This window comes from Podarcis cretensis (assembly GCF_951804945.1).
Source record: "Podarcis cretensis genome assembly, chromosome: 6".
NCBI lineage: Eukaryota > Metazoa > Chordata > Lepidosauria > Squamata > Lacertidae > Podarcis > Podarcis cretensis.
The window spans coordinates 34,816,823-34,961,001 of NC_137175.1; the positions used below are offsets into that span (position 1 = coordinate 34,816,823).

A 144,179-nucleotide genomic window follows, 5' to 3' on the forward strand; every position below is an offset into this window, starting at 1 on the left:
TTTCCACTTTTGTCCTTTATTATGGAAATCTTTGTACGAAATGTTCCTTTCATATCTCCAATTTTCTTGAACAGATCTCTGGTTCTTCCCATTCTATTGCTTTCCTCTATTTCTTTGCATTGCTTGTTTAAGAAGGTCTTCTTGTCTCTTCTTGCTATTCTTTGGAAATCTGCATTCAATTTCCTGTATGTTTCCTGATCTCCCTTGCATTTTGCTTGCCTTCTCTCCCCCGCTATTTGTAAGGCCTCATTGGACAGCCACTTTGCTTTCTTGCATTTCCTTTTCATTGGGATGGTTTTCGTTGCTGCCTCCTGTATAATGTTACAAGCCTCCATCCATAGTTCTTCAGGCACTCTGTCCACCAAATCTAAATCCTTAAACCTGTTCCTCACTTCCACTGTGTATTCATAAGGGATTTGACTTAGATTGTATCTTACCGGCCCAGTGGTTTTTCCTACTTTCTTCAGTTTAAGCTGGAATTTTGCTATAAGAAGCTGATGATCTGAGCCACAGTCAGCTCCAGGTCTTGTTTTTGCTGACTGTATAGAGCTTCTCCATCTTTGGCTGCAGAGAATATAATCAATCTGATTTCGATGCTGCCCATCTGGTGATGTCCATGTGTAGAGTCGTCTCTTGTGTTGTTGGAAAAGCGTGTTTGTGATGACCAGCTTGTTCTCTTGACAGAACTCTATTAGCCTTTGCCCTGCTTTGTTTTGATCTCCAAGGCCAAACTTGCCAGTTGTTCCTTTTATCTCTTGACTCCCTACTTTAGCATTCCAATCCCCTATAATGAGAAGAACATCCTTCTTTGGTGTCACTTCTATAAGGTGTTGTAAGTCTTCATAGAATTGGTCAATTTCAGTTTCTTCAGCACCAGTAGTTGGTGCATAAACTTGGATTACTGTGATGTTAAAAGGTCTGCCTTGGATTCGTATCGAGATCATTCTATCATTTTTGAGATTGCATCCCAGTACAGCTTTTGCCACTCTTTTGTTGACTATGAGGGCCACTCCATTTCTTTTACGGGTTTCTTGCCCACAGTAGTAGATATGATGGTCATCCGAACTGAATTCACCCATTCCCGTCCATTTTAGTTCACTGATGCCCAGGATGTCAATATTTATTCTTGCCATCTCATTTTTGACCACCTCCAACTTACCCATGTTCATGGTTCTTACATTCCAGGTTCCTATGCAATATTTTTCTTTACAGCATTGGACTTTCCTTTCGCTTCCAGGCATATCCGCAACTGAGCGTCCTTTCGGCTTTGGCCCAGCCGCTTCATCAGCTCTGGATCTACTTGTACTTGCCCTCCGCTCTTCCCCAGTAGCATGTTGGACGCCTTCCAACCTGAGGGGCTCATCTTCCAGCGTCATAACTTTTATATGCCTGTTGCCTTTGTCCATGGAGTTTTCTTGGCAGGGATACTGGAGGGGCTTGCCGGTTCCTCCTCCAGGTGGATCACGTTTGGTCAAAACTCTCCACTATGACCTGTTCATCTTGGGTGCCCTGCTCGGCATAGTTCATAGCTTTTCTGAGTTCTTCAAGCCCCTTCGCCACGGCAAGGCAGTGATCCATGAAGGGGATGAGTTCCCTTAGGAGTCTATTTTGCCCATGCTATCCAACATCTATATGAAACTGTTGGGGGCTGTAATTTGAGGACATGGAGCATGTCATTACTATGCTGATGACAAACAGCTCTATCTCTCCATTGCATCTGAATGAGGGAATGCTATGAACGTGTTGGACCAGTGCCTGGAAGCAGTGATGGTGGCCAATAAATTTAAACTGAATCCTCATAAAAAGAAGGTGCTATGGGTGGCCAGTTCTCAGACAACCTTCTCTGGGAGGGGTTCCACTATCCCTGAATGAAAAGGTTGGCATCTGGGAGTATTCCTAGATTCGAATCAGAAATTGCAGTCAGAAATGGCCTCTGTGGCTTATGTTCAGCTTAGACTGCTTCACCAGCTACTACCATTTCTGGGTCAGAATTGCCTGGCTTCAGTAGTCTAGTGACCTCCCATATGGACGGCTGCAGTGTGCTCTGTGTGAGGCTTCTCTTGAAAATGGTCCAGAAACTGCAGCTAGGGCAGAATGTGGTTGCCAGTTTGGTGAATGGGGTAGCCCAATGTCCCTAAGCAAGAGATGGTGGGCATATGGTACTGTGCCATGAAACAAGTGTTATGTAGGGAGAGAATGTCCATTTAAGGAAGGCACATTAGAAGACAATAATTTTGACCTAAAGGACCAATTTACAGGAAATATCTCCTATGCATGCCCCCTTTTGCAGTTAATGGGATTTTGCACGAGTTTCAGTTCATTTTGATGAAATTTTGAATTCTCTGGAGAATTTATCCTGTGGATGATCCATCAGATTCTTTCTGAGGAACAGAGGGAACTACACAGAATTACTTCTTCAGCTACCCAGATATGCTGAATCTGGGAATAATCTGGGGGGAAATGGATGAATAGATGAACAGACCGATAGATCTGCTATACAGAATAAAGGTAATGTAACATGAACAGAAAAGAAATAACAATAATCTATATTCACTTAATACAATTAATACTTAAAATATAAATGAGTAAAGGCACAACAACAACAATAACAACACAACAACAGCAACACAGAAAACAACATGGTTCATAGTATCAGGATATTATTCCAAAAGTTGATCAACAAAAAACATTTCCCTGTAAACTTACCTGACACTTTCAATAACTCCTTGTATAATATTGTCAGTAAGCTATCACCCTTATTTTTAAAGTAATTAGAAATCTGAGTGATTTGTGAATTTTTCCAGTGATATAATAGATATTTATTTGACAAACAAATGTTTAAATCTCACTCTGTAGCAGGCCAAACAATACCTTACCAATACATTCTTGTTCTTCTTCTAGTGTTTGGTCAGCTTTATGCTAATCATAAAGAAAAGCCAATTTCACTAGTACATGATAATACCAGGTGATGTTTGGGAACTCAAAACCCTCCTCTTAAATGCTTATAAAAAAATATTCTAGCTGAGAGGCTTATTTAACTAATGACATTCATAATAATCTCTTGTCATTGACTCTGGAAGTGTTTGATCCACATCTAGGGGTGTCTGAAAGTTATGGTATTGACATTCTAAAGCCACATTTCCCCTTTGATAATAGCTATGAACTGCAATATTATGAATTGTATTGAGCTAAGCTTTATTCAGAGGAGACCCATTGAAATGAATGGACCTAAGTTAATCATATCAATGTGTCTACTCTAAGTAAAAGTTAGTAGACTACAACCCTATGTTATTGTTTTCTCGTTTGGTTATAACCCAGTTTCTCTGCTTGCTGCGAAGCAAGTACCTGCATGTCTGCTTGTGCCTTGCATAATCTTGCAACAATGTGAGAGGCAGTCCTTGCCATGAAAGATACCCTCCGCTGGAATTCTTGCAGTGAGACTACTTGATACATTCCCCAGGGAATCTAAGGACTTGCTCAGTCACTTCCTTTATTCCACTGGAACCAAGGCGTTCAGGTCTGTTATTTGATTGTTTTATGTTACATTTATGGGGAATCTCCTCACTTCCTTGCCCACAGCATTCTGTTCTCAAATTAAAGGCAGCTTGTCCTCTGCTCGCTGCAATTGAGCAATACAGTCCTCCTGGGAAATCTCTGTGGCTTTCAGGTATTATTAGACAAGTCATGTGAAAGCAGCTCCTCGGGAATTGCCACATCTGCGCTGGCATGTTATATTCTGCCCCGTCCATGTTCTGAGCTCAGCTGCCTGTAAATTAGGCTTTGCTAATGGCTTTGTTCTCTTTGCCGTGCAGGCAGTCAATGACAGCGAAAGCCACTCAATGCCACACTAAGCAACACGAGAGGAAAACTTTCGTCAGACTTAGGAGTGGCTGTGACATCCACCCAATTTGTCATGAGCTTGGTAGGAGCAGAGAGAGCAAGGAAATAGGATTTTGGTAGAAGGCCAATATGGGCCCCATCTGCAACCATACATTTAAAGCAGTATCACACCACTTTTAACAGTCTATAGTTTGTGAAGGGTACTAAGAGTTGTTAGGAGACCCCTATCCCCCTCACAGAGCTTCAGTTGTCAGAGTGGTTAACAACCAATCCCTCTTCCCAGGGAACTCTGAGAATTGTGGCTCTGTAAGGGGAATAGGAGGCTTCCTAACAACTCTCAACCCCATTAGTAAACTATGGTTTCCAGGATTTGTTTGGTGAAAATCATGGCTATTTAAAGTGGTATGATACTGCTTTAAATGCACAGTCCGGATGAGGCCATGCTGCTTTGGTTCAAGTTGGTTCCACACCAGCTCACACTTTTGTGGCACGCTGACTTCATACCACTGTGCAAGACAGATGATACCTTGGAGCTGACAACATTTGGGCCCTATCTTTATTGTCCAAAACATGCACAACTTTGAGGACTCAGTTGTAGGATGTATTTAATTCCTAAAAAATCTGTAAATTCAAAAATGTATACCCCTTTCTCCTAGCTTGTGGAAGACAACAAACCAATATTAATTATTACGCAGAGCAATATCAGTGTTCTGGTGGTTGTGATGGTTGTTTACATGACCTACCCAAGTAGGGGACAGCACAATCATTTTGCCTAAATTGCATACGCAATGCTTATTCCAAACTGGAACTGTGAAATGACTTGCAGTTGGGCAAGTTAGGCTTCCCCCCCAAAAATGTGTCACTTTAAAGTAGGAAACCAAGAGCCACACATATGGGGCTAAAGAAAGGACTAGGAGCTGGACTGGCTTTTGCTCTTTATTTAGGTAGCAATCCTTGTACTGACAGTTACTGTTACTGGCAGTGATGTTTCTTTTTAAGCTGGTGCTGCAAGATATTACACCATGTCTGGAATGTATCACCTTATTTGCAATTCAGAACCCTTCCTCGGGAACTAATGACCAAGAGCACCAAGAGAAGAATGACTTTGGGGGAGCTTTGAGACAACCTGCGATTAAGCACGGCACACATTTCTCTATAACAAGGCCTAAGTCAAAGCCAGAGGTTTGGAAGAGTGTTTTCTGATGTCAGCAAATATTTTAAGCAGATGCCAGGAAGACATTTTACCAGCCTAGGCTCCTTGGTTTAGAGCGGCATCTGCAGATGTTCCCAGTAGGAAGCAACAAAACGAGGCAACTCCCATTGCAGCAAGGAATGCATGAGATGCCCCACCCCATGCTTTTATATAATCACCACTCGTATCTTGCAGGAAGACTATCAGACTTTAACATTATGCTAACTTGATAATATATCACACCATATATTGTTATGGCATATAATATCACTGAGTGTTGAAAATATTTGAACGATAAACAAGCAGGCAGGGTGGACTCTTCATGTATAGCTTTGGTCCTTAGTATTCTAAAGCAGCATCTTGAGTCTCACATTGGTGGAAACAGGGGAGCTGGATCCTCCAATCAGGCATGGCCACCTGGGGCTGGGCACACTTCTAGAGGAAGAGTTTTGACCCCAGCCCCATGGCAGGTCAGTACGTGAGCAGAAGGCTACCGGCTCCTTTCAACAATCCAAGATGTTGTAAGCAAAAGGTCAGAACTGGGAGAGGTTTCCACCAATGTGAGACTCAAGATGCTGCTTGATAGATAGAAGGGAGATAGAAGGGAGAGTGTTCTGTCTGGGAGCATGAAGAATATTTGAATGTGGCAGGTAGGAAATGGAGAAGTTACATAGTATTTATTTTATTTTATTTTTTGAAGATTATGAAGAAGAAGGTGCCTTATTCCCAGGCTTTCCTCCACACTAGTCTCCCAAGTCAAGGTAGTGACAGGCTGAAAGGTGTGGGGAGGGGCAGAGAAACAAGGCTGGGTTTGCAATAATGAGAGCCAACGCCCAGCTTCTGAGCTGGAATGTTGGCATGAATGCCAAGAGCAATATTTTCCCCTCTCCCATAGGAATAACATATTGGTCTCGCTTTCAGGATGTGCTCCTTTTCAAAAGGAACTGGGGAAATTCCCAGAATGTGTTCCTCTGCTTTCTGTAACTAGCTTCAGAGACCCAACCGTTTAGGGTGGAAGCTGAGCGCGAGAATTGTTCCGAGAACTGCTGCAACGATTGTTTTCCTCTCCACCCAAACCAAAGTGTTTGTAGGGAAGAGTTCTGCTGCTTCTCTCCTTGCTTCTCTCCTCTGCTGGCTTCCTCTTGCCTGGCTGAGCATGTCCTGATTCAGGGTGAAACAGAACTCACGTGGCTGCCTTGTGACACAACCTCTTGCCGATTTTATAGGATTGGCATTAGAACTTTAATTAGCTGTTTGCAAAGTGCTTGGGAATGGCCAGATGAAAAGGCAGTGTTCTGTATCCATCAAGCAGAGCGTTTTGGCTGATGGGATCAAAGATGGGAAGGAAAGTGGTGTCAGAAGGGAGTTGCTCCTGAAGCAGGCTTTTGTCTTGCAGTGTTGCATGGATGGAAGAAACTAGAGGACTCATAGATGCATCTTGGGTGGAGAATTAATTAGGAAGAATGAGGAAATTAAGCAGTCCAAGGTGGCTGTGCTGGATAACCAGCTAGCAACTGCCTAGTTCTATCTCTAGATTTCTTGAAAATCCTCTCTTTTCTCAAATAAAAGCACTAACCCCAAGTCCAGCCTTTCACAACCTGGTGCCTTTTAGGTGTTTTGTACTATGGTTCCCACCCACATGGGGCAGCATGGCTTATGATCAAGGGTGATGGGTGTTGTAGTAGTCCACGCCATCTGGAGGGCACCAGGTTGGGGATAACTGCTGTAGTCCAAACACTGGGTTTAGCACATCTTTTCCTCATGGTCCTCACTTGCCCATCAACATCACAGAGATGAGAAATTAGTGCACTGGTTTCATGTTATACAAACGAGAGAGTAAAAATAGAACAGAAAGCAAGCTGACTGCATGACTCGCTTGCGGGAGATCTAGTAGTATATCCTGAATTAAGACTTTTGGAAATATTAACTTGAATATGCAGGCAACCCCAGACCAGAGCAGCTGCTACCTTTCATGGCTTTTAAGAAGCTGAAATGGTCATATGGTTGTGTGGAGGCTCTCCAGTATAAAGGGAAATGACCTGACATAGATCTGGAGCAGGTATGTTCTCTCTTTAAACCATAACTTTAAAGGTAAAGGTAAAGGTACCCCTGCCCGTACGGGCCAGTCTTGACAGACTCTGGGGTTGTGCGCCCATCTCACTTAAGAGGCCAGGGGCCAGCGCTGTCCGGAGACACTTCCGGGTCACGTGGCCAGCATGACATCGCTGCTCTGGCCAGAGCCAGAGCCAGAGCCAGAGCCGCACACGGAAACGCCATTTACCTTCCCGCTGGTAAGCGGTCCCTATTTATCTACTTGCACCCGGAGGTGCTTTCGAACTGCTAGGTTGGCAGGCGCTGGGACCGAGCAGCGGGAGCGCACCCCGCCGCAGGGATTCGAACCGCCGACCTTTCGATCGGCAAGCCCTAGGCGCTGAGGCTTTTACCCACAGCGCCACCTGCGTCCCACAAAAACCATAACTTTACAGATTTGCAAATGGGAATATTAAGATCATTTACTGAAAATTTTGTACAACATAGCAAATGTTACATTTGATCCCGCTTATATAGACTGAAGCTGGTGTAAAGGACCATTTTGCATATTCCATGGTGGCAAACCTGTCTTTGCCTCCTAAAGGCTCAGTTATTGGGAATCTGTGGTGAAACCCAACTGCATGCATAAGGGGGAATGCATAAAATACATGCATTTCTTAGTCAGAGTTCTGACTTCACTCCAGCAAGGCTATTTTTGCAAGACTATTTGCCTTTCTAACTAAATGTTAAAAGTTGCAGTTTAATTGGCTGGATATTTTCAGTGTATTTTGCAAATTGAGCCTATGCAGTCAGAAGTAAGCACCACTGAGTTTAACGGAGCTTACTCTCTCGGGAAATTTTGCACAGGGTTATAGTTTTACTGACCCTTTTAAATTGGGTATTATACTATATACTCCCCCTCCACTCTCTGTGTGGAATCCACAAAGGTGTCTGCATTTTGGACTCCTTTTTTGGCTATGGGAGCAGCTCCTGCACTTTAGAATTTACCACTACTGCACTGGCCAGTTTGGGTGAGTGATAAAAAGGGAGCTTTTCCATTCCTCTTTGAAAGATGAGAAGGACCACATTCTGTCAGAGCAGGGTAAGTAATAAGCACAAACACATTTGGTTGATTTTTATTGCTGTGGCTCATTGCTGGTCAAGTTAAAATGGGTAAATTGTCATTTAATTAAATGAATTGACATGCAAACAACAGGCAACAAGTTAGCCAGTGTATAATCAATGGCTAAGGCATTTAAATTTTTCATCTCTGAGAAAGACAGTAGTCCTAGTACATAGCCTTCACACTTTTAGCAAAAAAATGACTGCTCCCTGTGGAACTGTGTGGATACTGCTGCCAGCAATGTGACCAATTTGCACATACTTCTGCTACACCAAACCCACAGAGACAGACATGATATAATGCAAATTTGCTTGTTAAGGGGTATTAATTTCTGATAGCATGCTCATCAATACTATCACAACAAAAAGAACACCTGCAGCTGCTCCAGAAGCGTAATTGTGGTATTTTTATTAAACAAAATGGGTGGAAATGACTTCTACACGTGTGTGCCTGTGTTATGTTGCAGAAACACTAAACATTGAAAACCACAGGCTGTAATGTAGTAGATGTGCAGATGTAGCCTGAGTTCATCCCTTCCTGTTTTTGCTAACACCCGCACCAGCGTCCTTGCATTTTTGTCATTCACATCCACTGGTTAATAATTTAAAGACAAGAAAGTCTCCACGAGAAAAGACATTTGCTTATGATCTGAACCATATACTTTTTCTTCCCCATACCAAGTTTATTGAAGTCAGTTTCACACCAAGTTTATTGAAGTCAGTTTTGACATTTCATGTTGATTCCAGTCTTACAAAAACTTTATTATGACCATCTAATGTTGGTTACAGTGTACATCTGATTTTTTTAAAAAATAATAATTGGTGCCTTAGCTGAAGTTTTTCATCTGTTTATGCATCCAGGAACAGGCTTTCCCCTCCCACTTAAAAAAAAAAAAACTGAACAGGAGAAGCAAACCACTGTCATGCCTTACTCATTTTTTCAGTGAGAGAAAACAACTAACATCAGAAACGCCAGTTTCTGGCTGCTGCATGTAGCCAGTATTACTGCACTGAATGAGTCCCCCTAGTGGGGAAATTTGGATTCTTTTCCTTCCTGGTTACAGCTCTGCTAGGGATGCCGAAGGTTGGATGTTTTAACTTTTCAGATACATGACTGCCTTTTGGTCAGTTTGAATTTACTGCATGTATTTTGCATACTTTTGTTGTACTGATGTGACACCTTGAGACCCTTGGAATCAAAATAATAACACAGCCTGGGTTACGTTTTGAAGCAGGAATATTTATAATCAGTCCTACCTTTTCTAAAAACACTTGGAAGTCTGCATGTTTTAGTTCTGTTAGTGAAACTGAAGTGCTCAGATACAACAACGATGAGCTGATAAACTAATGTACTAATACCCTGAATGGGCATAATGGGCAGAGAAGCAGCACTGAGACACTCAGGCTTTGGTGCAATACCATATTGACCCACCTATGGTCCACACTGCTCCCCCCCAAAAAAAACCCCTGGCTTGTATGAAATATGTGTGCAGCCTATATTTGCGTCAATGTGGTAACTATTATCAAGAAGGACCATAGCTTAGTGGTTTATAGGGTCCCAAGTTCACTCCTTGAGATCTCCAGTTAAAGGGGTTTAGGTAGTTGTGTTGGGAAAGATCCCTCCCTCCATGAGGACTGCTGACAGTCCAAGTACTCAGTACAGGGCTAGAAAAGATGATACAGCAGTTTGATTCAGCTTCAAAGGTTTCTGATGATGCTGGTCGTTTATTTAGGTCATGTTTATTCAGGTTCAGTATTAAGTTTTCACTTGCCTTTGGCCCATAAAGTGCAGTTCCTTGGTAGGGAAAATGCTGAAACAAATGAAAACCTTGCACACAGACTCTTGCACACAAGACGGCAATGGTCTAAGGCCACAATAGCCCCCCTGCCTTCTCCCTGCCCCACCCAGGCGATCCAATATTAGCAATACAATTAGCATTAAGGATCCAGTGTGATACCTGTGTATATTCATCACCTCATATCTGCTTTTCGAACATCAATCATTCAGTGTGCTTTCACTAGACTTTGATGGATTCTGACATCTCATAGAAAATCCACTAAAACAATGGAAATTCTGTCTTGGAGACTGGTAGAAATTCAGCAACAGATATGTCCTTGGTTAATTCTGAGTGCAGACAAAGATTTGGATATTATTCCCTAGAGATGTCTTGTGACATGTCAGTTAAATCTCTCACTACAATATTTTTGCTAAAGAGTCCATCTGCTGCTGAACTTGCATTTGACTTATATTTATATTTGCATTTGACATTTTCTGGACTTTCCTTATATTGCCTTACTAAACATCTTTTGCTGTTCTTGATTAGGAAACTGTTAACTGAATACTTTAAAAAAATAAATAATAGCAAGCTATTTTTCATAGCGTAAGTGAAAAACACAGAGGGCAGATATCTTTGGCAGAGGGCCTCATTTCATTGAGACATTTTGAAAAGTATGAGGCTGAAACTCAGGGTTGAGCAAACACAAAAGTATAGTCTTGCTTTGATTCTTGTTGATGAGGCAATTGCTGTAGGCCCAGGAAAAAAACTTATCTTAAAACAAACTTTTCTGTTTCAAGGTTAAACTAATCTTGTTCAAGCATCCATCTTCAATCCTTTGAATACTGAATAGGTGGCATTGTCCCACTTCAATTCTTTGTTAAGTTTTCTAAAATTGGAGTTGGTTAAAACCCAAATGATGTTTGAAATTAGTAAGACATCTCATACATAAAATTTGGTGTTCTTGACAGAAGGATCCCAACTAGTTATAAACTCTTCTACTCCCAATACATTCATAAAGCTCATGTTCTAATACAGCCACTGTGGGCATAGCCAAGCTATTTGAAATTCATTTGCCATGGAGCTGGTTCCAAGTATTTTCTCTCACAATATCTTTATCCTACAAATAAACCATCTCAGCTACAGCCCAATGGATATGAATATAAAATCTATTATTATTTCAGGACTATCTTTCCTTGTCATGACTTTCAGAGGGGTAGCCATGTTAGCCAGATGCAGCAGAAACAAAACAGAAAGTCCTGTGGTACCTTAAAGACCAATAAATTCATTGTGAAGATGATGACTGTGGTGGCTCACAACAACTTTACTTCCATTAAAGTTATCATATTTCCATTTACTTCCATTAAAGTCTCAGATAAGTATACTGGGATTCTGCTCTTTGAAGGACCATTGGACAGAATTGCATACATGTTTTCAAAGGGCTTTCCTGTTATGGAAAACTGTAAGGAAAAGAACAGTTGCTGATTTGACCTCACTTGCCTCACCAGATAGAATCTTCAGGCTGCTTAACAGAACAGTAAATATGTATTTTTCAGTAATGGTGTCTGTCTTACAGGAAAACGTTGTCACGCCACAGACGGTGCAAAGCTGGTTCCATGCAGGCCATTCTAAAAAGCAGGTTCTTCCACAGGAAAAAAGAGGAGAGAGAAAGAGACATATCACTTGACATTTCTAGATTTTATATGATTAAAAGTGGAAAGTGCACAGAAAGGAATTGCATAGATTAGTTAAAGTCCACTGATTTGTTCTTTAAAAAATAGGATGTAGCCTATAAATTGCCTTAACATAAGACATGTACCCTGATCATCCTAGGAATTAGGACACATACACAAGCAAATACGTTTGGTATGTATGGGGTTGGGGAGGGGCACAAGTATATGAAGACTATTCCATGCATTATTGACTTGCAGGTGCAGGAACTTTATCTTGTATTTTGTAGCTGTAAGCAACCAAAAGAACAGTCTGATTATTGGGGGAAGTCAAAAGGAACCATGAAGGCACAGAATGAAGAAAGAAAACACTGCATTGAATCCAATGAAGTCACTTCCCTTTCCTGAATGCAACCTCACCTTAAATGCTTTGGAGAGTTGGAGTAGCCCCTGAGCAGATTTAGGAGGTAATGGGGGCATATGGGGGAGGAGAGGGAGGGGAAGTGCTGTTGCCTAGGTGGAGGTTGTTCTGCTCACACAATGGCTTCATTGGAATGGTGCCCATTGTGACCTTCATGTCTTGGTTTGAAAAATCTTCCAATTTCCTACTTATGTTCTAGTCTCAGCTGTCATCCACTCCCCATCTTCTGCTATTATTGGGTGAAATCTAATTTCTGCAGGACTGTGGCACAATTCTCAGAAAGACTCATGATGAGAGAAGGTCACAGGCTCTCATCAAAGGACCTTTTGTCTCATGGGAAGTTTCACTGTGAGGCAATCAACCAAGCAGAGACAGAACAGCAATTGAACAAAACTAATTGCTGAAGCTGGATAGTTTCCTGTTGTTGGGTCAGGATTTGCCAGGGTGCTTTTAAACACCCTGTCCACACCTTAAAAAGTATTGCCACCATAGAATTAATAGCTGAAATCAGGGAAGGGCTCTAGTTTGGACCAATAATATACAGTACCAATATATAGGGTGGCAAAATGCCCTAAGGCCAGACATTAAATGCTTATTTGCTTCATGGAGGTATACCGAGTGACTGGGATATGGGCTAAGCATGCCACACCCCACCCACTCTTTAGTCTTTACCTTTTATGGTGACTTCAGCTTTGCTGACTGCTTGGCCTAGTTCATTGATGGCCACCACCTTGTACTGGCCTCCATCTGATGCTGTGACTCCTAGGATCACAAGAGAGCAGACCCCAAAGTCATTTTTGCTGAAGAAGGTAGGATCCTGAGAGATATTCTTGCCATCTTTATACCACATTACTTGAGGGACTGGATATCCAGTCACAGCACAACTCATGTGACAGTCAAATCCTAGAGTTACCACATGAGGTTTCAATGGGACAAGGAATCTTGGAGGCTGACTTTGGTTGATCCCCTTGTATTTTGGGCTTCTGACTGCAAATTTACCTGTAAGATGCACAAAATGTTGAGTTAAGGGAATGACCATCACACAGTATACTTAACATTCATGTCTCATATGCAACTGGCAATATTGGCTAAAAACAGTGAGGATGCAGTAGTTTCTTTGGCAAAGTTCTGAGGTTCTACCAATAAAAATTCAACAAGTTTGTTGACACTTTCTGCATGGTACGCAGAACACCATGACCAGAAACTCTCCCAAATGACCTCAGACATATGGAGATGCCATTATTTGACCATGCCTACAGTTTACGTCTGAACCTTTCCATTTGGCTTTAGTGTATAGCAACTTAGAAAGCTGCCTAATACTGGGACAGGTCATTGTTCCATCTAGTTCCATATTGTCTCCATTGCCTTGCAGTAGCTCTCTAGAGCAGGAATAGCCAACTTGGTGCCCTCCAGATATTGTGGTCTACAACTGCCATTATTCCTGGCCAGTGGACATGCTGGATGGGGCTGATGGGACTGAGAGTCTGAAACATCTGGAGTGAAAAATGCTGGTTCTGGAGTTTCAGACAAGAGTCATTGCCAGCCCTAATATGTCAGAGATTGAAACTGAGAGTTTCTGCCTTCAAAGCAGGGCTTATTTTTTTCATTGGGAACTCACTGGAAACAATTTCTGGCACTTCTCAGGTGAGTGCCATTGCCATTATACGAGAACAAGGTGAGTTCTGGCACCTCTTTGTCTAGAAAAAGCTTCAAATGCTTCAAAGCATCATTTTATTTATTTATATGATACAGTGAATACACAGAGAGTGAACCAACAAGTAGTGGTTTACTTTCAAAGCCTGTTTACCCTTTTCCCTGTGGATGATCCAGGGTTGCACTGTTTCAGAGGGCTCACTGATTCCCATGCAATTCTTTGCCTGAACTCTGAAGTAGTATTCCCGGCCTGGGACAAAATTTGAGACAGTGCACTTGTTGGTGTAAATCAGGTCAGACACCAGTTGCCAAGATCCTTTGTAGGAGTCACGTCTCATGACCATATAATTCAGGGTGCCTTCTCTCTTCTCTGTTGGTGAGGGCTCCCAAATCAGAGTCACCGTGTCAGGGACCTTCTCAATTAGCTGTATAGGACCAGGAGATTCTGGGACATCTGCAAAGTGAAAATAAATAAAATCAGAAGGCAGAGCCAGAATTTTAAGATGGTGTGGTATAATAAGGTACAATAGTATTGAAAAGAGGAAATCATGCCCATAGAATTTAGTCACTCATGCTGATGGCCATCCCTGATACAGTTAAGTGAAGAAAAATGTGTATTGTGAACCTCATTTGATATCCTCTGCAATTATACTGCTGAAATGGATAAAGTGGACTGACGTGGGTAACCAAGAACTCGTTTTTGTATTGATGGACTGTAAAGTCCATTCAGTTCTGGTGCTCAAAATAAATTCCTGAGCTTAAAGTTCTTTCCTTGAAGTATTGCATGTCTTTTACACCAGGCTCTAGTTTGGATTCTAGTAAAAAAACCCAAAAAACTAAAGGAGATTCCGCAAGCCTGAAATCTGTCCAAATCTATCCTAGTTTTTTCCAGGCCAGTTTGCCTATGTAGTCCTGCTGACAAACTACGGTACCTTCAGATGACCTAAACTATTGGCTACAGCCAGCTACTGCCATCTTTTTGCTGCTGCTGTTGTTGTTGATAGTTAATGGTCAGCTTCGTTAAAAGTGAGGCATATAATTACCTCAAGGTTTTCACAATACTATTGTTAGTCTTAATATGCTGCCCACCCTGAGCTGCAGAGGTAAGGAGGGCTCAGCATTTCATTTAAAAGGAATAAAAGCCAGGCAACACTAGCTTGGAGCTTGCTTGTGGAAGGAAGCCAGCTTTCACCCTCTTTGTCTCCAAGACAGAAATGCCCGTTGACAGTTGGTACAGCCATTTTTGTAAACTGTAAATGGAGGGGCTGACAGACTGTGATGCTTGCAGCTGGTGTCTTATTCCATTGCTGACAGTTGCCCGTAAAGGACTCCTATGACATGTGATCCATGGTCCTTTTTTGGCATTGCTAAATATGCTGACTTGTGACCTTTCAATGCCCCCATGGGCTGTACCTCCCCTCATGGACAATAGACACCTGTCTAGCTGAAGGATTATAGAGAGTATGGTATTGATAAAATTTTCCAAAAAGGGGAATTCGAATGCAGATTGCGCAGTTGGAAATGCCTTGCATGGCCTTTACCTAGAACTTGAACTAGGAAGCTGAAAGTCTCTTTATTTCCACGCTCAGTTTGGAGGGTGATGCTATAATGGCCACTGTCAGAAAAGTCAGCTCCTGGGATGATGAGTTGGCTCAGGCCTTCTCTAGTAGCTATTGTGGCTTTTGCGGGCAGAGTAAGACCATCCTTTAGCCAAACCACTTCAAGAGGTGGGGAAGCCTGGTGAACAGAAAAGAGATAGTAAAACTTTTGTAACTGGGCTGTGGAAGAATTCAGTTTTTGCAAATTCTGGTATAAACTATCCAGACACAAACCTCCTGGACTAATGTGCAGGTCAGAACATAGTTATTTTTCAGATTTTGTGCTAAACTGAATTTTGCAATGCACTTTTTGGCTCAGAAATGTATCAAAATCCATTTGAAATGGATATTTTGAGATAAAATACATCTAGAAACATGCATTGTGTGAGAAAATGCATTCAAATATACAAATTTAAATATGTATTTAAGATGTGAATTTTCATGTCGATTAAAAAAAAACAAATCAATGGGAGAATGGGAGGAAACAGATTTATGAACAAACACATGCAAACATGACATAGATGAGAAACAGCCTGAGCCATTATCCCTATTTTTCAGCTTCTGTTTTGACTTGAAATGTTCATTTTGGGCTTCTCAGAAGTACGTAAAGGGAAGAAGCGCTGGGGGGGGGGGATGAAAGGTGCCGGAACTGCGCTCCAGCTGAAAAAAGTAAAAGCACTGAGTAACAAAATACTGTATACATGGGACAGCGATGGACAACTTCTGTATTTTCAGAGACTACTTTATCTGCCATACCAAGGGCTGCACAAACTCATCATTTCATAATGAAGCTACTGTCCATCTAGTAGTAAGAATCTCAAAGCAGTGGACAACACATAGACATAGAATATATTATACAGTGTTATATTACATATTTCTGGCACACAAAATAAAAAAGAAAGATGCAATAAACTGTATCTCTTGTTTCTTACAACTTGAATACTACCCCCCTTGAATGAATGTGTAAGCTATATATTTATGAAAAGATGACTGTAAAGTCACACACACACACACACACACACACACACACACACAATGGTCCATGTTTGTTTAGCAAAATCTAGAATGCATCGTGCTCTTAGGTTTTTGACAAAAAAAAAAGTCATGGGAATGGATTTTGTGAATGCTGCACTTCTCAGAAAGGCTATACTTACTTCAAAGGGAATGCGTACACGAATGGCATCCCCTGCTTTTACAATCATGAAGCTTTTGGTGGTGTCCTTTACCAAGAGTTTGGGAGGAACTAAAATGGGGAAAAAATACGTAAGTTAAAGACTTCACCTTGGATTATGCAATATGTTTGGCACTTTGCAAAAATATTGAATGCCTAGTAACACCATCCACTGCAAGTACTTTTGAGAAGCCCTACTCGACCTGAGAATTTTGTTTCTATGACAGCAGGATCAGCTTCTACAAGTGATTTAACAACTGATTCTTGAGTTACTTTAAAGGTATGATTTATTTGCACCTGCCAAATATTGGAGGGTTGTGTCTTTTCGCCACAATTTGATTCAGCCACCAGCAATGGACTCCTTAGGCATGAAGCTCGATCCAAGCTTTCTCAGGTAGTCTCCTTCAGTTTCTCTTTTCATGAAATGCAGGAAGAGCTGCAGTTCAGGAGCAGAGCTTCTGCTTTGCATACAGAAGGTCCCAGGTTCAGTCCCCAGCACCTCCAGATAGCGATGGGAGAGAAACCCATCCAAGACTGCCAATCAGTGGAGACAATACTGAGCTAGATAGATCCATGGTCTGAGACAGTATAAAGTAGCTTCCTATGTCCCTATGAACCGTCACTCCCCAGTCCTCACCACACCAGGTTGGATGCAATAACATCTTTTGGTGCTCAGCTTTCTTTTTTTCTTTGGGCTTCATGTTCATTCTGATAATCTCAGCAGTTCCTCAGCATGTCTCCACCCCTATTACAGCTTTTGGTTTCTGTTTATAGTACAGTGGTACCTCGGTTTTCGAACATAATCCATTCCGGAAGACCATTCGACTTCCAAAACGTTTGAAAACTGAAGCATGCATTTCTGGAAGCATTTCCGTCTGGAAAACTCAATACGGAAGCCGTGTGGCACGTTTGGCTTCCGATGATGGTTCAAAAACCAAAGCAGTTACTTCTGGGTTTTTGGCATTCAAAAACCGAAATGTTCGACTTCTGAGACATTCGAAAACCGAGGTACCACTGTATACCCTCTCAAGTTGCTGCTAGGGTCATTTCCTCAAATTCACACCCCCTGTTTCCCTGGCCATCCCTCTAGCATTTCACCATGCAGCTCTTCCTCAATCTGCCATCTATTCCCTATGGTTCATTCTCCACTGCTTTTCCCTGTTCCTAGTCTTCTACTCCATGGGGAAGTCCTACAGATTTTAGTCTCTGTTTACCATCAATTACCAAAGCGAAAGCTGGACATTATGACTCACCTGTGGGAGGTACAGCTTGGACACAAGTGTCCAGTTCGACGGGCTCGCCAAAACCACCATCATTGACTGCTCTCACTCGTAGGAAGTACATCTCCCTGGCTTTTAGCCCTCTAACTGTGTATGTAGTCATTGGGATTGGGATGGAATTACACTGGGTCCACTTCAGAGTGTCAGTGTGCCGCATCTCTATAATGTAGCCTTTGGCATGACTTTCTTCCTCTGCTTCTGGCTTCGTCCATGACAAAGAGATGCTGCAGTAGTCAGTACTGATCACTTTAAGATCTCTCACTGCACCTGGTGGTTCTGGAAAGGGGAGGATAGACTGGCATTTCAAAATTCCAATCAGTTTATTTTGTCCTTGTTGTTCAATTCTGCCTCCCTTGGTTTATCTTTGCTCCCTTACTTTTTGTAACATGTTAGTGCAGAAGCATAATGTCATGACAAACCCCAGCCCTCTTTCTGGTAACTCTGGCAATCATTCCCTACCCTGTACCCAGTTCACTGGAAATTCTATACCATGCATTCTGTAACAGACAGTAGAATTTGTGTATCAAATATATATTTATATACCGGCATCAAGAGTGGCTTGTTCTCCCTGCAGCGGTACTGCTGCTTATCTTGAGAGTACAGAGAATGGGCAGGGTGGTGGCAAAATTGGGGCAGGGGCACCAGCAGAAATGCTAGGTCTTGGCTGCATTGTTGCTGTCCTGGCCCCATCATAGGGAGCTACAGTGACATCACTGCCAGGCAACTACCTCACCCTGCTGGCCATGTCTGATTGGAACCCATACAGTTTTTATAACAATTAGAAATGTCATTATTTGGCCTGCTGTGTCCACTCTCCATGCATTTACTCATGGCCATTTCCTAGCAATTGTGGAGCTAGTGATTACTGCTGTCATTTGGGCTTTTCTCAAGCAAAGGGGCACATTTTCCATTACCGAGAGGGGTAATTGAGTACCACTGCCTGAAACCCATATCCCAATTTAAATGTGAATGATGGCACTCGGCAAACAATTTGTTGAGTGGATGAACACATTGAAGCATTTTGTACAACTCCTCTCTCTCTCTCCCCACCTTCCCCACCTCTGGTTTTCCTGTGCCATGCCCAGTAGGATAGACTGAATCACTTACTCATGGGATCCCGAGCAAAAGCAGCTTCCGACGGCGCACTAACGTCACCCGCCCCTGCAGCATTAATGGCAGCCACACGGAATTCATACAGCAGACCCTCCTTCAGGTCAGTCACTGTGTACTTCCTATCTGCGGAATTTAATAACATAATGAGAAATAATTATCCTGCTTAGAAAGAGACTTCTGTTTAAAGGGCTGTCTGCTCTAAGTCCCACTTAAGATAAAGAAGAGAGGTCATAGAATTGGAGGGAACTATGAGGGTCATCTAGTCCAACCGCCTAGGATGCAGGGATCTTTTCCCCTATGTGGGGCTCGAACCCACAATCCTGAAATAAAGTCGCATTATGTACTGACTGAGCTGTCCTGCACTTAGGAGACAATGAAGCTGCCAACAACAGTCATCTATGGGTTTTTTTTTAACTGTGTGTTGAGAGGGTGGGATTGTTTTTATTTGTTACTATGGTATGCATTCTTGTGTTTTTATATTGCAAACGGCCCTATGATCCTTGGATGGAGACATAGAAATTAAAAATAATAATAACGATCCCAAATCCATTCAGGAAATCATATAGTGAGCATGGTGACGCCACAATATGGAGTCAGTCAACCTTGGCTTTGTGTTTGCATTACTGAGAGCAAGGATAATAAAGAGACCTTAACCTACAGTACATTCTTCTAACTAATTTACCTAATTATTTCCCCTACTATAGAAAAAGGAAATAGGTACAGAGATTGATGAGAACATTTGTGGTTAAGTTCAGAAGGGAATTCTAATCAACAAAACTATCCGGTGAGCAAGGTTACTTAATTTAGTAACGTATTTTAGGCAGGAGGTTAAAAGCCTTCACAAGGCAATGAACAAAACATTTAAAATGCAAAACAGTTCATAAAATTAGAATAAAATCAAGCAGCTATTTGAGACACCATAAATTGTCAGCAGAAAAGGGCTTATTATAACCCTGCAAATATATTTTAAAATAGTTTCTACAGCATCATCCTAAAAGCATGAAGACCAGTGCCTTATTTTCCATAACACATATACTCATTTTTACTTATTCATCGCTTTCATAAGTCACCATTATGCTTTACCAGACCTAAATTGGCAACCTAAGAATACATCTCAGTGTTCCAGTTCCTATTGTAATGCCCTTTAGCGACTTTGCTCTATGACTGCTTACCTGTAATTGGCACATCAGTGACAGGTGTCCAGCTGTTGCTGCCCTTCTTGCACTTCTCAACACTGTAGCCCAAGATGCGGGAGTTGCCGGTCTTATGTGGTGCGGCCCATGAGAGTGTGACAGCACCCTTGCTGGTACTGACAATTTTGGGAGGAGCAGGAGGACCAGGAAATGCTGGGGGGACATGCAGTTGCTCATTATTTAAACATTTATACTGCCTGTTAAGACAAGAATAATTTCTAACCATAATTTCTAATTCAGCTAACAAGTACCACTAGCAGATGTCCATGCAATTTAGTTACACATCATTGGGGATCTGATGGGATGTTGAATGTTGGCATGGCAAGCTGACAAACAAACATGCAGAAGGGTCCCTGTTACCTTTGGTAGCAGCCATCACTTCATCAGATTCCAGTGCCTCACTGGTACCTTCGGCATTCACTGCTCTCACTTTGAAGTAATAACTTTTGTCATGTTCCACTTTGTTGGTGGTGAAGACAGTGCTGCTTCCATCGGTCTTCCCCAAGGTCACCCAGGTCTTTCTGCCAACCTGCTGCCTCTCGATAATATAATTCTGGATTGGTTTGCCACCATCGTCTTTGGGGGGCTTCCACTGGATAGTTATACTATTTGTGGAGCAGTCCACAACTTCGATGGGTCCCATTGGTGGTTGAGGCTTATCTGCATGGAGGAGCAAAACAGAGCTTATGGAAAAAGGTCTTTTGTGTGTGCTTGGTATTGGCATGGTTGCCATATCTTTTGAGTTAAGTGGACAAGATCAATGCAAGGATTCACGTTTTGTGGATAGAAGTTTTAGGTTGAGACAGATGCAATATCAAAAGAGAGCTCACAATGACTTCTAGTTTGCGTGATGGCTATATCTTACTTCCGGGATGATAGGTAGCATGCCTCTGAATACCAGTTCCTGGGAAACAAAACTAGGAGAGGGTTATTGCCCTCATGTCCTGCTTCTGAGCTTCCCAGAGGTACCTGACGCTAGCTGGCCACTGTGGGAAGTGGGATAACAAATCTGATCCAGCAAGGCTCTTCTTATGCAGTGCTAGAAAAATGATCTGTCAGCACTTTTTTAAATACTATTTATCAGTAGCATACTAATGTTAATATATCGTTCTTGTCCCTGTCCACACATTACTGCTGCTACTGCTTCTGGTTTCACACGGGAAATGGAGTGCTCTGCAGCCAAGGTGCTTGAACGGGAGGATGCTGGGCTGCTTCCATCTCAACGAACCTGCAGTAGGCACTGTGATTTCCAACAGGAGGAGGCAGCAGTAATAATCAAGCAAGAGAGCAAGCAGGGAGGGGCAAAAATGTTTTATTTTCTGATATGCTAGAGACAAGCTTTATTATCAAAAGGCACTTTCTGTGCTATGAGCAACCTCTCTCTCTCTCTCTCTCTCTCTCTCTGTGTGTGTGTGTGTGTGTGTCTGTCTTCAACCTTAATCAAAATTGGTGCATGCCCTGCGCTGCAACTACCTGCTTATAGACACAATGTACCAATAAATAGGGATGCGGGTGGTGCTGTGGTCTAAACTACAGAGCCTAGGGCTTGCCGATCAGAAGGTCAGCGGTTCAAATCCCCATGACGGGGTGAGCTCCCATTGCTCGGTCCCAGCTCCTGACAACTTAGCAGTTCGAAAGCACATCAAAGTGCAAGTAGATAAATAGGTACCGTTCTGGCGGGAAGGTAAATGGTGTTTCCGTGCACTGCTCTGGTTCGCCAGAAGTGGCCACATGACCCGGAAACTGTATGCCAGCTCCCTTGGCCAGTAAAGCAAGATGTGTGCCACAACCCCAGAGTCGTCTGCGACTGGACCTAATGGTCAGGGGGCCCTTTACCTTTACCAAAAAATATGCTCTCTATGCTTCAGCTTCCAAATGTGTGACACCACATGCAGGCCTTAAAGGCCCCCATAAAGTTGTCTTATGCCTTATCGCTAAAATACTTGGGGTCTCTCACCTAGAACTACCAGCTTGAGAGTAGCTTCAGTGCTTCCACTCTCATTCTTCAGTTTCACTTTATAATCACCACAGTCCTTCCGATTAGCACTGGATATGGAGAGCCGGGTGAAGTTGTCTGAATAGTCAGTGCTGATCCTGGCATCATCCAGAAGTTCCCCTTCATCCTTTAGCCAAGTTGATCTGACTGGCTTCCGGCCTTCAAATGGGATCTTCACTATGGCATTCTTTCCTGCCTTTACTACTATAGGTTCCTTCTTCAGTTTTTCCAGAAGAGCAGAGTCAACATTTGGAGGGTCTGCACATAGAAATAAGAGGTATATGAATTAGCCCCAATATATGGATGCTCTGCGCTTATTATTCTTTTAAATAACCCACGAGCCCACAGGAAATAGTGATGCCTAATATTTTGCCAATGAAGAAGAAGAAGAGTTTGGATTTGATATCCCACTTTATCACTACCCGAAGGAGTCTCAAAGTGGTTAACATTCTCCTTTCCCTTCCTCCCCCACAACAAACACTCTGTGAGGTGAGTGGGGCTGAGAGACTTCAGAGAAGTGTGACTAGCCCAAGGTCACCCAGCAGCTGCATGTGGAGGAGCGGGTACGTGAACCTGGTTCGCCAGATTACAAGTCTACCACTCTTAACCACTACCTCAGAATTCACAGAATTCTTACTCTTTCAAAGTGCACCTCACTGAAAACTTACTGACAACGAAAGTCATTTGTCACAAATCCAAGTATTTGATGTTGTTTTACTGCTGATAGTGTGCTTAGTACAAGTGATGCCGTCTTCACACAGAGGACATACAAACAAACTGTAATAGATCCCAGGGATGGGGAACAGGGTCAGAAGCTAAGTGACAGGTAGCAGGAAGCACTGCAACTGTAATGTAGGGAGTAAAGAAACAGAGGAATAGCAAGCAACGAGCCTAGTCTGATTATTTTTTTTAAGTGTTAAAAATGTGAAATCTCAGAAGGTATCTAAGTGAGTCAAGATTACAGAGCTGCTGCAAGCGCTGTACAACAATGTGGAAGAAGGTACAGAGGTCAAAGAGGGAAAGAGAAATAAAAAAGGAAGGGAAAGTAAACATTTGGACAGCAGGTGGCATGGGAAGAGGTGGCATAGAAATGATGGAAAAGTCATGGGAGAAAAAGGGCAAGAACTAGAAGTGATAGAGAGCCACTGTAGGGAAGTAAGGAGGAAGGGTAATTCGCAATCAAAGCAACTGGGGAGGATTAGATTAGCAGAGCCATTCTGAAATGACCAAGGTTCTCTCTCTCTGCTTTTGAGACAATGAGATCTGGTTTATGCGTATTGTTAATTCAGTGACTTCATCATGCTTTCCAGCACTATGTGTCCCACAAAATCATATAATACTAAGAGCATAATTCAACCAGTAGCAATTTTAGCACCATTTTCTCTACTAGGCTGGACTAGACTTGCCTTCAACAAAAATAGATGCCTCTGTTCGGACTCCTCCAGCTTCGAATTTGTATTTTCCAGCATGGCTATCTTGTACTTCATTTATTAATAGTTTGTGGACTGGGCCCTCCTTCTCAATGGAGACTCCATCCTGGCCTGTTATCTTGCGGGGAGGTAGACAGAAGGTAAAGAAATATTCTCTCTCAGAAATTACATGGAACATTACAGCAAATAGATAGAGAGAGTCATAAAGTCAGCTATTTTCTCTAAACTGGTTTTAGACATGTCCCATCTTTGGTAGATAACAACAAGAGACAAAGTTAGGCATTGTGTTCCTCCTGCTTGTTGTCTACATTATGGAAGCTTTATTTCAAGATAAAAAATTAAAGTGAAAAAGATGAGTATAAGACTAAAAAGACATTCTTGAGAAGTTTACTGCTTTCAAGTTACCTTGAACCCATCTTTAAACCAAGTTCCCTCAAGCTGGTCATTGTTGAGGCTGCAAGTTAACACAGCTGGTTTTCCTTTTGGTGCATGGAGGTCAAATAAACCTTGGTTGAAACGGGGATGTGATTCTGTGCAAACAAAAGAGATAGAAGGGACTATTTTTAGAAAACATCTTTAAAAACATGAGAGATGTTATAAACACAAATAAATGAAACAGGGAAACAATAAATTACAGTAAGCCCACAACTTACATGAAGGTTCGGAAAAAACATGTAAAACCAGGAATTCTCAGATGACCCTCCACTCACTCTCAGACCACCTTTGCTTGCTCTCTGTGCCCTATCTCATTATCTGGTTCTCTGACTCCAACTCTCTAAAGACACTCGAACACTCTCCCAGGGTGAGTACAAAGGCTGATGGGATTGCCAACTGTTGTTTCCTGCTCTCCTGCTTTTTTCTGACATATTTTTAAAAGCGTATTTGAATTATCCCCACATTTTCCCAATTTACATATATATTTTTGATCACCTGCATAAGGTTGTGGTCACATAAAAAAAGAAGTGAGCATAAGTTGTGGGCTTACTGTGTGCATAAATATATAAATACCTCTCACATCCTCTTCAAGAAGACTTCCTCCTCTCCCTTTCCTGTCCCTGGTTCTTGAAATATCAGATGAAGTAAGTTGACTGGCATCTAAGTCAGACAGCTGTCTTCTTCTGTCACCAGCATGGGTTCCAGTGTCATAAAGGCCAGAAGACTGTCCATAGCCTAGGAACTCTTCACCAGGAATGCCTGACATGTTCTCATACAGTGATCCATCAACACCTCTAACTCCGGGACCAACACCAAATCCACCTAGCCTACCATCCCTACCATCCAACCATCCTTCACCACTAAGAACACCAGCACCAGTTCCACTAACCCTGCCATCCTTACCTATCCCTCCTTCACCATAACCCTCACCTGATACACCATACTTGGTGCCAGCTCCTCCAGTTCGATCCATCATGCTACCCATGCCTCCTAATCCAGTGCCAGCACCACCAGCCTTAGTTCCATGTAAAGTACCTGCCTGACCATAAAGGTCACCGGTGCTCCCTACACCTCTTAACCCAACACCACCAACCCCAGGAAGCACACCATCCTTACCATGATGACCTCTCATACCTTCTGCACCAGAAACACCAGTACTGTCAAGCAGACTGTCTGTGCCACCAGCACCACCAAGTCCACCAATGCCTGGTCTACTTGGCATTCCATCCTTACCATAGAGCCCACCAATGCCACCAGCAACACCAGGTCCTCCAGCACCAGCTCCACCTAACATACCATCCTTTCCATAAAGTCCCCCTACTCCACCAGCACCACCTACTCCACCAGCACCGCCAGGTCCGCCAGCACCAGCTCCAGCTAACATACCATCCTTACCATAAAGTCCACCTACTCCCCCAGCACTGCCAGCTCCACCAGCACCAGCTCCACCTAGCATCCCATCCTTGCCGCAGAGTCCACCTACTCCACCAGCACCGCCAGCTCCACCTAACATACCATCCTGACCATAAAGTCCACCTACTCCCCCAGCACCACCAGGTCCACCTACTCCACCAACACCACCAGGTCCGCCAGCTCCAGCTCCACCTAGCATCCCATCCTTGCCATAGAGTCCACCTGCTCCACCAGCACCGCCAGCTCCACCAGCACCACCAGGTCCACCAGCACCAGCTCCACCTAAAACACCATCCTTACCATAAAGTCCACCTACTCCCCCAGCACTGCCAGCTCCACCAGCACCAGCTCCACCTAGCATCCCATCCTTGCCATAGAGTCCACCTGCTCCACCAGCACCGCCAGCTCCGCCAGCACCACCAGGTCCACCAGCACCAGCTCCACCTAAAACACCATCCTTACCATAAAGTCCACCTACTCCCCCAGCACTGCCAGCTCCACCAGCACCAGCTCCACCTAACACACCATCCTGACCATAAAGTCCCCCTACTCCTCCAGCACTGCCAGTTCCCCCAGCACCTGCTCCACCTAGCATCCCATCCTTGCCGTAGAGTCCACCTACTCCACCAGCACCACCTGCTCCACCTAACATACCATCCTGACCATAAAGTCCACCTACTCCCCCAGCACCGCCAGGTCCACCTACTCCACCAAAACCACCAGGTCCGCCAGCTCCAGCTCCACCTAGCATCCCATCCTTGCCATAGAGTCCACCTGCTCCACCAGCACCGCCAGCTCCACCACCACCACCAGGTCCACCAGCACCAGCTCCACCTAACACACCATCCTGACCATAAAGTCCCCCTACTCCTCCAGCACTGCCAGTTCCCCCAGCACCTGCTCCACCTAGCATCCCATCCTTGCCATAGAGTCCACCTGCTCCACCAGCACCGCCAGCTCCACCAGCACCACCAGGTCCGCCAGCACCAGCTCCACCTAAAACACCATCCTTACCATAAAGTCCACCTACTCCACCAGCACCACCAGGTCCACCAGCACCAGCTCCACCTAAAACACCATTGTTACCATAAAGTCCACCTACTCCACCAGTACCAACAGGTCCGCCAGCACCAGTACCAGCACCAGCTCCACCTAACACACCATCCTGACCATAAAGTCCCCCTACTCCCCCAGCACTGCCAGTTCCCCCAGCACCAGCTCCACCTAGCATCCCATCCTTCCCATAGAGTCCACCTGCTCCACCAGCACCGCCAGCTCCATCAGCACCGCCAGGTCCGCCAGCACCAGTTCCAGCTAACATGCCATCCTTGCCATAAACTCCACCTACTCCACCAGCACCACCTACTCCACCAGCACCAGCTCCATCTAAAACACCATCCTTACCATAAAGTCCACCTACTCCACCAGTACCACCAGGTCTGCCAGCACCAGCACCAGCTCCACCTAACACACCATCCTGACCATAAAGTCCCCCTACTCCACCAGCACCAGCTCCACCTAACACACCATCCTGACCATAAAGTCCACCTACTCCACCAGCACTACCAGGTCCACCAGCACCAGCTCCACCTAGCATTCCATCCTTCCCATAAAGTCCACCTACTCCACCAGCACCACCAGGTCTGCCAGCACCAGCTCCACCTAGCATTCCATCCTTCCCATAAAGTCCACCTACTCCACCAGCACCACCAGGTCCACCAGCACCAGCACCAGCTCCAGCTAACATACCATCCTTGCCATAAAGTCCACCTACTCCACCAGCACCATCAGGTCCACCTACTCCACCAACACCACCAGGTCCGCCAGCTCCAGCTCCACCTAGCATCCCATCCTTGCCGTAGAGTCCACCTAATCCACCAGCACCACCAAGTTGACTAGCTCCAATTGGCAGACCGTCTTTGCCACAAAGTCCACCTATTCCACCAGCACCATCAAGTCTACCAGCTCCACCTAGAAAACCATCTTTGCCGTAAAGTCCACCTAATCCACCAGCACCCTCAATGCCAGCTCCACCTAACATACCATCCTTACCATAAATTCCCCCTACTCCACCAGCACCACCAGGTCCACCAGCACCAGCTCCACCTAGCATTCCATCCTTGCCATAAAGTCCCCCAAATCCACCAGCACCACCAGCTCCACCAGCACCACCAGCACCAGCTCCACCTAACATACCATCCTTACCATAAAGTCCACCTACTCCACCAGCACTGCCAGGTCCACCAGCACCACCTAACATACCATCCTGGCCATAAAGTCCCCCAAATCCACCAGGACCACCAGCTCCACCAGCCCCAGCTCCACCTAGCATCCCATCCTTGCCATGAAGTCCACCAGTACCACCAGGTCCGCCAATACCAGCTCCACCTAGCATCCCATCCTTGCCATAAAGTCCCCCTACTCCACCAGTACCACCTACTCCACCAGCACCACCAGCTCCACCAGCACCAGCACCTCCTAACATACCATCCTTACCATAAAGTCCACCTACACCAGCACCACCAGCTCCCCCATCTACAGCTCCACCTAGCATCCCATCCTTGCCATGGAGTCCACCTACTCCACCAGCACCACCTGCTCCACCTAGCATCCCATCCTTGCCGTAGAGTCCACCTGCTCCACCAGCACCACCAGCTCCACCTAACATACCATCCTTCCCATAAAATCCACCTACTCCACCAGCACCACCAGCTCCCCCATCTACAGCTCCACCTAGAATCCCATCCTTGCCATAGAGTCCACCTACTCCACCAGCACCACCTGCTCCACCTAGAATCCCATCCTTGCCGTACAGTCCACCTACTCCACCAGCACCAGCTCCCCCTAGCATCCCATCCTTGCCATAAAGTCCCCCTACTCCACCAGCACCACCAGCTCCACCAAGCATGCTATCCTTCCCATAAAGTCCACCTTCCCTGCCAGCACTGCCCAGTCCACCAGCACCAGCTCCACCTAGCATCCCATCCTTGCCGTAGAGTCCACCTACTCCACCAGCACCACCAAACCCACCTCCTGGCCCACCTGCTCCATTAAGTGTGGAACCACCTGCACCTCCAGATCCAGTTCCTGTACCACCTAGCATAGCATCTTTACCATGCAGTGAACCCATGCCACCCAAACCACCCATTCCTCCACTAACACCATTTCCAGTATGTCCCATATGTTCACTACTACCACCAGGAAATCCGGAGAACTCATGCCCTTCTCCCATGTCTGTCCCCACCCCAGAAAACTGTCCCATCTTCCCATCTCTGTTGGCTCCTCCTCTTCCCAAAAACCCATCTTTTCCTAAGGAACCATAAGATTCTCCTTCGCCAGCTTGGCCATTCTTATACTGGCCATCCTGCTCATCACAGCCTTGTCCTTGACGAAGTTTCTTTGCACGGTCTTCATCTAGCTGTTTCTTCCGCCATCCAGTTATATCATCACTATCTCCTTCAGTCTGCTTTCTCTTTCCTTTAGCTGCATTGTAAACATATTGCTAGTCAGCTTAAACTAGTTCATAGCCATGTACAAGAAATAAATGGGAAAACAAGGAGGAAACTAATGTAGTACAAAATAATTCTGTTTTAATCAGAACCATATTAAGGAAATAGATGTAATGCCACCCACAACCAAAATGGCATTATAGGCCACAAATCAAAGTAATGCCCACTAGATTGACTCATATCTTTAACAATGGTATGGACAGGTGAATAAAGGTTAGGGACTATCAATGAATATTGGCTACGGCAACTAAAATGGGTCCTTTCTGCTAGTGTTGGAGACAGTGCGCTGGTATAGATGAACTGTTGGCGTTTTTACAATTTAACAAAGTTTTCTATAGAACTCCTTTAAAACAATGACATTTCTAATACATGTTAAACATGCTAGACAGGAAAGCACAAGCACAGTTAAAGGATTGCTATTTAAAGTTACTGGTATAAGAAATAATGACAATAGGCCCTAAGGTTTCTTCCAATATCTATCCCATTTAAATCAGCCTGCACTCCATAGTTGGGTGCTTAACAATCAGTCCTTGGATGTAGAACCCTGAAGTGCTGCTATGAGGGAATGGGGCACCCCACTTCACAATAGATTATAGTGTGAGAAATCAAGATTAGATCACCACTCACATTCAACCTCAAGCCAGGCACTTGAAGAGCGGTCTCCAATATCAATGGTGTAAGTCCCCTTGTCAGAGGCCTGGGTGTTTTTGATGATTAGGCGATGAGTGAGGCCATCTTCTGAGACCGAAATTTCATACTTGTCATTGGACTCTAGAATACGGTCTCTGTGCAGCCACGTAGCGTTGGAGCAGGGTTCGTAGAGAGTGCACTGAAAGACAGCATTTCCTTGCTCGTGGCATCTCACCTCACCAAGAGGATAGCGAAAACTTACTGGGATGGCTGCAATACCAAATTGATGTTAAACAGACATGCAACAGATTCTGACCGCAGGGCAGCTTTGGAAGAGCAGTGAGATGGATGGAACGTGGGGGAACCCAGTTCCATTCATCAGCGAGTGAGGGCTTAGTATCTGCCTTCCAAAATTACCCAAACAAATGCTAAAACCTGAACAGAACTTCCAGCCCTGATTTGGCAACAAAGCACCCTGATAGCCTGATAAGGACTGCATGTGAAAACCTCCGAGAAATTTATCTGCCCTTATTTATGCAGCAATTTTTAACCCTCAGAGTATACATTAAAGCTTGTGAGATGCTCTAATGTCAGCTGGGGCTCCATATCTAGACTGTAGCTAGGTGCTATCATGTTTTTGTTTTTTGGTAAAATGAGGTCTTAAAACCTCATGCTTGATAAAATATGCACAATTATGCAATTAGAAACCAGCCCCTTCTGCCTTCTAATAAAGTTCTCAGCCGACACAGCATCTTTCTATTTAATGCTGAGCTCAGTCACAAAAGTGAGAGCTGCTTCACATCTTATGAGACATTTGATCCAACATGGGTATAAATCCCTGGCATGTGTGTTTATGTACAATGTGCATCAAAAAGACACAACTGATACATGAGGTTACAGTTATAGCCTTAAAAAGAATAACACGTGAAGAAGCCCTGAGGCCTTAGTTTGAACATTTGTTTTCATTGTTAATTTTCGTTGTTAATTTTTGACACTAGTCAGGTGGCAATCCTATGCATCCTGCAACCCTGAGGGTGAACACAGGACTTGCTTCTGAGAGACCATGCATAGGGTTGAGCTGTAACTTTGAGATTTAATTACAGCTGAGACTAGGGGTGTGCAAGAATCCCCCCGGTAGTTATTTCGCTTTTGTTATTAAACCCTCACTCATTTAGTGATTCATTAATTGATAATCACATTCATTTTCATTATTATTTAATTCATTGTCATTATTCTCATTTGTTCTTGGCTTCCCCCTGCCTTCTATGGGACATCCAGTGGCACTTCTTCTCCTTGTTACTCTGTGTTTTCCAGTTGGTATGAAAATATCAAGCATTTCATTCCCTTTCTAAGGAATCAGACCTTAGAATCAGACCTGCTAAATTTCAGACAGATAGGAAAAAGGGCCCCTGTTTCATGCTCAGACTATGTATCAACTAATCTCTCTCTGTCAAACTACAATGGTACCTTGGTTCTTGAACTTAATCCATTCTGGGAGTCCGTTCAACTCACAAAACTGGTTGAAAACTAAGGCGCGGCTTCCAATTGCCTGCAGGAGCTTCTTGCACTTAATCAGAAGCCACATCAGACATTCAGCTTCTGAAAAACATTTGCAAACCAGAACACTTACTTCTGGGTTTGCGGTGTTTGGGAGCTGATTGGTTCGACAACTAAGCCATTCAGGAACCAAGGTACCACTGTACAAATCATTAACTCATCCACACTCTTGCTTCTCCCATGCCCGGAAAGCATGGGTCTGGGTGGTTTTCTGCTTCTCCTGCACTTTCTAAGCATGGGTCTGAGCGGTTTTGCCCTTGTCCATTCTTTAGCGATAAATTGGAGAAACCATGATTGGCATTTGCTCCAATTTAGCAGTAAAGACACTGTGTTTTTCCAGGGGAAAGCAAGTCTGGATGAGCCCTTTGGAAATGTGGAAGTTAGGAAAACTACCGCAGGTCAACCAATAATCTTCATCTGAGCTATACCTGCTGTTAGTAGGAGATGAATGGTTCCAAACAAGTCATAAATGAGCAATGAACGAATATATGACATTTGGAATTCATCTAGAACTCTGGCATTTGTTTCTTCACTAGTAATATCAAATGAAATGAGTGGCCCCCATTCATTTCATTTTTTCCCATAGGTTATGAAACAAATGCACACCCCCTCTAGGTTCTCTGCACAACCCCATGGTCACGAAGCCTTACATTCTGCTTCCAGCTCAGTTGAGAAAACATCTACATCTTCTACTTTGATCTGGTACACGCCAGCATCTTCTGGCTGCAGATCGTTGATGATAAAATTGTACTTTTTGCCAACCTGTCGCAGGCAGTGCTTTGTGTTTTCACTGTCAAATCCAAAATTGATCATCTGGCCATCCTGAAGGGAGGAAGGAAAGAGAATAAATTCACAGGAAGGTCGGAATCATCTTGCAAACAATATAAACCAAAGTCCAAGCAAAATGATCCTTGTAAATTTCCATTTGCAACAAATTGACAGGTGACAAAGATTTGAAGCCACTATAATTGGGAATCATTGGTGGCAAAAAAACAAGCTAACCAGGGATTTAAAATGAACACGGATATGTAAATATTCGTAAATATTGAGTTTTGAGAATTTGGGCTGTCAGCATCAGGAATAGGTATTCATAAGAACATAAGAAGAGCCTGTTGGATCAGGCCCATGGCCCATCTAGTGCAGCATCTTGTCCTCAAAGTGGCCAACCAGTTGCCTGTATGAAAGCAGCAAGCAGGACCCACCCAAGCACTGTTAGTTTCTGTTTTGCCACTGAGCAGCTGCTTGGAGTCACAGGACTCTGTTTACATTCCAGAGACCTTCCAGTCTCACGGGAAACGAGACGGGATGTGACGTTAGTGGTTTCCTGTTTCCTTTGTTCCTTTGTTCCCTTGTTCCTTTGTCCAGTTGCTCTCTGCTTCCATAGAGAGAGGATGTCTTTTCTGTCTGCATAGCTTAGAAATAAACACTTTATAATGTGGCCCAAACCTCTCGTCTCTTTCCTGTGCTGGAAACTCTGCTGAAGAATGTGCCTTGGAGCCTCATCAAAGGCTCAGGTCATTAAACACGTCGGGAGGTGATGCCGAAGACTCGGGGGAAGAAAATGAGCTTTATCAGCTTTGCTGAGTGGAGATTCCAACAAGCACAACAGCACTTTCTTCTGCTGTTTCCAGCAACTGCTATTATTGCCTCTGACCATGGAGGCAGAGCAAACCCATTGATAGATCCTCCATAAATTTATCTAATCCTCTTCTCTTTTTTTGTTAAATCGTTTTTATTAATTTTCCAATAAAAAACATCCAGTTAACATATCAAGTAAATAAAAAAATAAAAACTAAAATAAAAAAGACCAAATTATCATCCAAATTATAATTATTACTTTTTCAGGGCTTCCCATAGTCTGGACCTTGAAGCGTATCTCCAATTCTCAATCCTGCCTCTCCTCGTTGTTTCCATATTTTCCACATCTCAATTTTAATGCTATAATAAGCAGGACCCTTGTGGGACGCAAGTGGCGCTGTGGGTTAAAGCCTCAGCACCTAGGGCTTGCTGATCGAAAGGTCGGCGGTTCGAATCCCTGCGGCGGGGTGCGCTCCCGTCGTTCGGTCCCAGCGCCTGCCAACCTAGCAGTTCGAAAGCACCTCCGGGTGCAAGTAGATAAATAGGGACCGCTTACCAGCGGGAAGGTAAACGGCGTTTCCGTGTGCGGCTCTGGCTCGCCAGAGCAGCGATGTCACGCTGGCCATGTGACCCGGAAGTGTCTCCGGACAGCGCTGGCCCCTGGCCTCTTAAGTGAGATGGGCACACAACCCCAGAGTCTGTCAAGACTGGCCCGTACGGGCAGGGGTACCTTTACCTTTTTAATAAGCAGGACCCACCCAAGCACAACAGCACTTTCTTCTGCTGTTTCCAGCAACTGCTATTATTGCCTCTGACCATGGAGGTAGAGCAAACGCATTGATAGATCCTCCATCAATTTATCTAATCCTCTTTTAAAACCACCCTAGTTGGGGGCCGCCACCACCTCCTGTGGGTGAGAGTCTCATTGTTTAACTATTTGTACCCCATCCTTCTAACTGGGTTGCCCCAGCCACTCTGGGTGGCTATGTGCTACATGAAAAAGTACTCTCTTTTATCTGTCCTAAATCTTCCAACATTCAAGTTCACTGGATGTCCAATGAGGACTTTTCGTTATCCAGTTTCAACATACCTTTGCTCTAAACTAAAAGGCCCAAACTCTACCTCTCACCATGGGAGAGTTGTTCCATCTGCTGTTCCTTTTGACTGCCCCTTTCTGAACCTTTTCCGACTCTACAGTATCCTTTTGGAAGATTATTGTGTCATTGTTACTCCTCCTAAAGAGGAAGATGTAGATGCCATGCTTTCACTTTAACACATTCCCTTCTGAAATTTGTTTATACTGTAGGACTATATATATACTGTATAGTATACCATGGAGTCAAGCAGTGCTGCTATACATTTCTCAGTTTCTCTCCGAACTACTTAGCTCCAGTTCAGCCCAGATGTCTGATATGGTACAACTCTGTGACTTGACTTAACCTTCCTTACCTTGTATAGGTAAATTCTACTTTCCGGATTTTTCAGTTCCATCTCTAGGTCAAATGAAGCATTTCCTTGCACCTCATTGACTCTGACATGCCTCAGGTTTCTGAGGTTGAGTAGATACTGTAAAGAGCAAAGGGGAGATGAAAGCACAGGGATATAATAGGGGGTTTCAAGGACTATTAACACTGCTTAAATGGGGTACCGCCTGTTCTGAGGACAACCAAATCAATTATTTCAACAGCAGCAAGCAAGATTACCGTTTCGATGCTTTTTAGATAAATCTGAGTGCTCTCCTTTCTAAGGAGAATGTGCTATGGAAAACAAGCCCAAGTCTTGTGGCAAGTTCACTATAATATTCAGAGCCTTGGGAATAAAGTTTTATATTTCATCTGTGACTGGGTTATTTAATCCATATGGGACCTTCAGAAAAACTTACTCAATTCTGAATTTGTGACACAGATAACATCATAATTCAGCGGTAAAGCATCTACTTTGCAGGCAGAATTTCCCAACAACAGTCCTCAGGCATTTCTAGATAGGACTGTGAGAGATCCCTGCCCTCAATCTGCTGGCAGCCAATGTAGAAAATACTGAGCCTGGTGAACCAATGGCCTGACTCAGTATAAGACAGTTTCTTCTTCTTTCTATGAAATGCAACAAGATGAGGATTTGCCTCCCTAGATTCTGGTGTTAAAGAGATAGCCTTACCTGTGCCTGCTTGTCCTCTCTCTCCTTCTTCATCTCCTGAAGCTTCCTCAGCATCCCACGGAAGTCAACAATGCCATACTTCAGGCAGATCCTTTCATAATCTTTCTTATCTGCATTCAGCAATAACTGCCAGATCTGTTCCATATCAATTTCCTTCTTTGGAGCACTTGAAGGTGTTCTGAGAGAGTTAAGTACCAGGAAGAGAAACCCTGATTATATGTGAATAGCAGGAGACATTTTCTCAATATGTATATGTGGTGGGGTGTTTTTGGGGGTGGGGGGTTGCTTTTTATTCCAAACCCTCTTCAGAATCTGAGGCAAATCAACTAGGAACATACTAGTAGGACTCCATTTGTTTTCTTTGGAACATATTACCTGGGGAGATGTTGGGTCTCCCACCATTTGGAATCATGAAACAGTAATTTATCAAGAAGATGTTTTAAGCCTATCTGTACACACAGTATTTATTATTCACTTATTACGTTTATAGTTCCCTTTTCTTCCATGGAGCTCACCATGGTATACACAGTTTACCCCTTTTATCCTCACACAACCCTGTGAGGTAGGTTAAGATGAGAGACTGCCACTGGCCCAAGGTCACCCCATGAACTCCATGGCTGAGTGGAGATTCAAACTCTGGTCTCCTAGGTCCTAGTCCAGCACACTAACCAATGCTCCGCACTGGGTCTCCTCCTAATATTTACAATCTTAAACAAATGGTAAAACCAGAATACCACATTGATGTCCCACCCTCCCACCCCCAAATTTACTTAAGCAAAAAGGTTATAACTTCAGGAGAAAGAGATACAAAAAAACTGCAAAGCAAGACCCAATTGTATAAGGAATCATAAACAACTGACATCTATTGGGGACTGATCCCTATTACTGTCAGAAGCAAGATATCTGCTTATTATATACTGATGTTCATGAACATTTTCTGGAGAATATCTGTTTATATACTGCCCTCTGCAAGTGGAACTTGGGACTTTGTCAGCCATATCATATTTTTTGGAAGAGAGGGATCCCCTTCCCCCTACTTTATAAAACAACCTGTTCTTGGAAACACTCACCGTTTCTTTAAAGTTTTTCTGAAGTCCTGCAGCTCCTTCTTCAGGTCTGTAAGATTTTTTTTAAAAGAATTGGCATGCAATGAAAATGGGGCTTCCTTAACCCAGAGCTTAATAAGAGCGTTGATGTGGTCGATGTATTATCAAGTGGCAAAGTCTTGGCTTGGGAGCCTCCAGACCGATGCAGCTTACCTGTCTGTGGTGCAGAAGAAGTCTGCTTCACTTTCTTCTTGAAGCCGACTGATCAGTTACGGCAAGAGAAGAAAGGTGAGGAGGGAGAGAAATCAAGAGGGAAGGAGAATTCCTTAATTAGCCATGTAGTTGCAGGAATGCCTCCTCTAAGCATTGACAGTTGTTACAATTTAGATGTTAAGCACACTCAAGCCTCACAGAATTCTTAGGGCTTAAGTGTACAGTTCATACTTATACCGACTTCAGTGACACAAGCATGGTTCTCTTTGTATTTGTCGAACTGGGAAATGCATCATCTATGTTTCTCATTTAAACATTCTATTAAAACATGACATTCAAATGCCTAATGGCAATTACAGTAATAGAGAAAGCCCTTTGTTGGCCTGTAGATTTTAATGGGTATCTTTTATGAATAAGAATACCTATAGTTGCATTATACATATCATACTGGATATTTTTCTTCTTTCTGAATGGCAGCAGTTCTCCAGGGTCTCAGGTCACTCACATCATTTGCTTCCTGATCCTTTAAACTAGAGATGCCAGAGGCTGAACTGGGAAACTTCTCCATGCAAAGTTAAGTGCTCTACCACTAAGTTATTGTCCCTCCCATACTTATTATTTGCATTAATAACGCCATCCTATGCATACCACTGAGCCTAGGGCTTGCCGATCAGAAGGTCGGCAGTTCGAATCCCTGTGACGGGTGAGCTCCTGTTGCTTGGTCCCTGCTCCTTCATCCTAGCAGTCTGAAAGTATGTCAAGTGCAAGTAGATAAGTAGGTACCTCTCCGGTGGGAAGGTAAATGGTGTTTCCGTGTGCTGCTCTGGTTTGCCAGAAGCGGCTTAGTCATGCTGGCCACATGACCCAGAAGCTGTATGCCAGCTCCCTCGGCCAGTAAAGTGAGATGAGTGCCGCAACCCCAGAGTCGTCTGCGACTGGACCTAATGGTTAGGGGTCCCTTTACCTTTTTATGCATACATACTCAGAAGTAAGTCTCATTGTACTCAGCGGTGCTTTCACCCCTGGTAAGCATGTTTAGGATTGCAACTTAAGTAATAGTTGGTCCTCAGTGCCAAAGCATTATTGTTTAGGCTGACAGCAACATGCTACCTTGACTAACCTACCCTGTATGATCTTGAGACCAGCAGTGCAGGTGGCTTCCCCATACTCATTCACAGCGGTGCAACGGTACAAGTCAGCATCATCCGCAGTGATTTTGTTTACCTTTAAAGAGAAAAGAGAAATGGAAATCAGTGCAGAAAATTGATTATTGTTGTATTCGCTCAGGTCCCGCTTGCCAGTTTCCCACAGGTGTCTGGTTGGCCACTGTGAGAACAGGATGCTGGATAAGGTGGGCTCTTGGTCTGATCTTCTAAGATGCTCCATTTTTTAGGGAGAAGATTCACCAGTCCTTGACATTTTACTGCGTTAAAGATTAAACAGTACATTCACAGGAAGCTGTGTATATACCATACATTAAAGCACACAACTCCCCCCCCCAAAGCATCCTGGGAACTTCAGTTTACCCATCGCAGAGCTAAAATTCCCAGCATGCTTAACAAACTGCAGTTCCCAGAATTCTTTGAGGGAAGCACATTTAAATCATAGAATCATAGAGTTGGAATGGGGCCAAAGGGTCATCTAGTCCAAGCCCCTGCAACGCAGGAATCTCAACTAAAGCATCCATGAGAGATGGCCATCCAACCTCTGCTTAGAAACCTCCAAAGAAGGAGATCCCACCACCTCTCATGGGAGTCCATTCCACTGTCAAAAAGCTCTTACTGTCAGAAAGTTCTTCCTGATGTTTCTTGCAACTCAAAGCCATTGGTTTGAGTCCTACCCTCCAGAACAGGAAAAAACAAGCTTGCTCCCTCTTTCATGTGACAGCCCTTGAGTTATTTGAAGATGGCTTTCATATCTCCTCTCAGTCTCCTCTTATCCAGCCTAAACATACCCAACTTCCTCAGCTGTTCCTCATAAGACTTGGTTTCCAGACTCTTGTGGTTCTTGGTCGCCCTTCTCTGCACACGTTCCAGCTTGTCAACATCCTTCTTAAATTGTGGTGCCCAGAATTGGACACAGTATTCCAGGTGTGGTCTCACCAAGGCAGAATAGAGTGGGACTATTACTTCCCTTGACCTGGACACTATACTTCTATTGATGCAGTCTAAATGTATAGTGTGTATACATAGATAGCAGTTAATCCTCACCTGCAGGATAAACTCATTTGTGGCTGGACTGAATGATATCTGGTATTTCTGAGGATCATCCACTGCCTCATTATTGCGTTTCCAGAACACTTCTGGTTTTGGTTCACCCTTGACCACAGCTCTGAAAATGGCATTTTTACCTTGGAGGAAAACAGAAGGGAAATGTTTCAGTAGGAAGCAGAAATCCACAATAAAAACAGATGGTGTAAAGGAATTCCCCTTTGAAATATTTGCCATGTGTTTTCTAGTTCCCTCCTAATAAGAAATAAAGTGTTCCAGCAGATGCCTTAGAAACACCAAAAATAGTTGGTTATTAAGCTGAGGCTCCAATACTTTGGCCACCTCATGAGAAGAGAAGACTCCCTGGGAAAGACCCTGATGTTGGGAAAGATTGAGGGCACAAGGAGAAGGGGACGACAGAGGACGAGATGGTTGGATAGTGTTCTCAAAGCTACCAGCATGAGTTTGACCAAACTCTGGGAGGCAGTGGAGGACAGGAGTGCCTGGCGTGCTCTGGTCCATGGGGTCACAAAGAGTCGGACACAACTAAATGACTAAACAACAAATGTTTAGTTTGCTTGCATTGTACTTTCATTTGCATTTGTTCACATAAAAATCCCAGGAATTTAAAGGAAGAGACTCTCTCCACACAGCCCCCCCCCCCGATATACAACAGAGCTAGTTCTTCTCTCTTCCTCCGAAAGAGGAGGAATTTGCTCAGCTATTCAAGATTTGTAATCATCAGTTCTTAGGCGATACCTCACCTTCCTGTAATGTTAAGGTAATTGGCTTCCGCTCAAAGTCAGGTGTGCTGCACCCTTTCGGAATGTCCTCCACAAACTGTGTGATAGTCACTCCAGGGACGGCCGATCTCTTCAGAGTTTTAACTGCAAAGTAATAAATATTGACCGGAGGTGGAGCAAGAGGACATTTATTAACTGAAACTTCTCTAATAGCTCATATCCCATTATGCTAATTACCACAAGGCAGCAAGCTCAAAAGATAATTAGACTGTAAATGTCCCCCCACCAAAAAATGCGGTGTTTTGTTCTGACTTCTTTTTGAGAAAACATTTACTGAGCACCTGAGAGAAATAAATCTAGCCAACTTTAGGTCTTTCCAGATGCCTGTTTATTATGAGACTGCTGCTCCTCTTCCATGCAAGATGTTGCTGTTGATTGTTGTTGCACTGTTTGCACAATATTGTTGGCTTCAACATGCCAACCCATCCTCCCCTCACCCTTTAATCCAGATTTATTCTTTTGAGGAGAAATCCATTAAGAAAAGAAAAAAAATGCTGCCTGTGACCCATTTGCAAATTAAGTCCCATTCTGGAAACACACTTTGTATCTTCCATTCCAAGGCCAAAAAGAGATCCTTTGGAAGTAATTTTGGGTATCGTAAATTACAAACATTACTCCCATTCTAGGACATAGCTGTCAACTTCTCCCTTTTCTTGTGAGGAATCCTATTCGGAATAAGGGAATTTCCCTTTAAAAAAGGGAAACGTTGACAGCTATGTTCTAGAATGTCTGTGTAGTTGAGGCTCTGGTCTGCCATGTTGCTTGTCTCTCTCACCTCCCCTCCGGCCTGCCATTCCTCTTCTGGCAGCAACTGGAGCTCAGCAGGAAAACCTGATGAATTCCTCCTGCAGATAAATGGCAATCACCTGTTAGTATACATGGCTGGGGGACACAATAGCAATAACAATAACAGCAATAATTTTATTATTTATATGATGTTGTTCTTGAAGTGTGTGCACCCAGGAAGGCTGCAGAATGCAGACCATTTGTATAATAAAAGGGTACTTGTGATAACATGGGTCTAGGGCCTCAAAACCTCTGCACCCCACGCATGAGAATTTCACACGTACACAAATTCTCCTCTGTGTTAGTTTTTAGATCCAATTTTGTTTCTCCTTAGATGGAGAATGATTGCTGGGGCTATAGGAGCCACAGGAGAAATCAGTACTGTGCTATTTGAGACTAGAAGGCTGGTCTCAGAGAAACTCATATAGCTCCCAAATGGACAAATGAGGATCATTTTACTCCTTTGGATGAAGTACAATAAAATAAACCAGGAACAAAGAAATAGGCTCTTTGAATGTTTGGCTTTGGCTGTCTTGGCCTGCCTGCTGTTGGCTGCCTGCTGTTCCAGGCAGAATTATAACTGAATAAATGCCTATCGCTGCTTGGAAATAAAAGCACTAGGTGGTGCTAGAGAGATCGTTCAGAATCAGAAAATGACGGAAAGTTGTTTGTTGTGCCAACACCATCTCAAAATGAGGGTGCATGGCAGATGTTTGCGTACCCTTCCGATGATGTTCACATAGTCTGCCTTACAAATTAAGGATTACAGAAATAGATTTACAAATTTCTAGCTGAGAAAAAAGAGAGGCAGATGCTGACATTTCAGAGGAAACCATAAAAATATTTATATTTCACCAATCTGCTGACATTCCAAAGTCATCATGCCACTTTTTCAAAAAGTTTTTAGAAAGTAATGTGCTCAATCAGAAATCGAGGGACTTCTAAGCAATAACTTGCATACCCCATGAAAGAGAGCATCTTGCTGACTTTCTATGGAAAAGTGTACCCCAAATGCCACTTATGGTGGGACCATTCAGGTAGTAGTAGTAGTAGTAGTAGTAATTTATTATTTATACCCCTCCCATCTGGCTGGGTCTCCCCAGCCACTCTGGGCGGCTTCCAAGAAAATATTAAAATACAATAGTCCGTAAAACATTAAAAGTTTCCCTAAACAGGGCTGCCTTCAGATGCCTTCTAAAAGTCTGGTAATTGTTTTTCTCTTTGACATCTGGTGGGAGGGCATTCTACAGGGTGGGTGCCACTACTGAGAAGGCCCTCTGCCTGGTTCCCTGTAACTTGGCTTCTCGCAGCGAGGGAACCACCAGAAGGCCCTTGGCACTGGACCTCAGTGTCTGGGTGAAACAATGGGGGTGGAGACGCTCCTTCAGGTATACTGGGCTGAAGCCATTTAGGGCTTTAAAGGTCAGCACCAACACTTTGAATTGTGCCCAGAAACATACTGGGAGCCAATGTAGGTTTTTCGAGACTGGTGTTATGTGGTTTTGGCGGCTGCTCCCAGTCACCAGTCTAGCTGCCACATTCTGGATTAGTTGTAGTTTCTGGGTCACCTTCAAAGAGCGCATTGCAGTAGTCCAAGCAAGAGATAACTAGAGCATGCCCCACTCTGGCGAGACAGTCCGTGGGCAGATAGAGTCTCAGCCTGCGTACCAGATGGAGCCCTAGACACAGAATTGACCTGCACCTCCATGGACAGCTGTGAGTCCAAAATGACTCCTAAGCTGCGCACCTGGTCCTTCAGGGGCACAGTTACCCCATTCAGTCACCAGTAGGACTGCTTCTTAATTGCTAAAATCACTAGCAGCAAGCAGCAAGTATAGCCTCTATCTTAACAGTGTATCTGACTGAATTCCTCTTCATCCCAGGTGGCCCAGCCCTTATTGGACATTGAAGCCATAGGGTGTACACTCAGACTCTCTAAGCCAAAATCCACTATACCTCCACAGGGTTCTTTACATTGGATGGGCATCTTGCTAGTTTGAAATAACTGCTTTGGTCACACCATATACCTCTCTGTGAATGGGTTTCAGAGAACAGATTTTGCAAAAAACAACAACAACCTTGACTCTCTAATGTCATTTCAATTGTAAATGTGGGACTCAGCTACATTGTCAAAAAAAAAAGCTGTTTCTATGCATTGTTTATGCATTATAACACTGTGATACCAGATGGCACTGTGGAGTTCCGTTTTTTGCCAACCAGATTTCTCATACAAAGTTTACAACACATTTAACTGAAATGTTTCTTTGATATGTCTAGATCGAGCCCAGATTTAATTCCCACTGAATTCAATGATAATGGAGTTAAGGGGGAAGAAATCAAATGCAAGTAACTTGTTAGAAAGACACATTGCTGGAAATGCTTTATGTACCCCAACTGACCGGCAACATAAAATCAGCAATTTGTGGCAACGGGGAAAAGCCAGAATAAAATCAGCAATAATGACGGGACCAAAAGAATTTGGGGGATTTGCAGTTCCAGATTTAAGAAGATACTTTGAAGCTGCATGCTGGAGCTGGTTGAAAGAGTGGATGCTATTAAAAAATACCGAAATCTTGGAACTAAAGGGATAAAATTTATGGTTGGCATGGCTATTTAATCTATGGGAAAGCACAAATGCATAAAGGATTCACAAAACATTTAGTGAGAAAGGCCCTGTTTGAGGTATGGGAGAGAATGAAAGAGAGAATTATAGAAAGAACCCCATGGTGGATCTCTCCAATAGAGGCAACTTATAAAGATCTGGTAGAAGGAATGAATGAAAATACCAAATTAAAAGAATATGAAGAACTTAAAAAAGGAATAAATTGGCTGGAATATTTTCAATTTAATGCTACATATGAGAAAGATATAAAGACCAGAGGATTTGGGAATAAAATATCAAAATTAGAAAAACAGGTTTTACAGAATAACCAAAAAATACTCGCCAAAATATATAGATTATTAGACAACATTCATCTAGATCAAGAAAACAAAGGAAAGAATATGCAAAAGTGGGAACGAGATTTAGGCTATACAATTGAATATAAAGATGGGGGGGGATTGGACAAAAAATATAAATTTCATGGCCTGCTACTCATTAAGAGAGACCTATATGAAGATGCATCACAGGTGGTACTGGGCACCAGACGGATTGGCAAAAATGAATAAATCAAGTAGCAATAAGTGCTGGAGATGTAATAGAATGATTGGTACCCTATATCATATGTGGTAGACATGCCCAGAGATTTAAAAATTCTGGGACATTCTTCTTCTTCTTCTTCTTCTTCTTCTTCTTCTTCTTCTTCTCCTTCTTCTTCTTCTTCTTCTTCTTCTTCTTCTTCTTTCCCCCTTTTATATTCCTCTCTCTTCCCTTTTTCTCTCTTATCTTTATTCTTTCTTCTTTTTTTCTTTCTTTTCTGGCTTTTATTGTGGAAAATAGGTATATAAGTTTGTCTGCAGTGTTATGTATTCTTTTATTTTATTTTCTTATTTCTTTGTAACAAATAAATAAAAAAAATGATTTTTTAAAAATAATAATAATCAGCAACTTGAAATGAAGCCCAGTTTTGTTTTTAGTCAGAAGAACCAATGCCCCATTTGTGCTACAAACACTCATGGCTTCCCCAAATAATCTTGGAAAGTAAAGCTTATTATAAGGGTATTTTGAGAGTTGTTAGGAGACCACATTCCCCCTGCAGAGCTAGGGTTCCCCGAGTTCACTGGGAAGAGGGATTGACTGCGAAACCACTCTGGAAATTATTGCTCTGTAAGGGGAATAGAGCTCTCCTAACAACTCTGAGGATGCTTAACAAATTAGAGTTCCCAGGATTCTTTGGGGAAGCTATGATACTGCTTTAAATGTATGGTGTGAATGGGCCCTAAGTCAGGGATGGGGAACCTATGTCTCCTGCAGACGTGCTGATCTGCAACGCCCAACATCCCTGACCATAGGAGCCCAATGAAGAAGAAGAAGAAGAAGAAGAGTTTGGATTTGATATCCCGCCTTTCACACCCTTTAAGGAGTCTCAAAGCGGCTAACATTCTCCTTTCCCTTCCTTCCCGACAACAAACACTCTGTGAGGTGAGTGGGGCTGAGAGACTTCAAAGAAGTGTGACTGGCCCAAGGTCACCCAGCAGCTGCATGTGGAGGAGCAGAAATGCGAACCCGGATCCCCAGATTACGAGAGTACCGCTCTTAACCACTACACCACACTGGAGTGCCACTATCTCCCCATTCCTGAAGTACTTTCTATGATTTCCATTTTGTCTAACACCCAGGAATATGTTCACAGGGTTACACATGCATTTTAGACCCATATGACTATGCCTATTGAATAATATGATAAACAAAGATAGCTGCCTGTATACTTCTATAGTCCCATCTAAACTGGTCAGTGCCAACACCTGCCAAGATAACACGAACCAATTGGCCAAACAGAGCAGATGATATTGCTGCTATGTCCTATTCCTTGTCCTTATCTGTCCTTATCTGTCCTTATCTCTCTATTAGCTGGTAGAATGACTTACTGAAAGATAGAATCCTGGACTTGTCACAAGGTATTGTCCAGAGAGTTAAATGGACCCTCCAATCTCAGAGGTTGTAGGAGCTAACAGTAGAGGAGTGGGGTGCCTTTCACAACCTTCATGGTCTTGGTAACAACATGGAAAATTCACCAAATACATAAACGCTCAAGGTTGTTGCAAAAAAAAAAAAAGTGAATAAAATTACAAAGCTAAATCATTTGGTGTGTGTGTGCCAACAGGAAATAACAACCAGTAATTTTTTAAGGAAATGGGAATTACTCATTAGAGAGTGGAAATAATTTGTGAATTACTGTAGTAACAAATAGTAGGTAAAAACTACTACTACCCCCTGCATTATGAAACTCACCATCATTTTGCTTTTCAGGGGTGTCTGTAGTTGTGAATAGTTGTTTATTATTATTATTATTATTATTATTATTATTATTATTATTATTAAATTTTATCTAGAATCTACTGCTTTTAAGTGAGCCATTTGGGTTAAATTCTATTTGTGGAAGGACTTTTCATACAGTGGACACCTCTGCTAATGGATGAGGAGCAGAGATTATTTTTGTATAGGTGAAATTAAGATTCCACCCCCCTCCCCAATATGCATCACTTTGCACTTGTTTACACTTGTTTACACTAAATTGCATTTGGCATTTTACCACCCATTCACTCAGTTTGGATAGGTCCTTTTAGAGCTCTTCGCAATCTCTTTTCGTTAGTATAATCAGCAAAATTGGTCACCTCACTGCTCACTCTTAACGCTAGAGCATTACTTTTCAAGTTTAACTTTTCAAGTTAAAAAAGCACAGTTCCCAGTACCAATCTTTGGGGTGTTCTGCTTTCTACATCCCTCCATTTGGAGAACCGTCAATTTCTTCCTATTCTTTGTTTCCTGCTACTCAAACAAATCCTGGCTCACAAGAAGACTTTGTTGTACCCTCACCTGCCCAAGCCCACCACTTAGGAGCAAGAAGATACTTTAATTCAAATCACAAATCCCCTTTTGCTTGTTAAAGGTTCTCTTTTTCTCTCACACCCAGTTCCCATTTGCCATATAGGAAATACAGCTCTGGGATTCCAATACCTCCTAAACACTGATATTTTGCTGTCACCATGTGAAGACGAATATCTACAGCTTTCTCACAGCCTGGATAGCTTGGCCAAATATGAGGCGTGGTTTGAAAGAGCAAATCTTTATTACTATAGTAAAAGCTGACTATAACTAGCTCATGTATTATTTGTTCTTAATAACAGTGTTTGGATACTTTGTATTTTATAACATGTGTTATAAAATAGTCACATACAAAATGTTGCATTAATGCAAAGTTACTAATATATAAATCAATATCAATTCATTTTCCTTCTGACAAACCCTCCCTCTCAGCCTCTGGGTTCTAACTCTCATCCACAAAAGTCTCACAACGAGAAGAGAAACAGCAGTCATCACCCTAGTCTCTCACTCTAGACTTGTTCTTTATCCTTCGCCCAGAGAGGATTTACTATTCAGCAACCCTTAAAACAGGGGTCTGCAAACTTTTTCAGCAGGGGGCCAGTCCACTGTCCTTCAGACCTTGTGGGGGGGCCACAAATGCCCCACAAATAACCCAGAGATGCATTTTAAATAAAAGCACGCATTTTATGAATGTAAAAACACCAGGCAGGCCCCACAGATAACCCAGAGATGCATTTTAAATAAAAGGACACATTCTACTCATGTAAAAACATGCTGACTCCCGGTCTGTCCACGAGCCAGATTTAGAAGGCGATTGGGCCGCATCTGGCCCCTGGGCCTTAGTTTGTCTACCCATGCCTTAAAACTTGTCATTTCCATGATCTGCTTGCATGAATGTGAGCTCTGCATGCAGATTTGAGCTGATCCTCACGCAGATTCATAGCCATAATAGTATTAGAAAATATTGTGCCTCACAACTGTCACTAAGAACTATGAAGTGATGAGCATTAGTAACCCAGGCTCACATGCAACACAGATCTGAGTTTTCATTGTTATCAGAAGAATCCTGGGTCTAGCTTTTCTGCTTCCTTTGGTTTAATGATTATCTGTGGTGACCTGAATCCACAAATCGATGCTGAATGGTCTAGTGAAGGACCAAATAACTACATTCGGTTCGGTTTGCTTTTGTCTTAAGTGTGAGCCGACCTAACTCGCACTTCCCAAATATGCAGACCAAATATGCAAACCAAAATGAGGCTATCCTTTGAAATTTGCACTTCTCCAAATTTTGTGATACAGTTCTTCAGCCAAATAATGGGGGGGGGGTGTATATTAGGGGAAAGTGTGAATAAAAATAGTAGAAATCAGTTTTTAAATAGCATGCAAAAATGCTTTCTATTATGGGAATTTGCTTTGCAAAAATGCTGTACAGTATCAGGCAAAATTGTATGCAAAAATAGGTATATTAGGAGAAATGTGCAGCAGCAAGACTCGGTCTAAAATCACATAAAAACAAAGAGAGCAGGGTAATCAAAATAGGTAATCTTTGGTTCCTGACTCAAGGAAAAGCCTAATAGACACAAGACCTGATATCAGGAAAGCTAATTACTGTCTATCATCACATCATAGCATCTCAGCCTCATACTTTTCATTCTTACATTTGCTTGATTTGTATACATATTTGAGAATGCAGAGATGGAATAATTGTCTGGGACTATTAGCTCACCATACCTTCCAATTTCCACTACCAAATAGCTTTAATATGTTAAACAACAAAATATGTGTTTGGGGTGTGCATGCGTGGTGATAAAATCCAGATATAATGTTCTTTTTCTATGCATCAGCCAGTCAGCCTTCCTCTATGTCCAAAAACAATGAGGATTCTTATGGTGCCTTAAATACTAACAAATTTATTATGGCATAAACATTTGTAGAAGACCAGAGTCCGGTTACATCCCCTTGTTTATAAAAAGAGGTAGGGGGTACGGAGAACAGGAATTAACAAGAAGCCTATTGGAATAGTTGTCAAAGGGGAAATCTCTCAGTTTTCTGATCTTTCAGGACCAGACTGTTTAAAAGTCAGTCCACCTGAATTAATGGAGCTCAGCTGGTCCATGTGAAAAGCTAGACTAGACATCCTTACTAATGCTCTATCATAAATTCTTGAGTATTGTGTTCCAGATGCTAATCCTATGGCCATTATGTATATACTGTATTCAACAAATACATATAAATTGAATAAATCAGATAACCCTTTTGGGGGGGGGCAACAATGAAATATACTCTTCTGGCAATTTCCTTGGCCGCAGGAACATAAGCAGCCTAATGCCAATGTTGTTTGGATCTTTCAGAATATTATACTGCCTCTCAGTGACATACAAATATCCCATTGAAGCCATGACTGGTTTACACAAGCAGCAGAACTTGTGTACTCCTAAGCAAGAGCCAAGTTATGTCTGATGCAGGAAATCTGACCACACTTCTCCCAGTGATTTCATTTTTACTTTAAGCAGCTATGGAGGAGAGGGCAGAGGGCTCCGATTTTTATCACAGTAGTGGTGCTAGAGGAGGATGGGTTAATTCTGTCACGGTTTCCCTGATTTAAGTCACACATGTGACACTAAACACTGTTAAACAGTCGTGAAACCCTTGACAGAAGTTCCTGGAAAACAATTATTATTATCCCCAGCAAGCAGCATTGCTGCACTTAGTTCATGATGCCATAACATGTCACACATGATGTGACAAGTCCCTTATCATGTCTTTTTGAATTTCCCATTCTCATAGTGTCACTGCAGGGTTTTTTATTATTATTCTTGCTTACTTTTCCTGTATTTTTGCATCTGCAGAAGCCACACAGACTCAACAACTGACAACGATGGGGTACATCACTCCTATAATTATCCGATTGTTGTTTTTTTAAAAAAGGCATTTATGTGCCATTTGATCCTTAGCGTTTCTGAGTGGTGTACGTAAAATTGAGCCATACAGAAAATACAATAATAAAAAGTTGCAATAAAACCAATTTTTCAAAAAAAACAAAACAAAGCCCTTCCCACTCTAACAATATTATCATTGGGCAGCAAGGCTTAGCCCTTCCCATTTTCACGAAGTTGGGAGGGGGATATTGTTGCCCATGGCATTGGTAGCATCACTGTCATGAAAGTTGCAACCAGTCGGGAACGCTTAAATTTTTCTTTTCTTTTTACAGTGATTCACATTAGGCACCAGAAAACAGGTCCATCCCATTTCAGCCCTGAGACACAAAATGGAACCAGCATCTCCTCCAAATGGTCTGATAAATTAAAACCATCTGTGAGGAAGCCAAACTCTCTGAGAGACTGACCTTCTTCCATTTCACTGCTTGTCTGTCTTGCTCCTCCCAACCAAGTGCCATTAACTCGTGCACCACTGAAACCCGAAAAGCAATGGAATATCTGGATGGTGTTGTACACATTTAGCAGCGGTCATGGATTTCAGCGCGTTTCTTTCATGTGACCAAACGTACTCTGCCAGAGTCAGTGTAAAAGGATCGGGGGAAACAACTGCCGCAAAGAGCGGTCCTATCGTCCTCCATCATCTCAGGATTAAATTTAACTCCGCTCTTGGTGAGGAGGTAAGCTTCTCCGTATCCTCCATTTTCTCTGACAGACTTTGAGAGTAATAAACACAGGCCTTCATTGTGTGCTCAAAACATCTGTGGCAAGAAATGGGTAGGAATCTTCCCAGGTTGTTCAAGTACCGCTGGCCTGAAGCAACACCTTCACTCAGGCTACTGTTATTTCTTATACACCTACTAAATTGCTGCGGTTTGTAGAAGAGTTTCTCCTACATGTTCCAAAGGCCTCAGAAGCCCTCTCCACTGTAACACAGAGCAGAGCTTTTAGTGTGGCTTCCCCTGTTCTGTGGAATAGCATTCCTGCCAAGATGCAACAGGCAACAACTATCTGCAACTTATGGAAACATCTGGAGTAATTTTTGTTCCAATAGGCTTTCCTAGCTGGATAAATATGTATTTACATTAAAGTGTCTACTGCATTAGGGTTTTAGTCTTTTTTAAAAAAGGTACTTGCTGTTTTTGTATTTTTAATGTTTTTTTTAATTATCTTACATGTAAATTGTCTTGAGATGGTTGTTTAGAAACTGATTTATATTATATTATATTATATTATATTATATTATATTATATTATATTATATTAATGATGCGTCTCAAAGGGCCTTTGTCCCCTCTTAGTCTGAAGAATATTCAGGGGTCAAAGTCTAAACTTTTTTCAGTCAACTGACTGATAGGCATGTGCTTTGGCAAAAGTGTCAGATATGACCAAACTCCATGCCCAATAGAGCTCTAGTGGGAAATGACAGCTTGGAACATTTTAGCATAAACTATTCAGAATGGGAAAAGGATTGTTAAAAACATTCACGAGGCCATCAATGGGACTTAAAAGGGTTTTGAAACCATAACCAGCTTTACAAAGTCTTCCGGCGAATTCTATACATTACATTTTTACTGCAGCAATACACACATCATTTGAATGAGCACAGGATTTATATTAGACATTTTTAGGGGCAGATGGGCATTTTCCTGAGAGTATATTGCCACTTAAAATTGATTCCCAAAGACTACCTTCTTTGGGGGGGGGGAGTGGCAGCTCACTATGACTTGCAATCATTAGTGCTGTGAACAGATGCAGTTATGTCTGGGGGCCAGCAAGACCCTCAGAGTTCTATATATATTGACTTGGTGGATGAACTCAAAATTCTGCATGTATGTGCCATTGGCTTGGATGTAATTATCTTTGTTGCAACAGTTTCTGCACTGTGAGTTTTTCTGAGAATCAACCCTAAGGGATCGAGAAATAGAAATGCTTCAATTTTAGTGAAGGTCTTTGGCTGTATGGTTTGATGACTATTACTCAAGTTACTTTTAAAACACAGAAGTGTTGCCTCATGCATTGTTCCTTAAGATTCATGGTTTACTGTGCATGGCACTGTGTGGATTTCAGATAGACCAAGGGTGCAGAACTTGTGGACCTCCAAAAGTTGCTGGATTCCAGCTCCTATCAATTCCTGTGAGGATGATCAGTGGTCAGAGTTGCAACAAAACAATAACTGAAGGCCTATAGATTAATCATTATTCCCCACCTCTGAGACAGAAAACACCTAAAATAGATCTGTAGGTTGCATATCTTCCTATGAAACAGATTTATATGATAGCCTACCAGCATCATACCAGTTCATGTACTTTAAGAGATGTCACTGAAAAATGCACATTTGTCTTTTACAAGTAGCATGAGTAGTGATTATCCAAGAAGGATTGTTACATCCTGCCCTTTGAGTCACACTATGGCCATCGTATGATTACAGACATCCTGTAACACATTCTGATGCACACTTACTTGAAAGTGAGCCCCATTTTCTTCAGCATGCCCTATTCCCAAGCATGCATGCATAGGGCTATAAAGGTAAAGGGACCCCTGACCATTAGGTCCAGTCATGGCCGACTCTGGGGTTGCGGTGCTCATCTCGCTTTATTGACCGAGGGATCCGGCGTACAGCTTCCGGGTCATGTGGCCAGCATGACTAAGCCACTTCTGGCGAACCAGAGCAGCGCACGGAAATGCCGCTTACCTTCCCGCCGGAACAGTACCTATTTATCTACTTGCACTTTGACGTGCTTTATAGCATAGGGCTATAGCCATGGTCAATTAATTATACTAGTTTTTAATTAAGCGATTACATCTGATTCCTTACACCTACATAGGAATACATATAACGGATCAAAAGTTTTTAGTTTATTAATATAAGCAATGAATTAACACAATGCTACAGCACTTGTTCATACATTTAGTTCTGGAGTCAGTGAGAAGGACCATAGCTCAGTGATAGAGCTTCTGCTTTTCATGAAGAAGGTCCCACTCAGTGTAAACAGCACTGAGCCAAATAGACCAATGGTCTGACTCAGTGTTAGGCAGCTTCCTATGTTCCCATGCTCCCTTTAATTTTTATACGGGGAGCTGTTTATATGAGGACAGCTAGCTTTTCTTCTGACATGGCATGTGTTCAGTTTTCTTATGGGAATCATTCTGTATGGTGCGGCCCTGTTGCACAGGTTTTACCACTGCCGAAATGTACATGTTAATCGACTCCTGGCAGCAACAGAAAGCCCTGACCTAATTTGTGGCCACATTTTGACTGAAGTGAGAATACTTGGTAGGCTTCCCCACCCCAACCACTTCCAGTTTGGTGGTAAAGGAAGCTACCAATTAACGTATAACTCTCTAAAACATAAGCTTTTGAGATGAAATGTCCCCATAGGTCTGACCCCAAACCCATTGACCAAAATGAGCTGTGAATAACAAACTGGCATTCATACTGTACATTGTTTGCACAAAGAGAACAAGTTCACAGGTGGACGTCTGTCAAATGTAATAGCTTTAAATTAGGCCTTCATATTTAGAGGGTCCACGTTGGGTCTTCTAAATAACAGTTTGAAAGCATTTGACACTGACTGTTTGCAGGCTTTCAGAAGCGCTTCTAAAAAAACAGGTGGCCAACTTGCAGCTTCTATGTCAGACATGGGCTGCATATCTGAAGAGTTCTCAAACTGTAGCATGCCTCTTGCACGGCGAGACCTTTCCTCCAGCAAGCAATGGCTGTCATTCTGATGTCTTTGCACACTTAAGTGGTATATGAGTGTGCCTGTGTGCCGGTCAGTGGGAGGTAAGGATTAAAATCTAACCTCACAAATGTAGAATGCGTCAACATGCAGCCTCCAAGCTATAAATTAGACCCTTCCTTCCCCCTGACGTACAGAATCTTTGCTATTCCCTCACTTAAAACTGATTTAAATGACTGTCCAGTGCTGTTTGTCAACTTGACGTCTGATTTAGATGAGGCATTGCTTGCTTTTAAATCTGACACTCACACTTCTTCCCTGACCGTCCTGCTCTTACAGCTTCCAGTCTCCCGGCACTCCTGTTCCGGAGAAAACAACAGAGGTAGAAGTGCTGTTTGGCCCTGCTACCTAGGCAGGAAGTCAGAAGGCCTGCTAGACGCATCATCCTATCTTCCTTTGCTAGAATGTGTCAAAATGCTTTTCTGTGCCTGAATATTAACAGGCGCAGAAACTATGCTCTGCGCTACCGCTCCATATAGCCTTATATGGCTGGCGCGTCTCATCAGATGGTTTCTCGCTCCGGCTAAAATTAACAGTGGGTGTTCCAAAAGTTTCGTGTGTGGTGCCGTCTGGCACATAAGGGGTTAATCAAATAATCACATTGTTTTAAAAAAGGTAAATATAGCAGAAAATGTTCAGGTTTGAAGATTAATATTTTTCATATTCCCTGGAATCTGAGGATAGTGGTGGTCTTATCAATACTATTGAGAAAGTTGTAAGCGTACTCCGTTTTTATGTGCTTCAGTTCAGTGGAATTTAAAGGCACATAATTGCATGCAAGATTATTGCCATGTTCGCAGTATGGTTCATTTATTTTATTTTTTTGGAGGAGAGAAATCTCCAATTTACAGCTTCTTGTCCTTAACTTGTTAGCCTTCTACACTTGAAATAATGGGTAGAAGTCAACTAAACGTTACTCAGAGTATGCCCATTGGAATTAATAGACCTAAGTTACTCATGTTCATTAATTTCAATGGGTCTACTCTGAGTAGGCCGAGTGTTGAATTCCTCCCATATTCTAGAATTCCATATAAATAGAGAATAGCTCCTATAATTTATCTTGCATTTTGGGTCAGTGTTGGGTATGCTACGATGTCTGACCAAATGTTATTTTCAATTTAATTCAAGTAGCTGCATCAACCAGTTTTATAGCCTTAGCCATGAAGAGCCAATATTTGATAAGGACAATTGCATATTAGAAGAATACAGCCGATTAGAATCCACGTCTTGGTTTGTACTTTCTCAGAGAAACCCCTCTTTAATCAGCAGTCCTGAGGGGGGAAGGAGGGAACCCTAGGTGAACCCATAGAGCTTCCCTAAATGCTTCTAATACATTAAAAATTATACCAAGAAACCAGCCAGAAGGGAGCTCCTTCATCCCTCCCTGCACACCTCTGTTACCCCATAACACTTCATAACCATGTGGTGGTTTCGGTAGCTTTAAAGAGACTATTTTGGAACTCATGCATTTCCCCTTTCTAGTCCTTCGAGAAGTATCACACTGGCTGCTTACCCAGCTGTCAAATGAAGAGTATCGGCTAAAGGATGCCTCTGTCATGCAAGTACAATCTAACACGAGATGCTCCTGAGCTTCAGGAATTTGTGACTCACCTGTCCGTGAGGATACTCCCTGTCTTCTCTGCCCTTGTCACGGCTTCCTCTTTGCTGCTTCCCACAAGGGTCTACGTTGTAGTCAATACTCCTGCAACTGAACAGCTAACTTAGAATTAGGTCATCGAGAGCCCTCTGCTCCTCTCCCTCAGTCCGTCTCGCTTTCCCCCTCTCGCTCTCTTAATCTCTCTCTTGCCCTCTCCCTTTCATAAGGTGAAAGCTTGTCAGAGAGCTGTTAGCCTGTAATAAATCCAAATGATTTTTTTTATTGGAAACTTATGGCATCTGCCTTGTAGCCACTATACTATTCCAGTACATGCCAGAGACGGCGCTGCACAAATTTGAGATTAACTCTAATTCTTTGGCATTTCATAAATCAATTCTGAAGTGTTAATTTTCTGCGGATCTGATTTCCTCTTCAAACTGAAACCTTCAAAGCTCCCCCCTTCTGGTAAAACCTTTAAATATTTCCATGAGGGGCACAACAATGTTTGTATACAGCGGCGAAACTTCTACATTTTCAGAAGTGGTGAGCACTCACAATTTTATCTGAACCAATAGCTAAGCACTTTCTGATTTTTTTTTCTTTTTTAAAACCTTAATTGTGGTTATTATATCTTATATCTTAGAAGATTAGTTAGAACAATTAATGTTCTTATTACATACATTAGAGGGGGCACTTTTAAAAGCCTATGGTTGAAATCCAGTGTTAGTCATTCTTAGAGTAGACCCACTGAAATCAAGAGAAAAGCAGCTTCTTGTGATTTGTATAATTCTATGCTTTGCCTCGATCCTTCTATGCCAGGGTGGTATAGTGGTTAGAATGTCAGAAGAGGACCTGGGAGACCAGGGTTCATATCCCCATTGAGACATGACGTTCACTGGGTGACCTTGGGCCAGTCACTGCCTCTCAGCCTAACCCACCTCACAGGGTTGTTGTGAGGGTTGAATGAGGATGGGGAGAGCCATACTTGCCATCTTAAGTTCCTGGAAGGATAAGGTGGAATATAAATACAAAAAACAATAACATAGAACTCTCTTATGGCTTTCCTGGTCACTTGAATAAAGCGACTGGATTTGCATATGCAAAACGCAACACTTGTCCCTCCACTGAAATGAATGGAGCAGCCTGTATTTGCAGTAGATCTCTCTGTATGTGTATTTCAACACTGAAGTGCCAAAGTTTATTTTTAGTCTTTCAGATATCATCTGCCCTGGATCTTTAGGATAAGGATGTGATATAAACTGAAAATAAAATGTGTTTGCTCCAACATCTCTATAAATGTTATAGTGAGTGTACACAAAACAACAACAAAAAACCCCCTGCTGATTGCCAACATTAACACACGAATGTTGACAATCCCAAAAAAGTTTTGTGAACACCTTAAAACAGATTATCTGTCTCCCTGCTTTCCAAAACATAAACAAGTAAATGCAGGTAATCACATGCAGGTGACTGTTGGCATTATTCACCACATCTCTGAGTTTTCAGACGTTCATAAAACTTTGCTGAGATTGTTATATGTGAAACGCTGTTACAAAATTTCAAACATCCCTTGTAACAAATCACTAGGGAAAGGACAATACACAGTGAAGCAGGCATACATGTACTCCTTACTGGTTCATAACAGCCAGGTTGTGGGACTTCCGGTTGGCGCCAGCGCTAATGGCGGCTCGTTCTCCGATCTCCGGAGAAGGAGCTGCTCCACGAGTTCGGGTCTGACCGCTACAGCGAAGCGGGGACCCCTAAAATCACAGGCGCGGAAGCCTGTGAACAAGGAGACTCGTTGGGCATCGTTTGCGCCCCCCTTTACTGCAAAAGAGCCTTTTTAAAGGCTCCGGAGGAGCATCGGGGGTGCGCAGAGCTGAGAGTCGCTACCCAGCCCGTGGAGAGAAGCCGCATCGCCATTGACGGAGAGCGCCGATTCCTTCCTGAAATTTGGACTGAAAAGAGATTCCCGTGAGTAGGATTGGCAACTTTATCGGGACTTTAAATTAAATCCTTAAAAATTCGGCCGAAAGTGGGGACGGTAAAGAAAGGAAGTCTGCCTCCCCCGGATTGCATGATTGCTAAAGCAACAGATCCAGCAAGCTGTAATTGATAAATTTAAGGACAATTTTTGAAAGGACCAACCCTAGCATTGAGCTTAATTCCCCCCCCCCCTAGTAAGCAGGAACAGGGGGGGGGGGAGAAGAAGAAAGGAAACCTGCGGGAAAAGTTTTAAAGGGACAATTTACTGCAGCCTCTGACTCTGGGAACGGACTGTCTGGGTGAAGCACTTTGACAGGGAACTGTCAGATGTGTTGCAAAGTGGGGTGGCTCCATTATTTTCAAATAATGGAGGCCTACAAACAAGACAGGAAAATTGGTTTCCAGGTGGAGAAATCGAAATTAGAAACAGAATTGTTAGAACCCAATACTAAGAATTTATCAAGAATGTATAACTTGCTGTTGAAGTGGAATACAATAGATGAGACAGTGAAGCCAGCTATGGTTAAATGGGCACAGGACATAGGTCATGACATTATGTTTGCTGACTGGGAGCAGTTATGGACCACAGGTATTAAATTCACGGCATGTAATGCCCTACGAGAAAACATTATGAAAATGATTTACAGGTGGTACATGACCCCAGTCAAGCTTGCGAAGATTTATCATTTGCCCAATAACAAATGTTGGAAATGTAAAGAGACTGAAGGTACCTTCTTCCACCTTTGGTGGACCTGCCCGAAGATTAAGGCCTTCTGGGAAATGATTTATAATGAGATTAAGAAAGTGCTTAAGTGCACATTTCACAAGAAACCAGAGGCATTTCTCTTGGGTATGGTCGGCCAGCTGGTGCCGAAGAAGGATAAGAATTTCTTTTTGTACGCTACTACGGCAGCAAGGATTCTCTTAGCAAAGTACTGGAAGACACAAGAGCTACCCACGCTGGAGGAATGGCAGGCGAAAGTGATCGACTTTATGGGACTGGCAGAAATGACCGGCAGAATACGCGACCAAGAGAAAGAGACTGTGGAAGAAGATTGGAAGAAGTTTAAGATATATCTTAAGAGTTACTATAAAATTGAGGAGTGCTAAAATGCTGAGGGAGAGGAAGACGTAGAATTGCAGCGGTAAATTGTGTTTAATTTAGGGTGAAATTGAAAAGGAGAATGAATTTATATTTAATTGGCTAAGAAGGGTTGCTGAATAATTGTTTAAAATAAAGGATGCAAAAAGGGGAAGGTATGGGGAAGTCCGGGAAAAGAGGTTTATGGAAATAAGGTAAAGAAAATATGATTTTTTGTGTTTGTTTTTATGTTGTTTTTGTGTTTGTTAAAAATTTGGAAATTAATAAAAATCTTTATTAAAAAAAAAAAAACATAACAGCCAGGTTGTTATAGAATACACATACAACTTTTATGAACATTTAGCTAACTAGCTTAGAATTTCTGTTATCAAAACATCTGCCTCAAAGGTATAGCAATTACTCCCATTACCCCATATAAACACTACTTATTGCTTTTCTTTCTTTAAGCATTAGCAACGGTGTAAATGAAGGCAAATCAAATTGCCTACTCCACTACCCCAACTCCAGGCTATTTTAGGGTTGCCATATTTCAAAAAGTGAAAATCTGGACACAAAAGTTGTTGAGCTCTTTTTAAGTAAATTCACCAAAAAAGCAACACTTCCAACTTGGGTTTTCCCAGATATTTTTTATTGATATTTGGAAATTCCACTCAGATGCCATTTCTGATGGACAAATCCCAGATATGTCCAGGGAATCCCAGACGTTGGCAGCCCTTGGCTAGTTCCATAGCCTTTCTTCGGGGCCACAATCAGCACCTGGCAACCCGACAGCAGCTGGGGCCCAAGTGCCTTGGCAGGAGCCATCAATGCTGAGGCATACTCTGCCCACTACTCCCACATTAGCACTGCCAAACAAAACTTCACCAATCTCCCCCCTCTCCTCTAGGCGCTTACCTAGTGGTGGGTTTCCTGTGAGACTAAAACACCCCCTGAGCTGCACTTGGCTGTTTCCCAAATAGCAATGCCACAAATTACGCAGTGTATCTGCTGCTTGGCTCTCACCACTGGGCAAGGAGTGGGGAAGACCCACTCATCCTTGGTTTGGATCCTGTCTTTCTTCTCTTTGAAGTGCGTCACTAGCAGTAATGGTTGAAGAGGACACCAAAACCCTTAATTGTGTGAAGTTGAAAGTCTGCTATTTAGATGGGTAATTTGGTCCTTTGGCTTAGAACACCAAATTTCTCCATGTGGCACAATTGACATCAGTGTGCCCATAGCCTCTACCATGTTAGAAGCATACCAAGCAACTGGAAACTGATGGCATCTTATCATGTTTCTATTTCATAAATCTACAAACCTCTCCAAAAATCAGAATGTTCAAAGCACACAAGTGTGAATGATCTAACTATTGACTAAAAATGGTACAGTGGTTAATTTTGGGCTCCATTGGAGGGGCTACACCAGTGTGGTGTAGTGGTTAAGAGCAGTAGACTCATAATCTGGTGAACCGGGTTTGCTTCCCCGCTCCTCCACATGCAGCTGCTGGGTGACCTTGGGCCAGTCACACTTCTCTGAAGTCTCTCAGCCTCACTCACCTCACAGAGTGTTTGTTGTGGGGGAGGAAGGGAAAGGAGATTGTTAGCCGCTTTGAGACTCCTTTAGGTAGTGATAAAGCGGGATATCAAATCCAAACTCTTCTTCTTCTTCTATACTGCTTCTGCACAGCAGTTTAACACCACATCTTCAATCTAACCAATACAAGCCTTATTGCCCAACTAACTTGAAATTGCCCCTCTCTGGGTTGTGCATCTTAATGGGCTGATGACTCCACAGTAACTGTCCTATAGTGCACGTGGTGCTTGACATCACACGTGTTTTGAAGAACTAATTGTACACGGCTGTTTCTGTTTGTTCTGGATTTGGGGAAACAGTGGCACTACCGGTTCCAAAAGGAAACATGACAACATCTGGAAGTAGTAACATGCTTCATAAAAGCAATTTGAAACCATATCCTTTACTTTTCCTGTACCGTTTTGCCTTATTGGTATGGTAAAAAGCAAATTTGTCTCAATCCAGAGCTGGCATCTCTCAGAATGGCAACAGAGCATTTCTTTGCACAGAAATTAATTTTGCCAGAAATGTATCCAAAGAGAATGTTATTGACCGGAAAGTAGGATTTCACCATCGAATACCATTTCCTACAAGAAAGAACTTGTGTGATCTTTAAATGCAAAACCTGCTAGCACTTAAGTTTAATTTTGTCACCTTCTGTGATCAGCTATAAATAGTAGAGCCAGAGCTGTCTGAGATAACTCTTGCTTGCACCAGCATCCTCTTGGCTGCTGACCCGGCCAAGACACTCGCAATTCTCACACAACCAAATCCAGATCTTGTGCAAGCTCTCTTTGGGTGTGTCTAGGCCAACAGCATTTCACACAATCTGGTGTGTGAAATTGTATGACGGGGGCAATGCAGGTCTCACCACATGGTCAGGTCTGCCTTCATTTAGCACCCCCCATTTAGAGATACAAACCTATTCTATAGAGTTGTTTTCTACTGTCCCTCCCCTTAGCCTTGCCTTGTTCTTCTTTCTTTCTTAGAATCTTTTTCTATGTTTATATTTCAAAAGTGAATTCAGTATTTATTCAGGCATGGGGGAAATTATGTGCTAGCCTGCAATATCTAGGAAAAGGAACCACACAGAGATTTGATTCTGGGTTAGGGTGGGTCAACACTGAAATGAAATGTCAACAGGGTGCTGCAATAAGAGTACACGGAAAAGCGACTTGGCAGGTCAGTCACTCAATCCCTCCTTCCTCATCCACTTTTCAGAGATTCTGTTCTGAGGCCTGTAGTTCCTTCAGCTGATCTGCCCTGACTGTCTCAGCTTCTCTGCATTCTACTGCCAGTGGGACTGTGGCAGAAGCAGCACTATGTAGAAATGGCATTTTGCCTGAGGTACAGAGCAGTATAAATCCCTGCTAAACTGTAGCACTTCCTCAAAGTGTGTGTGTGTGTGTGTGTGTGTGTGTGTGTGTGTGTGTGGATATAGATACAGATACAGATACAGATACAGATACAGATACAGATATAGATATAAATGATTTACATACTGCCCTTCATTAAATATCTCAGGGCTGTTCAAAAGCCCACACTTTCTGGTTGCAAACCAAGTCCCACCTTTCAGACTGAAAGGTAAAGGTAAAGCTAAAGGTACCCCTGCCCGTACGGGCCAGTCTTGACAGACTCTGGGGTTGTGCGCCCATCTCACTTTAAGAGGCCAGGGGCCAGCGCTGTCCGGAGACACTTCCGGGTCACGTGGCCAGCGTGACATCGCTGCTCTGGCCAGAGCCAGAGCCAGAGCCGCACACGGAAACGCCGTTTACCTTCCCGCTGGTAAGTGGTCCCTATTTATCTACTTGCACCCGGAGGTGCTTTCGAACTGCTAGGTTGGCAGGCGCTGGGACCGAGCAACAGGAGCGCACCCCGCCGCAGGGATTCGAACCGCCCACCTTTCGATCGGCAAGCCCTAGGCGCTGAGGCTTTAACCCACAGTGCCACCTGCGTCCCTTCAGACTGAAAATATGCCTAATTTCACTTCCAACTTATTATTCTATTTGTCTGTTAAAATATTGATGTCCCACATTTTTGAACCAAAAGGTTTGCAGTATTTTTTATTTTATTTTTAAAGCAGAACCCTATATGCATATACTGTATTAGCAGCCTTGACCACATTGCTCAGGAATTCTAAGAAACAAATGGATCAGTGCAATTTTGAAACCAGTGGTTAATCAATGCAGTCCTGAAAGTTACAATCCCCCATCTTGATTCAAAAGACTGTCCAGGTTTATCCAAACGTACATGAAAATCTGCTGCTTGATCTCAGGCACCATTGTAAATTGGGGGGGGTTAAAAATCAGTATAATTTTGATGCAGTCTGCTGTCTTGAATCATTTTTATTCAAACATAGATGAAAAACTGCTTCTTGATCTCAGGAACTGGGGAGAATGAGGCAGGTGAGGACTCTGAGCCCAGGGTGGAACCTAGTGGGCTGTTATTTCATCAACCCATACCAGTCCAACCCCTAGTCGCAACACTGCCTCCTGTGTACCCGGAATCTTGTTCCATTCAGCTCCCACAGGTAAGCCTCCTCCTCTAAAGGAAACATCAGCTACCAAGGCCAATTCCAAGCTGGTCCTCTCTCCTCCTCTGCCATCTAGGACATGGGAGCCACCACTGCTGGCATGAACAGACAACACAGACACACAAGAAGGAGTTCCTGTTTGCTTCCTCAGACCAAATATGCACCCTGCTGGCTGCGCTAAAGCTATACCTGCTCCATTCCATTATAATAATAATAATTTATAATAATAATTTATTGTTTATACCCCGCCCATCTGGCTGAGTTTCCCCAACCACTCTGGGCGGCTTCAAACCAAATATTAAAAACAATACAGCATCAGACATTAAAAACTTCCCTAATAATAATAATTTATATAACAGGGTTCCAGGGGCGTATCAACTGTTAGATCAATGTCTCAGCTTGTGTAGCGATGCCTTGCCCCTGTTGTGCCTTTGACTCTTGCTTTGCTTATGTACTGTGCTGATTAGAGCATTAATGTTTTTGGTAGAAACCGTAATCTGAGTTCAGGCTCTTCACGCAGTGTAAAACAGGGCAACAACTGAGCTAAGGTCCTTCCAGTACTAAATGGAGAGGCAGTATGGTGTAGTGGAAACAATAGTGTTGGACACGGACCAGAGAAACCTGTGCTTGAATCCTTGCATGGCCAGGAACCTCACTGGGTAATCCTGGCCAAGACAAATACATTCTTCCTTTCCTTCTCAGCCTAAACTACTTCACACGATTCTCATGAGGTGAAAACAGGATAATTGCCGTGAATGCTATCTTGCATCCTTGAAGGAAGGGTGGAATATAAATGTGACTACTAATTATTATTGTTGTGGCTAAACACCATCATTATCTTAATCTGATTTCAATGTTAATATGCTTTTTATTCCTATTTTGGCTATCTGGAACTGTTATTATGCTGCCAATTTTTATCTTTATTATAGTACATTATATATATAAATTGGCTTATTATTTTGATGAACTCCGGGGCATCAATCTGGAATCGAGAGTAGAAAGGAGAGTTTATTTGGATATGGGATAACAAATCAACAAGGGATCTCCATCTCTAAGGCTGCATTCACAGGCCAGTTCATTCTGTTTTCCTGACGTTCCCCTGTTACTTTCCACATTATACCTGAGCTTTCACATGATGTAAAAGCCACTTCCAGAAAACCAGGAAAATCTAGAGCAAGTTCAGCACTTGTTTCTGTGATATTTGCTATTTTAAAAAATTCACTTGCTGTCCTGGAAATCCAGAAAATCGTGGGAGTTTTGTGTAGGGCTGTGCATTGGATCCTTTCGGAAAGTCGCTTGTGGAGCATCACACCCCCCAGGATTGCCCCTCCCCTCAACAGCTGTTGAGGGGAGGCAGCAACCCCAATTTCTAACATCCCTTTCACACTGTAGTACCGTCTGCTGTGAATAAGAGTGAGTGCAACCCGGCAGTATATAGGTACTGAAGTGTGAAAGGAATGTCAGAAATGGCTAAAACTAACACAGTGAATACAATTTCTGAGTGTAACCTAAGTCCACCGAGGCTTGTGCAGTCACATAGTTGTAAACTATTTTGAACACTGAGGTCACTGAGGCGAAAAACAATATTTCACCATAGTAGAAGATGGTGCCATCATTCAATGCTAATACATTATCAGTGGACCACAGATTTAATTTAAGGTATCTGGCATTGACGATGACAAGTACAACAAATAGATCCTGAAGTCCAATGGTAGCACCTCAGTTAAATTCTTCTTCCACCTCATTTAAGGCTCATGCAGAGACGTTTTCATGATTCTGCGAAGGAAAATGTTGTGCCTTCGCCTTCCTTCAGCTCCCCAGTCAAACAAGCCCTTTCAGCTGCTTCGCTGTCCAGTTTGCAGATCAGAACTGGAATGGTTCCGTGACTCTGGGAAACGATGTTTACAGCAGTTTGCAGCTTCAAGGACACACCTCCAGTAGTATCATGTGGCAGCACAGAACTGAGCACAGGTGGCTCCATATTTCCATCAGGGCTGACGACAATGGAATCCAAAAGCCTAGCGCCTGTTCCAAAATAAACACATGGTTCAGAATTGCTACCAGAAGGATATATGTCTCAAAACACAACATGAAAAAGTCAACCCCAAAGCATAAAGACACTGCAACATGGAAACAGTTAGTTTAATCCATGTGTCATTTCCCTGTGCCAAAGGAGGAAGCCTGGATGACATAATGGCATAATGACATAATGGTTAGGAAGATTACACAGAAATCTGGAGGTCCAAATTTCCCCAGCTTTCTTTAATGACTCTGCACATCACTTAAGGTACCATACAAGTCACACATCTGTCTAAAGACATGTGTAGATATGGTGCCTATTATATATGTTTCCTGGATTCTGTTTCAATATTCCCACTGCCCTTTCAAAACACCACAGAAAATACCCTCGTTCTCACAACCCTTCTATATGCCTATGCTCGGAAAGAGCATGTCAAATCTGCTGAAAGATATATGTAGAACATAAATACGTCAAGACAAGACTGCATGAATAATTATGGTTATGCTTATTACAAATTGCATAGTTCAATCACTAGTTCCTCATGCTGGTCTGGATACTGGCTAGATTTGCCAATACTTCATGCCAATACTTCACACCTGTGCAAAATAAATTGTCCTATTTTGTACATGTGTATTCTGTACCTGGGGTATCAGGTGGACAGCTGTAAATTCCACTGACATCTGTGAGAAACACAACTCGCCTAGGAGAGAATTTCTTAGCGAGAACCTGCAAGAGGAAAAATTGAACAGAACCATGTAAATCTGCTTTATGTTGAGTCAGGTCTATCTAGCTCAGCTGGATCCTGCTCTCACTGGCAGAATCTCTCTGTAACTCAAAAAGTGGCCTTTCTCAGTCCTCAGATGACAGAGAGGAATCCAGGGACCTTCTGTATTCAAAGCATGTGATCTACCATGGAACTATGGTTCTGTTCTAATTGTGCAACTTAAAATCTGAGGGCCACCTCTTATATTAACCTTGTATCTGAAAATGCAGAAAATGTATTATGAGAATTTGTTTACTTAAGAGGAAGAGAGAGAATAATAACATCAAAACCTCCCTGCAGCTTAGGCAATAATTTTTTTAAAACTATTTGCTGATGTTCATACAAAATATTTATGCACAGTTACAAAAGTGACATGGAAGATTATACACAACTTGTAGAATATAAATGATCAGAAAACAAGAAAGAGACATATAGCACATTAAAGACTAACCAATGTATTGTGGCATAGGTTTTGGAGGACAGAAAGTTTGCTGCATTTAGTGCAGTGGACCATAGTCCACAGATGCTTATGCCATAATAAATTTATATGTAATTTGCATACTATGCACATTTTTATTCCCCCAAGGCAATGCATTTGTATGTTATTTTCACAAATATGGGCTTTTTGGCATATGTTATCTTAGCAATGCATTTTTGTACACATTCCTTGGCTGGAGAACTGCATTGCAAAATTCAGAGAAGTACAAATTTCAGAGGATGGCTGTGTTTCGGTTTGCATATGGTATTGGAAAGTGATAGGTTCACCATTAGAAGCACATTGAATCAAATGTCTTCCCCATCCCGGAGAAAAATTTAGAAAAGGTATAGAAGCTATCTATAATGAACAAAAGGCAAAACTTGTAATAAATAATACTACATCAGAATCCTTTAATATATTTAAAGGAACTAGACAAGGCTGCCCCTTGTCTCCTTTATTATTTATAATAGTACTGGAAATACTTAATAAGAGATTGAGGGAAGCAACAGAGGTCAAAGGAATTAAGGTAGGATTAAAGGAACACAAAATCAAAGCTTTTGCGGATGATATTGTGTTAACATTAGAAGACCCAAATCACAGTGTAAAAGAAGCTTTACAAAAATTTGAAGAGTTTGGAGCTGTGTCAGGACTCAAGGTTAATAAGAACAAAACTAAAATGCTGGTCAAAAACCTAACTAAGGAAGAAACGATAGACCTAGAACAAAGGGCTGGAATTATGACAGCTAAGAAGGTGAAATACCTCAGAGTGGATTACGGTAAAGAACATTAATTTATATAAGGATAATTATGAGGCCACCTGGAGGAATATCAAGAAAGACTTGGAAATCTGGGGGAGAATGAAACTATCCTTTTTGGGGAGGATAGCGGTAGTTAAAATGAATGTCCTGCCCAGGATGCTGTTTTTATTTCAAACTATTCCTGTAATCAAAGGTCTAAGGCAATGTAAAGAATGGCAGAGAGACCTGGCGAGATACATCTGGCAGGGAAAAAGACCACGAATAAAAATGAAAATATTGGTAGATAGGAAGGAAAGAGGGGGCTTCTCCCTACCGGATCTGAGTTTATACTATGAAGCGGCATGTTTATTGTGGTTAAAAGACTGGATAAGATTGGAAAATAAAGACATATTGGATCTGGAGGGCTTCGATAATAGGTTCGGGTGGCACTCGTACCTGTGGCACGAAAAGGTAAAGGCACACAGGGGCTTCCTGAACCATATTTTTAGGGGACCAATATTTCAGGTATGGGAGAGAAATAAAAATCTTTTGGAAAGGAAGACCCCCTGGTGGATCTCACCGATAGAGGTGTTAACTATTAAGAAAACTAATATGGAAGAGAAGAATGCCACGTATGAAGAACTTATAACTAAAACAGAACAAGGTATTAAACTTAGACCATATGAAGAGATAAAAAATCTATTCACTGGTTGGTTGCAATATCACCAGGTGAACGATCTGCTAAAAGAAGATAAAAAGAAACTAGGATTTGAAGATAAAAAATCTAAGTTTAATGTGGAGGTTGTTGAAGGTAAGAATAAAGTACTGTCTAGGATATATGATATGTTACTGGAATGGTACACAAAAGACGAGGAGGTAAAGGAGGTAATGACTAAGTGGGCGATAGACATTGGCTATAACATTAATTTTGAAAGGTGGTTAGAATTATGGAATAATAGCATAAAGTTTACTGCGTGTATGGCATTGAGGGAAAACATATGGAAAATGATATATAGGTGGTACCATATGCCAGTTAAACTGGCCAAGATGTACAGGTTAAAGAATAAAAGATGTTGGAAATGCGGTGAAGCAGAAGGCGATTTCTACCATATGTGGTAGTCATGTAATAAAGTGAAAAGCTTTTGGGAAGCAATTTATAACAAGCTCAAAAAAATCTTTAAATATACTTTTCACAAAAAAACTGAAGCCTTTCTGCTAGGAATGTTGGATAAAGAAATCCAAAAAGAAGATAAGATACTTTTCCTTTATGCCACTACAGCCGCAAGAACTATGTTGGCACAAAACTGGAAAACGGAAATTATACCCAGTATAAATGAATGGCAGGTTAAAATGATAAATTATGCCGAACTTGCTAGACTAACAGGTCTAGCTAATAAGAGACCAAGATGAACAGAAATTTCATGGAAATTGGAATAAATATTGGAAGTATATTGGAAATAATTTGTAGAGGGCACTAGCGGGGCTGGAACAACTCTAACAGTGAGCGGCTAATATTTAAGATTAAAAATAAATTACGTGACGGTAGAATTTATTTGACAGTTACCAAAAGGGTGGAGGGGAGTCCAAGGCTAGGTAGAGCCTAAAATATTGTGATATTTTGATTCTTTTTTTTATATATAATTTGGGGAGGGGATATAAGAACCTATGTAAATGAACTCTATGTGTATATATTTATGTACACTGATATATTTATGGATATGTTTATTTATGTATTCAATACCTACATTGATATATTTATTTGTATAATTTGAATAAAAACGCATTGGGGGAAAAAACAAAAACAAATGTCTTCCCCATAGCTAGCTGCCAGCTGAACTACCTGACAAAGATGGGAATGACCTACTAAGGATAAACACAGTGCTATTTACATATTGGTATGCATGAAATTGAACTCATCTCTCACCTCAATGATTTTATCTCCAGATAAGATGCAGCAGTGCTGCTCCGAGTCCAGAGCACAATCACCATGTAAAACTGGGACATAGCCTGAGTCTAAAACATCCTTCACTATATCGAAACCAGCCTGGATGACATTCTTGCACGATGTTTTCCAGGTTCCAAAAGGCTGTGGGAGAAAGACAACAAAGGCAAACAATGCTGCTTGTCTCTGTCATTCAAGACAGTCATTTCCCCAAAAGCTGTTTCCTATGATCCAGCACTTCAGGTGCCAATCAATATATAATACAATGATTAAATTAACTGCATCTAACAATAAGACTTTCATCAAACTGTTACAAATGTAATGGGAAAGTCATCTTGCAATGCCAATACTGCTGACTACTTATGAATCAAGGAATATGAAAACTTGCTAATTAAGGCTACATGTTAATGCACTTTGGGGTGGTACACAATGACTTGTGTAACAGACATTGGCTTATGCCACAGAAATTCTGGTTTCTCTTTTCTCCCCCTGCACCCAAGTCCATAGGTTCTTCAACTTTCCAGAGAATTTGGAAAGGAGGGTAGGGGGGCAGCTGGCTGCAGGAATTAACTGACAACAGCTTATGGTACGTTATATCTTACCCTTTGCTTTTGGGGCTGCTTTGATTCCTGTGTGTTTCCATAACAGGGCATGAAAAGGGATTTTTTAAATAAATTCCCTTACTTTCTAACACTGAATGGTGCTGTAATGATCTCTGGCAGGCAAGCAGTCTGATAAGCAGTAACAACTCTGTCCGTTTTATGCAAGTTTATTTACAAGAAAAAACACATCCAGAGCACAGCCTCCCGTGTGCTCTCATTAACAGTAGTTGCTCAGTCTGACTCATTGTCCCTCCCACAACAGGAAGAATGCCAAAATCCTGCCTTTCCTCTCCTTTCCTTACTTTGTTCTCTGAGCTTCTCCAGCCTCCTAGTACGGGGACTGGCCCGCCTCCTCCCCACTCCCAGAAGACACAGCCTCAGACTCTGGCTTATCTGCTAGTTGCCTGGCAATGCTCGGGCCAACTTCCAACTCTTCCTCTCCTTGGGAGCTAACAGCTTCGGGAGATGGGCTGTCCTCTCTAAACTTTGACAAACAGCTCTCCTCTGCAGAGTCGGGGGCCCCTTGCTCGCTTAGCTCAATTTCTGAGGCTGACCAGAACTGTGCTCTGGAGGGCCATGTTCCTGACTGGTAGCACTTAATTATTAAATTGTAAATTGTCTTAACACATGGATATCTTAAAAGACAAGTATATAGAGATATCAGTAAGATACAAATATATGTTTTGATTTTTGTTACTTTTTTCTTGACTGTATGGCTTGGGGAAGCTGGGCTATAGCCAATGAACTTGTTCTGTCAGCACAAGGGTTTCCACTTGCACAACACAACTTTCCTCTCTCTCCTCTCCCCTTGTGCACCCCCACCAAATCTGCTCCAGAGGTTTGGGGAACCCTCTAGAAGAGAGTTAGGGAGTACCAGGGAAGGGGGTGAGGCAGGAAGTTCCATTGCACAAGTGGAAATACTTACACTGACAGAACGAGTTAGTTGGATAGCACCCAATATGTTCTTCGCCCTGTTGTTCAAGAACAAATTGGTAGACTTCTGTTGTGTGTGTGCGCGTGTGGCACATGAAAGTCAGAAAGGAATCGCTTCCGCTTGTTTTTCAGAATAGTAGCTGTATTTGTCTATTGTACTAAATATATCTGCATACTTACTCAAGAGAAACCTCACCAAACCCAGAAGTGTAGGCATGCACAGGATTGGGAATTCTAATAGGAGGTAGCTATCGTTAAAACTGAAGCAGGGCAGTATTTATTCCAGATTAATTAATTAATTTCAAACCCTTTTATCTCTGTCTCCAAAAGGGGATGCACCTCTCAACAGGTTAGACTGAGAGAATTCATCTCTGGACCATTTTATTATTATTTTTTGCCCACTCTTGCCCTAGAAAAACAGAATAACCTAAAAAAGGAGAAACAACAGGTGCCCTTACCGAAATGCCCACAGCTGGAATTCCATGGCTTACCAGTTCTTCCGTCACCAGATGGTTTAACTGTGAGAAGCAAAAGAGTGACTTTGAAACCCCAAAAGCTTTCGTATCTCAGTTTCCTGTACTCAGTTTACAAAATGAGTTCTGTAACAGTATTCTTGGATAACAAAGGCTGGGCCGGCTAAGGAGGTGGTGGCAGCGGTGGGAAGCAGGAAAGCAAAAAGTATGTTTCTTAGGTCTTGCTTCAGATCCTTCACACAGAACACCATATCATCTTACCTGGTATGCATTGCTGTTCTTAAACTGTTCTCACACCTGGACATGCAGGAGATTGTTCTAATAGCCAATAGCAGGGATATCCAATAACTGCGGATATCCTGGTTTTAATTTAGCATTTTCTTTGAGCACAAAGGACTCTTTTTTTTTTTTGCACCAATGACATCACATACTTTTTCTAAGTGTGTCAAAAGGCAAAAACACTACAGTAATTAGGCACACATTCACAATGCATTGGGGAGAGGGGGTTGCCTCTAGATATCTGAGCTAGAGGGGCACACCACAGCATTGCTCTGATTCTGTGCCAGGTCTATGGGACCCCCTGCCCCTGTCCAGAGGTGGCACCAACAACCACAGTTAGTGCCAGAAGAACCCACACTCTCATTTCCAACACAATTAGAATTGCCTTTTGTTACATTACATATCAAAGAAACCACAGAATGCCTACCGGCAAGTTTCAAGGAAGCAGAGAGCTTGTTCTCTAGCTTTTGTCTGAAAGTAAATAGACTTCAAGATGGCTTAGCGATCTCTGATATCCTGCACACATGCTAAGCCAATTTGGGGCTTGGATGGATGAGGTTTCAGCCCTGCTCTTTAATGCCAGCTTGAATGTAATGTAACCATTTATGGCACGGGAGGAGCCATGCCAGGTACAGGCATTAGATTCCCCTGGAATGTTTGTCTGAGGCTGGACAGTGAGCAATTGCTCCAGGCTGCAGACACCTTGGACTCCAGTCAAAGTAGCATCACTGCTATGATATGATGCAATGGTTCCGAATGGAGTTATCATTCAGCACCACCCTTGACATCTTTTCCTGCTTGTTGGAGCTGGAAATGTGTTTGTTTTTGCAGTCCATAAAAGCACAATGCTGAAACTCTGCACAGAACCAGGATTTCTGGAATCTGATAAATTTCAGTGTTCCTTCTCTATTATTTAAGGGTAAGGGACAAAGTACTTTGCAAGCAGGGAAGGGGAATTCTGTCCATTTTAGTTTCTTTCCATTTCTCAGTTTTCCGGTCTTAAGTTCAGTTCCGCACATTTTCACTTCAATTTGTGATTATTATTTTTTTAAGTCTTCATGAAAATTCACTAGCATTGTGGTATAAATTTCTCACAATAGAAGAAATTTATACCACAATGCTAATGAATTTTCATGAAGTTGTGTTTGTTTTGTTTTGTTGGTTTAGTGTGTTGGTGTTGTATTGTATTGTTTTTCTTTTTTGTAGTGTTTAAATTGTTGGAAAAAGTAATAAATATTATTTTTTTAAAAAAAATTCTCACAATATACACATTTTTGTATGCAGTTTTGCCCCAAACACATATTTTTGCAGAGCAGTTTCCGCTAATATAATGCATTTTTGTATGCCATTTTCACTAATGCATGCATTTTAATGCACATTTTACCCTAACAGATGCAATTTTGTAAGCATTTTTTCACTGCAGAATCATACTGCAAAATCTGGAGAAGTGCAAATTTTGAAGGATGGCTGTGTTTTTATTTGCATATTGATTTGGAAAGTGTGAATTGGTTAGGTTCACCGTGAAATGTAAACTGAAACCCCATCATCATTTTTATGTATTATTAAAGTGATCTTTGTTAGTCCTGGACAGTGAGTTGTACAACACTACTATTTGTTTATTGAACGCTAATCTCCTTTAACTGCACAAACCTAAAGTGCCAAGATGTGCGTGAATCCCACCTGCAAAATAAAGGAGGCACCCTCAGAGAAGTGGCTTGGTATCGCTATTACTCTCCATGCATTTGAAAGGCAGAAACATACTGGAAAGGATGGACTTGCACCAGAAAGGTGTAATAGGGTAGGAATTACTTCTGAATAAGAGGCTGGCTTGAATTTGCAATCCACAGGTCATAGAGCCGAGCTCAAATTAGCCCAAGAAGGGAACAACAGATCAACTTTGCAGTAAAGTCATAGACTCCCCATTAGCACAGAGCTTCAGATTCTGATTTCTCTCTCTTAGTTTAAGTACACTTTGATCCAGAGAGCACTGGGCTATTAACGGAACAGTGGGAGAACAGGTAGATTTCACCCTCTGTTGTTGCTTGTAAGAGATTAGCAGAAAAGTTTGGGAGAAGAGAGCAAGAGCTGTTTATCTCTATAAACCACCATGAATGAGAAGATCTGTTCTGCGTTAAAGAAGCTAGCTATCAGCCGTGTGCACGATACTCTGGTTTCTCTTCAGATCGCACTCAGCTATGTGCACCGAATGTTGAAACATACTCCTAGCAGCACATTTGACAGTAACTGATTTCATTTGCTTTGTGAAATCTTATCTCGTTTTACAACTTGACTACCACACGATCTCTCGTCTCGTCCATTTGCCTCAGGGCCCCAGCAGGAGCTGCAGCATAGCACAGGGGTGGACAGGCGATCTGAGAACATTTACAAGGCTGCTGAATGAAGCTGTTGGATACCGGTTGCAGATTACCTTGGTGACAGAAAGCCTGGTCAGACACAGCCCACATCTCAAATTGTCATCATCAGCTGATCTTGCTGATGTCCCCGAGGCAATGCCGTGTTCCTTTGCTTGGAAATGGCCAAAGGAGCTGGAATGAAAAAGGAAAAGTTGGAGAACGATGTCTCTTTTCATCTATGAGGCCCATGAGGGAAGAAACTGAATTAATGAAAGGCATGCTCACACTCGTTGTTTATGACAAGTCTCTGCTGATCTGAGGCAACTGCAATCCCTTTCTCATCCGCTTTTGTCAGAAACTATGAAATGTAGCTGAAGTGTGTGACTCATCTATGTGTAGGATTAAATTTCTTGAAAGGTAGGTAAAGGTAAAGGACCCCTGGATAGTTAATTCCAGTCAAATGTGACTATGGGGTTGTGGCGCTCATCTTGCTTTCAGGCTGAGGGAGCCGGTGTTTGTCTGCAGACAGCTTTCTGAGTCATGTGGCCAGCATGACTAAACTGCTTCTGGCTCAATGGAACACAGGGATGGAAACCAGAGCACACGGAAACACCGTTTACCTTCCAGTCGAAGCGGTACCTATTTATCTACTTGCACTGGCATGCTTTCAAACTGCTAGGTTGGCAGAAGCTGGGACAGAGCAACGGGAGCTCACCCTGTGACGGGGATTCGAACCGCCAACCTTATGATCAGCAAGCCCAAGGGGCTCATTGGTTTAGACCACAGTGCCACCCGCATCCCACTTAAATGTATTGAACACCACAGCAAACCCTCAAAAGATATCTAAAATGGTGATATGAAAGCTTAATCATGTATACCAGGCAGCATTTGAGTCACAGGCAAAACCAATATTTTGTAATCTCATGTCTAATGGCTGTATGAATTGGCTCTTAATCTTTTGCACTTGGCATAGTTTACTATTATTTGTCCCAACAGGCATTGTCATAACTATGTAAGCAGTCATCACAGCACATTACAAATTCCAGAGAGAGAGAAAGGTGGCCATGACTAGGGATGGAATAGAAATACGATTTACGGTAGTTCACATTTAAAGGGCACAGGAGCTCTTGCTGCTGCAATGCTACCCTGCTCAACAGCTATTGGGCAGGAAGCTGAATGTACTGCAGCGGGCTCCCCACTTACACATGTTTTACTTATGTGCGTGGGGGCCTGGAACACAAGTGGGGAGTCCCCTGAATAGCTAAACAGGTACTCTGAACTTACCACTGGAAGACAACCAGTGGTCTAAGAATCCTGAGCTGACATATCATTTCAGACTGCTGGTGAATTCAACCTTTTAAATATAAAAGCCTCCCCACAACAAATAAACTAGCAGAGCAAGAAGTAAAATGGGCTAGCATCTCCCTGTTGTGCTAGTATTTTATTTGTAAGGATTTTAAAACAACAGCAACATGGGAAAACATTATAAAAATTGCGACTCCTCTTGCAACCTAGAATAGTTCAGTCCAGTCTGCCACCTTTTAATTACTGGACCACTTTCATTCTTCTCCATATGTAGATCAGGTATGAGCTGAAGTACTTAGAAAACCACGTTTAGGCAACACAGTATTACATTTTATTTCATATTTATTCTCTGCTCCCCCCCCCCAAGTAATAAATAAACAAATGATTTCTTAACTGCTCCGGTTGTCAAAAATAAAAATGCAGTATTCCTTACACAACATGTTCTGTATGGCTTTTTATAGCTGGGAGGGAGAAAGAAAGAATACAACGTAACAGGAAATGATTGTCTACTGGGATTCTTCCAGGAAGTATTTTATTCTAATCTAGCCCAAACCTGACTGCAGAATCCGCTCCCATGTGTGAATGTAAAGAAACACTTTCCCTACTACTGTGGTCTAAGAAATCTTAGACTGATAGGAAGAGAAGCTGCTTCACCTTTTGGAGCTTGCCAGGAGACAGCGATTAAGAGGAAAGGCTATCTGGTATGTACATGTAGCTTGGCCTTTTGCCAGTGGAAGCAGTTGACTCAGGCCCGTCCAATTTAATAATAATAAAATAAAGAAAACCAATCTTAAACACAACCTGGATGAACTAACTGGCAACGTACTCTGTTGGTCTGAACAACATCCTGACCGCAAGATTAATCCCTAGGGACACAGAAAAAGACAGAAAATTAAGTAGTGTGCAGGGATCTGACAGCAATATAGATATGAAGCAGAGTAGAAATTAGGACGGAACAGGTACTAGAAAAGTAATTATTTGTTTAGCAGGCTACAAAGTACAGGTGGCTTCAGTAAATGTGTGGAGGCTGTGGTGGATGCTTAAGATGTTGAAGTTGATTAATAGGCCAGGAGGTATAAATCAACCCATGAGAAAGACAAAAGAGGAGAATAATGTTGGTCTCTTTTTTGTTGTCCATTTTTGACTGGTGCAAATCCATGCCTTTGAAGCGAAGATAATGGGCAGCAAACAGTTTTCCGCCTTGGGCATTAATGAAGCCCAGCAGGCTCCTGTCAATCTCTTTTATTGGCAGATCAGGTGTCCCCAGATGGTCCAAAGGACCGTCTGTGACATGTTTATCTTCATGACAGTGAATGGATAATCTCCCATTCCTTAGGCCAAGTCATGTGCTTTTTAGATTCATTCAGCATAGTTTTTCCCAGGCATATCTCATTTTACACTCTGCATCCATGAACTTCCATCTTTCCATCTAGCAACTGTTTTCTACTTTGAGGGGAACATATCCAATTTGCAGCCCAGTCACCTATTCCTGATGGGACCAGGAAAGGAAAAGGTGCAAGAATTGCAGAAGGAGGCACTGCTGATGACACATTTATGTTCAAGCGAGGCCTATCCTGTATCCAGAGAGTCCATGAAAATCTTGGACATCGCCCTTCAGTCCCTGAGGGGTCTCAAAAAAAGGTTCAGCTCACTCTTCATGAAATGAATCCCCTGCCACATTAAAAAGGTGCTTCATTTGGATGATGTCATTAGCCACAGGAAGAGATAAAAGAGGCAGCAATTCTCATTCCCCCACTCCCAATTTTAAACTCAGTCCTCCACATTTCCATATCAGTGTGTAAAAAAAAAAGTGCTCATGAGAACTCAGCAGCATTTTAGTGTGAATTTCTTCTAACAGACACATTTTGGTATGTAGTTTCGCTTAATGCACACAATTTTGCAAAGCAGTTTTCCTAAATATAAAGCATTTTGTATGTTGCTCTCATTAATATATGCACTTATATGCACAGTTTGGTGCATTTTTGTACACTTCACTTGGCTAGAGAACTGCATTGCAAAATTCGGAGAAGTTCAAATTTCAAAAACATGGGTGTATTTCAATTAGCACATTGTTTCAGAAAGTGGGAATTAGATAAGTTCACCTTTAAGTGCAATCAAATTTTGTCTCCATCCCTACTTAGCTCCTCACCCTCAACAGGATTTTGTGCTTATGCTTCATGGTTTTGAAACTGAGGTAACACTAGGTAAAGGTAAAGGGACCCCTGACCATTAGGTCCAGTCGTGGCCAACTCTGGGGTTGCGGCGCTCATGTCGCTTTATTGGCCAAGGGAGCCGGCGTACAGCTTCTGGGTCATGTGGCCAGCATGACTAAGCTGCTTCTGGGGAACCAGAGCAGTGCACAGAATTGCCATTTACCTTTCTGCCAGAGCAGTACCTATTTATCTACTTGCACTTTTGCCGTGCTTTCAAACTGCTAGGTTGGCAGGAGCAGGGACCGAGCAACGGGAGCTTACCCCCTCACAGGGATTCGAACCGCCGACCTTCTAACCAGCAAGCCCTAGGCTCTGTGGTTTAACCTACAGCTTCACCCGCATCCCTCCACAGCACCACCCGCGTCCTAGGGAAGCCTAAATCTTGGGCATACCTAAAATAGCCATAGGATCCCCAGGGCTTTTTTTCCTCAGCTGTTTATGGTTTTCTTTTAAAACCATAAGATGTTCTTAAGGTAGAACATAGCAAGAAGAGACTGCAATTGTAATAGATCAGGCTTTCCTACACAGCTTTCAGGTCACTGAGGGTATAGGGCGGTATACAAATTTAATAAATAATGATAATAATAGTAAGTAGGCTGTCCTAGCCCTTTCTCTTCTGTCACACAACTTCTACATACAGCTAGTGAGGCAGACTCCAGCTCTGCAGAGCTGCCATCAAGGCCATAGTTTTTTAATGCAAGATTAGACAATTGTAGATTCCAAACCACACTATGGCAGAAAGGGGACAAAATAAGGTCCTGCCTGTTTTTGCTTTGTGTGTGTGTGGTTTTTTTTTAAAAAAAACCCTCTGTAAAACAGATTTTCAAATTTGGTTTAGACTTGATGATAACATGGAGCCACATCAACTTAAGAGACAGAAGTCCCATAGTGTAAAGGCTGCAAAGGGGAAAGTGAGCTCAGAATAGGGGAGGCGCTGAAGCAATTCGTCAGCAGAATGCTCAATTCCTAACCCCTGCTGGTATAGATAATCCACACAGCACTTGGCATTCCTGAGGGAGCAATCCCACAGAAGCTGCCCTTTCACACTGCCAGCAGTAGTATTTGTTTACCGTCAACATCCATACCCTTTCCATGGTGCCAGCTCTAGTAAAAATTCTTTCACTTCAGGCTTTGGGTATATGAACAATTTTTATTGGGAAACATATCGTGACCTGTGAGATCAGGCCCATGACCCACTGTACATAAACAGAAGTGGAGAAGCCAAGGGTGCGTGTGTTTGACATTGCCAACATCGGAGGTGCTAGTTTCTGTGCAGTGGCACTTTTGAAGGGTGAATTGGGTGAACAGTGTAAATTACCCCAATGAATGTTTCTCACCTCTTTACATAGTTATTTATAAAAGAGTCTTCAGGCCCTGTAGCTTCTGGTTAATAACTGCTTGGTACATAGTCTTGGGAGGCTTCCTTTCCTAGAAAGGAAACGTCAGGAATAATAATATATCTGGAATTTGTCATTCAGACTCAGACATGTTCTCTCATTCTTCAGAGAGAAGGTAACAAAATGGGTTACAGGATGTCACTGACAGACCTCCAAACAACACTGAGGAAAAATGATAAGGGTACATCTCCAAACTGAACTCCTGCTTCTATTATTTCTATAGCAGTACATTGTTAAGCATCACTGAGCTATTTCTCAAAATGTCTTGTTGTCTGATATATGGGATAAAAATGAAGAATTTTACCAGCACCCTTTGTATTTTCCTCTCCCCTTCACAGTATTACCATGGAAATCTGCAACCTAAATTACATGAGTGATTAGAGACAGCGTATTTTTCCCCCAGGCAGTTGAACCGATGCAATAGCATCATTATTGGGTACACTAGTCCTCTTCAGGCATTCACTATCTGGGTTGAGTAAATACATGAAGCACATGCTATCTCCACCCCCACTGCCATTCCAGTTACTTTCCATGAGTGTGAAAGCAACTATCTGAAGCACGTCTCAGAGCCCTGATTTTCCAGAGTTCAAAACGTACAAGGAGCCTCCACAGGTACAGGACTCCCCTCATTGCAATCTGCCAGACTCCAGCTTGTGTAGGGCAACCAGAATAGTGACAAGGCATGGAGCTAGTAGCATGCTTGTCCCCACAGTCCTCTGTTTTACAATCATGCATCAGAACAGCATAAAAGGTCTGAATTCTGGTGCTCAGGTGATGTGAGTGCATATACTGAAAATATTATAACATAGATAAATATCTAGATGAACCATATCTGGAGTCAAACCACTTATGTAAAACACAATTTACATAATCTCTAACCATTGGCCATGTTGGCAACATCTGGAGGGCCTCAAGTTTATTGCATTTATTAATTAAATGTACATCCCCTCCCTTCTTCTCAAAGAAGCCCAGGATATAAAATAACAAGTGATAAAATGATAAAAGTGTATTAAAAACCATTCCAGTGCAGATACAGACTGAGAAAGATCTCATCTTAAAAGGCTTATTGAAACAGGAAGGACTTCAGTAGCCACCGTAAAGACAACAGAGACAACACATCTGCTCCCTGCTGCACAGGATCATTGATCCTTAAGCACTAATATTGAAGTTGCGTTCCTATGTTTGCCTGAACATGCAAATGCAGTACTTGTGGTTGGGAGCAGGAGTGTGCACACAAATTCCACCCCCACCATGCCTATGCACATCACCCTGTGCGCTTAGTCCCCAATCTTCTCAACATTGAGTTGGAAAGGTCTATAGGGGATTTCTACTCATGTTTGCGTGAACACAAGTAGAACCTACTGCATGATGAGGGATCCGGATAAGCTCAAGCCACGTGAGTAGAAGCCCCCTTGCAAATCTTCCCTGTACAGTGTGGGGAAGGGAAGGTACTGTGGGTGAGTGTGTAATCTGCACCGAGACACGGAGGGGAGCTCTGGATACAGAGTTCATGTGTTGAACCAAATACTTGAATTCACCTGAAGTTGGAAAAGATCCAGAATTTGGTGGCTTCAGCAAGGAGAAAAATAGTGCCACCACTCCAGAGCTCCACATCCCCTTCACCGCATGCAAAAATTCATGTGCACACTGCCCTACACATAGAGTTTATTCAGTTATGAACGCAAGACTCCCATTCCACAGAAAACATAGAGTTCTATGCAAGTAGGGAAGTTATATCTGGAATGCCTGCAATTTCACTGGATTGCTGGTAAGTAAATTTTTGACCAATCTAAGATAAGGACTAGAGCAGGGGTCAACAACCTTTTTCAGCTGTGGGCTGGTCCACCATCCCTCAGACCATGTGGTGGACTGGACTATATTTTGAAAATAATGATGATGATGATGATGATGATGATGATGATGAACAAATTCCTATGCCCCACAAGTAACCCAAAGATGCATTTTAAATAAAAGCATACATTCTACTCATGTAAAAATACCAGGCAGCCCCCACAAATAACCCAGAGATGCATTTTAAATAAAAGGACACATTCTACTCATGTAAAAACATGCTGATTCCTGGACTGTCTGCGGGCCAGATTGAGAAGGCGATTGGGCCGCATCTGGCCCATGGGTGTTAGGTTGCCTACCCCTGGACTAGAGAGTCTCAACTCTTGTGGCTGATGTCCTACTGTTTTTGTTTACTTGACTGGGGGGACGGGACCCTGTGCAGATTCTATTGACTGTAACAAACCAACATTCAGCTTAATAGTTTCTTTCCAAATAAACAGTCACAGAAGAGCTGATTGCTTCATCCTGCAAGGACATCTCCAATTCAGCTGCTAATCTCCAGACCCCTCTATCCAACCAACTGCAGCCAATCCAAGAGTACATCTGTGCCAACTCTCTCCCTTGAGAAGGCTTCCACAAAGAGGCCTTCAGATAGCTCCAGACAACTGATTCTCACGTTGCCAGGGATTTTCTTTTCAGGATTGAAAAACAGCAATGCAATCAATTACTAAGACAACGTAGCTATTCAAATGCAGATAATCTTTTCCCTTCCTGGGACCACACAGACTGTGCCATCTCAAGGTTCAGCTGTGGCAGTAATTTATGCTGCAGGACAGTGAATGTCCCCCATAAAAAAGTCCCACACTGACAGTGTCGGGGGAAACTTCAAGTGTTCCTGCACTGACCACTCTTTTCAGCCTCGGTCATTAAGGGAGGATTCCATTTCCACTGCGGCCTTAAAGTTTTCCCAAATCACAGGAAGGGAAGGAGAGAGAAAAACAGATGGCAAAAACCAGAGATGATGAGCCTTCAGGTGGTTAATTTTCATTATGTCTGGCAATACTGATGCCGCATCATTATGAAGTTATGGGGAGAGATCACATCTCAGTGGCTGAGCTCATGCTTCAGGAAGTCCCAGGCTGGTTCCACCCCTGGCATCTACATTTAAAAGGATCTCAGGTAGCAGGTAATGGGAACCATCTGTTCCCAAGACCCCAGAGAGCTTATGAGAACCAGAACAGAGTCAGTACTGGGCTAGATGGAGAAATAATCTGACCAGGTATAAGACAGAGTCCTGTGCTACTAATGGTGGTTGTACATAATATTGCGCTTAGTACACACATTAGCATTACTGTACATATTCACCTTTAGCTTTCCTGATTTCCTCACATCAGCAACACAATTATCTGTGAACCAATCCCAAGCTATTCGCTTTTTAGTTTCTTGTGTGCAATCCCATGAAGTTCTGAAAGTCCCAATTCAGAAACCTTCTTTGCAGTATACTCTGGTGCATAGGCCTTTAGGGAGCCTTTGTCCTTTCTGTATTTTCATTTCATAGAAATACAAGGAAAGCCATAACAGCTTGAGTAGCTACTAGAACCACTCAAAGTGACCAAGAGGCTTTTCCTGTGGGCCACTCAGCATTGGGAAGCTGTAATTCTCCTCTTTCTTCCATATATTCCTCCCCACATGCTCCACTAATCATCTGAGACCTTGCTTCAGATTCCTTGGCTATCTGAGGCATCATTGTGAAGGACATTTCCAATAGAGATGCCCATCCTGTGGAATGTCCTCCTGACTGAGATTCACCAAGCCACAATATGTTATGGTTTTAGGTGTTGTTGTTTAGAAAGGCCTTCAGCCAAGACCCTTTTGCCTTCTCACTGTCAATGCTGTTTTCATTTCTGTTTCTCTACTTTGGTTTTATGAACTGCTGTTTCTGTTGATTCTGAGGTGTATGTGTGTTGTGTGTGTTTTAATGAGTGGGCTTTTTCAATGGTTATTGTTTTTTGTGGATTTGAACTTTGGTTGTTTCGGTCTTTGACAATGCCTGTTTTATTGCTGCAAGCAATGTTGAGTTTCTTGGGGGGGAGAAGGAAGGATATAACTTTTTTTAAAAAAATGACAGTAGGAGCTGTTTGACAGTGGAACAAACTCCCTTGGGTGGCTGTGGACTCTCATTCATTGGAGCTTTTTAAGCAGAGGTTGGCTGGTCATCTGTGATGGATGCTTTAGCTGGGATTTCTGCATTGCAGGGGGTAGGAATAGATGACTCTTGGGGTCCCTCCCCACTCTACAATTCTAAGATTCTATGCTATAAAGCCTATGCTGGATGGAATGGATGCTCCTGTTTGCCTTCTGCCTTTGCCCACCAATTCTGCGTTTGAATGCCTTTTCCACATTCTTCCCTGCTAATCTCAGCAATGATTTGTGAGAGCTTCAGCAAGCAGGAGTCATGCAAACCAGCCTGGCATGTGGTAAGGAGAGGTTGTTCACGGCAGACGTTGGTTCTTGGAGGAGGGGCTACAAGCATGCACCTGTTGCGAGTGAGCGGCCAAGGCTTATGTCAGAGTGCCACAAATATTCTCCCTTCACGAGGGGCCTGACCTTTTCAAGCATGTTTTATGACAGCGTGCAACCATTAAGTGCTACTTGATCCTCTGCTAATGCAGCAATTACAAAAGGACCATAGGGGCTTGCTTGAGTGCTTGTCAATGGGATAAACACCTTTGCTAGGGGAGGAGGTTGACGAAAAGGTGCACGTTCCCCATTCTCCCCAACCACACCCCTGCCCTGATTGGTCTTCCACACAATCAGACAATCTGAATTTTAACCGTAGCACTAGCCACAATGACCCTGTGCCAGAAGTGGGATTCCTCATTCCACACACCCCCCTTGGTGGGGGTGCAGGGGGCAAGGACAGCCATACTGTTATTTCCAACTTCTTTTTTCTCCTAAGGATTTCCACCCCATCAAGTAAATGTTCCTTACAGTAAAAAAAATCAAGTAAGTAAAAATTCAATTTAAAGTTCTTAGGATGACTGAGCAGTAATTGAGAGCAGGAGACTGTCTTGATGATTTGGGAGCACTGATAATTATTACTTGCAGCAGTAGTAATACCTAGCACATAGTTCAGTTGGTTAGAATGGGGTGCTGATAATGCCAAGGTTGCAGGTTCGATTCCTGTAAGGGACAGCTGCATATTCCTGCATTGCAGGGGGTTGGGCTAGATGATCCTGAGGGTTTCTTCCATCTCTACAGTTCTTCAGTTCTATATGGAGTGCTTTGGAATGTTCAAAGGACTTCACAGAATTATCTTGCAATCCTTCCAACAACCCTGTAAGATCCAGGGGATCTGAGAGAGCAGAGTGGAGGAGCCACTAGCCTTTGAGCCCAACACTTTGCCTGCCCTCCTCAGAACCTCATCCTGAGGCCAGCTCAAACCAGATCATACCAGGTTGATGAGAACGTGGTCCTGATCTACCACTCTTTAGTGACAAAGAAACAATGCATGTAGCAAACTCATCATTCCATACTGAATAGCATCTGGGATGAAGGCCATCCTGAAAGGGAAAGACGCATGTCGGGCAGGGCCTTGTCAGACAGCAGTGAAGTTAGTGGAGTCCTTTATGGGTCCAGCACCATTGTAGGAGCACTTTCACCTGCTGCATAACTGTTTGTCATGTAGAAGCTTGCCTGGAACAAGTAGGTTGTCAACAGCCTGGAGGAATAACTGAGAGCATCCTGGTCATGGGGGAGGTTTCCCACTTGGTCTACACAGAATGTATGAGGGTGGGGGCCCCTAGTCTGTGGAACAGCAGCCTGTGGAGAGCAAAGCAGCCTGAATGCATGGTAGAGAGCAAGAAAGAAGGGTGGGTGGTGCCACTTGAGTGACAGCTAGTGCTTGTGCCTCAGCCTCCCCACCCCTGGGGGCAGGGAAGGGAATGACTGAAGTGACTGTGACTATAGTTATACCTAACATTTCCCCAGGGAGGGTTACTGTATAACCCTATGTGTGTGGAAACAACGTGTGTTGTTGTGTAATTGCCAGTGTTTGTGTTTGGAATGGTTTGGAATGGAAACCAATCTAGTCAATATGAAAAGTATCCATCCAGTGAATATGACTGGTATTTGGTCCCAACTTTCTGATTTAAACAACTGATACGTGATTATGACCTGTTTTGCCGTTTCCTTGACGTTGAAATGAATAGTGTGGAAATTATGTCATTAATTATGTTAAATCCGTAAATTACATAAATAATTTGGTAATTTGCATTAAACAGAAGAAAAGAGGAATACGGTATCATTTAGAGGAAACTGAACTGCAGAGGAACAGAATCAGTGCTGATTGTGAGGAAGACTGGTCAGAACAGAAACTGCTGCAAACTTACCTGCATGTGGGGATGAGGGTCTTGCCTGTGTAGGGAACATTTCTTCCCACTATTGAGGGGGAAGAGTGTTCCAGCAATACAGTTCTGGGAAGACACGGCATTCACATACAGTGGTATCTCGGGTTAAGAACTTAATTCGTTCCGGAGGTCCGTTCTTAACCTGAAACTGTTCTTAACCTGAAGCACCACTTTAGCTAATGGGGCCTCCCGCTGCCGCCACGCCGCTGGAGCACGATTTCTGTTCTCATCCTGAAGCAAAGTTTTTAACCTGAAGCACTATTTCTGGGTTAGTGGAGTCTGTAACCTGAAGCGTCTGTAACCTGAAGCGTCTATAACCTGAGGTACCACTGTATAGAAAAAGTAGTGATGGTGGTGAATACTTTGCAGCATGGTAATCCTCTTCCCTTGCTGAGTTGCGGTGGGCTGCTCTGTTCTGACATACCCAGCTGTTGGAGTGGGGTGAATGGCGATGGCAGAGTCCCAGGGTGAGGGACCTATTACAGTTCTAGGAAGAGAATATGCTGAAGTTGCTAGGAGTGTGTTGGAGACAGGCTGTTTGTGCTAAGTGCTTCCTTTTTTGCAGGCTGTCTTTCTTCATCATTCACGTCACCAAAGTTCCCCCTGTGAGCCTCAACATCAGGCCAGAGAAATATATTCCTATTCCATGTACAATATAATCTGGGTTGTGGCCTTCCTCTGTGGGATTATATAGACTAGTTGTGGTGTGCTGTGATTGGCTGCTGGGTTACACCACATTCTATGCTTTGTTGTGGCGACGTCAGCAGATTGCTCATCAGTATTAAGGTGCTATTTAAAATCCCCATCCCCTAGGATAGGAACTCTTTGCACCAAGGTCCAGGGCTGGTGGAAAGTTGACCCCTCAACAGGAGCATGGTCTTGAGTAAAGACATGAAGGCCAGGGGTGGAGGGGAAACCTAGGAAAATTTCACCCGTTTTTTCTCTTTTTGCCCTATTTTCCAGAAACAATTTTTTTAAAGCTGGGAAAATTGGGAAAAACAACACAGCAGCTCCGTTTTTCCATTTCACCCATGGATACAGCACTGGATATAGGGCATTGTGGGTGGTTCCCCATCACAGGGTGCTGAGCCAAGGGGGCACAATATTGAGAAGATCGATAATTATGAAGATCTATTTGGGGACGTCAGATTTTGTCCTCATGCAGGGCACCATATTATGAAAGATTACCAAAGTCCACCCCTGCTTCATATCTGCAGTGGAGTGTGCTCTGTCCCCTCCTCATTCCTGGTTCAATCCTGTTCCAGCCTAATATGTTTTTTGAGTTCTGTCAACATAGTAAGGCTTCTGCCAAACTCTACAGCTGCTCAGCCAGTATAACTTGAATACAGTGGTACCTCGGGTTAAGTACTTAATTCGTTCCGGAGGTCCGTACTTAACCTGAAACTGTTCTTAACCTGAAGCACCACTTTGGCTAATGGGGCCTCCTGCTGCTACCGTGCCGCCGGAGCACGATTTCTGTTCTCATCCTGAAGCACAGTTCTTAACCTGAAGCACTATTTCTGGGTTAACGGAGTCTGTAACCTGAAGCGTATGTAACCTGAGGTACCACTGTACAAGATTGTTCTGTTAGTTAGTTAAAATGAATACTGTATGGGTATGGGGATTCAATATTTCCCATTCCAGAACTGCCAACAAGGTCAGGATACTTAAAATAATAATAATAATTTTTTATTTATATCCCGCCCTCCCCAGCCGAAGCCGGGCTCAGGGCGGCTAACAACATTAAAACAGTATAACATTATAAAACATTATGAAAATGAATTAAAATCAAAATTGATGGCAACCATAAACTAAAGCTTTGTAAAGATTGCCAGAGGAGGGGGTCAGGCTGCGCCCTGACCAAATGCCAGGTGGAACAGCTCTGTCTTGCAGGCCCTGCGGAAAGATGTCAAGTCCTGCAGGGCCCTTGTCTCTTGTGACAGAGCGTTCCACCAGGTTGGAGCCGCAGCCGAAAAAGCCCTGGCTCTAGTTGAGGCCAGCCTAACCTCTCTGAGGCCTGGGACCCTCAAGGTGTTTTTATTTGAAGATCGTAAGTTCCTCTGTGGGGCATACCAGGAGAGGCGGTCCCGTAGGTACGAGGGCCCTAGGCCGTATAGGGCTTTGAAGGTTAAAACCAGCACCTTAAACCTGATCCTGTACTCCACCGGGAGCCAGTGCAGCTGGTATAGCACCGGATGAATGTGATCTCTAAGCGAAGACCCCGTAAGGAGTCTCGCTGCGGCATTCTGCACCCGCTGGAGTTTCTGGGTCAGTCTCAAGGGCAGCCCCACGTAGAGCGAGTTACAATAATCCAGTCTGGAGGTGACCGTCGCGTGGATCACAGTGGCTAGGTCAGGGCGAGAGAGGTAAGGAGCCAACTGCTTAGCTTGGCGGAGATGAAAAAATGCCGCCTTTGTTATAGCTGCAATCTGCGCCTCCATGGAGAGGGAGGTATCGAAGATTACACCCAAACTCTTAACGGACGGTGCTGGCACTAATTGCACCCCCGCAAGAGATGGGAGTTGCCCCCTCAGTCCCATGTCGTCCCGTCCCAGCCAGAGGACCTCTGTCTTCGAAGGATTTAACTTCAGCCGGCTCCCACGTAACCATCCAGCCACAGCCTCCAAGCATCTGATCAGTGTGTCTGGGGCCGAGTCCGGGTGGCCGTCCATCAACAAATAGAGTTGGGTGTCATCAGCATACTGATGGCAGCCCAGCCCAAAACTCCGGACAAGCTGGGCGAGGGGGCGCATAAAGATGTTAAAAAGCATCGGGGAGAGTATTGCACCCTGAGGCACACCACACACCAAGGAGTGGCGGGATGACAATTCCCCCCCAAGCGCCACCCTCTGTCCCCGACCAGAGAGAAACGAGCGCAGCCATTGAAGGACTGCGCCCTGGATCCCCACGTCGGCAAGGGGGTGGTCCAGGAGTTCGTGATCGACCATGTTGAAGGCTGCTGACAGGTCTAGAAGAATCAGCAGCCCCGACCCGCCTCGATCCAGCTGCCTGCGGAGATCATCTGTTAGGGCGACCAGAGCCGTCTTGGTCCCATGACCAGCGCGGAAGCCGGACTGGAATGGATCCAGAGCTGATGTTTCATCCAGAAACCTACCAAGCTGTTCAGCAACCGCTCTCTCAATCACCTTACCCAGGAATGGAAGATTCGAGACCGGGCGGTAATTGGATAGATCTAAGGGATCTAATGATGTTTTCTTTAAGAGCGGGCGCACCACTGCCTCCTTCAGTTCCCCTGGGAATGTCCCGGTGCCAGGGGACAGATTGATGATATCCCCCAGGGGGGCCCGCACCTCTTCTGGACACGCTCTAATCAGCCAGGACGGGCACGGGTCGAGAGGACAGGTGGTGGGCTTTCCAGCTCGGAGGAGTCTGTCTACATCAGCTGGGGATATCCAGTCAAAGTGGTCCAATACTGAACCCGAGGACAGTCGAGGGGCCTCCAGTTCCTTTATTGTATCCAAATTGGCAGGGAGGTCATGGCGGAGCAACAAGACCTTCTCCGCAAAAAAGCTCGCAAATGCCTCACAGCTGTGTGTCAAATTGTTATTTAAATTTGGCTGTCCTTCGAGGGACGTTAAAGACCGAATTATACTAAATAATTGCGCCGGGCGAGAGCTAGCGGATGCAATGGAGGCCGAGAAGTAGGACTTTTTAGCGGCCTTCACTGCCATCTCGTAGGTTTTCATAAAAACCCTATAAGATGTTCTTGAGGCTCCGTCACGGGCACCCCGCCATACTCGCTCTAGCCGTCTGAGGTCCCGCTTCATTTTCCGGAGCTCCTCGGTAAACCAGGGAGCCCGGTTTCTGCGAGGTCGCAGAGGGCGCTTAGGTGCGATCTCATTGATGGCTGCCAGGAGCTGGGTATTCCAGGCCTCAACAAGCTCAGTCAATGAGTCGCCAGGGGGAGAAAGGTCCCGCAAGGCTTGACGGAATCTATCAGGGTCCATCAGCCTCTGCGGGCGAGCCCAAATTGGCTCGCCACCCAAGCAGGGTGGGGGTGGAACGTCAATCCTGGCTTTCAGAGCATAGTGATCAGACCATGGCACCTTCATCGAAGGAAACATGATCACATCTATACCGACGCCAAAGATCAAATCCAGCGTGTGGCCTGCTTGATGTGTGGGGCCCGAAACAAACTGGGAGAGCCCTAGTGTCGCCATGGAAGACACCAGGTCCAGAGCCTGTGAGGAGGGAGTGGCATCAGCATGGATGTTGAAGTCCCCCAATACCAATAGGTTAGGGAACTCCAAGGCCCAGCCGGCCACCGCCTCCAGCAGGCCTGACAGGGTGGCTGCTGGTGCGCTAGGTGGCCGGTACACCAGCCAGACAGCCAAGCTCTCCTCGGAGCCCCACACTAGGCCAACACATTCAATGCCGGGGATCGATGGCGATGGTAGAGCCCTGAAAGAACAATCTTCCCGGATTAATAACGCCACCCCTCCCCCCCGGCCCACAGTCCGCGACTGGTGAAGGATGGAGAAACCCGGGGGCGCCATCTCTCGTAAGGTAACAGTATCCCCTTCGCGCACCCAGGTCTCAGTCACACATGCCAGGTCAACCCCCTGCGAGGTGAAGAAATCTCGCAGGGTGGCGGTTTTGTTGCCTATAGACCTGGCATTGCACAACACCAGTGACGGAGGTGAGTAATCCTTGCTCACCCTACCCTCGTCTCTCGGGATGGGGCGCAGATTGGAAGGGGTACGAGCATATCCGTATCTCGATCCCCTTCGCCTATAACATCTGCCCCCACCGCCATACCTCCCTCGCCCCTCCACAGTAGGAATCCCAAGCCTCATACTTGCCTCCATTTACAGAATATAAAAGCAAACAAACAAAAACAATTACATGAAAACAAAACCAATCCCCACCCCACTCCCCAACCACCCCACCCCAACCCAAAATAAATCAAAACAAAATAAAAGTACATGGATAAAAACCACCGCTTATGGTGGTACAACAAAGCAAAAAAATAAAAACAGTTTAAAACATATAAAAACACTTCCAACAACCGCTGCAGCAGCACCAATGTCCCCGAGGCTGCGGCGGTGGTGAGCGTGGGCCCCGCCCCCTGGCCTGGTGGAGAGTGGGCCTGCAGGGGGAAGAGCCCTCCCCACAAACGCACGGCAAAGCGGCAGCAGCAATGTTCCGAGGCCTCCTTGGAGCCTTATATGCTGAGGTGGAGTCTGGGGCCCGCCCCCAGGCCCAAGGTGGAGAATGGGCTTGCAGGGGGAGCGGTCCTCCCCAAGACTCACCGGCAAAGCGGCAGCAGCAGTGTCCCGGGCCTCCTTGGAGTCTTTTATGCTGAGGTGGAGTCTGGGGCCCGTCCCCAAGCCCAAGATGGAGAATGGGCTAGCAGGGGGAAGAGCCCTCCCCACAAACGCACGGCAAAGCGGCAGCAGCGATGTTCCGAGGCCTCCTTGGAGCCTTATATGCTGAGGTGGAGTCTGGGGCCCGCCCCCAGGCCCAAGGTGGAAAATGGGCTTCCAGGGGGAGCGGTCCTCCCCAAGACTCACCGGCAAAGCGGCAGCAGCAGTGTCCCGGGCCTCCTTGGAGTCTTTTATGCTGAGGTGGAGTCTGGGGCCCGTCCCCAAGCCCAAGATGGAGAATGGGCTAGCAGGGGAAGGAGCCCTCCCCACAAACGCACGGCAAAGCGGCAGCCGCCTCCACATCACACACCTGCCTCCACATCAGCATCAGTTATCCAAGACCCTCCTCCAAGAGCCCTCCATCTTCATCAGGAGACTTGCAACATGCCTGGGTTGTGAGCTTGCAATCCCAAACAGATGCCTATAACTCTTATGGAACTCCATCACAATCACAAAAGCAAGGGATAATCTTCAGGGTGAAAGACATTTTCCCAAGGTACAAAGTCTCACTGTTAGAGATTTGTTTTAAAGACACACACAGCCCTCCGATGATCCTAATGAAGGAAGATTGTAATGAGCAACTTATAAGAGCCTAGCTTTTTCATGGGAGAGACCAGGTTGACAACTGGTCTGAAAGTTGTTTGGTGAATGAAGGAACAAGTGTGTGTCCAAGGCACATTCCCAGCCAGGAAAAGTTGGCATTTAACATAAAGCAGGACAGGTAATTAAACATTTTCAAAGTGGGACAAAAATGACCAGCAGAGGCCTGTAGAAAATGAGGCCGAACGCAAGGTAGATGCCAAAAAGGGAGAGAGAGAGGAATGTATAAGCAACGGTGGAAAAGTCTGGGTGGCGGCAAGGGAGATGAAGCAGCGATTTCACATCCATGGCTTGGGGATCATTTTGAAAAGGGTGGAGATGTTTGTTTGAAAACTATTTTTAATATAGCATAGAGATGGGATGAGATCGCCACAATCCCCCAAAAGACTGGCAGGGCGGCTGTTGCGTTCTGAAAGGTTAGCATAGGAAAGGCACAAAGAGCTGAAACCAAGAGGGGGGGGATATTTGTAGCCGGCTCCATAGGCTTGTGCAACCATATACAGGCATGTCCAGTGACAACATTGCGACCCTGACACCAAGTCGGCAATAAGCAGCATCCTATATATCATCTCTCGGAGTGCATTCCGTCTAGCTATTCCTAAGCACAACATTCCACTACTAGGTCATTCTGTCCAGTTTGCAGTATAGGGGGGTGGGGAGGCAGGAAGGCTGACTTCCATGATGCTACTCAGCAGATCAGCACCAGAATTTATTTGGGATTAAGTTCATATCCAGGAGCCAGGTTTGGGTCAACTGACTAGTCTAACTGGTAGATCAATTGAACAAGTGTTATTTGCTATTGTCAACTATTCCATGAAGTCAGCAACCTTAGTCAAGTGGTTAATCTATTTTTATTGCGCCGTGGAGTCAGTGACTGCACAATGGCTATCAATGACAGGGCTGAGGGTCCCTTGCTCCTGAGCCCTGCAGGAGTGAGAACTTCATATATCATACTAGTTTAGGAGCCCCATAATGCTCTCCAGGGAGCATCTGTCGTCATCAAGTCACATGCCCTAGCATCTCCTTCTGGAGATGCTACACCACACTGGAGAGCCAGTGTGGTGTAGTGGTTAAGAGCGGTAGTCTTGTAATCTGGGGAACCGGGTTCATGTCTCCGCTCCTCCACATGCAGCTGCTGGGTGACCTTGGGCCAGTCACACTTCTTTGAAGTCCCTCAGCCCCACTCACCTCACAGAGTGTTTGTTGTGGGGGAGGAAGGGAAAGGAGAATGTTAGCCGCTTTGAGACTCCTGAAGGGGAGTGAAAGGTGGGATATCAAATCCAAACTCTTCTTCTTCTTCTGATCAGAGGATCAAGCCAACATTATGTTTGGTTTAGGGGTGGCTCCCAACTGGGATTTCTCTCTCTCTCTCTTATTGTTTTCTTGCAAACACCAGTCTCTCTCCTCAAGCTTCTCCATATCACTATTTACTACTAACATCACCGGGTGGCAAAACACTTTGGCAGGGTAGGGAGAATCAAAGCACAGGGCATAATCCAGATGGCATCCCCACCAGCAACAAGATACATTAGCAACCAGAGCAGAGAGGACACACGTGAGACAAGGACAGAGACCAAAGTGTTTCCAGACTCGCAAACCCTCTCTGGCATTGCCCGCTGGCATGTAAGTGAAGACACTTGCCACAGAAAGATGCTTCTCAGCTGGGGCACCATACTGAGAAGCTTTTCAGAAAGGCGACTCTATTAGAGTGGAACCCAGTGGAGAGACTCTGAAAGATTTACTAAATAACAGGCTCATATTTCTTATGGAGCAGGAAAATGAATGGCAATCGGTATCTGCCTCAGTGTGAATAGGGCCTCCAAAGCTGTTATTCCCAAACGAAAACATGGCACCCCAGATGTTCCAACTGGCCGAGGAAAGGTTATGGCACACAATGAGATTGTGCCAGTGGCTTCAATTTCTGACAACTCATTGCTTATTTAAAATACTGTCTCAGCTAGTGTACAAATGTTGTTTGCCTCACATTTGTAGATAAAGTCTTTCATTGCTGAAATCATGACCATGGTTTGGAGCCTCAGAAACAATCCATGGGCTTCAGCCTGCTCACATAGAGTGGCCACCTTCTGAAGGTTCCATGCCAGAGGTGGACAGAACGGATGTAAATGTTACCTTTGTACAGTAAGTCCACACACAATCTTCTCTATCCTCCACCCAGGCAAGCAAATCAGAATCCAAGGATTTCAGCCCGGCTAATGCACTCAAGGAGGGTATGGAGCAGCCTGGGAAGGGTCTCAAAGGCAAGACGGTAAGGCTCAGAGGGATGCATTTGGTCCCCAGGCTTGCGGTTGCTGCTCCTGATCTACATGATTATGCCGCACACATGAAGAGGGCTCTCCCCTTTCCAAAATGAGGATGGTGGGAGCCCGAAGGTGCTTTTGTTGATACAGGAAAGAAACCGAAACCATATCTCTAGGAATAAATCTAGCTTTGCAATACCTCAAACCAGTTTGCTATGATGAGACTGTGCTGAAAATCTGTCTTCGGAAGAATATGCACCTGATGTATCTCCTGAATGCTGCAACTGGTAGAGCCACTCATCTTCCTAAGCAAGGTGCATTATATGGTGCTATAGGAAAGCCTGAGAGCTGTGGTTCCTCCAATCCTCTGGGCCAGCAGCCTTTACTTGACTTTCCAAACTGTTTGGGGTTAGATGACTCACACTGGAAAACTCTTGCTTTCATTCTGAATACTATATCCCATGGATACTGCAAAGATGGTAGCACCTTGATATTACATCTTAATATATTACCTCTTAATTTTATCTCACATACGCCAACGCTGTGAACCTTGCTAAATAACTATCAGGAAGGAAAAAGAATTAGCACCCTCCAAGTATTCCTAGACTGCTCTCATATCTCCCTGTCTCATCACTTAAGCAAGCTACAAATATTTAGCTCTTTTAACCTTTCATCATGGATAAAGCCCTCTCTGGGCACTGCCTGGTTGTCTGGGTAAAGCAACAATCAACTAAAGAAATTTCTGACAGTTACTTGACTCCCTGTCTAAGATGAAAAAAACCTCAACCATCAGGTTCTCAGAAGCTCATTTTTTTTTGTTATTAAGTTCTGACTGAAGCTTGAAAATTCACAGGACTTCCGGGTTAGCGCTGCCGATTAATGGCGGATTCCCTCCGAGCTCCGGAGGGAATCGGCTCCGCAGGATCGGGTCTTGTCCGCGCCGGCGACGCGGGGACCCTTAAAAATCACAGGCGCGGATGCCTGTGAACGTGGTGACTCGGCGGGCACCATTTGCGCCCCCCCAAACCGCGAAGGAGCCTTTTTAAAGGCTCAGGAACGGGGACGGGGGACGGCGCGGTGCTGTGAGTCGATTGCTCCTTCTGCGGAGCGAAGCCGCATGCCATTGCCGGAGAAGCGCTGACTTTTTCCTTGAAACATTCGGACTTAAAAACAAGAACCCGTGAGTAAACATGGAATTTGGATCTTAAACAAATTTTTCTGAATTGGGAACGAGCGGGGAAGGGTCAAAAAGGAAGTCGCCCCCCCCTTTGAGTAGACATTCTAACGCAAAGAGCTTGCAACTTAAGGTCGAGAGAACTTTTTTTTAAAAAAACAACAACTTCATGGCTTGACACTATAAACTTTACCGGAGGATAAACTTGACGTTTGGAGTTAAAGTTTCACCCCCCCAGAACCCGGGGACGCCCCGTGAGAGAACCTGTTGAGGAACTATTGAAGATTTTGACAGCTGTCAAAATAGCTGTCAAAAGGAAAGGATAAAGGGAACTTTGTCTTTGTTACATCTGCTGGCTATATTTGTTGCAACTTCTAGAAAATAAGGGAGAGCAGTTACAAATTAACTTACTGACTGGTTTTTAAACTGAGAGACACTGTAAAAATGGCTGAAAGAAGCAATAATCAGACTAAACTCAACAAAATACTGGCTCTCCTGGGAAAGTTACAAGATCAGACAGATGTTTTGACTACAAATGCGAACACCCTGGCCCTGGCAGTAAACAACATTGCTGAAGCTGACAGGGAGTGGAGGCAGGAAGTTTATATACATCAACAACAAGAGGAATTTGAGAGTCACGAGACTGTGGATTGTGAGGAAAAGGAAGGTGGACTAGTAATTTTGCAGATGTCAAGGGAGAATTACAGCTTGGGGCCTGGCATGCAGACAACAAAGGAGAATAAAAACTTGAGGTGGAAAGTTTGGACTGAGTTGGAAATTGCAAATTTGAGAGTGGAACACCTCATTAGTATTAATCTTAAATATGGAGGGCCAACTGGAAAAATCATGGATCTTGTTGGGTCAGAGCCCCTTCGAGCCTTGGGGCTTAACCTAAAGGACTATCCAAGAGGCCGGCAGAGAGGAACTGAGGGTGACTTGAGAGCCTCGGACGTGAGATCTCCAGGTTAAACAGTATTGATTGATGAACATCTATTGGGGACTAAACCGGGAAAGGGGGGTTGGAGTTTGGTAATCCAAAGGGTACAGAATTCTTAATTACTTACTTTTAATTTGTTTTGATATTTGTATGGAAGTTGGGAAAGCTATGGAAGGGAAATATTGACTTTAAGAAATATGTTAAAGAATAAGAAATGATGTATAAGATGTTTAAGACTAGATAAGCTAAAATTGGTGTCTAAAATTGTTAAAAGGAAATGAAAATGAGGAATGTAATAATAATTTTATGGAAGAATGAGGAAAGGTAAAATTACAGCATGTCAAAATTATTAAGTTTAAGGTTGAGAATTGAGTAATAAGGATTTGCAGGACTAATAACTTGAATTGGAATACAAGAAGGGGAGGGGAGAGGAGGTCTAAGAAAGAAGTTATATGAAAATAAGCAATTGAAATTTCTCATTTGTTTGTAATTGTTTTCTTTTTCTAAATTTTTGTATTTTCTGTTATTTTTTCTTCTTTTTTGTGTGTGTCTATGTGTATTATTGAAATGCTAATAAACATGTATTAAAAAAAAAGAAAAGAAAAAAAGAAAATTCACAACGTGGCAGCTTTTATAGATGCACTTTGTACAAAAAATATTTTAAAGGATCATGGATTTTGGATTGCCAAGTCAATGCAAATTTGCCATGGTAGTTTATATTAATGCAGATTAATGTTAACCTTTACTAATACTCATCAATTTTAACCTTTAATTTTTACCTTAAAATGGTCTTTAAATAAAATTTCTTAGTTGATATTATTTGAATGGCGAGTTTTAACAATTTGATCCAATTTGAAATTTGATCTATTTTACCAGATATCTGTGATTTTTTTAATACAACTATTTTGCTTTTTTATGTTGTTATGGCCTATGGTCACATAATAAAATTCCATTCCTCCCCCTCAACCTAGCAAAAAAGTAAGAGCGTCAGTTTACACATTTGTTAAGTGCAAATCATGCCTCTGATTTCCTGAAATAAGTTATCATTTGAAGTGGAACATATGTATCTCACTGGCAGCAAGGTCACAGGTCTTAGTATGCGTGAGATTTATGAGTCCTACTTCAAATGTTACGTTAATTACAAGGAATCAGAAGCACGAGGTACACTGGCCTCTTTGAGCTGCACAAATAAAAGACTGTACAGTGGTACCTTGGGTTAAGTACTTAATTTGTTCCGGAGGTCCGTTCTTAACCTGAAACTGTTCTTAACCTGAAGCACCACTTTAGCTAATGGGGCCTCCTGCTGCCTTCGCGCTGCTGGAGCCCAATTTCTGTTCTTATCCTGAAGCAAGGTTCTTAACCCAAGGTACTATTTCTGGGTTAGCAGAGTCTGTAACCTGAAGTGTATGTAACCTGAAGCGTATGTAACCTGAAGCGTATGTAATATGTGTTTACTCAGAAAGAAGATCTACTGCGTTAAGTGGTGCTTTCTCTCAGGTAAACCCATGTAGGATTACAACCTTGGAATTATCACTTTAAAATTTTCACTCGTCTCTAGAAGCTGCTATGCTCTCCTCCCACATTTCTGGTCACATAATTTTGACAAATGTAGAAACACTTGACAAGAACCTGAATGCGTGTCAGTTTATAGCATATATAGTATACATGAAACATCATATCCATGTTTTGCAAGTTTAGCCATCAACCTAATCTACAAATTGGTTAAGAATTGGTGCACAAAGGACAGCTTCAGATGTCATGACTTTTCCTTGTGCGCATGAACATGCGTTGAGTGTAGAACATGAGCGGCCAATGCACAGGTGTCTATTTCCCTCTGTGCACATGCGCAGGAGAGCCATTGGTGGCATCTTCCCCACACATTAATTGCACATTATGATCTGCATTTGGTTCTCTTGCTTTTCCAGAGAGTGAGTTTCACGCTGGCAACTCCTAATGTTCAGTATGACCTTCTCGTTTTGCCATAAAGTCAGAAACATTCTAACTAGTTGAGACCGTAAATCAGGGGGGGGGGGGGGACCTGTTTGTACTTTGCAACAGGAAGCATCCTTGCCTATCTGATTCATAATATGATTCAGGAAAGCAACCTTAAGACAGTTTTCCATTGCTGACAGTCCCCACACCCCCAAAACTAACACGAAACATAACACATACATCTATTTTTTAAATGTTTGTAAGTCGCTTTCAGTTCGCCTTTCTGGAAAAAAGCCATAAATATAATAATAGACTGGGATGCAGGTGGCGCTGTGGGTTAAACCACAGAGCCTTGGGCTTGCCAATCAGAAGGTCAGCGGTTCGAATCCCCACAACGAGGTGAGCTCCCGTTGCTCAGTCCCTGCTCCTGCCAACCTAGGAGTTCAAAAGCACACCAAAGTGCAAGTAGATAAATAGGTACTGCTCCAGCGGGAAGGTAAACGGCATTTCCGTGTGCTGCTCTGGTTCGCCAGAAGTGGCTTAGTCATGCTGGCCACATGACCCAGAAGCTGTACGCCAGCTCCTTCGGCCAATAAAGCAAGATAAGCGCCGCAACCCCAGAGTCGGTCACGACTGGACCTAATGGTCAGGGGTCCCTTTACCTTTATAATAATAGAACCTGTGGCCTTCCAGATGTTTTTTTTGGATTGCAAGTCCCATCAGCCCCAGCTATTACAACCAATGGCCAGGGATGATGGGGTTGTAGTCCAGCAACATCTGACAGTGGCCACAGGCTCCCTATCACAGGTTTGCACAATGTGTCTTATGATGGGAAGGGTGTTTCCAGCTGCCCCCACAGCTGCAGGAGAGCGACTATGAGCAACATAATGGGACGGGTGTTTTTAGGACTAAGGTGAAACGCGAGCATTCTAGCGTTCTTTTTTTCTCTCCACAGGAGTAACTTATTCCAAACAATTTGGCAACTGGCAGCCTCTCCCTTGAGAAACTGTCTGCTTAAGTAGGAAAATAAATGAAATTATTCACATTCTCACACCATCTCTAATCTTGGGAGTTTACAGCGGCTCAAGGGATTTTTATTTATTTATTTTTTTACAAAAACTGCTGAAGCCTCCTGTTAAAATGCTGCCAATATTTACTTCCCATAATGCATGGCGGGAGCTTGCATAATTTGCTTCCCTTCTCAACTGAAAAGAGACAGCTGTTTTGCAGTGTACGACAGCTCTGCTCTAAATGGGTCCCATAACCCACCGAAGAACAAGTGGGGATTTCAGAGGTGCCAAATGCAACTGGCCGAGTTGGAATTCAGCCAGATCACATGAGCTAGCTAATTCCCCCTTCTCCTGCAAAATGCCTTCTGATAACCACAAGAACTCGAAGATGGGGAGCATGTCTAGAAGGCGGTGCTGACAGCAAAGAAGTGTTCCAGGAATACCATGCCTAAGGGCCACTCGAGACAATCAACGCATGAAACAACCACATTTTGCTCACAGCTCAATTTCTTCTTCATAAGCTTTAGCTTGGTCAGAGGTAATGGAACTCCTGTCCAATCCCTTTTTATACAACACTGTCAGCCAGAAAGAGGGTGTGTGGGGGGGAGAGAAACAGAGACAAAGAGAGTGGAGAACTTTCTTTCAGCCAGAAGGTCACATTCTGCTGCGCAGAGCAGAAGCAAAAATGGATAGAGTAATTAATGCAATTTTAGCTTTGTGCAATAGGCTAGTTTCTACACCAAAATAATAATAATAATAATAATAATAATAATAATATTTTTTATTTATACCCCGCCCTCCCCAGCCAAGGCCAGGCTCAGAGCGGCTTACAAACAATAATAAAAACAAGAAGAATGATTACAACTTAAAAATAAAATACAACATTAAAATAATGGAACATTAAAATATTAAAATGTAGCGTCATCGCAGGAGGAGAAGGAAAAGAAAGAAAAAGAGAGAGAGAGAGAGAGAGAGAGGGAATCAAATTGGCTCCAAGCCAAAGGCCAGGCGGAACAACTCTGTCTTACAGGCCCTGCGGAAAGAAATCAGATCCTGCAGGGCCCTGGTCTCATGAGGCAGAGCGTTCCACCAGGCTGGAGCCAGAGTTGAAAAGGCCCTGGCTCTGGTTGAAGCCAATCTAACTTCCTTAGGGCCCGGGACCACTAAGGTGTTGCTATTTATGGACCTTGAGGCTCTCCGTGGGGCATACCGGGAGAGGCGGTCCCGTAGGTATGAGGGTCCTAGGCCGTGAAGGGCTTTAAAGGTCAAAAGCAGCACCTTAAATCTGACCCTGTACTCCACTGGGAGCCAGTGCAGCTTGAAAAGCACTGGGTGAATATGCTCCCATGGCAGAGACCCCGTGAGGAGCCTCGCTGCAGCATTCTGTACCCGCTGGAGTTTCTGGGACAGCTTCAAGGGCAGCCCCGCATAGAGCGAATTACAGTAGTCAAGCCTGGAGATGACCGTCGCATGGATCACTGTGGCCAAGTCGGGGCGGGAAAGGTAAGGGAGCAACTGCTTGATGCGGCGAAGGTGGAAAAATGTCGCCTTGGCTGTTGCTGTAACCTGCGCCTCCATGGAAAGAGAGGCGTCAAGGATTACACCCAAACTCTTAACGGAAGGCAATGGCACTAATTGGGCCCCCGCAAGAGACGGGAGTTGGTCCCTCATCCCCATGCCATCCCGACCTAGCCATAGGACCTCTGTCTTCGAAGGATTTAGTTTCAATCGGCTCCCACGAAACCATCCAGCCACAGCTTCCAAGCATCTGGTCAGTGTGTTCGGGGTCGAGTCAGTGTGGCCATCCATCAGCAGATAGAGCTGAGTGTCATCAGCATATTGGTGACAGCCCAGCCCAAAGCTCCGGATAATCTGGGCAAGGGGGCGCATAAAGATGTTAAAAAGCATCGTGGAGAGAATTGCGCCCTGCGGCACTCCACACACCAAGGAGTGGCGCGATGACATTTCCCTCCCTAGTGCCACCCTCTGTCCACAACCAGAGATAAAAGAGCACAACCAGTTACGGGCTATGCCCTGTATCCCCACGTCTGCGAGTAATATGGGCCAGCAGCCCAAGTTTTTTAAAAAAATCAAATCCAGGAAAGTGAAAAAATAGAGGCTGTTGCTCACATCACCATCTTGGCTTTCAGTCTCCCACCAACTTACTTTCTAGGCAAACTTTCACACTGCTCTCTATTCTCCAGCGACATGACATCCTACTCAGCTTTTCCTTTCCCCCTACAAGTGGCAGCCATTAACTGGATTGCTCTTATTGGATGGAACCAGGGAGGTGTGGGTTGGCAGTAGTCACGTGTCCCTGTAACGGCTGGTTAGGCCCAGAGGTGGTGAAGTGGACGCGAGAGAAGAATCAATCCCTAGAAGGAGTCGCAGGCGGACAAGAAGGTCTTCACTTTGCCTCTGATCTTTCTCCCCAGCCCTGAGAACATTACTCATCTGTGCCATCTTTGCACCGCCCCTCTGCTCCAAAAGGCTTTAAAGAACTGGCAAGCGCTGCAGCTGCAATTCTTGAGAGTCAATGCTGAGTTCCAGTGCTTAAGATTTATTTGGTCATGGCAATTAAGTTAATGGCTGTTCGCAGCCTAGTGCTGCTCCTGTGGGAGCTGTCTCCCGACACAGGGCCCTTCCCATCGCCTGTCTGTCTGCATGTAACTAAAGGCCAGTCACGGATACCATAGCTGCCCTCTATGCTGCATACTGGGAAAGCCACTTTCCCCCTCCCACTTCATGAGCAAACCACCTGCTCCTGACCTTGATTAATGGCAATTAAGCGCTAAGAGTTTCCAGGCAGCCTCTGACGGAATAATGGGCTTTGAGTATCTCCAGGGCCTTGTGCCACTGGAATACAAAATGCCTTAACAAGCAGCTATTAAGTAAGTAAGTCTCTTGGTAGCCTTAAAAACAATGTTCAGCTGGAGGCAATTCTATGGAAAAATTCCAGTGAGTTGACCACGGCTCTACAATGGGTGTGAGATTTTTTTGTAAACCACTGAGCCTTGGGCTTCCGGTCAGAAGCTCGGCGGTTCGAATCCCCGCAGCTCCCGTTGTTCAGTCCCAGCTCCTGCCAACCTAGCAGTTTGAAAGCACGTCAAAGTGCAAGTAGATAAATAGGTACCGCTCTGGCGGGAAGGTAAACAGCGTTTCTGTGTGCTGCTCTGGCTTCGCCAGAAGAGGCTTAGTCATGTTGGCCACATGACCTGGAAAAACTGTCTGTGGACAAACGTCAGCTCCCTCGGCCAGTAAAGCGAGATGAGCGCCGCAACCCCAGAGTTTCACTTAGCTGTAAAGATGGTTGGTCTCAAACTTTAGAGCAAACAGACTTTCATCTTTGCTCAGGACTTTGCTCAGGAGTGGGGAACCTTTGGCCCTCTAGATGTTGCTGAACTATAGCTCCCATCAGTCCCAGCAAGCATGGCCAAAGGCCAGGCAAGATGGGAGTTGTAGTTCAGTAACTCCTTCCCACACCTGACTTACATGTTGATCTGATACACCCATTCCAGAAGGTATATTGGTCCTGTGTTGTTTTTAGCACCCAGAGTTGGGCTGGTGATGCACCCAACAAGATTACCTATGGACCACTGATGGGCCCTGGCACACTACTTGAAAAGTACTGTATTCTTTTAATGACTAAGCGAGAGAGGGGAAAGATCCTTCAGTAACTTGCGTGATGCGAAAAAATGAATTCAGCTGCTCCTACACATAATCTCTGTTCAATCCTGAAGACGACATTGAAGGGAAATGTTAAAATCAAGGCACAGTGCTTCCCTAGCAGTAAGTGGAGGAAATAACCTAGAGCAGAATCCCAACTGTTGGAGTACGGCACAATCCCCCCTTCTTCACAAAAATTGGGGAGGGGGCTATTCCTGGCAATTGCTAGATCCGATATTTCCAGTCCCACAATCATCATGTTTTCAAAGGCATTTTAACATTGCATACCAATGCAAAGCCAGTCACTGACAGCAGGCTGTATCCTTGAAATAAGACCAGTCAGCCATTGTTGTCCTTCACTAGCCTTACTGAGCATTGCCAGTAACTCCACTTAAATCCAGCCGTTACCTTGGTGTAAGCCTATTACTGGAAGATGGCAGGAAGAAGAGAGCATCCTTCCTAGTGCTGCAATGAATAAGGTAAGCTTGCTGTCTATCCCAGCCTTCAACAACCTGGTGCCCCCAAAATATTTTGTACTAAAGCTCCTGTCATCGTAGATGCTGTGCTGTTTGGGGCTGATGGGAGTTGGAGTCCAAGGTGTCTGGAGTCAAAAACGTCTCTACCAGGTTGGTGAATGCTGATCTAGCCTGAGTGGTTTCTTGCCAACAGATCACACCATACCGCTGGCAGAGATACGCTGGATAGTCAAAATAGGCAAAGCCTCACTTGTGGCAGATGCACACTGTGCCCGCTTGAGTCGCAGTTAGAGAGCCCTCTTTGGCTCTCAAAACCTTTGAAAGGTTTTACAGGGCGGGTGGTAATTGAAAGATCTTCACACCTGTTCATGAGACATGTTCAAAGATTTGGGCTAAGCCCTTGAGCATCAAAGCACATTTCTCTCAAGCACTGCATGTTACAGATCCTCTAGCTGGCTCCAATAATGCCACAGATGTTTCTATTCCTATGCAGATCCACCCTCTGCATACTAACCCTCAGAGTAATCCAATCGCACCAGACAATGCCCCGCTGGTCCCCATACCAACAGCATGCCAGTCATTGCAGGCCTTGGAGTCTGGCTAGGCTCTGTCCAGAGCTAATCCACACTTATCAGCAGCAAATGAGAAATGGCAAGCTGAGGACGAAAAGCTGGAGAGAGGGTGTAAAAATAAGATTGGCATGGGAGACTCGCTGGGAAAGAGAGTTTAGTCAGCTTCAGCACGTCCTGTGTTACCAAACATTTGAGACGGCGCCAAGGAAAGAAAAGCCAAATGCCACTGTTCTGGGATGTAAACATGAAAATCAGCTAATTGACAACTTGATGCCCTTTAATGCTGGGACAAGGCATCTATGGCTTTCCATCATCTCTGATCACTGACCATTCTGGCTGGGACTGATGGGAGGAGGAGACCAACAAAATCCAGAGAGCTACAAGTTCCTGCTTTAATGTTATCACACGCAGCCTCAGCTGCTACCCCAACCTGTAAAACTAAGGTGGCTAAGCTATGGCCCTCTAGATGTTATTGGACTCCAACTCCCATCATCCACAGTCATCCTGGGTCAGTCAAACAGCACCTGGGGAGCCACAGATCAGCCACTCCTGCTTTATAGTATTAGTGCCAATCCTACTAGCAATCTGTGTGCATGTTTACTAAATGAGAATCACGTGAGGTGAATAAAGCAGGCAATTCTGAGCTCATCCACCATTGCTGTCTACCTGCTCCTGACGCTGCGGACACTATGAATTGATATAAGCACAGCGATAGAGTCGCAGGCAGGTGGGGAGTGTGGACACTGCATATGGCTTGGGTGATTCTCCGTCCCCAATCACACCTATCATCTAATGCAACATTTTAAAGATAAAACTAGGTCCAATATTGTACACGCAATTACAAAACATTATTTATTTTGCACATTTATATATATCTCTTCTGTTACAGCAACCATTAATTATGAAAAGCACATTGATGGCTTGTTGCTCCCACTCCCACTTAGTTTACTGCAATGTGCAAACTGCTTAATTTTAGGGAAGGAGCGAAGTGGGACCCTACTGCACATTCACAGTAGACCATTAACCATGGTTTACTGTGATATGGAAACACTGCCCTTGGATCTTGGCTGTCTGCAGAAAATACCTGATATATTAGGATTTTGAATGAAAATTGTATTAATGCTACTGCATTAATATCCAGAAAGAGAGCAAACTCAGCCTATTGAAGCCTATCCTACACAACAACACTTTCATCAAGTTTAATTTCCCTCCCTGAGCTCAGATACTGCCATTCCAACTTAACAGATCCACCTTGGTCTTGACCTTTCAACATTTCATGTATATGCCACAGATTCTTACCCCGCAACTGAAATTGTAATATTCAGATCTCTTTCTCTCTTGTTTGGAATCAATGGAATGAACTGAACAAATAAGATCAATATATTTTTCAAATGAGAACTACTGCCACCTGCTGGAAATTTAAAATGCACACTTATAGATACTTTTTTCAAGTAAAGCTGAGTAGGTAGAGAGCAAGATCACCACAGAGAACGCTTTAAAACAGAAATTTCCACACACAGACTTCATAATCTTCCTCTAGTCAAGAAAAGGCTACAGATCCCCTGAACACAAGACAAAATACAAAGGCTGAGTCAGCTGGCAAATCTTTCCTGCATCCCTGGCTAGACATAACAGGCAGATTAAAAGAAAAAGAGATGGAGCAAGTCAGGAGCATTTATGTTTTCAGTTCCATGAGTTGCAGCGGCGTAGCGTGGGTTGTCAGCACCCGGGGCAAGGCAAGTAATTTGCGCCCCCTAACCCAGGGCAAGGCAAGTAATTTGCGCCCCTAACCCCTAACCTGCCGCCGCTGCCAGCTTCTTCTTGGTGCTGCCTGGGCTGGGGTATTTACGGTAAGGTAGCCACGGCGGCGGCGGCGGGTCCGTGTCAGGTGATCTGAGGCGAGTTGCCGCTGGCGCTGGCGCCCAAACGACACCGCCTGCCCAGAGGAGGAGGAGGGCAGAGAGGTGAGGAAAATGCAACATGGCCCAGCAGCTGCAGCAGCAGCGGCGGCGGCGGAGCTGTGAGGAGGGGCTGCCTGGCGCGCCCTCCGCGGCCCTGACGTGCGGGGACCGCGGCGAGCGCTGAGAGCCGCTGCCTGCCGGATGCCTTCAGCCCAGACGTGCGCACAGCTCGTCGGTTCCGCGAGACATGGGCTCTGCTACAGCCTGCGCCCGACGCTCTTCGGCGACTCCGGAGGCGGCGAGCACGCCCCCCCCCCCGAGGTTGCGCCCGGTGCGGCCGGCCCCCCCTGCACCCCCCATGCAACTGATGAGTTGACAACTCCAAGGAGCAAAACATTTCTAAGAGAGGAATGGAGAATGTCCAGGACTTGTTCCATGGGCTCCTGCTCAGAACTCGCTGTTCACACTTATAGGGCCACAGATTTAGAGAATTCTTTAGCCCTATAAGAATACCATTGTGATAATCCCAGTGGGCTCAAAGCCTAGAAATTACGGGTTGTGCTGCTGCCACCAGAGTTATTATTTTCATGTTCCATGCAAGACAGAGTGCAGTAAGTGACTGTTTATATTTTAAAAATCTCATAGAACTGTTTTTCTTTCATTGTAGGATCTCTAGGGTCATCTATTCTATACAGCAATGTACAGCATACCAGATCTGTCAGGTTCTCCGAACTTCACCCTACATTATGCAATACACACTAGAAGAAATTTCCAATGGTATGAAACACAAGAAGCAACCAACATATGACATGCTTCAATGTAACTCGAAATGACTGGAGCACCCATGGGCAACCCATGGTTTAATCCTAGCATCAATAAATACAATAGCAAGCAGGACTGGTCTTGTCAGTAGGCAAAGTGAGATGACGGGTGTTCTCTCCTGTTTCCACTGCTTGAAAATCTGTCATTCATCAACTGTAAATAAAACAGTGGGCAATGGAGAGAGAGGCGGGGCAATTGTTGACAGCGGAAATAGTTATTTATCTTATTGAAATCAAGTTCCTTTGCAGTTTGTGATCGGTTTCGTCGTCTCTAGGAATGAAGACCGTATTAGATGTGAAGCTTCCTAGGAAATCCCATTGATAATCGTCCACAGATTGCCCGTTTAGGCGGCGCTTGCTTTCGGGTCAGCACGTGGGGGCACTGCAGCGGTGCGCTTCCCTGGTGGCGGCGCGCGCCTTTGGAAGGGAGGGTCTCCTCGCCACGCAACCGTGGGAGAAGCCCTGCCCAGTCTCTCTCTCCCCCCCCCCCCGCCACATCTGCGCTGCTATGTTCCTACCCTGCGCCGTGCACGATTATGCACCGCCTCTGTCCCGCCTCGCGGAGCTTGTGCACAAGAGCAGCCGCCCCGCGCAAGGACTCCGCTCTCAGGGTCTCCAGCTGGCTTTTGTGCGTCAGTGCGCTGCCTCCTAGCTTCAGGACACAGTCCACCGCAGCCATTGCGCCGGCACAACCACATGCCCACCAGCAGGGCACACTTCCCACCCCTGGAGCCCGCCTTCCTCGGCTACGCCACTTCCTATCTACTGTATTTCATTAACACTTTGCTCCTCGAGCAAGCTGAGCTCCCTGGCCAGCTGCAGAACTCGCGGAGCCAAGTGCAGCTGCTTACTCAGGAGGAAGACCTACCAGTCCACGGAAGGGTGCGTAAGTTTGCGCCCCCTGGTGTGGTGCGTTGCGTTGCCTTCAATGCGGCACTTTGACATGTGCCGCTCCCATCATCCCGGACCACTGGCTATGCTGGCCGGTGCTGATGGGAGCGTTGGTATCCAACAACATCTGGAGGACCACAGGTTTCCTATCGCGTTCGACTAGACTAGAACCATAATCTAGTCGATCTCCATGTAATGCAGAAATCTTTTGCCCAGCGTGAGGCTCGAACCTACAACGCTGAAATGAAAGAGTCTCGTGCGCTCTTACCAAACTGGGCTAACCACAGATCTAAGAGGCTGCTTCAAAAGGAGGAGGAACAGGGCTTGATAAAAGAAGAGCAAAGTTTCGATTCCCGTGGGGCGAAAGGAACTCAGCACTTTTAAAAATTACCATCGCGTTAGACTTTTCTGCCGTGGGTTGTAAATAGCCCGTTTTTCTACTCTCCATATATCCTCGGCTAGACGGCGATTCCTTCATATCGTTAAAAGCAGACGGGGGGGGTGGTGATTCCCGTTACACAAGTGCAGTGAGCTCTGTACATGTTCAAAGGCACTGTTTCCTTAGGCTGCGGGAAATTATGGAACTGTGTTTGTGTAGGCTACTTAATCTCTTTGTGCTGTGACTCTTTCCTTCTTCTGCCTTGCTGTTTTCCCCTTCAGTCGAAACCTGGTCCTAGACTATAAATTGCCAGGACCTGGGGCTTTTAGGGGGTGGGTGCTAAAACTACTCTGTCAATTGCCATGCATATTGATGCTGTGTCGTTGTTGTTAACAGCAACTGAGGCGGAGTAGACTGACATGGTTTTCCAAAACTGCAGGGTCAATCTGCAATCTGCAAATTTGAAGCAGGAGCCAGCCTGTTCCTGCCTTTCGAATTCGTAGGCAAATGCGTACAAACGTGCAGTCGCCTTGCGTGTATGTTAGCTGTCGAATGTTTTAATCCACAAGAGCGCCTCTTTTTTTATTTTATTTTTCTTGTGAATCCAAGGGTAGGAAATTATGAACGATCCCTCAACCCGTCCTCTGGGACAAGGCTTTTGGTTGGTTGCGAGCAGTGTCTGTTTTGATGATGTCAGCAGGGGAAAAAAAATACCAGTGGAGATTAGCGTGGATTCTTCTGCTTCTAGAGCTGCTGCAGCTTCGGTGGGTATTATATTGCATAGCGAATAATTCCTCGCCCCAGTTATGGGCGGCAAGCGGGATGGGGGGAGAGCTTCGTGGCTTCGTTTGCATCCTCCAGTCGCTAAATTTGGGGGCCGCCAAATTTCTGCAAACTGGTCGGTTTTCTCTATGCTGAGAGTGAATGTGCGGACATGCTCAATGAAAGGGGTTTTAATTGCCGGAGAGAATATTATCTGCACGCAGGATGCTGCCGATTGATCACTTTTCATTGCATTTCTTCGGAAGGGCATATGGAAACGTATCCCTGCTTAGTCATACGTTTCCTTTTGTTTGACCTCCGCACCAGAGGTATACGATGTCTGAAGGTGCAAGTTCTATTCAGCTGTCATCTGCAATAGCCCTTGACGGCACAATCCTCTGTGAAGCTTCTCTCTCTTTTTTTAAGCCACCTGAGTCAGTGGTAGCAATCATCACATACTGTACTGATGAATTTTCCATGGGAATTATAAGCAGGGTCCAATTCAGGAGCATGAGACTCTCAATCTGAGGGTCATGGGTTCGAACCCCATTTGGCAAAAGATTCCCTGCATTGCAGAGGTTGGACTAAATTATCCTCATGGTCCCTTCCGACGCTACAATTCTGTGATTCTGTGTTTCAGTGTGATATGAGTGAACCTTGGCCTTACACAGACCTTTCCCTAAACCAGTTTAAATAGTGGGAAATCTGGTTTGTAACAAACCCATTTGCCATGGAATATACTAAACCAGCAACCTGTCATTTACATTTGCCCTGCAAATTGGGTTCCTAGAAGCCCAGGACTCATCTCAACCATGGTTTGGCATTACAGGTAAAGAACTGCCCCAGATGACTCATTTGTATACTATTATGAGTGGCATAGGGACGCGGGTGGTGCTGTGGGTAAAACCTCAGCGCCTAGGACTTGCCGATCGCATGGTCGGCGGTTCGAATCCCCGCGGCGGGGTGCTCTCCCGTCGTTTGGTCCCAGCGCCTGCCAACCTAGCAGTTCGAAAGCACCTCCGGGTGCAAGTAGATAAATAGGGACCGCTTACCAGCGGGAAGGTAAACGGCGTTCCGTGTGCTGCGCTGGCTCGCCAGATGCAGCTTGTCACACTGGCCACGTGACCCGGAAGTGTCTGCGGACAGCGCTGGCTCCCGGCCTATAGAGTGAGATGAGCGCACAACCCTAGAGTCTGGCAAGACTGGCCCGAACGGGCAGGGGTACCTCTACCTTTACCTATGAGTGGCATAAGAATTCCTCACTTTCTACTTTCATAGTTTCATATCCAATAAGCCTGCAGGTTATGCAGTGTTGTTTTTTTTACAAAATCATGCACATTCAGCTTTACATGCATGGCAAAACCAAACCAAAACATAATTTAAAAGGGGTGCAAAGGTTCTGGAAAAAAGGCTTTGGCAATCCCACCCGCCATTGAATACAATATGTTTTGACTATATGCGATTTTGGTTTTAGGCCTGATCTCCAGAACATAACCCCCACATAAGTTGTGGGCTTGCTGTACTTCAAAAAAATTACTTAAGATTGTTTTTTGCTAAACAATTGTGCTCCGTATACTTTAATCCACGCTTTACCAACCTTGTGACCTCCAAATGTTTTGAACTACGACTCCCAATGTAGAATAAATAAAAGGAAAACAATATAAATCAGCAAAACAATATGAATGAGCAAAGTCACAAAATGGATGTGTGTTTGTGAATTGCATTCGTGATTTCACTGGAGATGCTCCCAGGCTGTCCAACAGTTATTTTGATGTCAAGTTAACTGACATTTCCCTCCCCTGCCTGTAGCTGCCCCAGTCTCTCACCTGGGAGCAAACCCAAGTTGACTTTCCTATTGCTGCGTTTTATGCTACTTTGTGTTTATAGGCCTGGTCCCCACATCTGCACCTAGTCTGAGGTTGGAGCCAAAATATAAGGAGGAGGCATCTCTATGGTCCATGGTACACTGACAATTAAGCAGAAAAGCAGGGACAAAGGAAGAGGCCTTGTACTGAATCAAGCCACTCGTCCATCTTGCCCAGTACTGTCTACACTGACAGGCAGTGTCTCTCTAGGGTTCGAGGAAGAGGACTCTCCCATCTCTGACATTCTACCTTCTGGCACTCTGTGTCAGTGAGACACAGCCTCATCTAGGAGTTATATGTGGAACTTCAGAAAGAGTTTGCTGACTTAACTTCTTCTTTTTTGTTTCAGGTTCCTGCAATGCTTGTGTGGCATTTCTGAGGAAATCATGAAATTCGTATTACTTGCAGCTGTGGTTTGGTGTATTGTAATACCACCATCAGAAACCAGCAAGGTGAAGGGGGTGGCGGTGGTGAAAGCACTCAATGCAAGTGAGAAATCAAAGAGACATTGCATAGGGAAGTAATTGCACAGCATTCCAGGCCAAGTTGAGTGTCCCGTTGGCTTTGGGAGTAGAGATTTTGCATGTGCATCTCTTACACTGAGTTCATCCTCCCAAAAATGTTGTCTTACCCATTTTGTATTTTCAAGGTTAGGTTAACTTGATTGCTGATAATATTATATGTGAGGCTGAGGTTCAGGACATTTTTAAATAAAGCTCAACAGTACTTTTGAGCTCAACATTGAGCTCAACAGTACTTTTGAACAAACATCCATATAACCATGCAGTAATACTTGGATTTTTGTTGGCTACTGTCTAGTTGTATTTTGGTTAACTAAGTTAACTAAGAACCGCTTTCTATCAGAATTTTTGACACATGGATAGCAAACCACTTCCATCCGGCTATTAGGATTTTTTTACAAAAAGATAATTTGCATTAATTATGATTATTGTTGGATTTGAATACTGCTTATATTCCATAATGGCTTCTAAGTGGTTTATAAGCATAAAATCAATTATAAAATTCATACATAATTAAAATGCACAATAAAACTATTCCATCAAAATATTAAAAACACTCATATTAAAAATATACACTAAAACTAGCCCATTAAATAGTATGAGTGTTAAACACTGAACTATAAAAAACAGTTAAAACAATTGGATTAAGAAGTTCAAATTCAGGGGAATGAAACAGGCATGTATTCATGATCCGGCGGGATATCAATGCGAATGGATATTGCAGTTACTAGATAGGAGAGAAAGCTAACTAGTGAAATCAAGTGTTGACCCTGCTGAAAATCTCATTCTCTGGTGTGGTGGGATGTTTTACCAAAAACTCTTTATTCCATTCCTATCTTACTTTGCTCCTTTAGAGCTTTGAGGACATCCGCTGCAAGTGTGTCTGCCCCCCATATAGGAACATCAGTGGACAGATTTACAAGAAGAATGTGTCGCAGAAGGACTGGTGAGTCAATCTTCAGCTGAAGTTTTACATCCTCTAACGGCATAGCAAATGAGCTTTGCAAAAACTGTACAACATAGTTCCTCAGGAGACCGTTCCAGAAGACTCTCTGGCTCAAAACCAGCTACTTCAAATAGTCAGGATTTGTAAATAGCTGCTTCTTACTGAGAATTAGGGCCTCCCAAAGTGCTACAATTCCCCGTTCATATTTTGAAGTCATAAGGTAGGGAAACAATGAAGAAATGGCTGTTATCTTACATCTGCAACCATTTTCCAATCCCTTCCTGATGTTGATAGGAAGGTTTGTTGGAAGCAGTGAGCTCAAGTTCAGACTGTCCTGTGCCACCTCAGAAAACACTACCTTGGTTCCCCACTGCCGTGAACAGGGATCCCCAATGGCCACCTGCAGCACTGACCAACTCCAGCTGAACTCCCATCGCCTTACCCCATAGGCACCCACTTTGAACTGCAGCACTAGTTTCACATGACGTTTGCTGTGCATTTGTGAGAAATCAGTCTTTTACTGTGGCAATCAGTCTATGCTCTGGAACTCCCTGCCTATTCATTCTAGGACAGTGCCTTCATAGTATCCCCCCCCCCCCCCAACGCCTGCAAAAACTTTCGTTGTTGTTGTTTTGGCAAACCTACAGACATGCAATTTTATTATGTATATTTGTTTTTAAAACTGATCATTTTACGACATTTTGCTCATTGTATTAGGTTGCATACAACCAAGTTGTATTATGAGTGGATCCACTGGAATTACCTAAATTACTCCGGTCCATCCATTTCAGTGGATCTGTTTTGTGCATGACTAGCACTCATTAATGTTTACTTCCTTTTAAAGTCTGTCGATTTTATCAGTATTTTCTAAGGAATATGTTATGTTACTTTATGCTTTAGAGCTGGTTGGCCATTCATTCGGCGACATATATAACACTTGCTAAATAAAATAAATAATAAACTAACCCTGATAATCGGCTGGGGCTGATGGGAACAGAAGAGTCACAGGTGACAGCCATTCCTGCTGCGTTCTGTGACAGAGGAGAGCTTCGATTCCCACTGTTGATGCTCATCTCTTGCCATCATTGCAGCAACTGCCTGCATGTGGTGGAGCCAATGCCTGTGCCGGGGAACGATGTCGAGGCATATTGCCTGCTGTGTGAGTGCAAGTATGAAGAGCGAAGCACCACCACCATCAAGGTACAAGACAAGACGAGCCTTTGCACTGCCTCTCCTTCTCATTGTATAGAACAGAATTGTGGTCATTGGCAACTTTGGAGGCAGGGATGAGTAGGGCTGAGGGTCTACCCATGAAGGACATAGCGCTAATGGGTGTCTCAACCATTTCTGAAGGTCTAGTCCACTGGTTCTCATGTGGCTTTTCCAAACATAAGAGGAGCCCGGCTGGATGAGGCGAAGGGCCCCTTTTTCTCCAGCACTTGGATCAGGCAGCAGCCCACCAGATGCCCATGGGAAGCCTGTAAGCAGGACCTGAGTGCAAATCCCCGCCTGTGATTCCCAGCAATTGGTATTTCGAGTTACACAGCCTCTGACAGTGGAAGCAGAACATAACCATCATGGCTGCATTGCTAGCCTTATCCTCCACAAATATATCTTATCCTCTTTTGAAGCCATCCAAGTTGGTGGCCATCACTGGCTCTGGTGGCAGCAAATTCCATAGTTTAACTGCAAGGTGTGAATCAATAAAGGTAAAGACTGCCCGTACGGGCTAGTCTTGACAGACTCTGGGGTTGTGTGCCCATCTCACTTAAGAGGCCAGGAGCCAGCGCTGTCCGGAGACACTTCCGGGTCACGTGGCCAGCGTGACATCGCTGCTCTGGCGAGCCAGAGCCGCACACGGAAACGCCGTTTACCTTCCCGCTGGTAAGCGGTCCCTATTTATCTACTTTCACCCGGAGGTGCTTTCGAACTGCTAGGTTGGCAGGCGCTGGGACCGAGCAGCGGGAGCGCACCCCGCCGCAGGGATTCGAACCGCCGACCTTTCGATCGGCAAGTCCTAGGTGCTGAGGCTTTAACCCACAGCGCCACCTGTGTCCCACGTGTGAATCAATACTTTGCCCCAAATCTTCCAGCATCACTGGGTGTCCGTGAGTTCTTGTATTATGAGAGAGAGAGAGGAAAAAAAACCTCTATCCACTTTCTCCACAACTCAAATAATTTATAGCTGGAGGTACATGCATGGGTTTATAGCAGGAGTAGTGTGTCCTGCACAAGTCCATGGAGCAAGCTTGTGCCTCAGTGGCCACATCAAAAGTCCCTGGTACTCTGGAAATTGTAGCTTAGATGACCCCTGTTGACATTAAGGGGGTGGCGGCAAAATGAGCTGGGGGTTTTTCCACTAGTTGGGAGTTGGCTTCTGGATTGTTTAATTCCTGCTAACTTGAAGGTTAACTTGGAACTGTCACATCATGCTTCCTAAATCATTCTGAAGAGACGTATGTTGCAATATAGGCTGTGTGACTTGCAGAACCTGATGGCTTAAGAATTGCTTCATCCCATTTCCTTGCTGACCTTTGGCAGGTCATCATCATCATTTACCTCTCAGTGATTGGAGCCCTTCTGCTCTACATGGTCTTTCTGATGGTGGTCGACCCCCTCATCCGCAAGCCTGATGCCTACACCCAGCCCCTGCACAATGAAGAGGAAAGTGAGGTGAGCATGATGCCTTCCTCTTGATAATGAGCAGACTGGGGCAAAAGTAGACTGCATGAGGCGTGAGTCCTAACCTCAGCATCTGCTAACTTAATCAGCATTCTAAAGGGGCAACAGAATAGAGGGGAATATTCCATCACATTTATGACTCATCCGCCAAAGGACAGACAATATTCTATCCAGTCCTTTGAAAACCCCAAAGATAAAAGTGCTTTGCTCCCTGACACTCAGATGCCTTCTCCACCTTACTGTGGCTTGCAATCCTTTCCCAGACATTGGCCAGACCTTTTTAACTTCCATGATGTGCCAGATAACTGCTTCGCATGATGAATGCTGAAACTGCAGGCACACGGTCCGTACAATCCCAACTGTGCAAAACTGGAAAAGTTTCATTGAAATTTTATCTTTCTGGCCGCAGGGATCCTCCAGGTGGTTTTTCTCCATGAAGGCTTGCCAAAAGGTGTCAACACTTAAAAGGAATCCAATCAGACTTCTCCAATTTTGGGCTTCCAGATGTTAGTGGACTACAAGCCGTATTGGCCCCAGCTAGCACAGTCAGGGATGATGGGAGCTGTAGTCCAACAACATCTGGAGACTGGAAGTTGGGGGAGCCTGTTTCAGGTTTCCTTTGATGTGTCACTGTTGAGCATTGTTGCTGTGCTTCTGAAATGCATTGCCCCTTTGGAGATCCTTGAGGCGTTTATTCTTTCGGTGTTGCAGGATGCCCATTCACTGGCAGCAATACGCCCTTCGGCCGCCACCCGGGCAAACACAGTGTTGGAGAGAGTGGAGGGAGCCCAGCAACGGTGGAAGCGTCAGGTGCAGGAGCAGCGGAAGACGGTGTTTGATCGACACAAGATGCTCAGCTAGATCTCATGGAAGGTTTGCAGTCTGGGAGAGAGCAGCAGCTGCTGGTTAGCTGGGCAGGTAATTTCTGTTAGCCAGTGCAAACCCCGAGACCTGTAGCTTAAAACTTGTTGCACTTGCCCTTTCTAGTTTGTTTTGCTTGTTTCCCCCCCTTAGAAAGCAAGCTCAGTTGAAAGAAGCCACTGGCTGTGCATCCCAATCTTATTCTAGCCCATAAGGTGGAAGCCCTTTGTCTTCCCCATCATCTGAAACAGGTGTGAACTTGTGACCCCCAAGATGCTGCTTGGCTATGTCTCCCATCATCCTTGGGCATTGGCCATGTTGGTTGGTGCTGATGGGAGTTGGAGTCCAGTGATACCTGGACAGCCACAGACAGGTTCTCCACCCTCAGTCTCAAACTATATTTCACTCACCAAGCAGTGAGCGTTGCCCCTTAATTTAAATGTGAGCTGTGGGAAGTCCAGAAAACAACAACCTTTAGCTTCTTTGTATCTTTCCAGAAGATAAAAATAGCAGCAAATTGTGCTGTGTCTTGTAATCTGCCAGGCAAACGTCTAGCTTAACTGTGAAGAACGGGGCATTATTTTGTTGTTGAACTTTCACTATTGCAAAAGAGGAAGAAGCAGCTGACAGAGAAGTATTCTAATCTTTCAAAGAGAAGGCTCTGGCTCTGATCATTAAAAGATACCATAAATGAAATGCATTTAGCTATTACATCATGAACTCTCAGAAGCACTTCCTTTGGAGACTTTAAGACTGCTTAACTTTGCACCAAGCAAGTAATAAAAGTTTTGTTATGTCAACAGTAACAAACTTTGTTTAAAGTAGGGTTTGTTACAATAAACCATTGTTAAAGATAACCCAAGTTCCTGGTCTGGAAGTCAAAAGAAACTGTGGTTAATCTAAGCCAGGAAGGAGATGCTTGCAATCTCTTCATTTGATCCAGAGGTACAAGATGCAGGTAACTTGCAACTTACGTGCATTTAACTTGTGCACATTCAGCTTTATGCGCTTGGCAAATTTTGAATTTAAAAAAATGAAAAGGGGGCACACATTTGGGGGGCAGGGGGGGCGGGGAGACTTTGGCAATGCCACCTGCCATTGCAGCCAATGTGTTTTGACTGTACACAATTTATGTGCTATTCCCAAAACTCCTGCGTAAGTTGAGAGTTGTCTGTATTGCTTGTTGGAGTAGGTCTAAGATTTTAAACTGGGTTCCATGGAAGCATGAGTGGGGAGAATAAATACTTGCTCACACATTTCTAGTTGCAAGCACAGAGTTTTCCACACGTTAACGAGCTTGATTTGATGTATACCCTCCAAGAATTGTGCATCTGCATACAAAATGGACCCAGCTTTTATTTATCTGTTTATTTATTTTATACTGTGATGAAAAAGACCCCTTGAGGTAGTTCAAAAATATTAAAATCTTCACAATAAAACAATACCTTTGCATTTGCTTTCATGTGTGTCTTGTGCAAGGAAAATTGTCATTCGGCTTGTGGGAGTCTGTTTCAGTACGTAGAAACCGGACTCTCGATCCCAGTGCGAAATGTTGCTTATAAAAATATTGGGTGTAGTCAGTCAAGTTTTACTCTGAGTACACCCACTGAAACTAATAGGCCTGCCTTAGTCATGTCCATTAATTTCATTGGGTCTACTCTAAGTAAGATTTAGTTGAATACTACCCTTTGGATTTCCATTTGGCTTTACAAGGTGCCAATTCAAATATGGGCAGTTGTTCATAGTGACGTTCCAGTCCTCAGTAATCAGTTTTGTTTTACTTGGTCCACAGTTGACAGCCTAGCTATGTGCAATATGGCTGCTGCATATGTAATATCACATATACCAGCCTTCCCCAAATTGGTGGTCTCCCATTGTTTTGGACTTCAGTTCACATGAGCTGATAGTGCAAGTGTCTGGAGGCTGGAGGAGATTGAGATACGCTTCTGTTGTCATGGTACCCACAGCAGGTTGTCCTGTCAGCATGGTACCACTGGTGAAGGGGGCGTAGTTTAAACCTAGTGCATTCCTGTAATGTCATGTAGTAATAATGGTTTCTCCAATGAAAAAGTCAATAGCAAAAGGTGTTTAAGGATAACTTTTTTCCTGCTGCATGAAAGAGATGTTTATGTATTAAGTGACCTGTTCTGTTCATTCCCCTTAAGGAATCTCTGGCAGATTGGGAAATCCTTGTTACTATGCAGCATCTTTTCATTAAACAAAGAAACTGGTGTGTAACCCGTGTCTTTTGTGATCCATGTACCCATTGCACTTCTGCTAAGCAATAGGATCTGCCTATAGTCTATCCTCTTGTATTTTCTCAGTGATGGCCTCTGTATAGTACCTTTCTGCAACTATACTGCACTGATCTGACTCAAGTGCTCCCTCGTGTGGATTCTGTTCAGATCTCTTGAAATCTTGAAGGCCTTTTGTCATTTTAAGCCAGCCCATTTTCTCAGACAAATATGTAACAAATCAAAGTGATATTTAGAGAGCACCCCTTTATTTTTTTGTCCCTGAAAATGCAACACTTTCCCAATAGAAAATGTGGCAGTGCAAGGCAAAGTTATTTTAGCTGCTGATTCTATGAGTCCTCTGAGTAATTAAACTGAGAAACAATGCATTCAAAGAATATATGAGCTTTGATCCTACGCATGGCTACATCAAAGAAGATCCCTCAGACTTCCATTGCACTTACTGTCACATAAGATTTCAGAGCATTGTGGCTGCCAAATCTGACCCATTTTAACAGACATTCTAAGACTGTACTCTCCAAGCCTCCAAGGTGTACGTACGCAAGGCTTCAAGAAGGGGCCAATTCATTTTGAGCCACTCCTGAGACACCTTGCTTCACCTTGGACATAGCCCAAATCACTTCAGTTCTGGATCTGGACTTCATCCAAAGCAAAATCACACACCTAGTTTCATTCATCAGATTCATTTAGCTTCTATTAGAACCATGGCTTTCAGCATAGCGGCACCAGTATTTTGGAATGCTGTTCCTATTGAAACCAGACAGGTACCTTCAATTCTGATGTTTCATCTGCTGAAAACATTTTTGTTTTGTCAAGCCTTTTTATAGCATTCATTGCTGTGAATTTGGGCTTGCGTTTTAGGTTTCTATTGCCTTTTTGCTGTGCACTGCCACAATGTTTTTCTTGTGAGTTGGTGGTTTGTAAATACCCAGATAACTAAACCTCCTCCCTCTGTTTCACAATAAGCCTTTATTGTCCTAATGGGTGGTAAAGATGTTAATCAGACATCTTGAGATGCAGAAGGGATAAAGGGGAATGGAAATTGCAAGAGAGTAGGGAGATCCTAACAGGATCACCTCTCCTTCGGAAAAGTTTCCAGATGTTGCTCTTCAAGCGTGTCTTGGCATGTGCTCCTAAAGTTTCTCTTTGAGGCATAGCTGGATTCTGTCCTAATGTTTCACACAACCCTAGTAATTCAGTCCTTAAGCTCCTAAAAAAAGTTATGTAGAAAGACCTTTTTGCACACACCCGAAAATTACCACAGATGTTTATAAGACAAGCTTGGCATTGTTTTGTTTAAAATGATTTTTTAAAAGCTTGAGAAATAAAATTCCCATGTGGATGCCAGATATCTATTGCATTTCGATTAGATAATGGCCAGATAATCAATTTTAAGATGCTTTCATTGTGAGGTCCTAGGCACACACATAAACACACAGAGATGGAATGGTTCTCTGCAGTGGTAAACTTCAACCATCTGCCACCACACTGGGAGAGTGACCATCTTGTGAGAAGGACGCATATACTGTAACTAAATGTTATAGGGCAACAGGCAGTAGTGAATGTCATGGTGGCACTTACTTGGTCTCCCGACAGCTGAGTCACCGCGGCTTTCCAAGGATGGAGAGGGCCAAAGCGGCAGGGAGCTTAGCGTGGTGCAAACACACCACCAGGAATACCATATTGGCTCACTGTGTTTGCACTGTGCTGGCCTCCCCACCACCTTGCCCCTCTCCTTCCCAGTAAGCAGCAGTGACTCAGCTTTCAGGAGGTCAGGTGAGCACTGCTGCCCCACCGCACTATCTGCTATTGACTATAGGGGAGCATCTTCCAGGCACCTGTGTGTAACTGTGAACAAAGGTGTCCTGAGGCTCCCTCTGGAGAGAGAGGCCATGCTGAAATTCTTATCATTCTTCAAGAAGTGGGGAGAGATTTTGCCAGCAGAAGATCCCCGCTTTGATCCCCAGCATCTCCAGGCAGGACTGAGAGAGACTCCTGCCTGAAACCCTGGACAGCCACTGCCAGTCTTCGTTGGCGGCCCTGAGCTGCATGGACCAATGGCCTGAATTGATATAAGGCAGCTTCCTATGGTTGGGGAAATGGAGGGGGGTAGCCGTTTTTGAAAACATTTTTAATTTGTTTGGTCTATATTTGGCATTGTTTTGTTTTATCTTAATAATACTTTCATATTCCAACCTTCAGGGGTAAAAGCACCACTCAGGGCAGCTTACTACATTCAAAAATTGAATAAAAAACAAACACACCAGTAATATATACAACAACCAACCATGGAGATGGGAATAGCAGTTAATTCCAAGCATGAAAGCGTTTATCCGCCACATATAACAGAAACCTGTCAGAATAAGTCTGTTACCTCTTCAACCTCTGATACCTCCTCCTCCCCCCAGTCTTCTCCCTCTGACTGCTTATTGTAATCCTACCACCAGTCCCCTGGCTCTGAGGCGTCTTCCTCTGGGAGTTCCCCAGCTGGTTCTTCCCACCGTTCCTCTGCGTCCCACCATTCCATGACAGAAGGGCTTTATAGGTCATAGCCATCCCTTTGAATTGTGCCTAGAAACAGACTGGTAGCTACTGGAGCTGTCCCTTCCCATGTGGCTTGATTTGTGTGAGTTTGTGTCATGCATGCATCCTGTCTTATGGTCATTGCTACTGATGGGATCCTGAAGCTGAGGCTCCAATGCTTTGGCCACCTCACGAGAAGAGAAGACTCCCTGGAAAAAACCCAGATGTTGGGAAAGATGGAGGGCACAAGGAGAAGGGGACGACAGAGGACGAGATGGTTGGACAGTGTCCTCGAAGCTACCAGCATGAGTTTGACCAAACTGCAGGAGGCAGTGGAAGACAGGAGGGCCTGGCGTGCTCTGGTCCATGGGGTCACAAAGAGTCAGACACGACTAAACGACTAAACAACAACAGCTGATGGGGAAGGAGACAAGAAGCTCAACAGAAGGTGGAGCCAGAGTCAATGGCTGGCAGAGTCAACTAATTCTAGTTTTGTTTCCAACCTCCTCCTCCCTGCTGAGTCCTACAAGGCACAACACACAGACTAAGAGAAGGAAGCTGACAGGCAATGCCACTCTCTGAACTGGTTGTAAGAAGACAGGCTTGTGGTAGCACACTGAGGGCAGACTAAGGATGGTTGGGCAGTGCCCCATTTGCCCATATGGACCAGCCTCCATCGCTTATTCCTTGGCCGAACAGGAAGCATATAACTAAATATGTAGGAGGTTTGGAAAGGCCACCATCTAGGATCCTACTTCCCACATTTCTCTCACTTCCTGATGTTTCTGGCTCATTTCCTAGTGTTTGGGGAAACTTTCTAGTATTCGCCAGGGAGGAAAGAGAAAGAATGCCCAGTTTGACACCTTCACATTTTGCTAGCAACTATTGAAAGGTGTGGGCAGATGCTAACTGTCCAAAACTGCTTCAGGGCACAAGATATTTTGAATCCATCCAATTTCGTTTTATGCAAAGGAAACCATGCATTTATTATTGCAGCTGTCAAAGGATCCTGCCAAGATCCAGTGGAGGCGGGGGGGGGGGCGGTGTCTCAGAGTTCAAGATTATTTCCTACAATGTTGCTTATGATTTATTATGTTTTTTCTCTCTACATCTAAAATAAACCCATTAAATACTTCAATGCACATAAACGAAAATAAATTTTAAGTGATAAACTGGGAACAGAGTTCAGTGTTGAAACGGTGATATATATAGATGAGGGGAAGAAATCATCTAGGTTACAATCATACACAGACTCTGTCTGAGGGTAAGCGCAGCCAAACACAGTGGGACTTCTGAACAGACGTGCATGGTACTGCACTGCGAGTTCTGCTTTCTCTTGTATATTTCCCCTCTGTTAAATGTCAAGATATCCAACTTGGGAAGTCAATCTCAGGGCCTCAGCAAGGGCATAGTCTTATTGCACAGAAAGACAATGTTAAGAGGTCTGTAAGCATCCATCTACTGTTTTAACTATTGGTTTGCTCATTGTGCTGTTTTGTCCCCTTGGGATCAACTCCATACCAGGATGCACATTATAAATTACAAGACAAGATTACCATCGGGATCTGCTGGGGGGACAAGGTTCTTCCATCAGGAAAGAGATTTCTCCTAGAGGTGGTATCATTTGGTTCCCATCTTTCTCCTAAAAGCTTTCAAACATCATCAACGTCGTCATTATTATTATTAATGCATATTAGCAGATTCCCATAAGATACATAGGCCAGATGCTTTTTTAAGGGTAGCTTCTTGAAAAATATTGTTTCTGCAGTTGGTTCCGATCCCAACCGCTCAAGAAAATATATTATGACCACCATTATATTTTAAAAGTTCTATGGTAGCCAGAATATATTTTCTAAAAATACTGGCTCAAGAATGCCCTAGAGTAGCATGTTCCTGAATCTTTCAAAAATGGAAAATTTCATATAAGCCAGTAGCAATTAAATAGGAACAATAGAGATGTTGTCCCTTACAAGTAAACATGTTTATGTGCACAAAGTGGAAGTCAGTGGCTGAAGTCCAGACCACAGTTATGCATGAGGCCCAAATGAAATCCGTGTGAATCCAAGGTGGTGCAATTATGGGATGGACTACAGGCACTGACCTTTACATTTAAAGCATTAGATCTATTTAGGTCTTTTTTCCCAGCTGGAACTCACTGGAACTCAGTTCTGACACCTCATAGGTGGGAGCCATTGTAATTATAAGAGAGGCTTCCTCAACCTCAACCCTCCAGGTGTTTTTGGCCTACAACTCCCATGATCCCTAGCTAGCAGGACCAGTGGTCAGGGATGATGGGAATTGTAGTCTCAAAACATCTGGAGGGCCGAGGTTGAGGAAGCCTGTTATAAGAGAACAAGGGAGGCATTCGTGATGAGTTCCTGCACCTCTTTTTCTAGAAAAATAGCACTGGCCCTATGTTGTATAACTTTATTGATTACTTATATGTTAAGGCTGGTTTTCTGTCTTACGAAACAGCATGGGTGTGTTACTATTTAAAGAAGACCAGCACACAATTATGACACCTGTAGCTTTGAGCTTTACAAAAGAAGCAAGTTTCTTCTTGGGGGTCCTCTTATTAGGCAACTGGAATTCTGGAGGGAAAATACTCCTTAAAACAACAATATCAATAATAACAAAATCCCAACAAGCCATTCACAAAGCAATCTGCAAAATTTTGCATGGAAAGCTCATCTTTTATTCCCCCAAAGACTTTACCCATCCTAATAATAAGAAAGAATAATGGGAACTATAATTTGTTACAAGTGCTGGGAAATGTAGCTCTGGTGGGGAAACTACAATTCCCAGGGTATTGTTGGGCTCCGACTCTCATTAGCCCTAGCCTTCATGGTCTATGGTCAGGGATGATGAGAGCCGTAGCTTAACAACAACTAGTTCCCCATCTCTGCCTCGAAACCTGCTTTTCATCGCTGTCCTGTCAAGCTTAATTCTCATGTCATTTGCCACTAAAAAAGTTGCAACAGATGCAGTGCCCTTTGCTTTGATTTAGGTACCACTAATTGTATATAACATGGCAATCAGGCTGACATTGATGCCAAAATCCAGCATTGCCTGAGCTCTGCGAGTGCAGCTTTCTCCCATTTGAAGTGCAGAGTGTTTGAGGACCGGGACATTCTCAGGGAAACCAAAATGCCTGTTTACAAAGCTATTGTACTACCAACCTTTCTGTATGCTTGTGAAACATGAGCCACTTATAAATGCCATCTTCAACTCCTCAAAAGATTCCATCAACCGTGTCTCCATAAAATTTTACACATCACTTGGGAAGACAGGTGAACTAATGCCAGTGTACTGGAAGAAGCAAAGATCACCAGTGTCGAAGCAATGATTCTTCAACATCGACTTCGTTGGACTGGTCATGTTGCTTGGATGCCTGATTATCACCTTCCTAAGCAAATATTCTATTCTGAACTTAAAAATGTAAAGCATAATGCTGGTGGTCAACAAAAGAGGTTTAAAGACCCTCTCAGGGCAAATCTTTAAAAATGTAGTATAAACACCAACAATTGGGAAACAGAGGCCTGCAAGCGCTCCAATTGGAGAACAGCCTTTACCAAAGGTGTCATGAACTTTGAAGACGCTCGAACTCAGGATGAAAGGGAGAAATTGTGCTATGAGGATGGCACGCTTGGCAAACCCTCACCTTGATCAGCTCCTGCCCAGAAACCATATCCCCACTGTGGAAGGACGTGTGGATTCAGAATTGGCCTCCAGTCACTTATGGACTCATGGAAGACAATCTTACTCAGCTACAAGTGATTGTCAAAAAAAACCCCATGTCATTGTCAAGATGAGAACATCAGTAACTCAGTAGATTGGCATTGATTAGACTAGTAGATCTAGTACAGACTAGTCTATTCATCAGACTAGTAGATCTTGATCAGACTATCTCATATGCAATAGCTCAGATAGTAGAGCATGAGACTCTTAATCTAAGGGTTGTGGGTTTGAGCCCCACCTTGGGCCAACAATTCCTGCATTGCAGAGGGTTGGGCTAGATTACCCATGTGGTCCCTTCCAATTCTACAATTCTATTATCTTTGTACTCCTCTTATTTTCCACTAGCCAGTGTGATTAAGACACATGGAAATGCAATTGCTCTTCAAATAGTAAACACAGGCATAATGTAAACATAGTGAACGGACAAACAGCTTTTCAAAATATATAGTCGATTTTGACCTAAAATTTCATTAATGGATTCAGCTAATATATAACAACTTTTGGCCATTGTTCACCCCAGTGAGGAAGCTGGCAAGACTTTACATTCAATTAAATATGTAGTAATCCACCCACTTCCCACAGGCTCTCACTGAATGCATTCAATCACATCCTCAAATGCCTTAGATTCCATGTAGGTCAAGTAAATTTATTTGGCATATCCAGGATAATGCAGTCCAAAGAACATAGAGGAGGTCCATAATCAGGTCTCTATAGGGCAAGAGCAAATTGCCAGCACATTATTAAATTTGCTCTCCTAAATGGAAATACTTACTTTACAGCTACTGTTCATTATTGCTTTGAGTTTCTTTGTGGAAGGTCCTAAAAAGTGCCAGCTTCCTCCAAAAACAAAAAGGTCACATTTCACCTAAAAAATTAAAGGCAAATGCATATTTCTGCAAGTCAATAAGCAGGTCTGGAAATGTGAAGAAATGTCATTTGTAAATGATGATGATGTATACAACAAGCCATCTCAGAGAGAACATGTTCAGGAGAAAAAACTTTGCAGATAAGTATTATCTGGAGACAACTCTTTCTATACATCAAGAAATGCTGGAGATGTTTATTTGGCTGCATCATCTTGCTGACGATCTTGGGTCACTGTTACTCCCAGATCACTGTGCATCTCAGTGGAATTTTGAATTTCATCCTCCTTGGCGAACTTAGCTATTGCCAATATGATCATTAGGGTGGAATCAGATGGCAATTTATTGCAACATGGCTGCTTAAAACTAAAACTCAGATTAAATAACTTGCTTTGCTTGTATTCCATCTGTAAAAAAAAATCGTCACCTGCTCATGATGTCATTGTGATTTCCTGTGATTGACAGCTGCACAGCCTCGTCCCCCTGCCAAATTTGGCCTCCAAGGCCAGTCCTGATAAGGATCTGACTGGTGGAACGGAAAAGCCTTCCCCATCCCCGATTTACTGCTTCTGCCAGTTTCCTTCCCATTTACACAGTTCTTCCAATTTCTCTATGCAGTTTCCAAAGCTTCTTCAAGGGCAGTGCTCTAACCTAGATATAGCCAGAGCTTAGGCTATAGGAGTCAAGCTACTCCTTTCCATGCAGAGGCGAATCTCCATGTCACCAAGGCAATTTGTGTACCAAGCAAAAGTAATGACTCCAAAGGTACCCCAAAGCCACCCACCAGCTCCAGAATGCTCTCAGCATGTTCTTGACTCACAGCATCTATGTGCCATCTCCCGACATCCATGTGCACCTGTAAGTATGTTGTAGTGTAACTAGCAGAAGAATACTCACTGTGTGCTGAGCAGAGCCTTTGTCCTGATGTCAGGGTAAATGCAGCTTACCTGGATGGGGAGGGGGCAGGGGTAGGTGGGAGCGAGATGGGGTTTCATGAGTGCATTGGCAAGAGCACTGGATTTTGCAGCCCCACCCTTACTACCCCAGCCCCACTGAAGTGAGCTCCAGCAACTCTGCATCTCTATCCTACTCCACGGGCTGCACCACAAAGAATACAAATGACTGCTAAATGGTTCCCTCTGCCTTCCAGTGGCAATTTGTTTAGCTGCATTGAATACGCTTCTTTTGAAGTATATCAATATCCAGCACAGTTGTGCTTAAAATGTTTGTGTCTGGTTGATCTCAAAGCATGGAAAAGCCCCCATCTGTGGGCTTGGCATGAACCTGACATTACTGCATTTCTGCAACTTCATCTCCAGATCTTAAAAGGATCCTTCCATGCCTGGCAATGCTTTCCTTTCCTCACATCCAGGTCTTACAGACATGTCGATCTCCACATGATGACTGATTGAGTGATGGCCTGATGCACCCTTATTCTAGGACCAAAAAGTCAAATATGAGTCAAGAACCCTGGCTTTTTACTGGCAGGTGTTACATGGCTCTTTGTCAGCTTCTGTCAAGCTCACTTTGAACAAGCAAAACAAGAGCAACAACCACCCAGAGGCTAAGGTCAGCCACAGAATTATTATCCTTGATCAATGTAACTGGCCATGTGAACATGCTCCTCATCCTCCCAGGGAAAGGAAGATCTCCTAGGGTGGAAGGCTAGGGAAAGAATGGGAAGCTCCCAGGTGAGAGCTGGGAACGTCCACCCCCTTTTGTGTCAGACAAGGGTTAAGATTTACCTTTGAGAGAGGGCTTTGTATTTTTCTCCTCTCCTCTCCTCTCCTCTTTTCCTTTTCCTTTTCCCCCCTTTTACTTAGATAAGTTTGTTTTTTTATTATCTCGTATGAGGAAAACTTTCAACTAAAAAAATGCTAAAATAAAATAAACTAGTTCCCTTGGGATCCCTTCCAAGTCTACAATTGAGGAATTCTAAGTTCCTCATTCTCTCCACATGGAGCGCATGCAAAGGTCAAGGTAGAGGTAAATGACCCCTTGACAGTTAAGTCCAGTCAAAGCTGACTATGGGGTTGTGGCGTTCATCTCACTTTCAGGCTGAGGGAGCTAATGTTTGTCCATTGACAGCTTTCCAGGTCATGTGGCCAGCATGACTAAACCGCTTCTGGCACAACGGATCACCGTGATGGAAACCAGAGTGCACTGAAACACTGTTTACCTTCCCGCCGGAGCGGTACCTATTTATCTACTTGCACTGGCATGCTTTCCAACTGCTAGGTTGGCAGGAGCTGGGACAGAGCAACGGGAGCCCACCCTGTCGCAGGGATTCAAACCGCCGACCTTCAGATCAGCAAGCCCCAGAGGCTCAGTGGTTTAGACTACAGTGCCACCCACGTCCCACTAACAGTGCTCCATAAATGTGGGTATCCTTCAGTGGCCTTACATCTGAAGAGATGGAATGCAAAAGCACTAAGGGACATGATGATTCCTGAAAAAATTAAAGAGGGCATTGGAATGCATATCATACGATTAATCCACTTACAACATGCTTAATTTGTTATTAATTTGAAACATTGGGGTGTGTGCTAAGAATGTGCATGGGAAGATCTACTTCTACAAGTCATAACACACAAATTTATGCACTGGTGATTAAAACTGTACATGAACCCCAGCAAAGCCCTGGCTTGCTAAAGTAACTTGAACAACAACAAAAATATAGGGAAATTTCTGCTCTCTATTTTCTTATCTTCCACTTTGCTAACAACACAAAAAGGACATTGTGATAGACGTGAAAGTAAAAGCCAAATTATGACTGGCTAATGTGTCTAATGAAAGACAAAGAATAAAGACAGAACCAGTAATTTTCTAAAGGACCCCCTCCCCTCACCGCAAATACAATTACTTCATTTTTATCAAGCCCTGACATCAATCCCTAATAGCAAGACTTGACAAGTATTTTTTTGAAATATTTTTCTTTTTTTGCCTGTTAGGGCTTTTAGGGGGCTATTTCATGGATGTTGATAAAGCTCGCAGTGTTAGGAGATTAATGCTCACTGTTCGATCCGTGCACTGCAATTTAATTTGAAGAAATTAGTTCCAACAATTAGAAGACAATGAGTAGAATGATATCATTCAGTGGTTGCTATCTGGATGGCAAGCCAGAGCAGAATAAAATCAGTCTGGAAAGGCTCCTGTTGCGGCCTTGATGATAGCTGTTTGTTGCAAAGCACGGACAGTTTCATACATTGCCCAGTAAGAAAGCTAAGCTTGCCACCAACTGTACCCTCAAAAAAGAAGTGTGGCCAATCTTGGCTTCTCTAATTAGTATCTGTATATGATGTACAGTGGTACCTCGGGTTACATACGCTTCAGGTTACATACGCTTCAGTTTACAGACTCCGCTAACCCAGAAATAGTACTTCAGGTTAAGAACTTTGCTTCAGGATGAGAACAGAAATCGTGCTCCGGCAGCGTGGCAGCAGCAGGAGGCCCCATTAGCTAAAGTGGTAGCTCAGGTTAAGAACAGTTTCAGGTTAAGAACAGACATCCGGAACAAATTAAGTACTTAACCCGAGGTAAGGTAAAGGTAAAGGTACCCCTGCCCATACGGGCCAGTCTTGACAGACTCTGGGGTTGTGCGCCCATCTCACTCAAGAGGCCAGGGGCCAGCGCTGTCCGGAGACACTTCCGGGTCACGTGGCCAGCGTGACATCACTGCTCTGGCGAGCCAGAGCCGCACACGGAAACGCCGTTTACCTTCCCGCTGGTAAGCGGTCCCTATTTATCTACTTGCACCCGGAGGTGCTTTTGAACTGCTAGGTTGGCAGGCGCTGGGACCGAGCAGCGGGAGCGCACCCCGCCGCAGGGATTCGAACCGCCGACCTTTCGATCGGCAAGTCCTAGGCGCTGAGGCTTTAACCCACAGCGCCACCTGCGTCCCTTAACCCGAGGTACCACTGTACATATTTTCAAACACCTGTTTGTAACATAGTTAAGGAATGCTTAAAAACTTAATGCAATCACCTAAGCAATGTAATGTATGAAGATTCCGTCAAGAATTGTCATGGCCCAGAAGGGCCAGTCAGAAGGTTTCAGGTCCCTAGGAGTGCAGGCTGGCATCTGGATTTCCCAAAATCAAGAAGTCCAGGGCTTCTTTCTGATTGCGAACTGAATTCCATAGAGAAAATAATTTCTGAATAGGGCTAAAATGAGAAGGAAAAAAACCAGGGCCAAGTTATCTTAAGGATCACCTCTGCCTTTATGAAGCTGCCAGAATAATGAAAACAGCATCTATAGTTTAATACCGATTCCACTCTAGCTATGAGATTCATGTGCTTAAAAAGGCATCCTTTTCATATTCCATGCACTGCCATCCTCAAATTCATAGGATAGCAGCTGCAACACAAAATGTCCACTGTCCAGCACAGAGAAGTTGCAGAACTGGATTCAGGACCAATTTTTAATGCCACCTGCTGGTTTATAACTAACAATGCAGAATCTATTCAATGTGTTGTAATCTGAGGGAGGAATGTGCTACATAGGCAAGTATTTCATTAGGGTCTGAAAGTGCTTCCCCCACCCACACACCACACCACCCTTTTGCTCCCACTACCAAAATATTCAGCAGTGCTTTCAGAGACACAGCAACACTACCGTGGCAGAGGTGAGGAACCTCCAGGCTGCGAGCCTAAGCAGGTCTTTCAGCCTAAGCAGGCCTTACCATTTCGGCCAAGCCACGACCACCTGATGTCATGTGCTGAGCAGATAAGGACACAGCTGAGTCCAAAGGAGGTGTGCAGGAACCATCAATCAGCATCTGCAAAGCCCAGTGTACCTGGCTGCACAAGCTCCAGAAATCAGCTGATCTGGCTGGGTTTTGAGAAGCCCTATGCATAGCATTCCAGAAGATCCAAAGTGCTTGCAGAGTGCTATACAAGGTTTGATTTCAAACAATGCAGACAAAATCAGGTCACCTGACATAATGATGACATCAGGTGATATCAGGTTAAATGTGACCCCATGGAAACGGGGGGAGATAACGACCTGGCCCAGTCTCTTAACCCCATAAAGCATAACTACCTGCAGATTAACCATGATTGTAAAATATATGCAGTATAGTACATGCAATCAACCGTTAGTATTAATTTCGCTATACTAACTTGGAGTCTACCATTTAACTGAATATTCTTGTGTGTCCCCCTGCCCTGCAGTTTTGGTTCATATTTCTTGCTTAGATTATATACTACTTTGGACAGCGGGTTTTTTCTGGAGAGGGAAAGAGATGGCAGGAAAGAGCAGAAGTTGTTCTGCTTGCACAAATACATTGTTGAGTACAACCCTCTGTAACTCTTAGGTGCTATAGAAACAGATGCACTTCTCATTCAACAGCCTTTTATAGAGTTTTTCAACAACTTTGAAAAAGAACACCTTGAAAGATGTTCAGTCTATTCCTTCCGTCCCTTCCTTTAATAAAAATTCTTTTTTAAACCAGTCCAGGTTTCTGCCAAATGACACAATTGGAAGATGTGTCAAGACATGAACTATTCAAAATAGCCACACACATACACTCACATTCTTTCTTGGCGTTTGTTTTGCATTAAGAGATGGGAGGAATACAGGAACCCCTGAAAGAGTAAAATTAGGATTTAAAACTTGGCCATGGCATATTTATCTGTAATAGTAAAAAACAAAACTAAAACCCCCCACAATTCTATAAAAAGAGAAATTAAATAAATTAAAGCAGCTGGAGAAGAAAGGGGAAGAGGGTGGAGAAAGAACTGAGAATGGAGGGATGCCTTTCCCTTGGGACTCCCTGGGAAACTCACCAAACCTGCTGTACCTGGAAGTGCATGCAGAGAATGCAGCTGACTGCTTAATGGGACACAGCTGGAGGCAGCCCGAGGAAGCTCCATCCACCTTAGTGCCTGCCCATAAAAAGTAAGCCTAAAGTGGGAGACCAGAATGATGTCAGCATCAACCCTTCTCTTTGTGAGGCTTTTGCAGGTGTGCTGGGAGTTTGTTTCAACCCTCGGTGAGAGCCAGGAGGCTGAGAGGGAGGGTGTGTCCAAAGTTGAGATCATTTAGGCTGGTTCACATTCATTAGTAATTTTGTGTTAATGTACTATTTTCATATGTTAACTGCATATTTTTAAATTTGTTGTTTAAGTTGTCTGTTGTTGCTTTAGTTTTCTGTAGATGTGTACACACACACACACACACACACACAATATGTATAGTAAAGGTGATCCCTGACCATTAGGTCCAGTCATGTCTGACTCTGGGGTTGTGGCACTCATCTCGCTTTATTGGCCAAGGGAGCCGGCGTACAGCTTCCGGGTCATGTGGCCAGCATGACTAAGCCGCTTCTGGTGAAGCAGAGCAGTGCACGGAAATGCCGTTTACCTTCCCACCGGAGCAGTACCTACTTATCTACTTGCACTTTGATGTGCTTTCGAACTGCTAGGTTGGCAGGAGCAGGGACCAAGCAATGGGAGCTCACCCCGTTGCAGGGATTCAAACCGCTGAACTTCTGATCGGCAAATCCTAGGCTCTGTGGTTTAACCCACAGCACCACCCACGTCCCCTAATATGTATAGAAATAGTGTAAATAAATAAGTCAAACAGTTCAAAACCATCCCACACAAACTGAGTCCAATTGTGGTGATCAATGGAATCTGCATGTCACTTGCTGGAGGATTTCAATATCCATGTGCGGACCACCTTAAGTGGACCTTCTTGGACCTCATGGCTGCCATGAAAGCCATAGAATTGTTTCCAGAAGATTTGTAGTCACTGAAACAGGCCGGCCTGAGTGATGAAGAGCTTGTTGTGGGGTCTGGCTTGGGGAGAAGTGGAATGGAACCCTTGGCCACCTGCTATGGTGAATTCACAAAGCATTTTGAAGGGGAATTTGCAGGTATCGGCTCTGAGCCTGATGCCACAATTGAGGCACCTAGAGCACCACCTAGTTAGATTTTCTGGGATTATTTTCAGCTGTCACTGTCTAAGGAAGTGGACAAGAAGATGCTTGAATCAATCTATCTAACCACATGTAGCCTTTACTCTTGATTAGGCCTATCCAGGGGGTGCTGAATACCCTGTTTTGTTGGAAGAGAACCTTCCCAGATCTGGAAGAATATTAGAGCCACCACACAGTTACTAATATCTTCTTGGGCAAGCTTTGTGCATTCTTAGAGGAAACAGATTATCTAGAGTGATTCTGAACTCTGGGTTTAGGCCAGGATTTGGGACTGAAGCAGTTTTGGGTACCTTAATGGTTGGTTGACCTGTTCCAGGACACAGATTAGGATGGTAGTGAAAATGTGTGAACCTGCTAGTTCCGCTGGATCTCTCAGTGGGTGTTTTTTTTAAAAAATACCATTGACCATGGTAGTTTACTGGACCAGCTCTGCAGAATGGAAGTTGGGGGCATGGTTTGCAGTGGTTCTGCTGTTGTAGATTCTCTGGGTATAGGTGAACAATCATTCTCTGAACTGCATGAATTTCAGGAGATGCATTTCTGTATGCACATTCCAACATGAAAGTGTAATGGCCTAGTTGCCTTGGCCTTTTTGGCTTTGGCCCCAGCCTGGTGGAACGCTCTATCACAGGAGACCAGGGCCCTGCGGGACCTGACATCCTTCCTCAGGGCCTGCAAGACGGAGCTGTTCCGCCTGGCCTTCAGTCCAGGCCCAGTTTGACCCCCCTCTATGGGACCCTGTAAGTTACCTCTTTGGCCTTTTTCTCAGCTCATGTGGGACCAACATGGATAGCTGGCCCTGATGAATACTTGAGGTTCCCGACCCGTATGGTTGTAATTCGTGGTCAGTCATTTAATTTTATCCTGATTCTAATTTTAAAGCTGTATTTTAATTGTTTCATTGTGTTTTAATGTATTTGATATTTGATGTTAGCTGCCCTGAGCCCGGTCTTGGGTGGGTATAAATAAAAATTTACTTACATTGCCACATCCTCCCAACACCTGCCCCACCGTGAGCAGATTTATACCTTTTTCAAAGTAGTGCAGCCAGGAATGAAAAAGAGGGAGCTAATTAAGCAGGAGATGAAAGCATTCATTAAGCAGTGTCCTCCATTTCAATTTAGTGCTAATTTTTCCAAAGGGGTTTTCCTTTCAGCCTTGCAGCGCCTCCCTTCTTTTCCCCAGATGCAAGGTGTTGGTGTGTTGCTTCTTTTATCAAGGCATGGGTGACTTCAAGTCTAGCCCTGCCTTAGCAGATCCACGAACAAGGATGCTAATGCACTTCTGGCTCAAAGTAAATGAGACATTATCTAAGTGCTAAGGAAATAAAATGTGAAATTAAAAAATGGGGATTATTTGTTTTATCTGTGTCTGTCAAAGGGGCCAAATCTACAAAGGCAGTGAAATAATTCCGTCCTTGCCTTTACTCCCCCTCCGGTTTAATATGACATCAGCAACATAGGAAAATGTCCCCATCTGTTATAGTAAGCAGATATATCAGTTCTGTTTTGTCTCTCAGAAGCTGTCAAGACTATGCACACCATCATCTTAAAAATATGGTTCACTCTAAAAACTTGTATTTTTTTTTCTTCTATTTTCTCCATCGGTGAATAAAAGTCTGAAAATGCACTGTCAGAGCATTTCTGGTAACTTTTAAAATGGATGTTTAGAATAGCATGTATCAAATATATTTCTCTGCATCGTACGCATGCCCCAAATAGGAAGTGAAAGCTTATGTCCACCATCCTGTTCTGTGGTCTCTTAGTGAGCCACTAAGGTTGTTCAGTGAACAAGGCTGAGCTGAATGAAAATATACTTTGAAAAGCATGATCAAAATCCCATAAATTGAAGTAAGAACATTTATCCCCACAGGGAATATTCTACACGATGCATGACCTACGAGTAGAAAAAAACTAGGCCATGCAGTTCTGTAGTTATCATTCTTTTATCTGTGACCTAATATGGTAAAATGGAGCTGTATATGTACCAGCTTGGCAAAGCGTTGCAGCCAAATTTCTTCAGATTTTATTGGAAGCAACATACTATTAACAGTTGGTTAGTCCGCAAAGTTTCATATAAGAGGCATAGAATAAGTAAGAATTAAAGGGAATACTTGGCAATCATATTAACATATCTATAGCTAAGACACTAAACACTGTAAATCCTTTCTGAAATGAAAAAGAAAGCAAAAAGGCTGAGCCTTGCAGAATTGATTAAACACTCAACTGGTTAACAACAAAGGAGATTGCGAAAAAATCTCAATATGCAGCCAGTCCAAAAAGCCTTTTATTGTTAATTTCAGGCCTCTTAGCTGTCGTCTTTCAGCACAAAGAGCAGGAAACGGTTACATTTGTAACAGATAGCAGGCATGTACAATCAGACTAACTCCCATTTTTGGAGAAGATACTTCTCAGTTACACAGGCCAAGCAAAGCACATTTTATACCTCAAATGTGGTTAGCCAGTGAGAGGACACAGTGCAAATGTGTATCCAAAACTCATCGCCGCTCACATCTCCCTGCCAAAAGGGCAGACACAGATGGTATATGTGCGCCCATAGCTGTCAATATGGCAATATGTTATATATTTCTAGATCCCCATAGCACTAGAAGTTTTACTAAAGGGTTGTAGTGGGTATATGGGAAAACACATATGCCAGATATATTTATGTGCCAATGCTTGAAGCCACTGAGCTGAGATGGGAGAGCTAGAGTGCTTGATTTTAAATGTGAAAATATGACAGAAACCTCTGTAGGAAGGACATAGGGAAGAGTGTTCTAGGGGCAGCATTGTGGGTATATCAAAATGGGGGAGACTCCTCCACACAATCACTGGCCATAATCACACCTTACATTTTAAGCATTATGATACTACTTTTAACAGTCATGGTTTCCTCAAAAAATTCTGGGAGCTGTAGTTTGTTAAGTGTGCAGTTTGGGAGTGGCCGCCGAGACCACATAACACCAGTCCTGAAAGACCTGCATTGGCTCCCAGTACGTTTCCAAGCACAATTCAAAGTATTGGTGCTGACCTTTAAAGCCCTAAACCCAGTATACCTGAAGGAGCATCTCCACCCCCATCGTTCAGCCTGGACACTGAGATCCAGCTCTGAGGGCCTTCTGGCGGTTCCCTCACTGCGAGAAGTGAAGTTACAGGGAACCAGGCAGAGGGCCTTCTCCGTAGTGGTGCCAGCCCTGTGGAACACCCTCCCATCAGATGTCAAGGAAATAAACAACTGACTTTTAGAAGGCATCTGAAGGCAGCCCTGTTTAGGGAAGTTTTTAATATCTGATGTTCGTTGGAAGCTGCCCTGAGTGGCTGGGGAAACCCAGCTAGATGTGTGGGGCATAAATAATATGATGATGATGATGATGATGATGTTAAGGGTTAGGAGTCCTTCTTTTTCCTCAGAGTTACAATTCTCAGAGTGGTTTAATAGTCAATCCATCTTCCCAGATGCCAGAGATCTTCTGGATGCAAAGACCGATGTGCTACTAACTGATGTTTGGCCACTCAACTCATCACACTGAAATTGTTGGGTAAGAACAGGAGATGTCCCCTGTTTATTATGTCCAAAGTGTCTTCTATACAACTACTTTCACACACTAGAGATGACAATCACAAGTAACTTTGATGTGAACATTTATGCCTTTCATAAGAGAGATCACTGAATGAAATGGGATTGTTGCTCTGGTTTTGTTTTAAAAGATAGAATAACTGGGTGTTTGCAAAACTCTTGTTTAGTTGGTCCTCTTAAAAACCACGGTCTAACATAGCCGCTATTATGCGGTTCTGCACTTTGTATGAGGATATGGTGCATAAATGAATCCCAGATGGTAGAAGCTTTCATCACCTATTTATCATCCTATTGGGTCCCTTCTTTCTGAATCATTGACTCTGCAATCCTGTCAGCAGTAGGAGAATTACTGTTTGTCCATCCCATTACTCTGCCTATAATTCTAGCAGATTGGATGTGGCGAATGCGAATGCCACGGTGACCTCACTTCAAAGTTGCGAGAACATCTAAAATTTAAGACTGGAAAATATGTGAGATTAGATTAAAGGGGGACATGTGGAGGCATTAGATAAGGATAGCATCTCATCAACGGGTACTGGGGCAAAGGAGGGAAGGATTAAGGAAGTGGAGGGGAGGTGTGGAAATAGGGTGGATAAGTAAGATAAAAAGATAGAAAGTAAGGTAGAAGGGCTGATCTTGGAGACAAATTACACATTTTTCTTAGATCAACAGTTTCACATTTGCCTTCTTTGATAACTCTTAATGTTGTCGATGCCATCTAGATGTGCAATTTGTCTCTTTTTAATTTGTCAATTTCTAGAAAAGTTTGAAAACAAGACTTTTTAAAGGTTAAGTGTAAGAATTTAGATGCTCCTCTATACAAAAATGGCAAATACAAGCACATTCAGTCACAGGTTACAGTTGCTTTCTCAGTAGATAAGACGAAATAGCAGGAAAGACTTTGGGTTTAAATTTCAAGCTTCAGGAGATCCGGGTTGCATGCCACTTTACATCTGGAAAAGAGCAAAAAGGAACTGTTTGAAAATTCTAGGATTATACCAGGCAGATAGACGTATTCAAGACAAATGTCTTGGGCAAACAATATCCCACTTCCACTAAAGAGTTGTTTGGGCTGAGCTATCACAGTCCAAACAATGCGTACATTGAAGTGAAAGTGAGAGAGAGGTTTCCATTCATGAAGGAAGGAGGCAGGAAGCTTTCATGACCTTTAACAAGCATGCAGCTCCCATTTAATAGCTGGTGGAAGAATTTGTTTGAGATCAGCCCCCAAACAGAAATGCCTTCACAGCGTTACCCCACAAATCAGCTGGTTCTCTTTGCACAGCTATAGGTGTCAGTCCTGCTGGAGTCCACAACTCTCTGAGACTTGTTTTGAAACAAACAGCCACTCATCACTGATAATCAGACCAAGATGCTTCAGATAACATCCATTTAGGAGTTATTAATTGTTAACACGTACATCAAAATATTCAGCATTGCATAAATTCATCCTGTTCTCCAGATTTCCAGGGATATTCCACCACCAAAAGATGACAAAACCAACTTCTGTTAGAGGATATTTCTGATACACCCCAAATTCAGAATACAATATACAGTAGCTTGCTATTTATATTTTTTTAAAAAAAACAGCCATAAGAATGCTAGGTAACATGAAGTACAAATTCTAGTTAGAATTGCACATTTGTTTTTCACATTAAACTTGGCTGTGAATAATTAGAGACTGTAGAGTTGGGATAAGGGGGCTGGGATCAGAAATCTCCATGCCATAGACTTTTAACATAAACAAAGATCATAATTAAATGCACAGGAGCACTGGTAAACAGCTGTACATTGATCTAGATAATCTTGAACATCTTCACGGCTGGTAACCTGGTCAGGAAATTTCACTGCAACTGAACAATAATACTATTTCAATGTAAATAAAAAATTTTCCACAAGCAAGGTGAACAGAAAAAATTTGGACCATTCAAGAGTAGCGGGGGGGGGGGGAATCATTGGCAAGAGAAGGCACACAAGACAGAATTCAGTTCTATTTAGCTGTGGCAGCTTAGAGCTGGGACAATACACTTTAAAAAAAAGAATGGTACAAAATAGCTACAGTACAAGGGGAAGGGGACAACAGAGGGTGAGGTGATTAGACAGTGTTCTCGAAGCTACTAACATGAGTTTGACCAAACTGCAGGAGGCAGTGGAAGACAGGAGTGCTTGGTGTGCTCTGGTCCATGGGGTCATGAACAACAACAATAGCTACAGTACTGCCAGTTCCATGGGAGATGCTCAGACAAGATGCTCTCAATGTGTCCGCCCCCTTTCCTGAGTGTGTCTATCTTATCCTCCTTGCTTGTGTTATCAGTGCCCATTTGATTCTTTCTCTTTCTAAGCCAGCTCCACACCACTTCCCAGAAGGATTGGACAAGGTGTGTGGAGACAACTGCACATCTTCATTCTTTTCACTGCTCACTCACTCACAGAAGCAGGTGAAAAGCAGGCAGCAACAGCAGGAAGGAGAAAGTTCAAGGCCAGCAGATTTGAATGCTCTCTGGATGTTGTTGGGCACCACTGACTCCCATCAGGATGGCCAATGGTCAAGGATGATGAGATCTGTAGTTCAAAAAATATGGAAGGCCCAGTGTTGACTACCTCTGTCCTAAGTACTGCTGCTCCCTACTGGGCTATGTGTCACAGCAAATGCCCCCCAATGTTGATGCCTGGTGTCTGCTCTGGATCATAGTTTTTTCTAAAAGACACTGACAAGGGACAATCAGGATACTTGGGAAGTTTAAGGACATATTCTTCATTTTTATTTTAAAAAAACAAAACCATGCTATATTTTTTATCTCCGTGGGTGCATAAACAAATACCAAAATGCGTGACTCCAAGTAGAGAGTTGGAACGATTTGCTTCCTGTCTTTATTAAGTTAAGAGACAAAGTATTTGAAGAATGATGAGCTACATAAGATGAATTGATAAGAATGTTGTCATGAGAGCTACTACCAGCGGCATGTGTGTACTTTCCAAATGGAATTCCAAACAGGGGAATAAGAGCTCAAATGAAAAAGAGCATTTAAACCCATTTCTGGGAAACGGCTACAGAATGGAATGTTGGTGTAAACTGTAAACCTTTGGGCTTGAAAGGAATTATTTTTCTACCAAAGCCTCATTTAGTGGGCATCTCTTGCGGGAAACGGCCATATCATTCCCCATCTGCTCCTTGTGCCAAATTGTCCCAAGCCATGTACCAGTTAAGCTCCTGGATCCCTCTCATAGAAACTGACCCACCACTGGAGAGCATCTGGTCCCCATTTGTAGAGGTATTGCTTCAGATCCAGGCAGCAACTTAAGTTTCAAGATGAAAAATATTTCACTTTTAATTTAAATAGTTGAGGAGTAGTTTACTCTGGATTTTTCAAACTCAAGGTCGGAATCAGTTTGATTTAGAAATGAGTTCAGATTCGAACTTTCATCTACAAATATGTCTTGATTCTCACTTTAGGATTGAACAGTGACACGCCTTGCAACTTCAGCGTGAAACAATTGGATTTAAGATAGTTAAGCTGATCTGAGGTCAACTGTATGTTTTAAGCTTAGTCCTGAGTACAGGGATTTAACTGGCTTTAAATCCCCAAGAATGTTCTAAGCACTTTGCTGCCTCAGATGGATTGGTGATGGGCAATATGCCTAAAGTCTGTGATCAACAGAGGGCCAGAATCAAAAGAAACCAATTGGTTATTTACATGAATTTTGTGTTAAAAAACAATTTAGGTGTATGGTGTCTGCCTCTGAGCATGGGATTCCAGTAGATGCAATCATGGCTAATAGAGAATGTTAGCTCAATCCTTCATTATTTGTCTGTCACTACAATCCAAACCTCTGTTTCACCTTACTAGGGTCTCCCCTCCAACCATCCCAAAATAGATCAGCTGGAGGCTGCCTGTTGAGCAATATCAGCATCTCTCGTTTGGCATGGAACCACAGCTGGATTCTTGGCAGCAGTAGCCCGCAAAAAAGCTGCAAAATGGGGCATTCCAGGGATGGAGAGGGTATGAGCTAGCTCGGGACCCACTGGATCACTTGATGACATTGGCTGTCATCCAGACTAGTGCAACACAAAGAAGGGTTTGGCCTCCACCATGTCTTCACCTCAGATGGTGTAAGCAACAGGGTGTTGGATGCAGCAATGCCTAGACCAATCTATCATTATGATTCAAGCTAAACTAGTGGTCATCATCATACACTTGATTCCTAGCCTTGTGTTAAAATGTTGCTGTTTTTGTAGATCTATTTTGCTGCAAATAGTGCTAAACTACACAGAATTAGCCATATTACGATGAAGGAATTGGAATTAAATGTTTTGTCAGAAGGTTTAGATCCACCATCAATGGCATATTTTAAATCAAAAGGAGGAGACACATGAGAACCAGGGATTTTTTTAGTAGGAAGATACATTCCTGATGTTTCAGGAACATTTTGAGAAGCTTAGGAAAGGCAAATCTTAAACAAATGGCAATAAAATGGGTTTTTATTTTATTTTTTTTTGCATTGTGAGGGTTACATCAAGTACCACAAGCTTTGATGGCTGAGTTGCAGAAAACAAAACAGGAAATTGCTCTAATGGAGAAAGAAAAGAGGCTTGATTAGAGCAAGAAAAACACCTGCTCCGTACAATGGAAAAAGGCTACAATACAGAATCAACAATTTGCCTGCCAAACTACACTTCTTACTCAGAGAGACCTTGAAAAAGGAGAGAGAAGGTCTTTACTCCAATATAGTTCTGCTATTTTTATATACCACCTTTGATTTTCTCTTTTTCTAAAAAGTTCTAGGACAAAGTGCCTGTGGCATGAAAATGGTCAGAGAATGAGTGAAAAGAATAAATGGGTGAACTGAGTGTGACTGTGTATGTTTATAAGAGGCTGTATACTGAGGTGGAAAGTGCCACACTATTGAATATATTTTTTTTTTTTTGGGGGGGGGGACATAGTCATGAGCCAGTATGTAGAAATTCAGTGAAAAGTAATTGAAAAGCTATGCATAGCGGTCCTGTATATCATAAAAAGAGTTTAATTTGCAATGACTTCTTATTGGATTATCAGGGTAGGTATAAAAGAAATTAAGACAAGTGATTTTATTTGGTGTCCAATAAACAGAGCAGGCTAGGCAATATAAAAATAGACACAGAAGAGAAAAGGATTCAAATTGTGATGGGAATATCAACCCCACACCCCCCAAAAAACAAAGACACCTGGAAACAAAAGAAGGATGAGAGACAACAGCCACACAGAAAGTTTGCAAGAAACAAAATTAAATTTAAATCATTGACCCAAACAGAAGATATTTACCGAATAAAAATGCTTGGTTAAGGTGGTCTGTCACACAGAGACTGTTGAGAGTTTTGCTGCAAGAGGAGGCAATCTATCAGTGTTGAAACACTTCTGGCAAATGCACAATATGGGCAGAATGTCATGAAACTCGGAAGGCTGCTATATACTGGGTCAGACTAATAGTCCATCTGCTTCAGTGTTGTTTACACTGACTGGCAGTGACTCTTCAAGGTTTCAGGATGGCCTCTTTCCCAGCCTTACCTGGAGATCCTGGGGGTTGAACTTGGAACCTTTTGCTTATGCTCTATAATTCAGCTGTGGTTGCTCCCCCCCCCCTCAACTCCTTCCCCCAATATCCTGTTTTACATTTCAAGCTAGAGGAGAACTTTGGAGAGGAGATACAGCTTGACTCATAATGTAGCTGAACATTATGGACCTTAAAAAAAAATAATCTGCCTTCTGAACAATTACAAATGTGGTTATTTCAAATCCCAAATTCTTGACACCTGCCAAGTTTGGAAAAAGGGTGGATATATTTAAGAGATACTGAAGGAGCAAGTTTCATTTAATGTGACCCATTGTCCTTTGGCACCATGGAAATTCTCAAAAAGTTCTGTGTGTACAACTAATTTGAGGCATGATGGATTCAGTCCAACGAAGAACATATTTATAATAAGGCATACTTAAAATATTGCAAAAACAGACACTCATATCTTGGCTTGGATAGACTTTGGGAGTATGCATGAAACTTATGTCCAAAATATTTGGCCTTGTTAATTTCAGGGTGGGGAAAACCTGGCTGACTCCAAGGTTAATCTGACATTTTAGATTTTAGTAAATCACTTCATTCAAAATTTTAGCAATCAGCAGATTTTTATAAGACTGAGATAATGTCCCATAGATGCATGCATTCTGAGTTTGAATATTAGACAAGGCTCATTGTTGCTATGAAACGGAATGTTCTAACTTTCAGAGACTTACTCTTAATGAGGATCATATTTAATTAATGGCAACTATATTGTGTGGTATAGGTATTTTTATTTATTAGTTATTAAATTTGCATATTCGGTACTTGTTCAGCTATTTAGATTAAGCCGGCTTGCTGTTCAGAGCAAATTGTTTCAGATAGGCCAGGTGAAACTACTTTTTGTCTAGCTGGTTGCTTGCCAATAGTCAAGTTGGATATTTTCTTCCAAATGAGAAGCAGCAGCATCTGTAACAGTGGGATCTGATACCAGAGATCTTCAGGGCACTGGAAAATAAAAGAGTTGGCAGTTTCTGAATTTGGAAACGGACAGTACTGTGAATCTAGCTAACAGGAAGCAGCTTGTAGAACTACAGGAGTAGTTGCTTTGGGCAACTTATTCAGGATCAGTACTTTTGAAGCCTGTTTTGAGGAGTCTGCTTGCTTCCAATAGACTCTCCTATCCAATTTGCAAATAAGCAGATTCTCCCTACCCCCTCTCCCTCTATCCCTCCTCTCCCTCAAAAAATGCTAAACTTTATAGCAGCTTCCCTGAAATTCTTTCAAATCTGGGGGGTGGGGTGGTAATCAACAGACCTGATTCAGTAGCCAATGAAGTGGTTGTTAGATGAGACCCCAGGGGACTCAAAAAGGTTCACCTTTGAGTTCACCTTTTTTGGGGGAAAGCAATTAATAATTATAATAATTTTGAGTAATAGTTTGTAGATTAAAATTTGGCTCCTGATTAATAGGTTGACAATGAGGAAACACTGTGGAAGGAATTCAGTGTAGCAATGAGGATATTGCTCCATCTGAGCAAACAATTTTGCTTGCCTGGGAGAACAATCTTCCCTCTCTTCCCCCTATATAATTCTCTGAGAGTTATCCTAACCACTCCCAGGGCCAATTGGGGTGGGAGTGAGGGGGCATGGGGGAGGAGAGGGGAACCCACCCCACCCCACTGCACTAACAGAAGCCATCATGTGGGCTTCCACTAGTGGAGTCTGCTAGTAGAATCTTCTCCAGCGATTCTGATAACGTGAATGTATTTCAAGTTAACAAACTGACTAATCCATCAGGCAGCAGCCACAGTCAATTAACAGCACAATACATGCCTACTCAGAAGTAAGTCCCATCGTGTCTCAGTAGGATTACTTCTGAGTAATTGGTATACCTTTGCACTAACCACTTATTTTCTCCATTGAAATGCCTCTTGCTGCACTGAAGAGTTAGGCCCAAACATGCTTGAGCAAAGCCGATGTAATTTATGTGAAGGTTAATGCTCTTATAAAGGCATTTTGTGTGCCCCCAAGGCAATTAAATACTGTGAAAGTCAAAGAAATAAAAATTTTTGGTGCTATTTCCCAATAGCTGCCATAGGAAATTTATGAGGTGAGAATTTCATGTTTAGGCACAATGCCGTGTTTATTGTTAGCTCCCTGGAAATTAGTAGAAAGTGATTGGGGGGGAACCCACTTTCTTTTCTTATTTTAATGAACTCTTTATATATTTGTTTGGGGATGTTTTGGGTTTCTTTGAAAGAGTTTGATACTGTTTTGCTTTTGCTTTTAGTAGTTATTACCAGACATCAGCAACACAGCTTAGCTTGATAAATGACAATTATGAACAAAAGTGCCATTATTACCTTTGGGATAGTCAGGTTTATTTTACTTTTGGGATTTAAATACTGTTTCTGTAGACAAAAACAACACAGCCACAGTGACCTGTAACATAATAACATTAAATGTATAAAACCTCTGTGTTAGTGCAACATGTCCAGAAAAGGTCAGAAATAAGCACAGCATGCATTGTTCTTAGTTTAAACAAATGGACTTACCATTTAATAGGTCACTCCACAATAATGTAATATGATATAAATAATAGAAAGCATTTCCTTCTCCTATCTACGTAATAAAGCATACAGTTTTCATTTGGTTCCTGATCGCAGAGCCAAGGGTGATTCAAGACTCACTCCCTATAAAAACCAAAATTAGTTACCGTGCCCTGCAACTGAAAACTAATTTTAAAGCACTATGTAACCTAAAGCAGTCTAAACATCACCAAAAAACATTTTACCACTGAAATTTGACTCTTTTGAGTTTTGATAGGGGACAGATCCTTCGATAGAAACTGTAATAGGGAACAGTAACTTGGTATTGTTGCTCTGCAATGGACTCTAATCCAAAAAAGCTGATGGCATCCTAAATGTTAGCCATTAAGTTGCAACAAAACTCTTTGGGTTCTTTTCCCAGTACAGTGGTTTCTCGGGTTACATACGCTTCAAGTTACAGACACTTCAGGTTACAGACTCCGCTAACCCAGAAATAGTACCTCTGGTTAAGAACTTTGCTTCAGGATGAGAACAGAGATCGTGCTCCGGCAGCGGGAGGCCCCATTAACTAAAGTGGTGCTTCAGGTTAAGAACAGTTTCAGGTTACGAACAGACCTCTGGAACGAATTAAGTTCTTAACCCAAGGTACCACTGTAATATGCTGCATTGGCCACATTCACACGTGACCCTAAAACCATGTCTTAGAACTATTCGAGTAACCTTGAATGAAACTGCGCAAAATGTTGGGCTTCTGTGGCCCCCTACTTCTTTCCTGCTAGGTTTGTTCTCCTCCTCCCATCCACCCAGGAGCAGGACTTCAGGAGAGTTTTACTGCAGCCCAGTTTAGTGTTACATTTGAACAAGGGATCTTGGTTTAAAAAAACATTCTGGTAAGTTTCATATCAAGCCAGCTTTAAACTATGGCTATAAACAGAGCCATCTTTCCCATTGGTCTTAGTGGTTCGTTGCGCCAGGGTGCCAGCCTCTCGGGCACTCTAGCGAGTGGGGAAGCTGCACGGTTTTGTCAGCAGCCTCCCCTTTCCCTGCATGCCCGCCAGCTGCACCCTGCCAACTATATGGCTGGCGGGCATGCAGCTTCCTTCCCAAGTCTCTGCAGGAGGAGAGTGATCCCCAGAGATTTTCATCTGCTAAAGATGGCCCTGCTCCCAGTCGTTGTTTTCCTCCTGCTTCCTAGCGAAAAACCGGCACACAGCCTTCCCAGGTGCCCCGACTCCAGAGAGCATGTCCACCAGCATGTTTTCCTGCTTGATCGCTGCCACCACGTCAGGGATCGGGCTGGGGAGGGAGGGAGGCAGAGGACATTTTCCACCGCCCCCTCCCTTGTTTTGGAGTTGCTGGGGCGGTGGCGCTGGAGGGATCTTTGCACCATAGTGTCGGATATGCTTAAGACGGCCCTGGCTATAAAGGTAGCTTGTTAAACTAACCAGAGTTTGATCTGGGGTTCAAACATAACTGCTAGGCCAGTGTTTAATATGAGTGAAATTAAATAGTTCTGAACTCCTCACTGCTTCACTCAGACTCATTCAAGTCCCTGCAGTGCTAAACTATGACTTAGTGTTATGTATCTATATATCAACAGGCAACCAGCTAGGTAACTGCTATGGTGCTAACTTGTTCTTAGGAATATATCTTCTGTTCTACATCCACACTGCTCAGGTCTTTTTTCTTTCTTTCAGGAACAACTTGAAATGGGCTGTAAGATGGATGTCCCTCAAGATATTCTTTTCAGGACCTTACGCTTCAAAATCCTTGACCCAGTGTTATGTGAACACCTTGGACCTAGAGCTGCTTGCTTTGCTGATACAATGCCAAAACAACAGCATACCTTTGGCCAAGTTGTAGAAAGGTAATTTATTGGGGCTCATGCCTCTAAAAGAAAATATCATTTAGGCAATGGGGCACATACAGACAAACACATATGCACATAACCTATATATCTCTGAAGATTCAACAATTAAGTCAAAACATCATGAAAACATTGAAAATTCAGTTTCTAATTTTATTTAATAATGTTGGTTTTAAAAGTTACAGATAGGTGTATCTGAAGAAGTGTGCATGCACACGAAAGCTCATACCAAGAACTAACTTAGTTGGTCTTTAAGGTGCTACTGGAAGGAATTTTTTTATTTTGTTTTGACGTTGGTTTTAAAAGAAATAGATAAAAAATAACGAGTGGGTTCCAACTTGGAGTCTAATATTAAAAATAATAAAATTAGCAATATGCAAAACATGCACGTTGATGAAGCTACCAAAGTGTAATAGAAAAAGTAGTAATAAATTACTCTTAGCACCTAAATAGCACATTTTGAGAGTTCAAAGTGCATCATGTACATTATCTTAGTAAGTCTTACAATTGGCCTGTAAGGCACTTAGGTCAATGAAATCACCTCTGTAGAAAAAATAATAGTGGTTTGCTTAACCTAACCTAATACGATGATGGTTACAGTAAAATGTTGTCATTGGAATTTCCAGCTCTAACTTATCCTATGCAAAAAAAGTATTTATTTAAATCATTTATTGTTATTGTTTACTAAATTTCTATGCCACCCTTCAACCAAGGATCACAGGGTGGTTTATAATAGAAAAACACAAACTCATATAACATGTATCAATTAAATCACATTTTTTTAAAAGAGCCTCCATTTCCTGTTCTCAGGAACCTTTTAATCAAAGAGCAGCTTTGAATAGCTCCAGCTTCCACTCACTCCATACATTTGTATTTCAGAAGAATGCTAGTGATGTAGACTAACAATTTTTTTTATGTCTAGATAGAACCATAAGAACCATGTCATCAAAAATGCTGAATGCAAACCAGAACTTTCTCTGTGGCAATGATTTCACAGGATTCTCTCAGGCCATTTTAAATTAAAACAAAGAGCTTTTAAAATGCATTTTTGCACTTTGTAAATCTATTAATAGATGGTTCCTATTGCTGCCAGATGGCAGGGTGTTACTATTGCAGTATGTCATGATCAGGCAGGATAGCTGTTGATGGGAGACAACAACCAGGGCTTTAGCAGAGACATCTCAAAGTGTACATTTCACAGTGATAATATATAACAAGGTCCTTCTCTTCCTGACGTTGCAGGAAAAGGGGGCGGGTACCAAAGGCCAGCAGGAGGTGTCACAGGATTTGAAGCTGGCTTTCACATCCAAGTTTAGCACTCAAGTCATCATTGGCTCCTCATACCTTAGGCAAGAGATCAGTAGTGCCTGTGAAAAGAGAAAAGGGAAATTATATTTTCCACCCAAGCCTCCAGGCAGACATAGCAGGAAGTCTGCCATTCACACCGCCCACTCCACATGAGTCCTCCCCTTCTTTGATGCCAAGGCTGGTGCTATTTGTTAAGGGAGCCCTGGCAAAGTGTTATTGATTAGCTCTACCTCCCTGACAAACCCCCTTCCAGCCTTGGGCCCTCCTCTAGTGGAATTACCATTGTGTTGCCATCTTAGGTGGGCATCTGCGAGCCACCTGCCATTTTTATGTCCCCACAATTTATTGACAGTGACATTCAGGGGCACTGTGGGATAATCAAAATGGTGGCCTCCTGCTCTCCCACTGCTGCTGCTTTATAATCTGAACCAAGGAATGTTGGAGAAAAGCAAATACATGTCCTTCACTCGAACTTCTAGTTAAATGACACAAGGACACTGTTTGTCTAGCAATCTAGCCAGCCCTTGCTTGTAGTCTTTGCTTTGTCCAAGTTAACTTCACCACTAAAACATGAGCCATTTTGTTTGTTGTTCTCTCCAGGCAGTGTGTCTGTTATTCTCTCTCTCTCTCATCTCCACACACACTGTAAATAGTTCCTGAATGAATAAAGCCTTTAAACTTCAGTAGCTATAAGTGATTATTCCAAACTAATTCACCCAAGCTGCAAGGTCTCCCTGGTGGGTCTTTGGCAACTGCCTAGGCATGTCTTTTTTTTAAAATTAATTTTTATTCATTTTTCAGACAGATAGTAAAAACACAACAGAACAAACAAAAGAAAAACAAAAAACAAACAAGGCACACAAAACAATTAAACCCATGTAACTTCAAATTCATCATTTCATACTCTTCTTTCTTTTGACTTCCCCATACCTCCCCATCCCTGC

The 144,179-nt window shown here is 43.5% G+C and overlaps 3 protein-coding genes and 1 long non-coding RNA gene across 57 annotated transcripts; 2 read left to right on the plus strand and 2 right to left on the minus strand.

The window, feature by feature from the left end:
* The first annotated feature begins 3,397 nt into the window (after positions 1-3,397).
* Positions 3,398-7,833, plus strand: LOC307218134. The gene is made up of 3 exons (XR_013839810.1): positions 3,398-3,517; positions 6,973-7,123; positions 7,519-7,833. It is a non-coding gene; the product is annotated as an uncharacterized lncRNA (long non-coding RNA).
* Positions 7,834-8,183: 350 nt separating this feature from the next.
* On the minus strand, positions 8,184-53,932 carry IGFN1 (immunoglobulin like and fibronectin type III domain containing 1). 50 transcript variants are annotated; one of them, XM_079978744.1, is made up of 32 exons: positions 53,594-53,932; positions 39,809-39,878; positions 38,995-39,117; positions 38,231-38,370; positions 37,145-37,244; positions 36,021-36,068; positions 35,832-35,877; positions 34,762-34,939; positions 34,057-34,173; positions 31,680-31,851; positions 29,470-29,742; positions 28,163-28,816; positions 27,968-28,123; positions 27,722-27,751; positions 26,882-27,658; positions 26,360-26,845; positions 26,144-26,197; positions 25,952-26,035; positions 25,502-25,879; positions 24,494-25,426; positions 23,891-24,015; positions 23,462-23,603; positions 22,017-22,313; positions 20,420-20,719; positions 20,039-20,212; positions 18,861-18,989; positions 17,727-18,029; positions 16,457-16,545; positions 15,246-15,441; positions 13,859-14,158; positions 12,724-13,050; positions 8,184-11,602 (listed from the first exon to the last, which is right to left on the minus strand). In XM_079978744.1, the coding sequence occupies exons 2-32, from the start codon at positions 39,825-39,827 to the stop codon at positions 11,589-11,591; spliced, it is 7,164 nt and encodes a 2,387-aa protein (XP_079834870.1). In that variant the 5' UTR covers positions 39,828-39,878; positions 53,594-53,932; the 3' UTR covers positions 8,184-11,588. The 50 variants fall into 50 exon arrangements, with proteins under 50 accessions (XP_079834870.1, XP_079834855.1, XP_079834881.1 ...); XM_079978729.1 differs by adding an exon at positions 27,842-27,880 and having other exon boundaries at positions 26,882-27,751; positions 27,938-28,123; XM_079978755.1 differs by lacking the exon at positions 27,722-27,751 and having other exon boundaries at positions 26,882-27,067; positions 27,506-27,550; positions 27,842-28,123; positions 53,594-53,931.
* An 8,449-nt stretch (positions 53,933-62,381) lies between these two features.
* Positions 62,382-103,943, minus strand: LOC307217894 (uncharacterized protein). 2 transcript variants are annotated; one of them, XM_079979933.1, is made up of 6 exons: positions 103,700-103,943; positions 71,407-71,524; positions 68,685-68,744; positions 66,674-66,835; positions 63,413-63,497; positions 62,382-62,776 (listed from the first exon to the last, which is right to left on the minus strand). In XM_079979933.1, exons 1-6 carry the CDS (start codon positions 103,858-103,860, stop codon positions 62,520-62,522), a joined length of 843 nt encoding a protein of 280 aa, XP_079836059.1. In that variant the 5' UTR covers positions 103,861-103,943; the 3' UTR covers positions 62,382-62,519. The 2 variants fall into 2 exon arrangements, with proteins under 2 accessions (XP_079836059.1, XP_079836060.1); XM_079979934.1 differs by lacking the exon at positions 71,407-71,524 and having other exon boundaries at positions 103,700-103,902.
* A 7-nt stretch (positions 103,944-103,950) lies between these two features.
* Positions 103,951-114,326, plus strand: TMEM9 (transmembrane protein 9). Of its 4 annotated transcripts, none has more exons than XM_079980012.1 (7): positions 103,951-104,063; positions 105,061-105,215; positions 107,428-107,530; positions 108,454-108,545; positions 109,637-109,745; positions 111,087-111,218; positions 111,939-114,326. In XM_079980012.1, the coding sequence occupies exons 2-7, from the start codon at positions 105,139-105,141 to the stop codon at positions 112,086-112,088; spliced, it is 663 nt and encodes a 220-aa protein (XP_079836138.1). In that variant the 5' UTR covers positions 103,951-104,063; positions 105,061-105,138; the 3' UTR covers positions 112,089-114,326. The 4 variants fall into 4 exon arrangements, with proteins under 4 accessions (XP_079836138.1, XP_079836140.1, XP_079836141.1 ...); XM_079980014.1 differs by having other exon boundaries at positions 103,970-104,067; XM_079980015.1 differs by lacking the exon at positions 105,061-105,215 and having other exon boundaries at positions 103,976-104,063.
* Positions 114,327-144,179: the final 29,853 nt, after the last annotated feature.

Bases quoted from the DNA above. Each gene is read 5' to 3' on its own strand.
- IGFN1 (XM_079978715.1), bottom strand. The intron at 25,427-25,501 runs GTGGTGTTGGTG...ATGGTATGTTAG, and splicing joins AGCTGGAGCTGGCGGACCTG to GTGGAGCTGGCGGTGCTGGT. The intron at 24,016-24,493 runs GTATTTATATAT...TTGTTTGCACAG, and splicing joins TCTTGAAGAGGATGTGAGAG to AATCACATCCCCGTTTCAAC.
- LOC307217894 (XM_079979933.1), bottom strand. From the start codon at position 103,860: ATGGCTGCGGTGGACTGTGTCCTGAAGCTAGGAGGCAGCGCACTGACG. The intron at 68,745-71,406 runs GTAATCTGCAAC...TGCTTCTCACAG, and splicing joins CCAGGCTTTCTGTCACCAAG to TTAAACCATCTGGTGACGGA. The intron at 63,498-66,673 runs GTGAGAGATGAG...TTCCTCTTGCAG, and splicing joins CTGGAGATAAAATCATTGAG to GTTCTCGCTAAGAAATTCTC.
- TMEM9 (XM_079980012.1), top strand. From the start codon at position 105,139: ATGATGTCAGCAGGGGAAAAAAAATACCAGTGGAGATTAGCGTGGATT. The intron at 105,216-107,427 runs GTGGGTATTATA...TTTTTGTTTCAG, and splicing joins CTAGAGCTGCTGCAGCTTCG to GTTCCTGCAATGCTTGTGTG. The intron at 107,531-108,453 runs GTGAAGGGGGTG...TTGCTCCTTTAG, and splicing joins CACCATCAGAAACCAGCAAG to AGCTTTGAGGACATCCGCTG.